At 39.5% G+C, this 144,179-nt stretch overlaps 3 protein-coding genes, 4 non-coding genes and 1 pseudogene across 12 annotated transcripts in view; 3 read left to right on the top strand and 5 right to left on the bottom strand.

Moving 5' to 3' along the window:
• The first annotated feature begins 13,913 nt into the window (after positions 1-13,913).
• On the top strand, positions 13,914-14,899 carry LOC118995288 (mesoderm-specific transcript homolog protein-like; annotated as a pseudogene).
• A 54,902-nt stretch (positions 14,900-69,801) lies between these two features.
• CRH (corticotropin releasing hormone) lies at positions 69,802-71,920 on the top strand. The gene is made up of 2 exons (XM_037058219.1): positions 69,802-70,043; positions 70,831-71,920. The coding sequence occupies exon 2, from the start codon at positions 70,845-70,847 to the stop codon at positions 71,424-71,426; it is 582 nt and encodes a 193-aa protein (XP_036914114.1). The 5' UTR covers positions 69,802-70,043; positions 70,831-70,844; the 3' UTR covers positions 71,427-71,920.
• An 851-nt stretch (positions 71,921-72,771) lies between these two features.
• On the bottom strand, positions 72,772-113,492 carry TRIM55 (tripartite motif containing 55). Of its 6 annotated transcripts, XM_037058643.1 has the most exons (11): positions 113,159-113,492; positions 112,460-112,632; positions 107,214-107,379; positions 105,217-105,312; positions 95,794-96,027; positions 95,417-95,439; positions 95,196-95,320; positions 93,677-93,723; positions 92,017-92,304; positions 90,635-90,722; positions 73,655-73,743 (listed from the first exon to the last, which is right to left on the bottom strand). In XM_037058643.1, exons 1-11 carry the CDS (start codon positions 113,324-113,326, stop codon positions 73,733-73,735), a joined length of 1,419 nt encoding a protein of 472 aa, XP_036914538.1. In that variant the 5' UTR covers positions 113,327-113,492; the 3' UTR covers positions 73,655-73,732. The 6 variants fall into 6 exon arrangements, with proteins under 6 accessions (XP_036914541.1, XP_036914537.1, XP_036914540.1 ...); XM_037058646.1 differs by lacking the exon at positions 90,635-90,722 and having other exon boundaries at positions 72,772-73,743; positions 93,677-93,963; XM_037058642.1 differs by lacking the exon at positions 90,635-90,722 and having other exon boundaries at positions 72,772-73,743.
• A 6,645-nt stretch (positions 113,493-120,137) lies between these two features.
• Positions 120,138-120,210, bottom strand: TRNAA-AGC (transfer RNA alanine (anticodon AGC)). The gene has a single exon. It is a non-coding gene; the product is annotated as a tRNA-Ala (tRNA).
• A 124-nt stretch (positions 120,211-120,334) lies between these two features.
• Positions 120,335-120,423, bottom strand: TRNAY-GUA (transfer RNA tyrosine (anticodon GUA)). The gene is given in 2 exon segments: positions 120,335-120,370; positions 120,387-120,423. It is a non-coding gene; the product is annotated as a tRNA-Tyr (tRNA).
• A 541-nt stretch (positions 120,424-120,964) lies between these two features.
• On the bottom strand, positions 120,965-121,059 carry TRNAY-GUA (transfer RNA tyrosine (anticodon GUA)). Its single transcript has 2 exons — positions 121,023-121,059; positions 120,965-121,000 (listed from the first exon to the last, which is right to left on the bottom strand). It is a non-coding gene; the product is annotated as a tRNA-Tyr (tRNA).
• A 344-nt stretch (positions 121,060-121,403) lies between these two features.
• On the top strand, positions 121,404-121,476 carry TRNAR-ACG (transfer RNA arginine (anticodon ACG)). The gene has a single exon. It is a non-coding gene; the product is annotated as a tRNA-Arg (tRNA).
• Positions 121,477-136,996: 15,520 nt separating this feature from the next.
• The window catches only part of DNAJC5B (DnaJ heat shock protein family (Hsp40) member C5 beta), a 52,246-nt gene continuing 45,063 nt past the window's right edge, over positions 136,997-144,179 (bottom strand). The window contains exon 4 of the mRNA XM_037058218.1: positions 136,997-137,241. Coding sequence (XP_036914113.1) covers positions 137,147-137,241 — 95 coding nt within the window. The 3' untranslated portion in view covers positions 136,997-137,146. The remainder of the gene's footprint in view (positions 137,242-144,179) is intronic.

The raw sequence follows: 144,179 nt of genomic DNA, 5'->3' as shown, positions 1-144,179 counted from the left end.
TGTAGGGGGGAAGGGCAATCAGCCTAGCTCATCCGGGAGGCAATGCCCAAGCTGAGGCTTTAAGGACTATTATGAATTAAAAAGTGCAGCTCCATCAAAAAAAGATTTGTGAGAGTTCTAACCCCCAGTACCTCAGGATATAACCTTATTTGGAGTTAGGGTCTTTTTAGAGGTAATCAAGTTAAAAGGAGGTAATTAGAGTGGGCCCTGATGCAGTATGTGTCCTGATAAAAGGGAAGATTTAGATACAAATACACACAGTAATAAATGCCACAAGAAGATTGGCATTATGCTGACACTTTGATTTCAGACTACTGGTCTCCGGAACTGTGAGAAAATACATTTCTGTCCTAAGCCAACCAGTTTGTGGTACATTGTTATGGTGGGAGCTAGGAAACTAATACACAAACTTGGTTTATCCAGGTGGGGAAGGAAGGGAAGGGAGCTGCCAACGGAGGTGTGATAGAGGGACATGGTGCACTGCGTGCTGGTACAGTTGAGGCCTAAGAGCAGGGAGGGTGTGGCTGTGACAGGAGTTGATGCAGGGGAAGGCTGCAGGGGCTGATCATGTCTTTTTCCACCTGGATAATTCCCACATTCTTGTATTAGTCTCCTAGTTTTTTCCATTAAAAAAAAAAACTGGAAAAGTGGGTATTGCTTAAATTGTGAAGATCTTGGCCTGATGCCAGGAGTTTGGGTTTTATTCAAAAAGTAATGGGGAGCTATAAAGGAACTCCATCACAGTCATTTTGCCCCTTTAGCAGCATTGCACAGGTTGAGCTGCACGGGATGGAGCTCAGGGAGGGAAGCTCTGGCCCTCAGAGGCTGCTGCCCAGACTCAGAGAAGGGGGACCTGGATGAGAAGCTGGTAAGGGGAGGGTGACCAGCTGGCAGTGGGGGATGAGGGAGGGGCTGGGGAGCTGAATTTTCTGGGGAACTAATTGGATGCTAGTGGTCTTCACTGAGTCACAGAAGGTGAAAGAGGAGCAGTTGCTTGCAGGGTAAGATGGCACTGTTCTGAGCCTGCAGAGTTCGAGGAGTTGGTGAAACATTTTAGTAGAGAAATCCTGCATGACCCTGGCTAAATGTGAGGAATTTAGCGGATGCTGTCCAGGCTATTGCCTTTTGTACACAGTCACCTGTGTACAAAATAGTCACTGTGTACACCTGTGTACACAGTCTTCCTCGACAGGGTTAAGGATGGCCTAAAGGTCCCACTGGGATACTCCTCACCCCCTACTATACTAGAAGGGGCTGTGTGGCATCCTGAAAAAGGACCCACTCCTTTCCTTCTTCTCTATGGCTGGGGCCCTGACTGGGATCCAGGTTCACACTAGCTGGACCACAGCTGACTACTTAATCCTGCTGAGCTAAGAGGCAAATGCCTTGTCAGAGTGTTGCCTTTGGGGAACACATCTGAGTTCATCTGCTAGTCTGAGCCTGACAATTCTAATCCAGATGCCCATTTACTTTGTCTCACTGATCTACATTGTACTTCATCACTGCCATTGTGAGATGTTGGCTGGTGTTGGGGGAAGAACCCTGGACCTGGCATCTGGAGCCCTCATGTGTGGTCTGACCTATCCACAGGTGCATTGTCCAGGCAGCTTTATTATGCTTGTTTTTTCTGTGCCTCAGTTTCCTCATCTGAGTGCCAGCCAGGGTCTCCTTCAAGTTAGATTATGGAGGGTTAAACTGAGATGATACAATAAAAATGCTTTGAGCTCTCTAAAGGAAAAGTACCGTGTAACTACATTTTATTATATTATAAGTGTTATTAATAATATCTTCTCTGCTGGAAAGACCACTGTATTGCTTTCAATTTTCTGTTGGGAGGTCATGCTCAGTATTTGATTTCTCTCCATTCATATCTCACATTTTTCCTTAAAAGAAACTGGCTTTCTTTTAAGACTCACTTTCAGGCCCAGATTACCTTAAGGCCAGTTTTCCCTTGGTGTTTTTCTGACCCCTTCCTTTCAAGTGACTCTTGTAGCACTTGATATACTTCTATTAAAGAACATACTCGCTTTCTCATAGCCTGAGCTGAGAGTCTGGTCTCTCTCCCAGTAGATGCTGGCTACATTCAGGAAAGATGCACTCATTTCCCTGTCCCCATAACTAGGTGAATCGTATTAAATTCAGCTCAAGATCTGTAAGCCAGTCATTCACAATAAGAGGCAGGACCTGTATTTCTCTCTTTTTTTTAAAGATTTTATTTATTTATTTATCTTTAGAGGGGAAGGAGAGAGGGAGAGAAACATCAATGTATGGTTGCCTTTTGTGTATCCCCTGCTGGTAGTTAGCCTGCAAGGAACCAGCCTGAAACCCAGGCATGTGCCCTGACTGGGAATCGAACCGCGATCATCTGGTTCGCAGGCCTGCGCTCAATCCACTGAGCTATGCCAGCCAGGGTGTATTTCTCTTTAGAAGATGCTCAGAAGGATAAAAGGGAAGGCTTTATTGCTATTAATATCAACTAACATTTATCAGGTGCCTAAAAGAACACAAGGCTCCATATAGCATTGGCCAAATAAAGGAGAAACTCAGGAGGATTCTAATCATCAGTAACCCTTAATATCAGATGTCATGACTCTCCAACCTGTAAGTACAGAATCTGCAGGATGAGGTCCAGGAATCCTTATTTTTAAGAAGCTCCCAGGGAGACTCAGGTACCTGTTTAAGTTTGAGTACTGCTGCAATGCTCTGAGAGGCACCTTCACCAACAGGGCTGTCAGGATCATGGGGAGTGACTCACCTACACCCATCTTCATCTATGCTCACTCTTATTTATTCATTCCACAAATGTTTCATTGAGAGCTGGCTCCAAGCCAGGTGCTGTGCCTTGTGCTTGATGCCCTGGTCAACGCTTTGATGAGCAAGAAGAACACAGTCCACGCTCCCAGAGACTCAGCATTGTCTGCTGTGACCTCACTGGTCTTGGCCAGATGACAGAAGGCCTGAAGTTCTGCAGAAAGAAAGTCAGAGTCTTCATGGTGGGAGCATGGGGGCTGCAGAAAAAGGGGAAAACCCATACAATTCCTCCCTTCTGCCTTTCTTGCTTTTTGCCTTGCTGCCACAAATGTTTACGAAGGCAACACTTTAGAATGTGTAGACAGGATGCTCTGGATTCTAGTGCCATACATAAGCCAGTTCCTTGCATGACATGGGGCCTCCCATTGTGAAGAGGGCGGTATGTGCAGTGTGAAATCAGGGCCTGGACGCAGTAAGAGCTTGATGAGCTAAAGGAACAGGGTCCCCCTTCTCACAGTGTTCACATTCTGGTGCAAAGAGGCAACTTAAACAAGTCAAAAATGAAGACAAAATAAGTTTGGATGGTGATACTGCCATGAAAGATAGCAAAATTTTAGGTTTAGCCTGAAACTGGTAACAATGGGTCTTGAAAAGCCAGCAAAATTTTAAAATAGACTCCTTCTTCCCATCAATTTGAAAAGACTACCTAAATGTCATTCCCTAGCCTTCCCTGGGGCAGGGCATTAGTGCTAAGCCTTTTCTCTTCTGCCTCTCTCCTGCCTTGAGTTTTGCTAGTGGCTGTCAGGCAGCAGTGGCCTTGTGAGCAAGCACCCCAGGCCTTCTCAGGCCTCCATACACCCTGGTCACTGATTCTGTCATCCTTTCTGAGTTGTGCTATTGTATAAGGCTAGGCTCCTTAAGCCTCTGTTTCTTTACTGTCTCTGGTTTACCTGGATACCTGTGTCTAGGGCAGACACTGGTTCATTTACTACTACTTGGGGCAAGATGAGGTAGTTCAGTGAAGCTTGATTGTGAAGGTACATGACTTTCCTGTATGACTCACATTATCCTCAGCAGTGGCTTGGGCTGGGATGCAGGGCTTCTGTCCCATGTTATAGTAGTTCTGTGGGAAGGGAAGAGAGAGTACATTTTTTCTTGATTTTTCCCAGGGCATTCAAGTGAACCCCTGTGGTGTGTATATGCTGGCTTATTTAGGGTAGTCATTCCTTATCCCAAGTATACCTTAAGATATCTAACACACATTTGTAAAATACAGATTAGAAAAATCTGACAAAGGAGGAAGACAAACAAGAGTAGAGACAAAACACTATAGATATGAAGCTAATTCAAAATGCAGACTGTCCAGAAAGAAAGCTTTTACTTGTATATGGGTCAATAATGACTTCCTTTCTCTCACAAGCAACATATAGGACAGTCCTTGCCTGCCATGGGCTAATGTCAGTCTCCACCACTGACAGATTCATAAGGGGCAGACGTGCATTAGATCCCAATCTCAACATATGGGTGAGGGTCCTCTTCAAACACATGTCCCCCACAGGGGACAAATAGACAGGACAGGCAGGGATTCCTAGGATAAGGCTTCCAGCGGTAGCAGGGTTGAAGCAGAGAAAAGACTGTGTGCTTTGGGCTGAGGTGCATTTCATTTTAATCCCATTGCTCTGCATATCATCTGTGTGATGTCAAGCAGGCTTCTTAAGCTTTACGAGCCTTGGTTTCTGCATCATAAAATGGGGCAAAAAGAGCTTACCTTGTCAGGACTGAATGATCTGTTGTAGATTCAAACTGTACTCTGTGAGTGTGGCTGTTAGCATTGTCACCACCATGATGAGCATGTTAATTGACAATTGGCTAATAGTTATTGAAAACTGACTTTCTAAATAACTATGCTGTCTTATTAATCTCCACCACAACCCTGGAAAGAAGGCACTATCACTCTTGTTTTAAGGAAAGGAATTATAGATTCAGAGAAGTTAAGATATTTGCCCTGTGTCCTAGGCCTCCATCTACCTTGCTTTTAGGAGGTTAAAAATAAAAAGTGCTTCAGCCCTGGCTGGGTGGCTCAGTTGATCGGAGCATCATTCCATACATCAAAGGGTTGCAGGGTTGATCCCTGATCAGGGCACATGCCTGGTTTGTGGGTTTGGGAACATCAGGGCTGTGAGTTTGGTTCCCTGGTCATGGTGCGTGAGGAAGGCAACCAGTCGATGTTTCTCACGTTGATGTTTCTCTTTCTGTCTCTCCCTTCCTCTCTCTCTAAAATCTATAAACATATCCTCTGGTGAGAATTTTTTTAAGTGCTTCAATGAGGAGCTTCAATCCTGCTCAGGGAATATAATAATAATATTCATTGCAAAAATAATAGGTAATTATTACTGGACACCTTTTTATGTTAGGCATTGTGCTTATGCATTTCACATGAGTTATCCTACTTGATCATTAAAATTCTGTAGAATAGGTATTATAATTAAGTTGGTTTTAATCAGTGACTGCACTGAAGCTTAGAGAGGTTGCCTTAGCAAGTTCAGGATCCAGAATTCCCAAGACAAGAAAAGGAGACTTTGTTCATTTGTTTTTTTCTACAACTAGCCATTGTATAGCTGCCATGTCCCAGGCACTGCATTTGGTCCTGAGGATTCCATGATGTACAAAACAGACAGAGCACTGCCCTCATGGACCCTGGGAGTCTCATGGGATAAACAGTCACATCCTGCAGGTTGGGGCTTGGGCCTTGATCTCTCATCTCTTATTCTGGCTTTCTTCTCTTACACCATGTTAAGGGGAGCTACAAGTTAGCACCCAGCCTGCTGGGCCATTCTAATTTTTGTAGAAGCCAGATGGAATTTCGCCAGGGCCAATGGCCTCATTTTCTGGACTGGTGTTTTTATTTGTTCTTGCCATAGAACTCTTCCTCTAAATGGAGTCTTGCCATAGAACTCTTCCTCTAAATGGAGTCTTCCATATGAGCCCAACTTCTAAATAGAACAAAGCTGGAACTTTCAGGTTGAAGGTGGGGGATGGTCTCCCCTCTCATCCCCAATGCCACATCCCCAGGGGGAGGAGAACCCACTTTGAAACTACTGCTCTAGATTGTCGTTAAACTTGGAGGTTTAAGATCGGAAACACACATTGAGACATTTCCACTCCAGGAAACGGTCCAGTCACAAGAAAATTTGTTCTTTTGATTCTCTTTCTTTCTCCCTTTGGCTTACTCTCTTTTATGTTATTATTGCTCACTAGTATCTTTATATGAAGGTTGACAGAGAAGGTCAATGTTATTAGTTAACAGCTAGAAAAAGCTTATTTGGGAGAATGTTGGAAATGGAAAGCAGACATGGGGATTTTTTTTTGTTGTTGTTGGTTTAGTTTATCTGGGCTCTGCCAACTCAGGAACCAGAGAGAACCAGGAATTGTTGTGCAGTCGAGGGCATTTCCCCCCATTTGAGCCTTTTTGTTGTTGCTATTCTGTTGTTTTCCCCATTTGTTTTTTGTGTTTTTAGCTTTATGCTCCCTTATTTTAAGATCTTGCTAGTTGAAAACCACAGAACTAAAAGGAGAAAGAGCTTATGCCTCTCCTTGCTCTGTAAGCATTAGCTGTTATCCATGTTACTGTGTGCACCTTGTCATGTAAATACATATATGCACATATACAGATGAGAGAGAGAAAGTAGGGGAGGGAAAAAACTTTCCTTCTACCATCCTGGTTTTTTGAGACCTGTAAATGAAACAGACAAAAGGCAGATCAGTAACAGAGAAGACAAATTTTTATTCATGTACATGGGGGTTCACAGAAATATGTGATTCAAAGGGGTGGTTAGAATATGGGGTGTATTTACTATCTTAATAGGGGAAAGTAAGGGGAAGTAGAGCACTTACAGAAAACAAATGACTTCTTAATAGGGAAAGGGGAGGAGAACAAAGGACATTTATGGGAAAATAAATGACTTTTTGAAAAGATAAATGGGCTCAGGAGAACAAATGGGAGATACAATAGTTCCTTATTGACAATGTCTATTTGGGTATGGAAGCAAGGGTCAGTCTTCCCTCTTTGCTTCTGGGAATGGAATTTATGGCCATTGAGTTCTTTTGGGAGGCTCTGCTTTTAGACAGATAAGGGATTTCAGGAATTCAAATGCCTTCAGTTCAAAAATAACTTTTGTGTTAGAGCAGTGTATTCCAGATCCCCTTACGGCATGTATACTTCCATGACCCATGCCCATGCTCTGGAGTTAACAACTGGTGAGAGGGATCTGCAAATGATGACACCATTTTCAGATTTTTATTCTTGTTTAGGGAGTGAAGCCCAATCAAGCAGAGGTCGTTTATCTTCATAAGTATAGGATTCACATGCTTCCGTGTGCGGAGGAGAGCTGAAAAATACATACTTCTCCCATTTGTATCACCTTTATCTGTTTGTTGCATAAAAACCTCTTGATTACTTGCTAGAGGGCAGACTTGGTGCTAACAACTGGGAATATAATAATAAAAAATCCCCATTTTTAAGGAGCTTACAGGCTAGTGTGGGGAGGATAGTCATGAAACTCATAATTTACTGGGATAGAGAAGGGCTTGCAGTGCTATGGGAACAAATGGAGATAATTCTCAGTTCTACTAGGGCAGGGTAGGTCATAAGAGAAGACTTCCCAGGAAAGATGGCTTTTAAAATGAGTTTAGAAGGATGGATGGAAGATAACCTAGGGGTACAAGGGCGTTGCTGGCAGAGGGAATGTACAAAGGCATGGTGCCAGGCAACCCTATGGTGTGTGGGGATTGCTGGTGATGCCACGATTAGAGCATAGGTAAATTACTGGGGTTGGGGTAAAGGGGAATATAGATGATGAACCTCGAGTACTGTGTTGGGCAGGCTAGGAAAGGCCCTAGACAACCCTAGGCAAGTTAGAGGGAGAGAGCACTGTAGGCAAGGGGCCAGTAGCAGAAACAGAAATAGGATTTCGAGAACAGATTAAGTTTAATCCTGTGAACAGCCTACATCTGCATAGAGGCACTTTCACTGTTCACATGACTTCCCCAGGGGGAAAGCTAGAAGTTAAATGGCCTCCAACAGCAAGTCAGAAAAAGTTGAACATGCTCTGAAATATCTCTTTGGCTCTAGCTTTGATTATTGTTATAGAATATGCATAGCCAGAAAGGAATTATACACATGTATTTCCCAGTGGCTGTTGCTAAACTAAAGGGAAAAGAACATTTGCATTTCTTAAAGAATTGATTGAAATTCGAAAGCCGCACTGGAAAGTCAATTGTAAAAATGCACAGCTTGAAAGGCTGCTTTTTGGCATGAAGAGTATAGACCAGATTGATTCTAATTGTGACACAATTATTAATTAGTGAGTGTTTATAATGAGCCATTATAAGGCCTTTTTGGTCCTTGGGAGAAGAGACATGGAAGAGGAGATGTCTGTGATTCTAGTAGAAATTACTGTATAATGTCAATGTGTTTTAAAATAATCAAATAGTACAAAGCATTTTGTGAGGTGAAACTTGTCACACGGATTAAAACTAAATACAGTGGGGGAAAACTTGGGAAAATACATAAGTATTTTTTACTCTGAAGCATTTGCTACTGCAAACCAGCCTTAATATTAAAGAGATTCTGGTACCAATTTCAAAGCATGTGTATGCGGTAGTTTTCCTACACCAAAAAAAAAACCCCAGTTCTCAGACACCAGCAGGGGGGTCTAAGAATTTAGCTAAATTCAGACACTTTCTACCCAGAGTTAGAATCAGATTGCACAGATAAAGGGTGCCGTCCCACAAGACAGCCATCCACTTCAGAGGCCAGGCACAAGCCCAGGCTGTTACCTGTACTTCTGACCAACTGGCTATAAATCAGAGATTCCTGATTCTCTCCCTGGGCTTGATTAATTTGCTAAATGGCTCACAGAATTCTGGGAAACCCATTTACTCATTAGATTACTGATTTATTACAAAGGATATTAGAGGATATAAATCAATAGCCAGTTGAAGAAATATGTAGGGCAGGGTCCCAAACAAAAGGTGCTTCTGCCTGCATGGAGCTTGGGACCTGGCAAGGTGGCTCTTGGAAAAAGGGTTGATGAACTGTCTGTCCTTTTTTGGGTTTCTACTGAAGCTTCATTACGTAGTCATGATTTACTAAGTCATTGACAATAGAGTCAATGTCAAACCCATCCCCAGAAATCAGGGGGTGGGACTGAAAGTTCCAATCCTCTAAACACAGTGTTGGCTCCTATTGACAATCAGTGCCTACCCTTAGGTCAGAGCCAAATGTCCCTCATTAGCATAACAAAAGGCACCATTGTGGCTCTCATCACTTAGAGATTTCTAAAGGGTTTCTTCAGAGCTGAAGATAAAAGTAAATGTTTGTTTCTTATTATTAATCATGTCACAAATACTGATAATGAAATTAACTCACATTGATTTTGATTCAATAGCATCATGTTAATACTAAATGTTTCCTCAAAGCAATATTACTGGAAATTAACTGTCATGGAACTGATGAACCCCTATTTCTTATGGAATCATTAAGCTCAATCAGTGGCCTGATCCTGAATCCACAGTGACTGGACAGGAAAATTAGACAAGAATTGGCTAAAACCATGTTACTATTAGCAGGGTTGAAATATAAGACCATAGCCAATTCTCCTTGCTTCATGCCTTCAAGCAAATGATTCCAAGCTTCACTAATGCTAGGATTTCTAGATATGTCTTGTAGGCTGGGCTGTAACTCTGAGAGGAAGGATTGGTGTCCAATATCTGTGCTTTCTTTTGTATTTGGCATTTATGTCTAACTATTTAGGAATCTTCATCCTGTTGGCTCAGTTCTTGCCAACAAATATTTAGCTGCCTTTCTGAAGATGTGAGGTTAAAAATAAAAACAAGGTCATTGTTAAGGAAAGCTGCTTACACTAAGTAGACTACCTGGTGTTTGTAACCATTACACTGGTGCCTCTTTCAGACACAGCAAGAAAAAGTCTTCCAGAACATTCCCCAAACAACACCACCAGAGTGAAATCCCATCTTGTGCAGCACTAATAACCTGGGAGATTGTTCAGACTGTGGCTATGGTCCTTTTACATCTCCCCTTTCTCCCCCAGAAGCAACCTGCCTATCTTTGGAGGGCCCTCAGGGGTTGGAGCATTTTTACTTGCCCTAAACTGCCTTTTCTCTGCCTCCAATGCAGGGATAAATTAGGACCTGGGAGCCACTGGGAAATGAACACATATAAATGAGATCATGCAATGTTTGTTTTTCTCTGACTTACTTTGCTTAGTATTATGCCCTCAGGGTCTAACCACACTGTCACAAATGGCAGGATTTAATTATTTTTTATGACTGAATAATATTCCATTATTAATATATACATGATAAATATCTAGGGGAGGGCAAAAGTATGTTTACAGTCATGAGTGCATGCAACACAGTTTATTCTTGCATTGTTATTGATTAATTATTGTATTTTTCTATATGAACAACTGTAAACCTACTTTTGCCCACCCCTGTATATGATGTATGTGATATATATTTTATTCATTCATCCATTGATGGACACTTACATTGTTTCTATGCCTTGGTTATTATAAATAAGGCTGTTATGAATATGGGGGCACATATACCTTTTCAAGGCAACGTTTTTATTTTCTTTGCATAATCCCCAGAAGTCGAATTGCTGGATCATATGGTAGTTCTACTTTTAAGTTTTTGAGAAACTGCTGTACTGTTTTCCATCATGGCTGTACCAACTTACTTTCCCACCAGTAGTGCACAAGGGTTTCCTCTTCTCCACATGCCCCATGACACTTATTATCTCTTTTTATAATAGTCATTCTAACATGGGTGAGATCAAACTCATTGTGGTTTTGATTTCTATTTCCCTGATGATTAGTGATATTGAGTATCTTTTTATGTGCTTGTTTATGTGTATGTCTTCTTTGGAAAGATGTCTATTCAGATTCTCTGCCCATCTTTTAATCATGTATTTTTTCTTATTTTGCTATTGAGTTATGTGAGTTCTTTATATATTTTTAGATATTAACTCATCAGATATATGATTTGCAAATGTTTTCTCTTATTTGGTAGATCGCTTTTTTATTTTGTTGATAGTTTTCTTTTCTGTGCATAAGGTGTTTAGTTTAATGTTAGTTTGTTGCCCTTTGCTTTCAGTTTCAAGTGTGGGACATCTTATTTGGTCCTTCCATTCTACAGTGTTGAACAGAAGTGAGAAGAGTGGGTATTCTTGATTTACTGTTGGGTTTGTGAACTCTTTTCAATTTCCCAACTGTATGTACCCTAGGAGACATTTTCTACTTTCTTTTCTATGTTTGGGTTGGTGCTTTCAGTTATTGCTTTTGATGACTAATGTTCCTACTTCAGACATAATAGATAGTCTACTGCATAATTCTGGAATTTCTACTGATACTACAGAACTGAGCTCAAAGATTTATGGAGCTTTTTTTGATTTCCCAAAAGCATAGTTAGAGACTCCTTCCTTTCTCTATGTCCCCTCACAGTTCTTCACATATACTTGCTTTATAGCAGTAATCATATTGCTTGTAATTATTTATCCTTCTGTCTCTCCCACTAGACTGTGTCCTTGAGGGACTGTACTTTACTCATATTTGCATTCACAGAACTGTGCTTAGAGCCTCCCTAATGCCCGTTGATGAATATATGAAGAATAAAAGTCGAAATTTAACAGCTGAATGTTTTCACCTTTCTATTTACATTGGAAATTTGTTCCTTCTCTTTCTGATACCCCTGTGTGTGAGAGTGAATGCCCACCTGTACCCCTGAGGATATTTCCTTTTATATCTCCCCTGTTGTCTTTACATTGGGGTCTATATTGTAAATTTCTGAATTTCTTGGAAGAAAGAGTTCTGTGTAGAAGAAAATATAGATTTATTTTAGATAGTAACAAGGTAAAGGATTGTATAGGATTTTAACCCGAATTCCTCTTTTGCTTCCCTAAATCACTGCTTTTATCACATTCTTTCCTATCTGAGAATCTATAAGCAGGGTAGAACTCAACTTTGAAGGACTGAAAGGCTATATAATTTTGTTATTTCTTATTAAGAAAAAGAATACACAATTAAAAATACAAAGTTAAGTACAGAATTTATTCCAAGAAATCACAGCAAAGAGCAGATTTAATTAAAAATTTTTAATCCTCACCCAAGGATATGTTTTTATTATTGATTTGAGAGAGAGAGAGAGAAAAACATTATCAGCTGCCTTCTGTACATGCTCTCACCAGGGATTGAGCCCACAACTGTTTTGGTGCATGGGACGACACTTCAACCAACTGAACCACCTGGCCAGTGTGCAAAGAGCAGATTTTAAAAGAGCTGATAAAAAACCAAATATCACAACATTAAATTGCCATAGATTTTTCCCCTACATTTTTGGCTGTAAATTCTGTACTATTTACCGCTGTGACAATAATTTTATAAAATTTTATATAGCATAGAGGGAGGAAAAATTCAGTCTCTTCTTTGTCATGGTTGATTACAATGTATTGTTATTGTTACTGATGGTTCAGAAACATTTTTTGGCTCACTTGTTATTGTCATATCATGTGAATTTTTAGAACTGTTGACAAATACAGGAAGCTCCTGTCATGTTTCTTTCCACAAGCTATTAGAAGTGTGCTTGTTCTTTGTAATACATCTTTACACTCTGTACCATAAATCCAGGGATTTCATGTATTCTTTTAAGAAAGGTGGCCCTGCCTGGTGTAGCTCAGTGGATTGAGCACAGGCCTGAGAATCAAAGGATGGTGGTTCAATTCCCAGTCAGGGCACATGCCTGGGTTGCAGGCTGGTTCCCGGCAGGGGACTCAAGAGAGGCAACCATACATTGGTATTTCTCTCCCTCTCTCCTTCCCTTCCCCTCTAAAGATAAATAAATAAAATCTGTAAAAGGAAAGAAAGGTGGATATGCTTGAGATAGGGGAACTATGACACTCTGGTCTTCTCAACTCTTGGTTATTAAACTATGTTCAGATGGAGATTAGACCACTGAAGTGCTTTCAAACCAGGTTTTTAAAAATTACATAAACTTTTTACTTTAGAATAGTTTGATTTACAGTTTCAAGCCACTTTTCACATGTCTTCTCATTTAGTCTTGTTAATACTGTGAGATGAACATTTTAATATTTAAAGAGATATAAGGATCTTACCTAAAGTGATGGCACCTGTCAATTATGGGACCCATGCTGAAGAGACAACATCAGTGTTAACAGCTTTTATACAACAAATATTACTAGGAGGCAGTAGCAATTGCTATAAGATCATTATGTAAATAACTAAAAGCAAGTATTTTCAAATGATGCTTGTCCTGTAATTTAGTTGTATTTTTGATGTACTTATGCTGCCATCTTGACCAGAGTCCTAATTCAGTACTCAGATATATGGTCACACACCAGTTGGGCTATTGTTGTGAAAAATATTTTCTTTCATTTAAATTAATACTTTGAGTAAAACAGATTTATGTGAGTGGACCTCATCCCGTTCGTCGGAGGCATTAAGAAAAAAAAAACTGAGGTTGCCAGAAGACGAACTCTGCCTCCACAGAGTCTTTGAACTAAACCCTTCCCTGCGGCGTCTCTAGTCTGCTACCCTACTCTACAGATTTTTGACTTGCAGCCTCCACAATCACGTGATCCGCTTTCTTAAAATCAATCAACCAATATTCCTCTCCCTCCTCCTACTTTCTCTTTCCTATTACTTCTGTTTCTCTGTGAAACCGTGACTAATAACACGTAGATTAAGTATTGATTTGTGGAGATATTGTAAGTTATGTAAGGGCAACAAATTTGGTTGGAGCCTGATCTCTCGTTGGCTTATCTCTCTTCTCCTTTCTACCCTTATTTTGATTTTCAGGTTTTCAGGGAACAAATACCTATACACCTTTGCTTAGCATTTGCTTTCTATGTTATGGGTAATCAATATAAGTAATCATTTACAAAGTATGTTCCTACTCATAATTTAATACTTACAGCAATTCTGTGGGATATTAAAAATATTCCTGTTTCAGAGGTGAAAGAATAACATTAAAAATAATACTGGACCTCTGGCTTGAGGCAGCACATGAGTAACGAGTTTCCCCCAAAGATGGAGTCTTGTAGTCCAGGTCTTACCTGATTCAGGATGAGGGACTGGTGGATACAGGTGGGGCTATTGGCAGTACTCCTGCTTGTGGCCTGTCTATACATCCATCCAACTTTTTCCCCATATTTCCCTTGCTCTTTAATCAGGGAAGTTGTCACACACATTTTTTACCTATAAGGGACAGTGATTCTTCTACCAAGACTCTGTGGGTATATTTGGAAGTCAGGAGATAGTTGTGCTTTTACATAGCTTTCCAATATCCAGCTATGACTAATAAAAGGCTGGAGAAGGTCTGATGCTGAGGCTTCCCTGAATGATTGCTCTCAATTTCTTAGGCTTTGGATTTAGCAACAAACCAAGAGCACATGACTACTCCATATTTGAGCATACCAGCATTGTGGAGGTACTTTTGATGAATCTGGGGCTTCAGAACCACAGGGTCAACCTTTTGCCTCATGATTATGGAAACATCATTGCTCAGAAGCTTCACTGTAGATTCCAGCAGAATCAATTTTGTCAGCTTACCATAAAGAGTCTCTGTCTGTGAAATGGAGGTGTATTTCCTGATACTCACCATCTTCTCCTTCTCCAAAAGGTTATCAAAGGTGGAGGCATGCTGTCCCTCATCCTCACACAATTGATGGGCTTCTTTGTATTCTCCTGAGGTCTCACCTCAGTGTGGGATGTACACCTGACCCTCTGAGAGTGAGCTGTGGGACATGTGGGCAGGGATACGCAACAATGATAGGAATTTAGTTATCAACGGTTTCTTATGATACATCAGTCAATGGAAGAAGTTTAGAAGGCACTGGGTGGGAGCTCTTGCCTCTGTAACTATTCCCATTCATTTTATCTATGGGCCACTGGATCCAGTGAATCCCTATCCAGAGTTTTTGGAGCTGTACAGAAAAACACTACCACAGTCCACAGTGTTGAATCTGGGTCACCACATTAGCCACTACCCACATCTAGAGGATCCAGTGGGCTTCCTGAATGAATGTATGGGCTTCATCTATTACTTCTGAACTGAAGAGAGTAGCTTCCCTGTATTACCCCCCTACTGCCTTATATATTGTGTATTCCATTTAAAGAGAAATGCCCAAAAGAGGTTCTGGCCACCAAACACACTTCTCTCACAAAGATCCACTTGACTCACATTGGTGAACAGCATGTAGTAAAAAGCCAGTAGAAGCTTCAGTTAAGGGTAACTTAACAGTCCACTTCCCTCCCATTCCTTTGACATCTGATCAAGTGCATGGACTTGCCTTTGCCTTTATGTTATGAGGAAATTCTGATGAGTACTACTATTCATGGTTGCAGAAAGACAGAGAATCTTTTGCACAAAAGTCTTTTAACATCTCTATGAATTTTTCTGAAAAATTTAGCAGTATTAATTTCTGGCCCTAATTGGAATCTCACAGTAAGCAATGAGGAGATGATGCCTGCTTTCCTCTCCTTGATGGCTTTATGCTTTTATAAGTTTTCCATGCAGCACATCTTTAAGAGAGAGTGAGCCTCTTTTGTCATAACTTTGGATTTAGTTTCATCAGCTGTATCTAATTATGGACATTTTGCTAAAGTAGATTTCAGTTTAAATAATTAAGTGTTCTAAGTGTACTTTAAGATTATGGTTACTTACATGTATTACATGTATTTTAGAAGGGTACTAAACCAGCAGACACTTACTCTACAGAGTAGTGAAACTTATTAAACATATTTAACTTCTGAGTAATTTGAAGTAAATCAAACTATATACAGAATTTCCTAAATATTACAGGACATTAAAGACCAGTAGCATCTATGCCAGAGATTTACTGTTATTAGCTGGAGAGACTAACTCCAACAGTGAATTACAGTCTCACTGCTCATATTTCAGTGCTTTGAAGCATGTCCCTCCTGAGCTAAAGTGGAGGGGAGGGGAGCATTGTACAGTCCAGGTTATTATGCTGCTTGCTTAATTTCTCATTGGTTGTCCCAGAGAGGCTTCCTCATGTAGCCCCATAATTCCTATATTTTACAGACAGGAAAGTTCCAGAAACTTTAAGGACAAACTCTAAAAAGCCTATGAGTGAATGGTGCTGAATACTTTTTTTAAAAGTCATAGTTTCATGGCTTTATGTAAAACAGGATTATTAAGTGATTATTTTAAATTCTAGTTTTTAAAAGTTTTTTTTCTTTCCCATTTCCCCCTTTTTATTCCCTCTGCCCTGCACACCTCCTCCCACACGCATTTCTTCCCTTTAGTTCATGTTCATGGGTCATACATATAAGTTCTTTGGTTTCTACATTTCCTATACTATTCTTACCCTCCCCCTGTCTCTTTTCTACCTACCATTTATGCTACTTATTCTCTGTACCTTACTCCGCTCTCTCCTTCTCCCACTCCCACTCTGCCAGTGATAACCCTCCATGTGATCTCCATTTCTGTGTTTCTATTCCTATTCTACTTGTTTGCTTACTTTATTTTTTTTATGTTTGGTTGTTAATAGCTGTGAGTTTCTTGTCATTTTACTGTTCATATTTTTTATCTTCTTTTTCTTAGATAAGTCTCTTTAACATTTCATGTAATAAGGACTGGGTGATGATGAACTCCTTTAACTTAACCTTATCTGAGAAGCACTTTATCTGCCCTTCCATTCTAAATGATAGCTTTGTTGGATAGAGTAATCTTGGATATAGGTCCTTGCCTTTCATGACTTCAAATACTTCTTTCTAGCCCCTTCTTGCCTGTAAGGTCTCTTTTGAGAAATCAGCTGACAGTCTAATAGGTAACTGTCTCCTTCTCTCTTGCTGCTTTTAAAATTTTCTCCTTATGCTTAATCTTGAGTAATGTAATGCTGATGTGCCTTTGTGTGTTCCTCCTTGGGTCCAACTTCTTTGGAACTCTCTGAGCTTCCTAGACTTTCTGAAAGTATTTCCTTTGCCAGACTGGGGAAGTTCTCCTTTATTATTTGTTTAAATAAGTTTTCAATTTCTTGCTCTTCTTCTTCTCCTTCTAGCACCGCTATAATACAGATGTTGGAATGTTTAAAGATGTCCTGGAGGTTCCTAAGCCTCTCCTCATTTTTTTGAATTCTTTCTTCATTCTTTTCTGGTTGAATGTTTCTTTATTCCTTCTACTCTAAACTGTTGACTTTAGTTCTGGTTTCCTTCCCATCACTGTAGATTTTTCTTCCCATTGGTTCCCTGTAGATTTTTTTTTATTTCAATGCAACTTTCATTGCTGTCTAGGTCTTTTTTATGCTGTTGAAGTACCCAGTGAGTTCCTGGAGCATCCTGATGAACAGTGTTTTAAACTGTGTATCTGATAGGTTGGCTATCTCTTCATTGCTTAGTTGTAGTTTTCCTGGAGCTTTGAAATGTTCTTTCATTTGGGATTTTTTTTTGTCTCACCATGCCTGAAATTCTGTTTTTTATATTAGAAATTTCAAGTAAAACAATTGAAAATGGAATAAGTGTTTATTTTATTTAATAAAAATAAATCATGACTGAAAAAATCCCTGAGTATTTGTTGAATTTACCTGGGCTAAGTATATCACAGAAATAATGTCATGTAAGCCTCAGAGTGACCTTGGCATGGGTGCTTTTACTGCTCCTCATTTACAGATGAGCACACTGAGGAATGCATCCAGCTGGTGGCTAGGTAAGAACTTGTACTCCAGCCAGATGATTCCAAAAGAGCCAGTGATTTATTTTCTCCCACAGAGATGTGCCTTTCTCATCCAGACACATCCAGAGCCCTTTTGTGGCATAGGTCTCTGTACTAGTGTCGTATTTCTGGAACTCAGCTAAAAGTCTGATATTCAATTAGGACAGAGATCAAATTACTTCAGGCTGCAAAACCAGCGCCTTGCCCCTCCTGAGTTAAGAATTTTCATTTACAGCTATTAATATTGAAAGAGATGAGATCTATCATTTTATCAGTCATCAATTATTCCTTGCCTTCATTGTAAAACTGCAGTACAATTATGGGCACAAGGCACCTGAGAAAATAAGGAGAGAAAGCAGAGGATCAGAAGATTTAGGAGCCATAGAGCTCTTCACTTTTCATTCTTCTTCCTCATTTCATAGGTGAGGACACTATGCAGGAGAGTTAAGTCACCTGATCAAGGTACGTTAGATTGGAGCAGCTAAAATTGTTTTAAATTATTTTATTGTTGTTCAAGTACAGTTGTCTGCATTTTCCTTCCTCACTCCCCCCACCACAATTATCCCCACCTCCCTTCCCTGCTTCCACCCCGTCTTGGTTTTGTCCATGTGTCCTTTATAGTTGTTCCCCAAAACCCTTCCCCTCTTCCCTCCCATTATCCCTTCCCACCTCCCTTCTGGTTACTATCAGATTGTTCTCAATTTCAGTGTCTCTGGTTGTATTTTGCTTGTTTGTTTGTTTTGTTGATTAGGTTCCACTTAAAGGTGGATCATATGGTATTTGTCCCTCCCCACCTGGCTTATTTCATTTAGGATAATATTCGCCAGTTTCATCCATGCCGTCACAAAGGGTAGGAGCTCCTTCTTTCTGCTGCATAGTATTCCATCATGTAAGTGTACCATAGTTTTTTGATCCATTCATTTACTGATAATCACTTAGGTTGCTTCCAGCGCTTGGTTATTATAAATTGTGCTGCTATGAACATTGGGGATGCATGGATTGGTGTTTCAGTGTTCTTAGGATATAATCCCAGCAGTGGAATTGCTGACTAAAAGGTAGTTCCATTTTTAGTTTTGTGAAAAAATTCCATACTGTTTTCCACAGTGGTTCACCAGCCTGCATTCCCACCAACAATGCACTAGGGTTCCCTTTTCTCCACATCCTCTTCAACACTTGTTGTTTGCTGATTTGTTTATGATGGTCATTCTGACCAGTGTGAAGTAGTATGTAACTGTGATTTTAATTTGCATCTCTCTGATGGTCAGTGTTGTTGAGCATCTTTTCATGTGTCTCTGGGCCATCTGTATGTCCTCCTTGGAGAAGTGTCTGAGTCTTTTGCCCATTTTTAAAAAATATTTTATTTCCTTTTTTATTTTTAGAGAGAGGGGAAGGGAAAGAGAAAGAGAAGGAGAGAAACCTCAATGTATGGTTGCCTCTCACATGGCCCCCACTGGGGACCTGGCCTGCAACCCAGGCATATGCCCTGACTAGGAATTGAACCACAACCCTTTGGTTCACAGCCCATGCTCAATCCACTGAGCTACACCAGCCAGGGCTCTTTTGCCCATTTTTTAAATTGGGTTGTTTGTCTTCCTGGAGTGGAGTCATGTGAGTTCTTTAAATATTTTGGAGATCAAACCCTTGTCCAAGGTATCATTGGGAAATATGTTTTCCCATATATTTGGTTCTGTTTTCATTGTAATGCTGTTTTCTTCAGTCATGAAGAAGCTTTTCAATTTGATGAGGTCCCATTTGTTTATTCTTTCCTTTATATCCCTTGCTCTAGGGGACATATTCATGAAAATACTGCTGCATGGAATATCTGAGATTTTCCTGCCTATGTTTTCCTCTAGGACTTTTATGGTGTCACGGCTTATATTTAAAGTTTTTTTCCACCTTGAATTTATTTTTGTGCATAGTGTAAATTGGTGATTGAGTTTCATTTTTTGCATGTAGCCGTCCAGCTCTCCCAATGCCATTTGTTGAAGAAACTATTTTTACTCCATTTTATGCTTATACCCTCTTGTCATATTAATTTACCATAGAGACTTGGGTGTATTTCTGGGCTCTCTATTCTGTTCCATTGGTCTTTGTGTCTGTTCTTATGCCAATATAAGGCTGTTTTGGTTACAGTGGCTTTGTAATATAGTTCAGTGTCAAATATGGTGATCTCTCCTACTTTGTTCTTCTTTCACAAAATTGCTGCAGCTATTTGGGGTCATTTATAGTTCCATATATGTTTTTGAAATGTTTGTTCCATATCTGTGAAATATGTCATTGGTACTTTAATAGAGATGCATTGAATCTATAAATTGCTCTGAGTAGTATGGACATTTTGATGATGTTAATTCTTCCAATACAAAATGAACACAGTGTATGCTTCCATGTGTTTGTGTCTTCTCTAATTTCTTTCTTTAGTGTTGTGTAGTTTTCTGCATACAGGTCTTTTACCTCCTTGGTTAGGTTTATCCCTAGGTACTTTATTTTTCTTGTTGCCATAGCAAACGGGATTTTTATCCTGATTTCTGTTTCTGATATTTAATTGTTGGTGTACAAACATATTTGGTTTCTGAATATTGACTTTGTATCGCACTATTTTGCCAAATTCACTTATTAGGTTGAGTAGCTTTTTGGTGGAGTCTGTAGGATAGTATACATTTTCTATGTATACTATCATCTCATTTGCAAACAATGAGAGTTTTACATCCTCCTTTCCAATTTGGATGCCTTTTATTTATTTTTTGTTGTTGTCTGATTGCTGTGGCTAGGACTTCCAATACTATATTGAATAGGAGTGGTGAAAGTGGACATCCTTGTCCTGTTCCTGATCTTAGTGGGAAAGCTTTTAGTTTTTTGCCAATTGAGTATGATATTGGCTGTAGGTCTCGAATATATGATCTTTATTATGTTGAGGAATATGGAGCAGCTAAAATTTAATGTGCACACAGAGTCACTTGGAATCTTTATGCAGGTTCTGGTTCTTCAGGGTTAGGATGGGGCCTGAACGTCTGCATTTTTAACAAGCTCCCAAGTGAAGCTAATGTTTCTGGTCTAGGGGCTATGCTGTGAGTAGGAAGGGAGAGTGAAGCATTGTGACAGAGGCATTTCCCTCAAATATCTTGCACATCTAACCCTTGAAGCATGCAACTAACACATGTTGTCCCAGGAGTGGTATGAAAAAGCAGGTAAGATGGGGTTGTAAAATGGACTTACTCATAGCCCACAAGGCAAAGAGGGCGACATTCTGAGTGGTATATGGGGAATGGGTAAATCCCTGGCACAGAGTGGAGGCCCAAGGACTAAACTTTTTGCCAGTGTGGCCTTGGAGGGGCCCTAGTAAGGGGAGCCTCCTTTGGGGAGCAATGAGTCAGCATTTGAAAATGTTGGGGAGGTGGGAGATGTCTAAAAAGGGAGTGGACTAGGCTGGTTACTATTTATAGACACACCTCATTTTATTGTGCTTTGCTTTAAAGCGCATTGCAGGGGTTATATTTTTTACAAATTAAAGGTAAGACCTTCCACCAGGAAAAATATTATGACTCACTGAAGGCTTACATGATGGTTAGCCTTTTTTAGCAGTAAAGGTTTTTTTTATTGTTTCCGCTCTCCAGTAGCTGAGATCTTTATTTTAACAAGCAAGTTCTCCCCACCTCCACCCCCGCCACTGGCATCTCTTCCTATAGCAGATATTGCTGGTGTCCTGCTCATACCCTCTCAGGTACTCATTTCTACATGCAAATTCTCCTAACAATTATCCTAACAGTTGTCGTAAATTGTTCTGATTGTGTGAACACAGTGACTTTGCCTGTATGGCAAGGCACAAGTGGTAGAGAATCATTGTGCTCCCTAAAAACAGCCCTCAACCAATGATAGATGGGTTTTGATAGATACCCCAATTTCCTTGGCCTTCAGGTGGGCTGACTCTGTGTAATATCCTTCAGAAGTTCAAAATAGGATGAAGCTCCATTTACCTTCAGCACTAACTTCTTGATGTAGAATCCTTCATGGGCTACTCATATTTATAAGGTATACCAGATGGGAAGCAGTGAGTAGAATGCACATAAGGGTTATCCAAAGCAGTGGGGCCATTCAGGAGATTAGAAGTAAGCATAGAGACTTATCTCAATCTGAGGAGGAAGTCAGCTGCCAGACTTAAGATGAAATGGATGGCTTATGGATGTGGCAAGTTCAGGAACTGTGGCAGCATTTAAATAAGGAATGATAGGTCATGGAGCAAGGGCTTGAAAAGGAGAATCAAATAGCAGGTTAAAAGCTGCAACTCTAAGATCTCTTCTATCAGTGATATTCTCTAGGTTCAGTCAACAATAAAGTATTTTTAAATTAAGGAATATAATTTTTTACATATAATGCCATTGCACACTTAATAGACTACAGTACAGTGTAAATGACTCTTTTAAGCAATAGAAAAACAAAAATTTGTGTGAATTGCTTTACTGCAATATTTGTTTTATTAGGGTGGTTTGAAACCAAAATCTACAATATCTGATACATGCGTATAGTTGTGCTGATTCCCTGCTGAGAATGAGAAGGGGGTCCTTTCTAGGACAAACTGAGGGCTTTTGAAAAGCAGTTAAAGGCTGTAAGAGACAGAGGCTCTTTTTGATAGTTTAAAAAGATACCCAGCTGAGCACTGTCTTTAGAGAGAATTGGAGAGCTCAGGGACTTCCAGGGTTCAACGGAGTCAATTCTGTCTTAACCCTTGTCAGGGCCCTGGTTAAGAAAACCTTATACTCTGAAACAGGGCAGGAAGACATCTGAATGGACGTCTCTGAGGACTTCCTGAACCCTCAGAATTTCCCTAGAATAAGCTAGCGCTTCCCCTGTGCTAACAGATACTGTAAAGACCTCATCTCCACAACAGGAGCTGCTCCCTCTTGCTCACCTGGCTGCCAGGTGGATAACAGTTTAAACCTTAGCATAACCTGGCTGAGCCATGCTGGGGGGCCTGATAAAGGAGGAAGGAGAAAATACCCTGAAGGAGTTTCAAAAATTAACTGTAATGTACCTGCCATCAGGAAAGTACTCTTGGAACTAGATTTTGAGAGTGCTTGATCAAGGGGACTGGAATGTATGACTAGATTAATAAGAATTCACTTTGGGGGGATACTTTCTTGGGACATGGGTTTTAACACCCTGGCAAGGACCCCAGTTGTGATGTACTGAATGTTTGTGTCCCCTGCCAGCCTCTGCCACCCTCCCTGCCCTGCTTCACATGCCGAAACTAATTTCCAACGTGATGGCATTTTGAGGTGTGGACCTTGTGAGGTAGTTAAGGTTAGATGAGGTCAATAACGTAGGGAGGGCCCTTATGATGCAGTTAGTGACATATAAGAAGAGACATGAGATCTCTTTCTGTCTCTTTGTACCTGCATGCACCAAGAAAAGTCACGTGAGGATATGACCTGTAAGAAGAAAATCTAAAATTCCAGCATCTAGAATTTTGAGAAACAAATGTTAAGATGAGAGATTGCAAGGCAGTTAAGAGAGGGAGGAATGCTAGCAGCTCCACACAACAAGCCTGGCTCCCTGGACTAGGCCCCACAGAAGGCTTTGGCGCCTGGGATCATGCAGATGCTGGGTGCGAAGGAAGGGAGGACGGGGCACAGAAGCGAAACTGAACTCGATCATTTTATTTTAAGGCCAGTTCCTATTCTATGTAAATTTTAGTGTAAAGGTTTTCAAAGGAACATTAAAAGCAACCATGGGAAGAGAAGTGGTCCTGCCTTTCTGAGCAGCATTCACCACACCTGACTCCCTCTGGGAGCACATACCTTCCTCTTAGGGCCCTTTGGGGCCTCGTGCAAAGGGGCCACTCATCAGATCTCTGCTCTAACAAGAGCAGATTCATGAAGCAGAACAATGTGATGATTGGCTAGAACGTTTCAAAGAGTCCCAAACATTTTAATTATCATGAACGACTTAGCCTATTTCAGATGAGGTTTTCACAAGCCCCACATACATCAGAATTTGCTTGAGAACATGAAATAGAGTATTCCATGGCATGTACAATGTGGCTGGTTTCCTACTTAATACTGGGCCCCACTACGAACACCATCTGGGCTTGTCTACAGAAGATACACTCCGCATTTTCTCCCTGGGGTGTGGTTGGAGACAAGATAGACAAGGGGAGGGAAGGAATTGGAATAGGGAAAAAGTGAATGGAACTTTAGTTATTCTCTATGACAGGTGGCCTTTAAAGTTAAGTCAAATTGAGACTTTGAGTCACTGTTCTCATTTGGCTGATATGAGGATTGGACTAAATGTGAGGACACATTTAAAGTGCATAGAAAGTGCCTGGCATTTAAGTTCTTAATATATTCTTATTAATAATAGAACAATATTATCTTTTTTGTGTTACCCTTCCTTCTCCCTATAATACCCTCTCTCCTTAATCTTATACCCACCTGTCCAATCTTACTTGTCCTCTTGCTTCCTCTTTGAAATCTTCCTGACTTGGTCTAGATCACAGTAATACTTTCTTTGCCTAATGCCATAGAACTAATATCTGTACCCAAAATGGGCACAGACAACATTTTCCCTTGTATTCTGCTCTTTGCATGTTATCTTATCTCACTTGAGGACAAAAGCAAGGCAATGGAGATAGTGATTAGAGCATGGGATAAGAAGCCAGAATGACTGGATTCCATTATGTCTTAGCTATGTGAGCAAGTGACTTAGCTTTTTCTAAGCCCCAGTTTCCTTATCTGTAAAATGGGGACCTACAACTTCTTTCCTACACTTGTCATGAAGATTTAGTGATACATAAATATGCAAAGCACCTGGTACATTGAAAAAATATTTATTTACTTATCTTATTTCTGTTTGTGTTTGTCAGAGGAGCTAGCAGGAGGGACACAATACTTATTTCACAAATACTTGAAACAAAATTGAATTATGTTTTTGTGATCATTTTTTAGATAAAGGTTATTATGAAAATGGTGCCTCCCATACTTTCCTGAGTATATAAATCCCTGAGAAAATATAATTTGGTAGATTCAGGGTAGGGAATTTGAGCATGATGATCTTCACTTGGCAAAACAGCTGAAAACTCAAAGGATGCTTTAAACCCTCCACTACAATGTAAGGGTATATGTTGCATAAAAAGAATGGAATTGCCCTGACTGGTGTGGCTCAATTGGTTGGAGAGTCACCCTGTACACCAAAAAGGGTGGCAGGTTCAGTTCCCAGTCAGGGCACATGCCTAGGCTATGGGTTCAAACCCTGGTCAGGGTGCACATGGAAGTCAACCAATTAACGTTTTTCTCCTACACCAACATGTCTCTCTTTTTCCAAAATCAGTAAACATATTCAATTTTTTTAAAGAACAGACTTATACCAGTCTCTTAATAATTTACTCATGCTGCTGCCCAACCTCTTTGGGCAAAGTGATCACCAGGAGGAGGTGGGTATGTGTGGATAGGTAGCACTGCCATCTTGCTACCATTGGGCTAGAGCCATTAGCTACTAGAGTGGAAACTGCATCTCTAAGTGGGCTGCAGAAGTATCTTCTTAATTAAATGAAATCCTAATTGAATGAAAATTTCAATTCATTTCAAGGCTGTATAATGTGGTAATTAGAAATCTAGTTATAGCTAATGCCCTGAATGGCAATCCCAGTGTTATTTCACAACTGTCGAGAACCTGAACAGATAATTACAAGTACTTCACTGTGATATTTGCCAACTTCAGAGAGCTCCAAGGAAAGCATGCCCTTGGAACCAGTGGGTTTGAAAAGCTAAAGCACTGCTCCAATATCAGGCATTGTTATCAATAAAAAGATTGTGTCTTTTATGAAGCTGGGGTTGTTATAAAGGAGGTTCTCATGCGTCTAATTGGTTTCCTTTTAACTCACCTGTCTACAATGAGTTGGTTTTATTGAAGCATGGACTGAGCTGAGACCAAGATGAAAGAAAAGCAACATCTAACAGGGAAGAAAAAGGAACATTGAGCCCAGGAGCATCTCCTACTGTGCAAGGACAATCTTGAAGGAGATTTCCTAGTGGTAGCATTTGCAGCTTTAATAGTAGACTTGAAATGTAAGCTCAATCTATTTTCAGGCAGCAAAGCAGTTATCTGTAGAGATACCTAATATATCTTAATATTCAGATAGATTCAAAACTAATAGACAACAACATCTGGAATATTTCACAAGCTGTAACCCAAGCAAAGTAATTCCAGTAAAGCAGGTAATCCTCTATCGGCTCAAGCCTCAAAATAAAGTCTGGAAATCCAAGAGGCTGGTTTTTAAATTCCTGGAACAGGAACTGAGAGACCAACCCACAAAGCAAGGATATGTATATGTGAGCTGCCTCACTACTTGACATAGACTACTTGACATCACTCCTTGGGAAAAATATTTTTTCATTTCTAAGCCTTAAAGTAAATGGTGTTATTTCAAATAAACACTATATTATCTTACCTGAAAAAAGTGAAGGCCTTTCAACCCACTGAACAATGTTAGGGAACAATAACCCTCAAATCTGCTGTCTTTGTAGAAAATGTTTTTGAAGTATTGATGATATCAATGTCATACTCTTTAAATGGTTGTACATATAAGATTTGGTTGGTTCTGAGGGGTTTCACTTATGATGAAAAAGTCACAGAAGTGTGAGCTATGATTATATATTATATGCATAATTTTATATATATATATATATATATATATATATATATATNCGATCTATATATAAATTCATATAAAGGTGGCCTGCAAGTTGAGATATTACATCATGGGGACTCAAGTTGGAAGCCAGTTCTGTGATGTCATATTTCCAAACTGATATGTGGGATCGAGATTCTTAAGTACTTAGTTCACCAAGCTGACTGCCCAGACCTTCACCAGACCTCCACATCTCATAATGGTGCTTGTGTAATAAAATAATTATATTTTTCTGTCATTTAAAAGATATTTTAAAAGAAAGGCAACCCAGTGTTGCTGACAGAAGTAAAGAGAAAGTTGAGGTCGAGGACAGTTATATTTCTTAACTAGAAAACAGAAGTTTGGGGTAAATCAAGCAGTGGAAACTGAAATTCAGCATTGACCCGGTTCTATGAATATAAGCAATTCACCATATATTTTCCACTGAAAGAAGAAAAAAAGTATTTTATGAAATAGTTTCAGCTGGTGTCTCAGCTAGTACAAAAATTGCTCATCAAGTGAGAGTAAAATTTTAGTGGAAATTGAAAAAACAATTTGTGGTATAATGATATGCACAAGAAGCCTATGTCTATACAGAAAACTGATTTGGGTGAAATCTAGAAGTTTCTGTAATTGAGATCTTGGGGATTTGTGAAAAACTAGATAATTATCTTTCAAATGGATTAGATATCTAAAGTATTTACACATCTCTCTCTCTCTCTCTCTCTCTTTCTCTCTCTCTCTCTCATCCATCCATCCATCCATCTATCCAGCCATTCCCTTTTAAAAACCAGGAGTACTGTGTGTCAGGCATTGTGCTTGGAGGAGGGTTGTAGACTTCAAAGGATATAGACTCCTAAAAGAGGTGGTCTTTGAAAGAACACTTATTATGGATTAAGGACTAACCTGGTACAGAATTGGAAAGAGCATGATCCTTATTTTTTACCTCTTCTTATTCATTTTCCACTCATTCTACTTTTCTGTGTTAAACAATTTGATAGGTAGGCAAATCCACTCCACCTCATTATTGCTTGATACTTTTTCTTACCAAATGTTTTTACAATAATTTTTGAATAATTGGCCCTACAAAGTATACACCATAAGACAGTTGTTATCAAGCTATATAGAGCTTGTACAGGAATGAAAGCAGTTCTCACTTTGGTTTTCTCTGACTTCCTATGGGTTTCTGATAATTTGAAAAAATGTATTAAAAGCTCTTTCTTGTTTCTGAGTGTGCTTTCCACATGGGTGGGAGAACCACCATTGGTGCTGGTGGGTGAAGTGGTTTCTGAAGAAGGACTCAGAATCTGGGACTAGTTTTCTGTCTTTCAGGATCTCAATTGCCTCACCTTATTCCACTCTTTTTCTCCCTTTCCTACATGAATACTCTAATAGCAAATACATTATGACACAGTTATTAAAGAGCCTTTCCTATATTAATTCGTTTATTGGTTATAGCTATCTGAGGAGGTAGATGCTATTACTATGCCCATTTTACAGATGAAAAGGAAGGACCTGGATAGGTTAAGTCATTATCTAAAATTGCACAGCTGGGAAATGGCAGAGCCTGAATTCAAACCCAAAAGGTCTGGCCCAGAACGCTCTAATCTTGCTGCCTCTCACACCAAAGTTAACCCATGAGGGAAATATCCTTCGTCCATCATAAATTCATTACTGTTGGATACAACAAAGAGATTTAAAGGCGTTTTCCTCCCAGTGGATCTTCTATTGCCTGTCCATCTCCATCTCATTTGATTAACCCATTAAGAAAGGGCAAATATTACTAAGAGCTTTAAAGCACATCTCTTTGGGAACTGGGAGAATTCTAAAACCATTTCCAAGTATACTGTGGTTGAAGACTAGATCCATGTCCATAAAGATAATTGAGGTGATAAAAGGTCCTCAAAAGCAGACATTGTATGTTCTGTTAGAAATATGTCTCCCTCACCCTGCATCCAGTAGGTAATGAATTGCTATCTGTTGAACAGAAGCAAATAAATCTGTTTGTCTTTTAGGAATTTCAGTTTCCCCCTTTCCTCACTGACAACTAGTGGGTACTAGATGTGATAGAGGATCTGAGTAGATCCTGGCCTGATGCCAGTTCACTCCTTCTCTGACAAGACATCCCCAAATGCCCTTCCCTCTCCCTTTAAAATAGTAATAAAATATACCAGAAATGAAAATCAAAGTTCTCATCTTAGCTCACAAAAGGGTTGAGCCAGTTTCATGTAACCTTAAACTTTTCTCTTTTCTATGAAACATTTTTGAAACTATTTTAAGTTTTGAACAGAACATTCCATTTGAAAAAAAATTAAAGTTGTCGTGACTGGGCTGAGGGGACAAAAATTTAGAATGAGCTAAGGTTCCAGGGGTTTTATTGATCTATTTCTGTCAGTTTTACAAGAGTGCAACATGCTCGCGCTTCCAGTGGTTGGACTATGACAGTCAGGGAGACCCATGACCGGTATCCTCTCTGAGTCTGTGAATGGTTTCTCTATCCGTCTGTCCAGGTGACCACTCTGAGGGAGTGTGGTGACCAGGCTGTCCTGAGCAGCAGGAGAGCAGGAGAATGCCTTCTACTGAACGTATTATCTCTGTCTTTTCCTTCTTCCTTGCCTTTGGAACCTCAAAATGTACATTTTGATCGAAGGGAAAACACAATTTAAAAAGTACACACATGGATCTAGATGTAGTCATGAGTGTTACTGTCCCAGCTGTGCTGGATCTGATCTATTCAGATGTCATGGGACACTGAGAGAATATGGTGCATTGCTCAGATTCATAGGGCCAGGTCACAGCTGAATTTCACATTCCACTTCTTGATTTATCACAAACTTCCCTGCTTTCTTGTTGAGAACTTTAACTACCTTTGACCTCAACTTTCTCTCTGCATCTATCTGCGAAGAAACCCCATTGTTCCCTTTTTCTTATTTACTTAATTTTTTACCGAATCACAACAATTTATTTTGAAATAATTCAACCTTGGGTGGAATTGAAAAGAAACAATATCTGTTTATATGTCTGAATCTTCCATTAGACAATGCCTTCCCTAAGGGACATAGTGACACAAAGCAGAACTCAGAACTGTCCCCTAAATATGCAAATAAACATTCAGATATTTAAACTAGCTGGGTCACATTCATTGTTTTCAATGACTAAACTTCTTGATTCTTAGTGCTAATTTCCTAAGTGTGAATGAAGCCTATGATTTACCACATACCAACTGTGTGACTCAGGCAGATCTCGACCTCTTAGTGTGTCAGGGTTCTCATATATTGAAATGGTATTACTTCACTGGGCTATGGAAGGTCACATGAGATAATCCATGTGAAATCTTATAGTATTGCCTGGTTTGTAGTACCTGTTATTTCTGGCTCAATGCCCATGCTTCCCATAGGATACCCAATTGAGTTCCTTTCTTTGGATGATGAACACCTCTGATGCTTAGCACACTTTCATAGTGGAGATGACTGGTTGGTCCTTGGTGTAGTATAGATTGAGGCACCTGGAACAATATTCGATTCTTAGAACCATTAAATAACAACCATTTTATTATGCTCATGTGTTTTGCGGAGCAGGAATTCAGAGTGAAGTGGGGATGTTGTCTATTCTACAGTGCCTGGTCCTCAGCTGGAAAGATGCATTTGGCTGGAGGCTGGCTTCACCATGGCTTTGTCACTCACATGTTTGGGACCTGGCTGGTGTGTTAGTGTCTTATGGATGCTATAACAAAATACTACAAATTAGGTTGCTTAAAACAACAGAAATGTATTTTTTCATAATTCTTGAGTTCAGAAGTTTAAAATTAAGATTTGGCAGGGTCATTCTCCCTGGAAACCCTCTAGAGAAGAATACTTCTTTGTATCTTACACCTTCTGGCAGTCTCCAGGAGTTCCTGGGCTTGTGGCAGCAGTTTCAGTCTCTGTCTCCACCTGCATCATAAGCAGCACATTATATTCTCTCACTGTCCCATGACATCTGATTAGATCAGATCCAGCACAGCTTGGTTATCTTCTCCATGTCTCTGTCTCCACATGGTGTTCTCTTTTTGAAAAGGATATATTAAGGGCCATACCTATTCCACTATAACCTCATCCTAACTAATTACATTTGCAATGACTGTTTCCAAGTAAGGTCACATTCTGAAGTACTGGGGGTTAGACTTCAATATATTTTGGGGGGGAGATACAGTTCAATCCATAACATTGGGGATGACTCAAAGACTGAGCTTAGCGGGCACTGTTGACTAAAGCATCTACATGTGGCCTGTCCATGTGGCTTGGGCATCTCACAGCTTGGTGACTAGATTCTGAGAGGGAGCATTCTGAAAGCTATTATTTCAAGAGAAACAGATAGGAGCACGGGGCTGTTTATAACTCAGCCTCAAAGTTACACAGTGTCATTTCTGCTGTACTCAATTGGTTAAATCAATCACAATCCACCCAGATTCTACTACTTCATGGGAGGAATGTCATAGAATTTTGGGCTATATTTTATGTGTTTCCCGTCACACAGCCTGGGAACAGTCATTCTGAATTTCTTCACTTTAATTTCCATATTAAATAAAGAACTCAGGATTGCTCTGAGGAAATCGAAAGGTTATTCTCTCCCACATTCCCACAAACATTTGTGGTGTCATTTTGAAGATGGGATATGAGGCTGAACTAATGTATCTTTTTAAAAAGATTTTATTTATTTATTTTAGAGAGAGGAGCAGGTAGAGAGAGGGAAAGAAATATCAATGTGTGGTCACCCCTCACATGCTACCTACTGGGGACCTGTCCTGCAACCCAGGCATGTGTCCTGACTGGGAATTGAACCGGCAACTCTTTGCTTCGCAGTGTGGCAGCCACACCAGTCAGGGCCTAATGTATCTTTTCATTTTAATTTAAAAATCGCCAAAAATTTTTAAAGAAGAAAAATTTAGAGTGGGAGAAAGTATTTTTAAAATTTTTTTATCCTCACCCAAGAACATTTTTTCATTGCATTCAGAGGAAGATGAAGGGAGAGAAAGAAACATTGATTGGTTGCCTCTTGTATATGCTCTGACCAGGGATCAAACTTGCAACTTAGGTATGTGGCCTGAACAGAAATTAAACCCACAACCTTTCAGTGTATGAGACAATGCTTCAACCAACCAAGCTACACCATCCAGGGCAAGGAGAAAGTATTTTTGAAAAAATTTTATGTGAGCTGAAAATAGATGACACGACATAAGCAGTTGCCAGGAGGTGGGAAGAGTTCGTCAGGTGAGAACACTGCAATCCCACAGCAGTAAGAGTCAAAGCTGTGGCATAAGCTTACTTGTTGTTGCTTGATTTTAGAGAACAAACTGCCCAAATATTGTGGAGAGATGATGTGAATATCAAATCATCCTACTTTTTTCTAATAGCTTCCTAAATACACTCAGCACATACTTTCTTACTGAGCTTTCTAAAATGGGGCCTGGAAAAGTAAGTAGATACATGACCATCTACTGTGGGGCCAGATATTACTAAAAAATGTGACTTGTTATATATATTTACCAAAAACATGTATCAAGATATTCATAGCAGGACTATTTGAAATAGCCCCCAACTAGAAGTTACCAAAATACCCCACCAACAGCAGAATAGGTACAGTGTGGTTATTAACAGTCTGATAGTAGATGTATAGTGATGAGAACAGTCTATAACTACACCCAACAATGTGGATGAATCTCACAAATAATAGTGAAAGATAATGTAGATACAAAAAAGAACATACTATATGATTTTCAGTTTTATAAAGTACAAACACAGCAGCAAAACTAAGCTATGATATTGAAAGGTTAGTTAATTACTCTTGGGGAAAGAGTGTCTGGAAAGGGTGGGGGGAAGGGCTTGTAGTGATTTTTTGTTTCTCCATCTATGTGCTGGTTGCATGGGTGAATTCAGTTTGTTAGGCTCTAACTTCTGACATGTACATTTTTCTGGATATACATTTTGCTGGAATAAAGAATTAAAAATAAAGTACCTACATTCAACCACCAGAATACAACAGATGAGTGAGTATGTATGCATTATCAGAGAACCCACAAGAACTCGCATTGAGGCTTATAGCCAAGGTTGGCTTTCTGGTGATATGTTTTATTTCAACAAGATATTTTCATTTTTATTACATTAAAGTGGGTACTGTAAAAAAAGTCATTTAACTCTGGTTCTTGCTGAAAGGATGAGTCAAGGAATATAGGGGCTTTTGGAGGCAGAAAATCACTTACTCATCACTTCTGAGGGACCCAAGACTGCAGAACAGGAAAACTATTGGTTACATCAGCTGGGGAGAAGGAGTAAGAGGGGACAGAAGTGCCCAGATAAAATATGGGCTTTGCTGGCTTCTGCATTTATTTCCCTTCCCTTCAGATCCAGGGCTCTCTCTGTCCAGGATCTTCTAGGACTCAAGTTTTCACTCCACCTTCCATCCCTTCTATTACCCATGTCCTACTTCCCCAGGATATTCACATGGAATTCTGTAAAACCCTTTCTCCTTTGGGTGTCCTCCTTGTTTTACTTTCTCTACTGATATTAATGGCCACCTGTCTTGGGGGCCTTGGTCTTTTGTAGCAAGCCAGCCTCAGCAGATTTTGTTGAGGTCAGTTTGTTCAAGGGCTTAGAGACTTTAGGAAGGCAGACCAAGTTTCCAAACTCCCTTGTCCTGCAATGAACTAGTCACAGATCAGGATGCATATGGCATATGGTGTGTTTTCCATGCAGTGGCTGGGAAGGAATAGGGTGCATTGGTTATTTTGTCAAATTGGCAACAGTTCCCTTGGAGAAAACTGGACCACTATGCTTATTGAAAGGAGTGCCTAGTTGAAGGAAAAAGCAGTCATGGCCCAATGTCTGAGCTGAGCAATTCTTGAATTGCCTTTCACATGGCATTTTTTTCCATTGATGAGCTGAGCAGCAGTAGAAAATGTTCTTCAGAGTACCGTGTCCACATCACTGACCAGGAAAGTTTCCCTATGGCTTGGGCAGCACTCTACTTCTCCTGCCTTAGCGAAGTGAGCGGGACACTTAACTTCAGCTCCTGAGGCCTTCGGCAACCGACCTCAGCTCTTCTCCATTCCTTAGCTGTGTTTGCTCCTCAGTTCTCGCTGAGCAGCATTTTCACTCGGTATGAAGTGTGAGGAGCCTTCTGAGCAAGCAGATTGGTTACTAATAAGGAAGCTGGCACTGGCAGCTTCTCAAGCTCTGATGAGAGAAAAGAGAGATCTTCACATCAGAACAGTTTAACTCTAAATGTAGCATATCCACTCGTTTAAATTTAGAGAGAAAGAGAAATTTAATTGTCGGGTTGTGGTGAGTAGTGTCACCATTACTTAGATTATGAGAAATACAGCTTTTCAACAGCTTAAAGGTCACAGCTCTCATCTTTTTTTTCTGGTATGGGCAGCTCAGACAGGATCCAGAAACCTCAGCCTATAACTCATAGTTTCATCAAACACTCAGCAGAGGAAACAGGAAGTATTTGAGTGTTGTATGGAATGTTCCCTATTAGTCATATGATTCTATTAGCTCAGCTCATTCCTGTCAGATTAATAGATATATTGGAGGTTTTTAGAATTAGAATGGTCCAGAAAGATAATCCTGTCCCATGTTCTCATTAAATATTTTTTAAAATTAAAAAACAAACAACTCTAGGTCTAGGGAGATTAAGTAATTTACCTGAAATATTCCATCAGCCACAGAGCTGGGACTATATAGTACAATTTTGCACTTCCCCCAGACCCACTAAGAACTCTATTTACTGTGCCATTCTGATGACCTATTTTCTGTAGAAGTATTTTAGAGATAGAATGACTTCATGCCTGAGAGGTACTTGTCTCTAGGAGGAGGACCATTTAGGAGATAATTAGGAAAGAAATAAAATAAGTCTATTTTCCCCCCTATACCCTTTTTTTCTCCACAAATACAGAATGTCCAGCCATTCTCAGCATCCACTGTGGAACTGGGACTTAATATAGGTACCTCTAAGAAGCCTGCTTCAATCTGTAATTGCTCTGGGGGAGTTTGCTGTGCACTGAGCCATTCCTGAAATAAGGGTCCCTAGGGGATGTTAGGGAGCATCTGTAGATGGGGGTTGTTCTGATTTAAACCCAGGCATTTAGTTCTTTGGAGGAAAGCACCCCTTTGTCATCCCAAGTCTATGCCATGATTCCCAAACACTCAAGAGAGTAAAAATGTCTCCCCTTCTCCCTGAAGTCCTTCTGACATCAAAAGACCTAAAGCAGAAGGAAACCTTTCAGAGACTTTTGTCTGGTGTTTAAATTTATGTCTGCCATACTTCGGAAATTAGGAAACTGTAGCATTTACCTAGATGAATTGCCTCTCATGCGGCATTTTTTAGAATCCTCAGAAGACTTTCACAGAAGAGAAGTTTCTACTATTTTCTACTCTCTAGGTGCTCAGAGTTTTGCCAGGCAGGATTTATAGTGCATAGCAGTAGAGGGGAGGGAAGTTGCAGCCAACACTGTGCCACAATCAACATTGCAGATCATGGCACAGTTAAGTGACCTGACAATTCCAAGTTTTCTGAGCCTTTCTAGTGCCACTATCAGAAATAGATGGGCCAATAGATGGGCCATTCCCATCAGAAATAGATGGGAATCCTGGGGATGTTTTAGAAAGATGTGAGATTTTAGACATACAAGCTCTTCTATTTGCTTACACAGATTCTCAATATCTATCTCCTATTCTCTAATTTATTCAAGTATTCCTTCAACACTTGCTAGAGAGTCTTGAAACAAACTGATAAATGAGCTTTTATTAAACTCCTACTCTGTGCCAAACACTTACACATACATTGTTTCAGTTGCATTTAAAATACTCTTGTATGTTATGTTCTCTTTTGCACAGAGAACCTAATAAGGTTCTGACACTGAAATTGTGGTTTAGAGAAGTTAGGGAATTGTTCAAAATACACAAATACACAGAGACACAGATGTGGGACTTGACCTTGGGTCTGCTGATTTGGCATTCTGGATAGTCTTCTACTATATTTGCCTATTCTAATAGTATACCCTCAACCATTGAAATTGTTGATAGGATACATGTGTGATTATTCTATGAAAAAGAACCCATCAAACTCAAAATCTTTGGTCAACATTCTACTTAACTATACTCAACACATAAACAATGATAATTTGATATAATGGATAATAAATGCAAAACAACTTATAGTCTATGTAGAAATGTGCCACACATCTTTTTGACAGTAGATCCACCTTCATTATTTGCTCAAACTAATTAAAATTGTTTTGTTTCCTGTGCTCATGTCAATTAAAAAAAGAAGTAATCTACATAGCAACTAGAAGTTAGCCTGAGACCATGGTGGGTCATAATCCCAAGGACCCAAATGTCAGCAACAGTATACAATCACAATAATGTCAATGACTAAAACTGCAAGTGGAAAAAGCACACACCAGTTGCCCTGCAAAAACAAAGAAATTCTTAAAGAGCCATGCAGTCCTAAATCTGGGAACCATCACAGCTAAGAGGATAAGTATTCAAGTCTGAGAAAGCCAGTTCAAAACTAGGCATTTCTACCCTTACAAGCAACTAGGAAATGAGTTAAACCTGAACTAAACCTCAGTCTTCCTCTCTTAAAAGTGGTGTGTTTGGGGTGAGGTTGGGGTGGAGCACAGTGGAGTGTAACACCTCTCTTATAGGATCATTGGGAAGGATAAATGCCACTTAACACAGGGTGAGGCACATGAGAAATGTGCCATAAGTGGCAGCTATTGTTTTTTATTAAATACAATGTATGATTATATGAAAATAATAGCTTTAGACATTGTCACTCAATAAATTAAATTTATATCAGGCAAACTGAAGAGTTTCCTAGATTAAACATCTGACATGAGCTCAGACAGGTTGACCTTTACAGTTCATTTTAACCCTGAGGGCCTTGATTTTATAAGTCCTTTCAGGGGTTGAGTGCTAATTTTAAGCAAGATCCTAATGTCATGTTATTTTTAATTAGGTGGACTATTAATGAATAGATAAATAAAATATAACTGAGAAAGGAATCCATAGATTGAACACTTGCATTCTTCTCCACTCCTGTGCAAAACCTCACAGTAAAGCAATTTAAAATACATGAACCTATAAGAACAAGAGAAAGGGAGGGGAGATGAGAGTGGAATGATTTTGGAAGCTGGAAAGCAAATATGAAGGCAGTAACATGCTTGTGTAATAGATTAGGGACAATTGGAGCTGCACGTATGTGGAGGAGAGAAGCCAACAAGAAAGAATGAGAGAAAAGCAAGCCAATTTTGATGTGGAACCCTGGAAAGGCTTAGACTAGGAAACACCCAGAGCCACGGAAGGCAAGGGTACTGAGTAGGGCTGAAAGCAGAAGGCTTTTTAAAGAATGTGCTAAAGGTGCCCTTGGACCCCAGGTCTCCCTCTTGCCACTCAGCCAGATGGCTACCTGAGCCTCACCTTTCTCCTAGCTTTTCCTCAATCACCTCTGGCCATCTCATATGAATTTCCCTGGATTTGCCACAGCCTTTTTTAGTTCACTTTACCCCAGTGCATGGAAACAGAAGCTTCTCTTCATTCTCCCGTGCTCATTAATGCAATATGAGATAATGATGTTCAACAAACTTTAAAATGAAAAAAGGAAAACCTAAAACAAGAGACCGTATATCATTATTTTTAGATTCCATTGTCATGTCCCTTTGAACATGGTAGACAATCCCCTACTGGTTCTTTCTCACTTCTGGCCCTTACCTCCTGCCCCTGGAACAAGAGTCTGCCCTTCTCCTTCCTTGGAACTCTCCTTTATCTTGTGTTTCCAGAACTACAGTCCAAGTAGAAGAAAAATTGTTAAAAGTGTAACAGACAATATAAGAGTTGACAGTGTAATTGACAGATCTTGCCCAATCTGAAGACAGAATTTATCATTGTTGGAGTAACAAACATTCTCATGTGAAGCATCTAAACTTGGAGCACTCCTTCTATTCAGGGCTTCTGCAAAACCAAGAAGTAACTACTTCTCTCTATATACATGATTAAAAACAAGTTACAAAAATGAACCACCAAGAATAAATAGAAGATGACTTACCCTCAAGAATATATTCTAAATTCTACCCAAGAAGCAGATGCTTCCAACAACTCTATAGAACCAGTTTTCAAAAACCCACATATATCAAGATTGAGACACAATCTCTAAGCAACAAAAGTTTGTCAAGTTCTAGTTCTAAAATATCATTTGGTTTCTCATTATATTTCCTTTCTGATTTCCCCACACAACATTTGTTGTTCCCTTATTGGTGTTCTCATTCTTGTAAGTTTATACAAACAACAACACAATTTATAGCTCTATTATAGCTTACTGTTGTTGTGTGTTAGCAGGATTGTCTGTCCTGGTAAACTGTGAGCTATTTAAAGGCAAAAAATGATTTTTTAAAATTTTATTTATTTATCTTTAAAAGGGAAGGGAAGGGAAGGAGAGAGGGAGAGAAACATCAATATATGGTTGCCTCCTGTGAGTCCCCCACTGGGAACTGGCCTGCAACCTAGGCATGTGCCCTGACTGGGAATTGAATAAAGGCAAAAAATGATTTTATTCATCTTTATATTTCTGGCACATAGTAGGTATTCAGTAATGCTCCTGCTAAATTGAATTGGCTGTGGTAAAAGAACAAAATACTTCTCCTCAGCTAGTATTTGTTTTCTAGGATCCATTTCAATACACTTTCAACTCAAAAATACGATTTAAGAGACAGGCAGAAAGTGAATTGAACTGAATATTTTAGTTTAAAGGTTGTGGGGAGGGGGAAGTCAGCCACATTCCTAGGATAACTATTCTGTCCCACATCTTGAAGCAATGAAACAATGAGTGCTGTGTTCAGAAAGGACCCTCAGAAAATAAAATCCAACTCTAGTAATGCAACCATAAGCTAGGAGGGAAATGACGAAGGATATCATTATCATTCTGATATTTTTAGAAATCTTTTGGTGACAGGTCAGATTTTTGAGAATCGAAAAGTGATAAAAATAATCTTGTTATTCCACAAAGGAGGCTCTCTCTCTCTCTATATATATATATCAGGCTGATTTTGAACACTGCTTGAGAATGTTGAGAAAATATTTTTAAGTGTTAGTGAAATGATAGGCTTTGCGGGCAGACTGAGACTTGCTGTATAAAAGATTTATCTTAGTGGTGGTGGTGGTGGAGGCGGGTGTGAGAGATTTTAGCAATGTTGGCATCATAAAAAATCATCAGTGGATATAGATTTTATTTCCCAATTTTTCAAGAGAAGGCTCCACATGGTAGAACTTCATGAGATATATACAAAACTAAAAGTCACTGTTGAAGTTATTCAACATGCATGGGGAGTCTGGCCTCCAGCAGATGACCATACCATCCAGATCTTAAGGCACCTTCATTTTTCCTTACTTTCAGACTACAGGATTCTGTAGAATTCCTCTTGCAGCTTCCATATGTACCTGTTTCTGAGCAACCCCATCTAATGGGGCATGGGACTCCAGTTTTCAGGTAGAAGTGACCTTCTTTATTTGGGATATTTGCTTCTTTAAATACTCAGCCGTATGCCTCTCTAATTGTTTAGGATTAGTCATAAGTTAAGTAGGACAGAGAAAATGTCATAAATAGTTTATTGCATATTTATTCAAGAAATTTAGGCTACATTTATACATCCTAACCACTAAAAAACAGAGAGCCCATGTGTTCATTTAAAACACTTGGTTCCTATTTCATTTAGAATATACTGGGGGGCGGGGGGTTCAGGGCTGGGAATATAAAACAGAAAACTGTACTTGAATAAGAATTAAATTTAAAAAAAGAATATATGACTCTAATATAAAAATGATTCTATAAGATTTATATGTAGCTGCTCTTCATACTTATTTCACTTCTTTTTTATTTCTTATGTTTCTTAAGTCTAAATTTGAACCTTCAATTTATTCTCTTTATGTCTTTTTTGAATATTTTGTAAAACATGAGTTAAAAATATAAGTCTGCATATCAAAGAAACTTAAGGCACTTATTTCTTTGGAGCAGAGAGTGACCACTATCAATAATCTGAGTTTATTTTACTGAATAGTAGAATTTTGGTTAATTGGATCTTAGTGTGGCCAAGGAGATTTTAGAGATCAAGGAGACTATAAAACTGAAATAATATTAAAATGTAAAATTAAGAAATATGTAAAGGCCAGAAGAAAAAATATTTTATATTAGTACAATAAAGCACAGTTGACAACAGGACTTTTAAATGGCCTATGTTATTCATAGTGTGCCCCAGGACAGGTCTGGCACCATGCATGAATGACATCAGGGTGATGTGAGGAGTTTTGAGTTGTCTGCTTCAAAGTGCCACCACATCAGTATACCTGCCACGGGGCACACATGTTCCTCCATCTGTCAAGCACTTAGTCTTAGACACTGAAGGCCTCCTGCAGAATGCAAACATATTACTGGGAAGGACAATACATCAATACATAGCATCTAATATCATTAGTTATCAAGCTAACTGGCCTGCATCAGTGTCTCAGAGAGACACTGGAGGAAGGGGGAAGAAGGAGGATACCTGGAGAAGCAACATCCTTCTCACTCAAATGGAGGGAGGACCACATGTCTGATCTTTGGGCAACCAGTGTTAGGAGGGAGGAGAGGAGATCACTAAGCAAATGAAGGAGGAGGAATCAGGTGAGGGGACCACAATGACTTCACAAAGTTGCTATGAAGCTGCAGTTTCCAATTTGGCAGAGCCACTTGGAATAAGTAATATTTCAGAAGGAATATGTATAAGCTCTCTCCAGTTGCTCTTGGAGTTTCCACAGGGTCTCTGTTGTTATATTATTATAGAACATACCCTCTTTAGAAACTCTGCTGTCTGTGGCACAGCAGGAGTGTGACACAGGTATCTTGAGTCGCCCAGCTTTCTGAAGATAGGCGTGGAGGGATTGTCTCTGGCAACTATGAGCAGAATCTCAGTCAGCATCTTTCTGGAATTCCCCAGTCCTGACAGCCACTTGCCCTCAAAACATTCTCCTCACTGCAGCATGAGCAAGAAATGGAGGAGTATTGCCCTATGACTTGGAACTTGCAAAAGAGGGTAAGAATGAGGTTAAGTCAAACATAAGGAAAAGTGCTGCAGTTGGGGTCCAATTGATTACCTCCAGTGTTCTATGGAGGCTGTGCACTGTGTTGGTGCCAACCACTTAGGTTGGGTCTCTCCAGGTCCTTGGATGAGCCTTGGAAGCCATGAAGTGTGCTGACAGATCACCAATGTCCATGAGCTCAAGTAGAAAAGGAAGCTGTAGGTTGCCAGCCTCTCCTATCAGATTCCCAAAGGAGCTAACCTATAATTACAGAAGAGTGCATTTATACAAACATCTCACTAGGGGATTGTCGCCAGGGCAAAGAATTTTCTTACTTTTATTTATTTTTTTTTGCCCAAAACAAGGCATAATATGGTGGGAAAGAAAAAATGTAGAGTAATGAGGCCGTGTATTCAATCACATTCTAGCAATTTAATGCTCTTGTCATTCAGAGCAATTAATATAGTCTCATTGAATCTCATCTCAGAAATACAGATGATTATAATAATTGCTTCATTGAGATGTTGAGAAGATAAAATAAGGTCAGGAGTGAAAATTTGACATTTATTACAATAGCGTTTGTGAGGTTACAAGTTGCAAGGTCTGGCTTCTGATCAGATAATCTTTCTTTCTTTCTTTCTTTCTTTCTTTCTTTCTTTCTTTCTTTCTTTCTTTCTTCTTCTTTTTAAATTTTAGTGTTGCTCAAGTACAGTTTTCTGCCTTTTTAAAATTTTATTGTTGTTCAAGTACAGTATTCCTCCTCTCTCCCTGACCCTAGCCATACCTACCTCCCTCCCCTGATTCCACCCTCACTTAGTTTTGTCCATGTGTCCTTTATAGTTGTTCCTGAAAACCCTTCACCTTTCTCCCCCACCATTATCCACTCCTACCTCCCCTCTGGTTACTATCAGATTGTTCTTAATTTCAATGTCTCTGGTTATATTTTGCTTACTTGTTTGTCTTGTTGATTAGGTTCCATTTAAAGGTGAGATCATATGGTATTTGTCCCTCACCACCTGGCTTATTTCACTTAGCATAATGTTCTCCAGTTCCATCCATGCCATCTCTAAGGGTAGGAGCTCCTTCTTTATTTCTGCTGTGTAGTATTCCATTGTGTCCCCTCCCAGATAACTTTTCTGAAGGGAAAAATTCCAGTTCCCTCCTGAGTGGACTAAGCTTTGAAAGCACTTGCCTGGGATTTTAACTATGAAAGGAATATTAGAAATCATCTTGTCTATCATACTTTAGTTTATTTTGTATTTAAAATTCTTTATTAAAGAAATGTCTGTTTGTATTTTTAAAATAAAATATTTACCATGAAAAACAAGTTTTCTACCCCCAGTGCACCTCAGATCCCATTGTCTAGAAGAAAATATCTTGATGAATTCAATTTTATACATTATCTTGTGTTTGCTGCTCTGATATGAGTATTTAGTTTATTATACCTATCATTTATACCCATCCTCCCAATAGTTTTCTCCCTGTTTTTAGTTTTTTCATGGCATAACTTTGTAATCTCAACAATTAAGAATTTTATTTCTAAATTTATCATGAGCCTATAATCCTTGGCTTCACACTTTGAAAGATGAGGCCATTGACACCCCTGATTTCCCTTCAACCCTCTTTGCTTCCTACTTCCCAGTTTCTATCATTTGAATTTTTATGTCTATGTTGCTAAAGTTGGTGACATTTACATTCTGTGTTATAATTATAATTAAGTGCTTCATGGCTTGTCTATAGGTTATTTATAAGAGCTTAAAATTAGTGAGCTGTTTACTTAAGTTGGTTCAGTAAATGTGGTTTACTATAGAGCCAAGTGGAAGACAGTGATTATATTGACTCTCATGTACAGCAGTTTGTTTCTACTGGAGTTTCTCATTGAACATTTTTTCTTTATCAAAATTTTGCTCTTGTCATTTGCTTATTTCAAAATTTTTAAATTATATTCACTATTCCTCAAGTTCTTCCCCTCTCTTTCCCCCAGGAAGCTTCCATTCTTCTCTGGTTGATTTGTAGATTTGTGTTAGACTTGTCTTTGCTTTTCTTGGTGAATCTCAAGCTTCCTGGATCCCAAGACTTCTATTTTTAAAAAATTTGCTTCATGAGTTGAAGCAGATCCTCAATAATTTCCAAAAAACAGGACTACCTCAGACAAATAATTTTTGTGGGCCTCTTTCTACATAACTAACTTGATTTTAAAAAGTATTACAAAATTCATGGGCTCATGTGGAATACAGTGTTGAATTGGACCTGATTTAGAATATTGGATAAAGATGAGATATTTGCATATTTAATATTTAATCAGCATATGTGAAGACTTTTTTCATGTTCTTTATTGTCAAATGCACTATTTCTGACAATATCTTATCATGAGAAAAGAGCAGCAATACTATTATTACTCATAATGCCAAGCTTATGGGAGCCTATGTGCTTTGAAACAATGCAGATCTGTGTTTCTACAATTCCATAACACCATTTATTGAATGCTGGTTCTATTTTTACTTATGATGCTACATCATCTGTCATGCCACTCATGGATATTGGTTTCCAAAGACTCTCTCAGAAGTTGTTGCTGTATTTAAATGATGACAATCACAAGTGCAAGTTTTATCCAGAATATGTATGGAAATGTGAACAATAATTTGTTTCCTACTATGTTGAATTTACCACTTGGGATTTTATAACATGAACATAAAACAATATGTCTTCCAGTGCTGTCTTCTCTTAAATTCTTTATGCAATAATCACTGTATTTCTATAAAGGAATTATTTTTATTTTAATATTACCTGCACCTTGCCTTCCATTCATTGCCACCAATGGAGACGGCTGTAGGAGGAATGAGAAGAGTGGCCTCATGGGCACAAGAAATGTCTGTCCCTCATCAGGCTTGGCTTTGGCCAACCTCAGAAAGCATCATGTCCTCACATCACAGGAGGTAGGAGAAAACATCATTTGGGGTCACACAGAATTAAGGATGCCTGTTGCTACTCAGGGTTGATTTAGGAGGCAGCACCATAACACAAAGCCAGGCAAGTGTTGACAGACACATGGGCCCACACATGCAGCTTAAGCCAAGGGTCCACAGTGTTGAACCAGGAACTTGTCCTGTATTCAGTGTTTGAAAGTCACTTAAAATTATCATGTCAATGCCATTCTGGCAGCCCAGTCTCACATGATTCTGTGAAAGAAATATGACACCAGACAGCAGGAGCAATCCACTTGAGAAGATGCCCTCCTGGAACCAGGGTTAGCTCAGGACCTCAAGAAACACCATGGCATGAGTCCAGAACTCCTTGGAGTGTCTTGGCAAACTTAGGTGCAAGGTAGATGGTAGGAGAGCACCAAAAGGGGGATAAAAGGAAACTGGGGTCCCCTAGGGCCACATGGATCCTGGTTCAAGCTAGGGTGCCCTAAAATAAGGCTTCTACTGGCCCTGGCTGGTCCCAGGCACCAGAGAAGAGAGTTCTTAAGAAATTTCAAAGAAGATATTTCTGGAGATCAGATCTCATGAAGAACCAGACCTGAGGTTGGTTAATCCAGCACTGATAAATCCCAAGCCCAGGAGGAATCTTAGAACGTGAAGAAAAATACCCATAAGGGGGGAGGAGTCTCAAAGTGGTGTTGCTTGCAAATATGAAATGTAATATTTTTCAGTGTGTGAACTTCTAAATATGGCTTTTTCCCACCCCCATTCTTGATTGTTGAGTATGGAATTCAAGGCTGACAACCATTTTAACTCAGAACTTTTTTTTTCTCAGTAATTTCTTTCTTTTTTTTATTTAATTCTTATTCAAGTACAGTTTTCTGTTTTATATTCCCTGCCCTGCCCCCTCAGTGCTCCCCACCTCCCTCCCATTTCCACCCCCCACCTTAGTTATTGTCCATGTGTCCTTTATACCTATTCATGTGTTAACTCAGAACTTTGAAGGCTTTTGCTCCACTGTCTTCTCTGATCCAGTGTAGCTGATGAAGAAAAGTGTGAAGCTGGTCAAAGTTCTTGTTTTTTATAGTTATCTTCTAAGTTTCTCTCTTTCCTGCTGAAGCTTCTTAGTATCTTCTCTTTATTTCTGTATTAAACTTTTAGAAGCTGGGTCTAGATTTATATGCCTGTAAATAACTTAGGTAATTCATTGCCTTGAGCACTTGACTGGCATCTGGATTTGGACATTCATGTCTGTTGGCTATTGGCAAACCCTTTGGGATATTTTTTTATTTCTTCTGCTTTGTTTTCTTTTCTGTTACTCTGTTGATTAGATACAAGGCCTCTTGGTTTGATTCTCTATATATCTTTTACTTTTTCACATCTCTTGATTCTACTACTTAATGGTTTTATTACACTTTACCTACAATCTATTTGAACATCTGAGTCATATTATAATTTTACAATAGTTCTTGCTTGTTAGCTAATTGTATTTTGTTAATGCAATAACTTGTACTCTTTCTGGGAATGTTAATTAGAGATTTTTTTCATGGTTCAAGTATTTTATTTTCATTGTACTTTACAAAAGTACCTGTTTAAGTTTAGAAAAAAAGAGCACAACCCAAAAACTGAAAACTAATACTTTACTTTGGATAGTTTGAGAAATATTGTAATTAGAAAATTTGTAAATGTTTAATTGTGTTTTTAAATTATGTCTGTTTCTCTCAGAGCTACATATTTTGCTTGTTTATCTTGGTCTCTCTTTTGTGTTGTAGAGCTTCTTCAAAAATTCAGTGATGTTTGGCTATTCATCATATTTAAGAATCAGACAATAAGCTCATCTTGAGTTATGCGTGTGCATGTGTATGTGTGTCTGTCTGTCTGCCAGGAGAAGGAAAATGCTTGCAGGTGACTGTTCCCACTGTCATTCTCTTTAGAGAGATTTTCTCTCTTTAAAGAAAAAAGTACCTAACAAATTATTAGATTTTTAAAAACTATCAACTGTAGTAATAGCAAAAGTTTTGGGGAGGAACTCTTTATCCCAAACTTTTGAATTTCTTTTTTAAAAAAATTGAACTCCAATATCAGTAAATAACTGTGTAAAACTGGGAGGGTTGAGAGTAGAGCATATGGCTATATGCTCCATCCTCTATTAAATGATTACACGTAAAACATTAGTTTCATTCATTCATTATTCATTTATTCTTTGGTTATTTCCCTAGACTCTGACTGATGGCAAGACTTGCCATGGAGTGTGTGTGTGTGGTGTGTTTGCATTTCTGTGTGGCATGTGTATGTGTGCACGTGTATTGGGTGACTAAATTTGGCTTTGCACAAAAGGAATAAACGGAGGTTTATGGGAATAATTCAGAGTGCAGACCTATTACTCAGTGTTTCATCTAAGAACAACACATGCTCATTCAATGTTGTTGATTTTTATTCTTTGCATCCACAAAGCACTCTGAGGTCTTGTTGATGGATGGTGATTTTGACCCCGGTCCCCTGTCTCCTCGTTTGGGCTGACAGTACTGGCAGCCTGCTGCCTGGAGAGCTCCTGTTGCCTATCAAAGTCAGTTCTTATGAAGCTTTCAACTTCAACATGTGTCGGGTATGAGAGAGCTGCACCAATGGAGTTGGAGCCTCTAATCCCACTCTGAGGATGGGCCAAGGACTGTAACACCTGGAGCCCATGACCTTGACCAGCTGAAGGCACTGAATCCTAGCTTGGGGAGCAGAAAGAATGCTGTGAACCGTGAGTCTCCAACAACCCAAAAAAAAGGAGAGATGGAGACCAGTCTACAGGGGAAAGTACAACCTGGAAAAAAGGAGGGTGGGGTTCAGTTATTTTTTTGTTACCATGTGGGCTAATTTGTTTTATTTCTTCAAACATTATAAATTCTAAGGTAGAAGGGACTCCTCCATATCCTTTTCCAGTTTCCCCATAGGGCCCAGCAGATAGTAGTGTCTGAATACTGGTTGATTGATATCTATATCCTATTCTCTGTTTCAATAATAGTTATATAAGATTTCATTATTCATATATTCAACAAATATTTATTGAGCATGTACTTTGAGAAAACTATTATTTTAACTCTAGGTTACAGTGGTGAGCAAAACAGACCAAAATACTGCCTTTATGGAGAGATAACACTAAATCCAATAATTAAGATAGAATTTGAGTTTTAAGGAGGACAAGTAGAAAGAAGAAAGGGATTTCAAGTGAATGGGGAGAATGGGTTAAATTCTAGATAGGGTGGTCAGAGGAGGTGTGTGAAGATCTGAAAGATTTCCTCAGCTATTATTGATGAAAGATGCTTTCAGTTTGGCTTACTTTATAGTAAACTCAGTATGTCATTTAGAAAATGGGGTTTTTGTTTGTTTGGTTTTTGTAAAACATCTTTCTTCACCTCTCAGAAGATTTGATGATCTCTTGCTTCTGTCTCAGCCCATCTCTTCACCTGTGCCCTGGGTTCCCCTCTTTCCCATCTCCTTGAGTTGCTCTTACTCATCAATACGGTACTCTCATCTTTCTGTGGGCTTAGGTTGAAAGTTGCTTTAGGATCTCCTTCTTAATAAACAAGCACCTTTCCTGAATGTTGCATCTACTCCTTCCTATGACTTTACTCTCTTCTCTTTTTTATACCAAAACTTTTTGGGAAAATGGTCCTGATTTACTGTCATCACTTCTGCTTCTCAATCCATTGCTACATGGCTTTCCTCCAAACCATTAAAATTATACTTGTGAGGGTCACTGTGTAGATTGTAATGCCTATCACTTGGCCTCAAACCACTTTTCTAGATTTTGCTTTGGGATCCCAGCACCAGGAATCTGCAACTCTATTTCCCCTTTGTCATCTGGTGTCCACTAGGTCTTGCTGAGGGGATACTAGAGGGAGACTTGCAGGCACAGGAGGCAGAAAGGGTTCTCTCTTCTCATTTGCTTGCTGATTTGGCCAGCATCTCACCAGCATCAGTCCCACACTACAGTTGTAGTAATTGGTTCCAGTCTCCTGCTTCTAGTGTCACTCCCAGAGCTACCCTCCTGCCTCTCTCCATAAAGGTCCCAGCCCCTGCTCTTCTGGGTCTTAACCTCCAAGCTCCTAAGGCATCAGCTCCAGCTGAATGGGACTTCCTTTCCTGAGTCCCAGCTTCCTAAGGTCCTTCCTTGATCTCTGGAGATACCAGCAGCAGCTAAATGCACCTCCTCTTTAGAGGCCTGAGCCACACTCAATGAGAATTCTCCTCCAAGGGGCTGGATTCCAGGGGCTCCCACCTCCCTCTGCCCTTTGTTGCCCTGGCTCTAAGGAGTGAGTTGTCCCATGAAGTTAAAATTCTGTGATTTCTCAATGTTCCTTTGGTTTTTTCAACTCTCTAACCCCTATTTGCCCAACTCCTTATATTAAACCTCTGTTGAAGTAACTAGGGCAGTTTCTCTTTTGCTAACTAGACCAAGACTGATATACTTACCAAAAGTCTCCTGGTTGCCAAATTCAATGGATATCTCTCAATCTTTGCATCATAGCCCTTTTGTGCAGTATTTTACGTTTATGACTCCTCTCTATTTTAAGAGCTCTCCTCCCCACAAACCCCCAGCTTCATTATACCATTCTTTCTTGGTTCTCTATCTCACTCTTGAACTACTCTGTCTCAGTCTCCCCTGTGAAATCTGGATACCCCTTGAAACTTGGCTTTTTTCAGCTCCCTCCCTGGTCTTCTCATCCTGCTCCTCCTAGTTCATCTGAATCATGACTTCAACCTTTTGCTGGGAAATCCAGCTCTCCAACCCTGCTCAGATTTCTCTCCAGAGCTCACAGTCCTGTTTCCAACTATTGGTTAGATATTTCTACCTGAATATTCCCTAGGCTCTTCAATCTTAGTATTTTCCAAATAAATCTTGTCATCTTCTCATTCCAAATTGCTCTCCTACTATGTTCACCATCTGCCCCATTATCTATGACAAAATGATGAGATTGGTTTGGACTTCTACTTCACATCCACCTTTTCTTGCATTTAACATTTCTTGAGGCAATGGCTTTCATCTCCAGCCTCTGCCATAGTTCAGATGATAAAAGCTAATACTTACTTGTAGAGCACATACTCTGTTCCAGGACTTTACATAAAACTCATTTAATCCTCACAGCAATAACTCTATGAGGTGAGTTCTATTATTATCCCCATTCCACAGATGAAGGAATTGAGACACAGAAGTTTATATGACCTACCAAGTCATATAACCAGTAAGTCATAGATCTAGAATTGGAATCCAGGAGGACGGGATTTTAACCACGCTGTTTAACAGCTTCTCGTGCACCTTGGTCTAATCCCAGCTGAATTGGTTTAAAGGTTTCTGACTTGTGTCCACTCTTGTCTTGTCCAACATTGTGCTTGGCACACAGGAGGTACCCAAAAGTGTTTATTATCACCATCATTTTACATGTTACCCACCTAGTCCAACCAGCCTGAGTGTGTTTTCTAAACTACAGATCTTCCATTGTCATCTCTCAGCTTAGAGCCTCACTGGGTCCCCATCAGCCCAGGACCACTTCTCAGGTTCAGAGTCCTCTAGGAGCTGGCCTTCATTGACCTTTCTAACTTTGCCTTAGAGCACTTTCCTCTTTGCGTATCTTCACACACTATAGGAAACCACCTGCAGTTCTTAGAACACTAGGAGCTTCCTTACAGCTCTGCTTCTTTCCATCTAAGCCTGCCCTGTCTGGAAAAACCACTCTCCATCTGCTTGCTGACTATTCCTATTCTTCCTTCCGACCTCATCTCAGATATTGCCCCCTCTGTGAAGCTCTTCCCAAACCCTTCCTCCTTTCCCCGTCAGAGTAGACTTCTTTCTCTTTACTCACAAAAAAGGCACTCACCACAAATGTTGTTTTTAACATGTCTTCCATAGTGGGCAGTGAATACCTCAAAGGCAGCAGGCGTTTTAGGTGTTCATTTTTATCTCCAGCATTCAGCACAGGGGCTTGGACATAAGAGATGCTCAGCAAATATTTGGGGGACTGGTAAGAATTGTTTTAGTACTTTCTGGCTAGTTGAGTTCAGTGGTTAGAACTAAAATTGGGCCTAACGCAGGGCATAGGTATATTATCTAAGAAATACACCCCTGGGGGCAGTCACAGAAACAGAAGTTACTTGTGTCAGGTTGAATTTGGCAGTGTGATCTTGGCTGCCTGACAGTCCTTAGTGTAATTTAGAAAACTTTGACAAAACAGTATGACCTGCTCTTGGCTTTGAGAATCCTACCAAATGGTAGAGAAATAAGAAGCAAGACTCCCAGCAAAGGCAGCATGCTAATCAGCACCCTGTTTCTTGTCTCATGTTGTAAGAAAAAGGGAATCATGCAAATGTTGTATAATTGTTTGTCTTCATTATGTGAGCTTGTTCCTCACTTCATTATGCACAAAATTTGCAAGTTGGTTTCTGCTTTCTTCCCATTTTAAATAGCTGATTTGAAATCTCAGGAAAGGTACATATTAATTAGCAGGACTCCATATAGCAAATATTAACTTAGAAACTGGTATAAAGCATAAACATCAACTCATACAATCCACTATAAAATGATAAACTGTGCACAGGTTTTGAAGGCCCAGTGATTTTGGGAGGTTGGAATCTATTTTGAGGAAATGCATAAGCACATTTGTGAGTAAATCATCCCTGTTGCTCTTGAGAATGGCAGTGAAGAGTGGATGAAATGGGATGTTGTGCGTGGTGTACACAGGAGAGATGAAAGGATTAAAATTAAAGATTCATAGGTAGAGAGCAGGCTGACAGCTCTGGGGGTAGTTAGTGGGTGGATAGATTGAGCAAAAAAGAAAAAGGATTCATGGATTTGGACAACAGTGTGGTGATTTTGGATGGGGGAGGGTGGAGGGAGGTAAAAGAGAATAAAAGGAGGATCAATAGTAATGGGAAAATATAATAAAAATAAATTTAAAAATTAAATAGAAAAAAACAAAATCAACAGCAAACAGCTATGGGTAATGCCTAGTTAAGTTTTCAGGGATATTCCCACTGAGCCCAGGCATTTTAGTTAGCATTCTCTTGAATGACATGAACATAAACAGTATGGTGTTTCTCAAAATCACACCTTGTGGTTACTGCTGAGGAAAGAGACAACCCAGGAGTATAGCATCAATATGGAGCTTGTTCCTTCACAACCATGTAATGATGCCCACCTCTCCCCAGAGCTCCTGAGGGACCTGAATAGAAAGAGGAAAAAGAGAGAATAGAGGAACTCTTTGGGGGATCTCAGGACCCTTCCACATATCAACTGGGAGACATCAGCCAAATTACTTGCCATTCTGAGCCTCTGCTTTGTCATCTAGCAGGGTTCCAGTGAGGATTAGAGATAAGGGAAGAAGCATAAACAAAACAAGCCACTATTATACCTTTCTTGACCAAAAGGGAGGAAGATGCAGTGTCCCGAAGTTCCCAGAGGAAAGGTCTCGGTGGCTAGCTCCTGAGAACCTGCTCAGCTTCTTTCAGCACCTGGCCCAGAAGATTTCTGATAAAACACCAGCAGATACAGACATAAGTTTGCCATTTTTATATTTCATAAAAAGCCCAAACCCCCAAATATCCAGCCATTGGTTGTGCTTATTCTTAGCCTTATTTTTTAAAGTTTTTAATATTTTATTTATTGAAAGAGGAAGTAGGGGAGAGAGAGAGAGAGAGACAAGTTCCACTTATTAACACATTCATTGGTCGATTCTTGACATATTGAGGACAATGCACTAACCACGGTCAGGGCATATTCTCAGTCTTATTTTTTGAAGTATATTTTATTGATTGTGCTATTACAGTTGTCCTGTTTTTTCTCCCCTTTTTCCCCCTCTGCCTTGCACATTGTGCCCCCACCCACCCACCAGCATTCCTCCCTCTTAGTTCATGTCCATGGGTTGTTCATATAAGTTCGCTGGCTTCTCCATTTCCTATACTATTCTTAACATCTCCTGTCTATTTCATTCCTACCATTTATGCTTCTCATTCCCTGTATCTTTTTCTCCATTCCCCCCCCTCTTCACACTGATAATCCTTCATGTGATCTCCATTTCTGTGATTCTTTTTCTATCCTAGTTGTTTTCTTATTTTGTTTTTGTTTTTTTTTTAGGTTCAGTTGATGATAGTTGTTGTCATTTTACTGTTCATATTTTTATCTTTTTCTTTTTCTTTGATAAATCTCTTTAATATTTCATATAATAAGGACTTGGTGATGATGAACTCCTTTAACTTGACTTTAACTGGGAAGCACTCTATCTGCCCTTCCAGCCTTATTTTTTATTCTTAGTCAAGTATGCAGTTGACCCAAAGATGGTGCTCAGTGTTGGAGAGAGGTGACATGGTGTCAGGAATGTTATTGAGTTTTAGATAGACACAAGACCCTGCTTTGAGTTGCCCCCTTATTAGTACTCATAACACTATTCTGACCAGTCTCACCATGCTAGCCCTGAACTGAGGAGTCCGCCTGTGTATGTGGGAATAGAGGTCCCAGTTTTACTGTGCTCCATGATCCAGAGCTGCCCCCATGATTAGACACAGAAATGGAAACAGGAAGAATGCAACAGATCTTTTGGAGAATTCCAGATCACCCACCTTAAGGAGTTTGGTGAAAAGCCTACTCTCTCTCCATTTCCCCAGAGCAAAATGCCCTATAAAAAGTTCAAGCACCCAGGAAGATGGCTTTTAGCAAAGCACTGAAGCAGCTAAATACATATATTTATGGACTTTCTAAATTTAGAGCAGTGGAGAGACATAGTGTTTATAAGTATTTGAAAGGTACAAACATTAAGGTAAGAGGAAGCTGAAGGGCTACAGAAGAAACTACATCTCAGAATGTCTTGTAAAATAGGACAAACATGAAATGTTCAAGGAACTGAAGTCTGGAAGAGACCTGCTGGTCTTGGGCTGGCCTTTCGGAAAGGCTTGAAGGCAGTGCACCTGTGCCTTCCTGTGCCACCTCCCTCAGGCTGCACAGTAGGTCTTGCAGGGGTTGATTCAGGGAGGCAGATGAGTAAAAGGTGATATTTTTAAATTTATGGTGAATGATTGTTTTTCTATGGACTGTCTTTATAGCAGAAACTAAAATAAAGCACTAGTAAGGTTGTCTAGGAGCATTTAGGGTGTGGAGAGAAAATGAACTCTCAGCCAGATCGATGGTTGTCTGGGTCACCCTTGGAGAATCTGACAGGTCCATATCAGCCTGTGGGGCAACATGGGCTTCCACAGGATGTGGGGGACCTGTTGATCTTGGAATAGAAAAAGTGTGTATTCTTATATTTTATTTTTAATTAGGAGTATCCCTTATTTTTAACCTGTCCTTAAGATGCAAATCTCCCTTTTGAGTGCACCTACTTTTGGTTAAATCAATAAATGTTTAGGTTGAGAACAAAAGTTTCGACACAGAAATAATCCTTAGGTGAGCCAACCTTTACTAAGTAGTGAAACATCTGCCAAAAGATATTTCCCAAGCGAAAATGATGCTATCCTTAAATAAAAATATAGGGAGACAGGAAGGAACCTAAATGCGTATTGTATTATCAAATGAAACAAGCCAGCCTAAAAAGGTTATAATTTGTATGATTCCAACTATAAGTCCTTGTGGACAAAGCAAAACTATAGGGACGGTGAAAAGATCAGTGGTTGCCAGGAGTTGGGAAGGAAGGAGGAAGAGATGAATAGGTGGAGTATAGGGAATTTTTTACCCTTGTGAAAGGATTCTGTGTGACACTGTCAAGGTGAATACATGACATTATGTATTTGTCAAAACACACTAAGAATGTCCAAGACAGAACCCTAATGTAAACTGTGGACTTTAGCTAACAATAATGCATCAACATTGGCCCATCAATTGTAACAAATGTTGCACACCAGTGTAAGATGTTAATGGTAATAATAATAATGGGGGAAAAGTAAGAGAGTAGGTGAGTGGAAGAAAGGGTGTAAGGGAACTCCCAATTTCTGCTCAATTTTTCCATAAAACTAAGATGGTTCTTATGTAATAGTCTGTTTATTAAATTTTTAAAAATCTGCTGAATGACTGAAAAACCTTTGGTATTAAAAGAAAAACTTAGTGATTATACTTATTTTATTTCATTAATGAACATGCATATTATGCCTAATAAATACTGGCACAACGCTAGGGTATGAGGAGCTGAGATTACATAGAATCACTATCTTCAACCATAACAACAATCATATCATTAGCACAAGCTTCTTATATTCTAGGCCCTGAATTCACTATCTCATTTAATTCCACAAACCTAAGAAGAAAAATAAGGGAACTAATGTTTTATAATTTTATAATTGACAAGTATGGAAATAAGTTTGGGAAATTTAAATAATTTGTCCAAGGTCTCCAAGCTAGAAAGTAATAGACTGGAAAGCATACTAAGGTAATTTGACAAATACCACACTTGGAAATCTAGTATATTCTCCCAGGAAGAGACAGCCTGGTAACACACTTTATTTGCAAGGCAGTGTTGAAGAGTTTTGTTCCTCATGAAATCTTCGAGTAAATATAGAACAAATTCCACCATAAACAGGAATCAGATATAGTATTCTGCTTCAAAACAGCTGAATAACTTTTTTACAGAAAAAATCTATCAGATTATTTAATCGTACTTCTCCATTCAAGTAAAATCCCTTCATTTCAATTGTTGCTGGGAAGATGAAAGTACATTAAACACAAGGCAGAACTTTATAGCCATTAGGAATTAAAGTACAAAGAAAACAAGTTGGAAAATGAGATGAGGCTCAAATATGTATCTATATTTAACTTGATATAAATGGGACCATTAGAGACTTCCAGCCAAGATGGAGGCCTAGGTAGATACACTTTGCCTCCTTGCACAACCAAAAGAAGGACAACAACAAATTTAAAAATAAAAAACAACCAGAACTGCCAGAAATTGAACTGTATGGAAGGAAGTCTGACAACCAAGGAGTTAAAGAAGATATATTCATTCAGACCAGTAGGAGGGGCAGAGACAGCCAGCCAGGGTGGAGAGGACTCCCAACAAGGCAGTGGTTGGAGGACCAGGGTGAGCGAGGTGGCAGCTGGTGGACCAAGCAAGGCACCAGCTGGTGAAGTGGGCCGTCCCACATTTGAGTGCAGATAAATGGGGCGGAGCAACTGGGGAACAAGGCAGATCATGCAACCTAGGGCTTCAGTGTGGGGAAATAAAGCCTCAAAACCTCTGACTGAAAAAACCTGTGGGTCTTGAGGCACCAGAAGAAACTCTCAGCCTCACAGGAGAGTTCTCTGGAGAGACTCATAGAGTCCTAGAATGTACACAAGCTCACCCACCTGGGAATGAGCTTGTGTACCACTTTGGTTCCCTTCAGCACCAGAAGGGCCCAATTTGCTTATGGGTAGTGGGGGAAGGGACTGAAAGCTGGCCGAGAGCTGAGCAAGCAGCATTGTTCCTTCTCTGACCCCTCCCCTACATACAGCACCACATGGCAGTGACAAGGGGTGCCCTACCCTTGTGAATACCTAAGGCTCCACCACTTACAATGTAACAGGCATGCCCAGACAAAAAAAATATGGTCCAAATTAAAGAAAAGATCAAAGCTCTAGAAAAAATACAACTAAGTGATGAAGAGATGGCCAACCTATCAGATGCAAAGTTCAAAACACTGGTAATCAGGATGCTCACAGAAATGGTTGAGTATGGTCACAAAATAGAGGAAAGAGTGAAGGCTATGAGAAGTGAAATAAAGGGAACCAACAGTGAAGGGAAGGGAACTGGGACTCAAATCAGTGGTTTGGACCAGAAGGAAGAAATAAACATTCAACCAGAGCAGAATAAAGAAAGAAGAATTCAAAGAAACAAGGAGAAGCTTAGGAACCTCCAGGACATCTTTAAATGTTCCATCATCTGAATCATAAGGGTGCCAGAAGGAGAAGAAGAGGAAGAAATTGAAAACTTATTTGAAAACATAATGAAGGAGAACTTCCCCAATCTGGCAAAGGAAATAGACTTTCAGGAAGTCCAGGAAGCTCAGAGAGTCCCAAAGAAGTTGGATCCAAGGAGGAACACACCAAGGCACATCATAATTACATTACCCAAGATTAACAATAAGGAGAGAATCTGAAAAGCTGAAAGAAAAAAGGAGAAAGGAGTTCCCATAAGACTATCAGCTGATTTCTCAAAAGAAACCTGGCAGTTAAGAAGAGGTTGAAAAGGAGTTTTCCAAGTCATGAAAAGCAAGGAACTACATCCAAGATTACTCTATCCAACAAAGCTATCATTTAGAATGGAAGGGCAGATAAAATGCTTCCCAGATAAGGTCAAGTTAAAGGAATTTATCATCACTAAGCCCTGATTTATATGAAATGTTAAAGGGACTTATCTAAGAAAAAGAAGATAAAAAATACAAACAGTAAAATGACAACAAGCTCACAAGTACCAACAACTGGCCACAAAAAAAAGGAACTAAGAAAACAAGTAGAACAGGAACAGATTCACAGAAATAGAGATTACAAGGAGGGTTATCACTGGGGAGGAGGATGGGGAGAATGGGGAAAAGGTACAGGGAATAAGAAGTATAAATGGCTGGTGTCAGGGGGTGTGGTGAGGGGGAAATGCAGACAACTGTAATTGAATGACAATAAAATAATTAAAAAATATAAATTAAAAAAAGAAGCATAAATGGTAGGTACAAAATAGACAGGGAGAGGTTGGGAATAGTATGGGAAATAGAGAAGCCAAAGAACTCATATGTATGACCCATGGACATGAACTAAGGTGGGGGAATGCTGGTTGGAGGGGGAGTGCAGGGCAGAGGGGACTAAAGGGGAGAAAAATAAGACAACCATAATAGCATAATCAATAAAATATATTTTAAAATAATAAATAAATAAATGGGAGCATTAAACTTTGCTGCAGCTGTTAAATCTTTCCCGTTATCCTGGGAACACTGTTGCTCAGATCACCTCCTAAAACTGATGTAAAAAAGAATGGTGAATGTGGTAAATCAGATGGATCCTTTCCTTCCTATATATAGGTTTCACATAACCATCCCTTTGAGAATTTATTGACTCATAGTTATGAAATTCTGTTGAATTGATCTAGCCTTTGTCTTAAGTCAGACATACATAGTCAGTCTCCAACAACCAACAAACACTTATCATGTGTAAGCAGTGTACTAGAAGTTACAGACTACAAAGAAGTGGGAAGTAAGATCACAGCAAGCTAGGAGACGGACAAAGAAGCACACCCCTGAAAATTAACTATAGATTTCATAATGATAGTTTGCATCACATTTTCCAGAGATGAATGATTGAAGACTTGGAGATAAACAGAGCTTGCAGCAAGGTTCACAAAAGGCTTGAACTCACAACCAGTAGCAATGTCTTTGAAATCCACAGCTGCTGAATGTTGGCTGCCCATCATCTGTGTTCACCCCTGCAACCCTCATTGCCTACTGCCTCTTGAGAAATTGAATATCCTTTATAAAAAACCTGGTGTCACCCATTGCAATCAGTTCTGTGTAGAACACTTCTACATTTTCACACTCAAAAAAGGTCCTCCTTTGCAAGACAGATTTATACTGGGCTAAAATGCTGTAGAGACCAACTCCTTCCCCTGACTAGGAAGTATACACATGGAACCGACCATTTCTTGGGTAGTGAGGGAGAGCTCAGCTTCTCCTTGTTGTAAGGGGACGGCTCTTCACAGGGTGATATTCAAAGACCCTGGCAACAGATGTTTCCCTGTACACCGAAACCCTCTCTTCAAGTGTGAAAATTTCTCCTAAGAGTGGTAGAAAATACTCAGTAGCTCTAATCATGGACTTTAATATGGATGGCAAAGGAAGTGTAGCTTGTCTCCTCATAAGATGCCTGCTAGGGTAGTTGACTCTTTCATGCTGTCTATGAAAGAATTCACAAAGAGAAGAAAATGCAAAGAGCAAAATTTTTATTCACTTTCCAAGTGTGGAAAGGGAATAGGCACAGAGAAATGCACCAGCACTGAGGGATGGGGAGTTTGAGCTTTTATCGGATTGCAAAGGATCGGGGTTTGCTCTTGTGTGACCCCTGGGCTGTTAGGGTCATTGCAACACATGAGGTTTTGGTTGGTTTTGCATAAGCTGCAGTTTGCTTCAATGTTATCTTTAGCCTGCAGCTGTGGGGAGTGGTTAGTTAGGTTCTGTTCTCGTATTCCAGTAATTTCCAGTCCTGGGAACATAAACTCAGAAGAGGGAAACAGCAGTTGTGTTTAACAAGGTCATGGGCCTGCTCAGCAAATGACTCCACAAAGCAGATGGCACCAGCATTGTCCTTTCAATGCCTTGACTTACTATGTTTCCCAACTAATCTCACAGTAAACATGCTCTGTGGTCAAATAAGCATGGAAATGCTGAAGATTTTGGAATTTACTGCAGAAAAATTATCTTGAAACACTAGCAAATGCTGCAGTAAAAAGTATGTTTAACCTTTCTTTAACACCTCTTTTCACCCTTTTGTAACACAAGTAACATTCCTAGAAGTGCTCTTTGGGAATCTTTCTTTAGAGTCAAGAGATGTTCATGAATATAAATACCTATTCAGGATGTTTGGGTGATGGATTTCTTTCTTATGACCAACTATTGTGAGAGAATTAGTTCCTGCAAATTGCCTCTCATGACAGAAAGTTCACACACATCTGCTCACTGCTCTCCATTTATTATCTGGAACCTAAAACAGAAAATTTGATGTATTATGATGTAAATAGAAAGGTCAGTCTTGTCTATCAAGACAAAGGCTTGTTAGAGAAACAGAACTATGTCCCTTTTCCAACGCTCTGAGTCATCTCCACAGGGTAGATTACTTCCTAACCTCTGGAAAAATAAGGGAGGGGTAACAAAGTTCTTGTCATTTTCTCAGTAATGGAGATAAGGCACCCGATGATAATTTCTGGATGCTGAAAAATTTAATGACTGATGAGGAACTGAAAGGAAGCCCTGCCCCACCAACCCCTGAGTAGGAGTGTGGCTGAACACTCCCAGATAGTGTCCTGGGCTCATAGAGCAATCCACAAGAGACATTATCATTGACTTGTATAGTTCTTGTCATCATCAGCATTTGATACTCATTCTGTAGAGGTCCAGTGGTAATTGTTACTGGTGGTGTCCACTCTCAGTTCTTCAATGTGGCACAGAAAGTATTCAGAGCCCAAAATTGTAGCACAAGAGGAGGTTTATTTAGCATGCAAAGTGGAAGTACACTCAAAGGGAAGATTTGAGCAGCCTACTCAGAGAGGTGCCTTAGCTTTCTAGAAAGAAAATCATGGAGGTAGAAGAAGTAAGCCAGCTTGGCTGCATAGACTCAGGTAACAAGTTACAGATGCAAAAGAAGGGCCCTTGGAAGCAGCTTCAGGGAGTTATCCCAGAAAGAGCTGCTGCTGGTCACTGCTCCCCTGGTTGCAAGTCTCATGGGGACCTTTAGAGCCCAGGAGAAGGAAAGCAAAGATGTATGCCAAAGGAAAGAAGGTGCAGGGATGCTTTAGAGAGAGAGCTTGCACTGGGTCCTTTGTCTTAAGGGTTTTTATTCATTTTCTGAAGGCATGAATTTTAGGGGAGATTTCAAGGGAGGATCTCAATAGAATAGTTATCAGCTTTGTAGGTGTGTTGTTTAAAATGTTGACTCATCAAAATAAGCATATAGGGTTAGGTTTATAATTTCTACTGATTGATTAGTGCTAGGGTAGGAGGTCATTGGTCATTGCATCTGGTCCTGATGCCAGCCATGGTGTTGCTTTGTCTGGTTTTGCTACTTTTCTGGGCTTACAGCTGAAACACAACTGATACTAAGATGTTATATAGTTTGACAAAAACTCTGTCTCTGTGATGAACATACCTGAGGCTTTCTTCCTAATATTATTTGATGCTGATCAGAACCTCATTGACCTGAGGGTTTAATGCTTAGGGAGTGTTTTTGCAGAGGAGAAGGAGACAGGTGAGTCAGGATGCTAGAGGAAGCCAGTTTGAGTCAGCTATTTCTCAGTTTCCCCATTTCACTTGCCAACAAATTTTCCTAACTTCTGCCTCAGTAGTGATTTAAGGACCATGAGTCCCCTGTCTGTCTCCTTGCCCTTCCAATTTACTCTTCCCATTGCATTCAGAAAGGCCTTTCCAAAATGCATGTGTTTTTACTTCCTCTCCTGCTGAGACTCTATAAAATTATAGTATAAACCTAAACTGATGAAGAGAACAGGGTAAGGACCATACGCAGGTAAGGTTTGAACAAACTTCTGAAATAAGGAGAGCAGAAAATATGAAGTGGTATCTGAAGAAACAAAGGCAGAGGAAGCAGCTATAAAAGGTCTGCAAAGGGGTAGCTGAGGAGTGAGAGAAGAGAAGATGGAATAATTATTGAGAAAAACAGGAAGCTGTGGCAGAAAGCACACAAAGGGCAGACATCTGAGGAAATAATGCAGGCAAGGTGAATGAAAACTATATAAATTACTAAAGTAAAGCACTGAGTTAAGTCAGGGGCCTGCTATGTGCTGACTGGCATGGGAATCAGCTGATCGAAGATACAAGTACACCAAGACAAGCCTCTAGAACAAAGAAAATTTCTATAAAGATTTCTAAATAGTTATTCACCCATACCTTATTGTTTACCCATACCATAAAAGGAAAGCACTCCACAAAATAAACCTCATAAAGTTTAAAATTAATTCCAGTGTTCTTTTCCCACTATTTCCCCATACTACTAATTTTCCATAGAAATTACAAACAGACCCCTGGCCTGTGTGGCTCAGATGGTTGGAGTGTCACCTCATGACTGAAAGGTTGCAGCTTTGATTTCTGGTCAGGGCATATACCTGGGTTGCAGGTTTAGACCCTGGTCTGGGCATTTAAGTCTCCTGGTCCTGTTACATACGGGAGGTCAACCAATCAATGCTTCTCTCTTAAGTCAGTGTTTCTCTCTTTCCCTTCCTCTCTCTCTAAAAGAAGAAAAAATAGTGAAAAATGTCATTGGGTGAGGATTTTAAAAAAAGAAACTACAAACAGATAAAAGCTCAGCCTCTGGACATGGTTGGGGTCTCTCTTCCTTTTCTTGCGAGGAGAGCCTGCCACTATGTGCGTGGTGTGGCTTTTCTTGCGAATTCTCTCTTCTCAATAAACTTGCTTCCATTTTAAACTATATGGTGGCTTACATTTGAATTCTTCCATGCATGAAACCAAGAACCCTCTTGGCTCAGGGCTCAACCATTGCCCTATTGCCCTGTAGGGAATCACCCCTCCAACATCAGAAGGACTCAGGAAGGGTGCTAGGCATGGAAACTCCAAGTATTATCAAAGGTAGGCATAAGAAGGAGGGATCAAAAATAGTGAGGATACTTGAAAGTCCCCCCTTATAAGGACAGTCAACCCCTCTACCAGCCTTTCTCATGTGTAGAATGTCAAGCACTCAAATGTCTACCTGTTAAGCAAAAAGCAAAAAAAACAAACATTTGCAAAATACATTGTTATTGGCTTATATCCCCCTAACATTTATATGTTAAAGTCATGACCCCTAGTACCTCAGAAAGTGACTGTATTTAAAAAATAGGGTCTTGCCCTGGCTTGTGTGTCTCAGTGGATTAAGTGCCAGCTTGAAGACCAAAGGGTGGCTGGTTCAATTCCCAGTCAGGGCACATGCCTGGCTTGTGAGCCAGGCTCTCAGTAGGGGCACACAAGAGACAACCACACAGTGATGTTTCTCTCCCTTTCTTTCTCCCTCCCTTCCCCTCTCCAAAAATAAATAAATAAAATCTTAAAAAATAAATTAATTAAAAATAGGGCCTTTCAATAGGTAATTAAGGTAAAACGAGGTTGTAAGGGTAGGCCCTAATCCAATATGACTGGTATCCTGATAAGAAGAGAAGATTAAGACACAGACAGGCACAGAGGGAAGAACATGTAAAGACATAGGAAGAAGACTGCCATCTGCAAACCAAAAAGAGAGGCCTCAGAAGTAATCAGTCTTGCTTACACTTTGATTTTGCTTGGACATTAAGCCTCCATAAGTGTAAGGAAATAATTTTTTGTCATTTAAATCACCCAGTCTGTGGCATTTTGTAATGGTAGCTCTAAGAAACTAATACATATATTTTCCTTAACTGAAATTAAACAGCCCCAGAGAAAATTTCTCTGTAATGTGTCATTTATGGTATCTCCAAAACAGTGACTGTTTCACCATCTAATCAGCCTAAAAGGAAGGGTGGTGGGGCAAGATCCTTGTCCTTCACAAAGAGTTACCAACCACCCTAGTTTGTATTGCCTGATTTGTAAATATGAGAATGTAATTATTCATATATGTAATTACCTTAAGGGACTTAAGGAGAGTCACCAACATAAAATAGAGAAACCAAGATAAACAAAAAATTTAAATGATCATCAATAGAATATATAATTCAAAAAAAGAAAGTCTAGAAACTTTCTAGTTAAGATTCTTAAGGAAATTTGAGGAAATGTTATTCTACAAAATAAAAATGGGAGTTAAGAAAATAGAATGGAGAAAGAAAGAAAAATCTGGAAGTTAAATATAAGGTTGTAAAATAAAACCAATTGAAGAGCTAGAGAAGCAGTAATCAAAAAACTCCCAACACACAAAAGCTCTGGACTGGATGGTTTCACAGGAGAATCTTATAAAATATTTAAGGAAGAGATAATTCCTATCCTTCTCAAACTATTCCAAAAAAATCCAAGAAGGAAGACTCCAAAAATTTATGAGGCCAGTGTCATCTTCATCCCAAAACCAGATAAAGACACAACAAAGAAAGAAAACTACAGGCCAATATTGCTGATGAACATAGAGACTAAAATCCTCAACAAAATATTTGTAAATCACATTCAGCAATACATTAAAACACCATAGACCTGGCCCTGGCTGGCGTAGCTCAGTGGATTGAGCTAGGGCCTGCGAACCACATGATCGCGGTTCGATTCCCAGTCAGGGCACATGCCTGGGTTGTGGGCCAGTTCCTGGCAGGGGACACACCAGAGGCAACCATACATTGATATTTCTCTCTCTCTCTCTCCTTCCTTTCCCCTCTAAAGATAAATAAATAAAATCTAGAAAAATTTTTAAAAAAACAAAACCATAGACCATGATCAAGTAGGATTCATCCAGGGATGCAAGGGTGGTACAATATTCACAAACCAATAAATATAATACATCACATAAAAGGAAAGGTAAAAATCACATGATCATATCAATAGATGCAGAAAAAGCATTTGATAAGGTACAGAACCAATTTATGATAAAAAAAAACACTCAGCAAAGTGGGAGTAGAGGAAGCATATCTCAAAATAATAAAGGCCACATATGAGAGATCTACAGCCAACATCATATTCAATGGACAAAAACTACAAGCTTTTCCACTAAGATCAGGAACAAGACAAGGTTGTCCACTTTCACCACTTCTATTCAATATAGTATTGGAAGTTCTAGCCACAGCAATCAGACAAGAAAAAGAAATAAAAGGCATCTAAATCAGAAAGGAGGAAGTAAAACTTGTTGTTTGCAGATGACATAATAGTGTACTTAGAACACCCTATACAGTCCACCAAAAAAACTACTCAACCTAATAAGTGCATTTGGCAAAACAGCAGGATACAAAGTCAATATTCAGAAATTGAAGGCATTTTTGTACATCAACAATTAAATATCAGAAACAAAAATTAAGAAAAAATTCCATTTGCTATAGCAACAAGAAAAATAAAGTACCTAGGAGTAAACCTAACCAAGGAGGTAAAAGACTTTTATTCAGAAAACTACACAACGCTGAAGAAAGAAATTAAGGAAGACACAAATAAATGGAAGCATATACTGTGTTCATGGACTGGGAGAATTAGCATCATCAAAATGTCCATATTACCCAAAGCAATTTATAGGTTCAATGCAATCCCCATTAACATACCAATGATGCATTTCACAGATATAGAACAAACATTTCAAAAATTAATATGTAAGCATGAACAACCCCAAAGAGACACAGCAATTTTGAGAAAGAAGAACAAAGTAGAAAAGATCACAATACCTGATACCAAACTATATTACAAGGCCACTATAATCAAAACAGTCTGGTACTGTCATGTTAGCAAAGAACAGACACATAGATCAATAGAACAGAATAGAGAGCCCAGAAATAAACCTGTCTGTATGGTCAACTAATATTCTGCAAAGTGGGTAGGAGCATAAAATTGAGTAAAAATAGCCTCTTAAATGAATGGTGTAAGGAGATCTGGATAGCTATATGCAAAAAAGAAAAAAGAAAAAAGAAAAAGAAATGACCACGAATTTATATCATACACAAAAATAAACTTAAGATGGATAAAAGACTTAAATATACGTCATGAAACCATAAAAGACCTAAAGGAAAACATAGGCAGGAAATTTTCAGATAGTCCATGCAGCAATATTTTCACTGATATGTCCCCTAGAGCAAGGGACATAAAGGAAAAAAATAAAAATGGAACTACATCAAATTAAAAAGCTTCTGCGTGGCTAAAGAAAACATCAGCAAAATGAAAAGGGAACCAGCCATACAGGAAATCATACTTGCTAGTGATACCTCAGACAGGGTTTGATCTTCAAAATATATAAAGATCTCACACAACTCCATACCAGGAAGAAAAACAACCCAACTAAAAATGGACCTGAAAAAACACTTCTCCAAGGAGGATGTACAGATGGCCCAGAGACATGTGGAAGGATGCTCAGCATCACTAGACATCAGAAAGATGCAAATTAAAACCATGGTGACATACCACTTCACACCTGTCAGAATGGCCATCATAAAAAAATTAATAAACAACAAGTGTTGGAGAGGATGTGGGTAAAAGGGAACCCTAACACACTGTTGGTGGGAATGCAGACTGGTGTGACCATTGTGGAAAAAGTATGGAATGTCCTCAAAACAATAATAATGAAACTGCCTTTTGACCCAGCAATTCCACTGCTGGGATTATACCTTAAGAACCCTGAAATACCAATTTAAAAGTACTTATGCACCCCAATATTCATAGCAGCATTATTTATAATTGCCAAGTCCTGGAAACAGCCTAAGTGTCTGTCAGTAAATGAGCAGATCAAAAAACTATGGTACATTTGCACCATGGAGTACTACACAGCAGAAAGAAAGAAGGACCTCCTACCCTTAGAGATGGCATGGATGGAACTGAAGAGTATTACGCTAAGTAAAATAAGCCAGTCAGTGAAAGACAAATACTATATGATCTCACCTGTAAGTGGAATCTAATCATCAAAACAAATAAGTGAGCAAAATAGAGCCAGAGATGTGGAAATAAAGAACAAAGTGACAATGACCAGAGGGGAGGGGAAAGGAGGAATGGAGAAAATAGGGGAAGGGTCTAGTCGAGGAACATGTATAAAGCACCCATGGACAAAGACAAAGGGTGGGGCGAGGATTGAATGTGAAAGGTGAGGTGTGAGTAGGGCAGGAGAGAATAATGGGGAAAATGGGGACAACTATAATTGAACAATATAAAAATAAAATGAAATAAAAACAACCCCCCCCCGAAAAAAAGAGCTAGAGGATATAAAGCCTTCCCAGAAAGTAGAACCCAAAGCGAAGTGTTCTAGGAGTAAAGGACATAAGACAAGGGCCAACAGAAGGTAAATGTCTTATAATAGAAGTCCCAGAAAGAAAAAAGAAAATGGAGGCAATTATTATAGAAATAATAAGTCTCTAAGTTAAAACAGATAAATGAAAAAACACCCAAACACCACTGTAAAATTTTAGAATACCAACAACAGAGATATTAAAATCTTTAAGAAAGAATTAAAAAAAACAGGTTCTCCGAAGAAATGAGAGTCAGATGATGTTGAATTTCTTATCAGCAGCACTGTATGATAAAACACAAGGGAACAATATTTTCCAAGTTCTGGGAAAAATCTATGTTTGACCTGAAATTGTATACCTTGCTAAAATACCACTTAAGGATTTGGGTAAAATAAAACCATTTTAAGAAATGCAAGAACTCAGAAAATTTACCTATTATATATCCTTTTTTTCAGAAAGTTATCTGTGGATGTATTCTAGCAAAGTAAATGCACATATCAAGAGTAAATAAATCATAAAGTGAATTTAATTCAGAAAAACAAAGAAATCCCAGAAAGAAAGATGTGCAGCAGATTTAGAAAATGATTAGCCTCCTGAATACACTCATTTTTTTGGTAAAATAACTTGCTATTTTAATTTTGAGGTTGAGTGTTTTCATAGAAAACACAAATAATAATTTTAAAATAGAAAGTGACCAGTCTGAAAGCAGCAGATTTGAGTGTTCACAGAAAGGAGTCTTAAAAAGAGCAGGAGGACTTGATAGATTACTGGTTGTCACTGAAAATCTGAAAAATATTGGGAAAATAATTAAAACAATTCTAGGAAAAACCAAACTGTGAACATAAAAAAGGCAGCTGATAATTGTAAGACAAAAACAAGGAAGGAAATCTAATCAGAGCTATGACTTTGTTCTACAGTGAACAATTTTTATGTAGTCAATGATTAATAAGTATATCAAACTTTACATTTAGGTCAATCTACAGTCAAAGTAGAAGACTTAACCATGGTTATAAAAATAGTAACACTGGCATTCTAGAAGTAAAAGTACAGATGACAGAGCTTGGGAAATCAAGGTGCAGGAGAGTGTATAGAAATCTGAAGGGATAGTAATATTCTATATGGGGAGTAAACAGGTAATATTCATATTTGAAGGATCAGGAAGAGATTCTGTTGGAATATCATTTAAAGATGTAAGTGTAAGACACTGAAGAAAAATTAAAAAGCAGGTTATTAGAATGGTGATCAACAATGAGGAATAAATAGAAATTGTGATACATTTCTTGATGGAATACCATGCTATCAGTAAAATGGATGTCATTTAGATTTAGAAAAATATTTGAAATACAATTTTAAGTGAAAAAAGTAGGTTGTAAAATTTTAGTTACAAAATATCTAGTTATTTATGGATGAATAGTCTTATGAATGGTTGTTTTATACTTCATTCACTCAACAAATTTTGTATAGTTTACCTATTCAAGACTTGCTGGGTATCTACCATGTTTTAGTACTTACTAGGGGCTGGAGTAATGAATATGAAAGTTCATAAATACAGTCAAATCTCTGTTACACAGTTTACAGTTCAGCAAGAAAGATGCATGTTGTATCAGTAGTGATTTTAAAATGTGAGCTTTATGATGGAGGACATTCTTGATGTTAGGTGAACAAAAAACACAGGTCCTAAACCTAACCTAGGAATCTGGAAAAGATTTCTTCAACCAATTAGCTTTCTCTTAACTAAGAGAGAGGGTTTTTCTGTTTTGTTTTGTTTTTGTTTGTTTGTTCGTTTTAAGTAGAGATTCACAGTTAGGAATACAGTCCTACCTCAACTAAGTAAAATGTATAAACTCAGAAAAATTTCTCAAGGGAAACAACAAAATGTTAACTGAGATTATCTTTACATTCTAGATATGAGGAATTTTATATTCTTCTTTGTACCTTTCTCAGTGTTCCAAGTTTTTACAAGATGAATAGCTTTGATAATCAGAGATTAGAAGTTGCGTTACCTGTGAAACAGTTAGATATTTATGCTGCTTGAGATCCTTTCTCTAGCCCTTCCAGTGGATGTGGAGGTAGTTAGTCATTAATCCATCTAAAGCAGTTACAAGCAGTTACCAAACCACCTGTCCACCCTAGGCATTTTTAAAGGCTGTCCTTGGAGATGGTATATCTCTTTCAACAAATGTTTCAGTTAGCAGACTTGGAGACTGTCTTTGCCACGAACATTTGCCAATAGAAGTGTGCATTGCAATACTCCTCAAAAGAGCAAGGATATGAAGATGACAGGAATAAGCCCAGCAGTTACCTATTGTTTCTGATATTTCTATATATGCTGGACTGCTGTGCCATATCTTTATAGTTTTAACTATACCATATATTATGTTTTATTTACATTGGTTCTCCAATGACTCCTTTCAAAAAGTTATTCCTTCATGTGAGATAGAATCTCTCAGTGGTGTTTTTACAGACTTGTGTATTTAGTTTACTGCACATGTAAGTCCTCCGCATCATGCTATTTTTCTAATCATACATCTCTATCATTATTTTGAGAACTACATCACTCTATACTTTATCCAAATTAATGCATCTTAAGTTGGCAATGCATTCAAAAACTTCTTGTTATAACATTCAGCTTAAAGGTAAATTGCAGAGTGTGTACACAGAAACTTAAAATTTGGTTCCCAGGCATCAGCATATACAGAGAATTTCTGTGTTCTCATGGCTAGGGAGATATATTATAGAAATAATAGAGCTGGTGGCCAAAAGAACCTCCCATAACTAGTGGAGTGACTTCAGGTAAGTCACTAACCTCTCTGGTTCTCATTTAAACCAAATGATCTTGTCAAGCCAATTCTAAGGTGAACATTCAGTGATTTGATGAGATCCAACTTTGGGATAAATTATCAGTAGGGAGGGACTACTCTGCCCAGTCCCTGTTCTTCAGGGATATAGGCCTTTTTTTCCTCACTCTTAGTCAGAGTCACTTTGACCCTAACTACCTACTCTAGGAAAATCTCACAGCAAGGATTCAACAATGATGAGAGAGCTCTGTTAAAACATCATCCTCCATATGGCCCAATAAGATAGGCCCAAAACATGTCTTCTCTGGAGGAACCTCCCAGGCCTCCCTAGCTAATGTGCTGGATTTATTCCTTTCTTTGTTCTTCTGCATCCATTTACCTAAACTTCATCTTCCAAATCTAATTCCATGTCCAGAGTGACATCCAAGCTGGTATCTGCCAATGGGAACAGAGAAAGGTTCGTAAAGGAAAGTAAGCAAAAAAGCTGAGATTCGTAATAGACAGAAAACTGTACTTGAAAAATAATTAAATAAAAAAATTGGAAAAAAAGAAAAATAAAATCAATTTTTAAAAAAAGCTGAGATTCATTCCAACTTAAAAGGGATAAAAGCCCACAAAAACAAAAATTAAAGTTCTGTAGGCTCCCTGACAATATAAAACACAACTTTCCTCTAAAATCTCAATCATTTTCCATAATCATGATCTTCTATTAACAACTCACATATTTCCCTAAAGACACATTTCTTTCTCTGTTTTCTCATGTCAAAAGGATGTTCTGTAGGAAAATGATCCAACTATGGGCTGACTTCTCTGGAAACTGCCAGAATTTCTCTTTTTACCTTCTTTTTACTTCTAAGAGCAGTTGTAGATTGGTACAGAGCCGAAATAGGAGTTGGAATATGCATTGCACCATTTGTCATGTTAGCAACAAGGAAAGCAGCAGAGGTACCAGAAATGAGGAATGAGAAATTTCTGATAAACAACTCTGATTGTTATCTGGAAGCTGAACTGTAGATACCAGAGTCTGACATTGCATTTTGAATTGTGGAATTAGAGGTAACTGCCTCCACCTATATGGTAGTATCAGTTTAATTCAAAATACAAGTGTGCATTTTATATGCATTCCATTCTGTGGTGGTGCCAGAGAGCATTTATTTATTTATCAGCCTCCCATAGAGCACATTTGAATTTGTAAAAATAAACGATTAATAATTTAAAAAACCCTAGGTGCTCCTGATATGGATACTATTGTATCCATAGATGTTGCAGATGTTAATAGTATTTGGAAGTATAATGAATGAATAGTTTACCTTTTAACAGGTTTAATCTATTAATGTAAAAATGCTCCATTATAAAGCAAGTTAAGCCTTTTCCAAGATGGAATAGGAAGTTAACAGATGCTTTTCTCATTGGTTTTGTACTTAGTAAACTAAATAAAGATTGTTTAACTCATACACCTCTCTCTAGTCCTTTCTATCTGTAATTTGGGAATAGAAAAGTCCACAGTTACTTTCAGGTTCTGATGGAAGAGACAAAGAAGGAGCAATAAGGTCCTGAAAGAACTTAAGATCGTCGTTGCTGCACCCCAGATTGAACCTGGTTTGTTCCCCTTCAGCATAGGAATAGCTCTTGCCATTATTTTAAAAACCTGAGCTGCATTTTAAGAGGCTTGTTGGTCTTGGCTCTGCAGGTTCATAATTCTGTTATCTGTTCATTAGAGGCTTAAAAACTGAGTGCCCCTGCAGTCCAGCTCCTAGTTCTTCATTCTTTTCCAGGCAGGAAGGTGGTGGGGAACTTTGTCTCTTAGCAAAGGGGTATTTTCAGATACTGAGGTCTTGCCTGAGACAGCCTGGGTCAGAGAAGTTAGGAGGGCAGGGGAAGAGGATCCAGAACTGCTCCTATGCCTGGTTGCTTTCCCTGCAGGACTGTGCATTGATAGACTCCCGCCCCTTGAACTTTCCCTTCCTATCCCCTCCCATTCGCTGTCTCTTTTTCTGATCTTCAAAATGGCTTTTCGTAGTAAGAGGTCAATATGCTTTCACACTTGGGAAATCTCATTCAAGAATTTTTGTCAATGGACAAGTCATAAGAACTCCTTCCATTTTAGGGTTGTTTGACGTCACCAAGGAGGAGATAAATATCTGTTGATATAATTGGATGTGAGAGTCAGTGTTGAGATAGCAAAAATCCTGCCCCTAGTTCCCTGTCAGGGCCCTCTGATTTATGCAGGAACAGAGGCAGCACGCAATCGAGCTGTCAAGCGAACGTCAGCTTATTAGGCAAATGCGTGATTTCTGAAGAGGGTCGACGCTATAAAAGCGCACTCCAGGCTCTGGTGTGGAGAAACTCAGAGCCCAAGTCCTTTGAGAGACTGAAGAGAAAGAGAAGAGGGAGAGAAAAACAGGGTGGAAACAAAGGAGACGGAAAGAAAGCCCCCTTAGAAGCCGCGGAGACGTTCCTCTGCAGCAGCGCCTCGGAAGGTAGGGAGCGCTTAGACGGAACCGCGCCTCCAACTCCATGCCCCCTGGGCTGCCTCCTGCGCGCCGCAGAGCCGCGGCCGCTGTCCCTGTGCGGGCCGGCCGGCTGGCGGGCGGGCGTGTGTGTGTGTGTGTGTGTGTGTGTGTGTGTGTGTGTGTGTGTGTGGTTGCCGCCGGTGCCTCAAGATCCCGATAGTAGCTGGGATGTGGCAAAAGCAAACTTAGACGGCTACTCATGTTACCCGAACTTCCAGTTACTCCTCGCTGGTTGTGTAGCAGAGCATCCCACCGGTCCCGATCCCTGAAAGAAGGACGCTGGGGCAGGGATAGATGGGGAGGGAAAGGCAGAAGTTCTCAATTTGGAAGAAAACGCTGAAACATCTGGAAAGGGGTCGGGGCTTAGAGCAGCTGTGATCTTAAATTTGTAGATCCTCTCTAGAGCTCGAGAAATCAGTTTCAGGGACCGTTAGAAAGGGGACCCAGGGATAGAAAGGGGACTTCAGGGGTCTAGAAGAAGGGTCACTCCAGCTGGGCGAGGGGCTGAGCTTTGGCTCCGAGCCCCGCAGGCGTGCCTTTTCGTGCTCCCCCTGCACACCCGCTCTGTTAGTCCCAGCTCGAGGGCTTAAACACCACGGACAGCGCCCTCCTGAGCCGGGAGCTGGTCTACAGACGCCCAGTAGGAAGACCCTCTGCCCCTCCCCTAAGCGCATCTCCTGTTGAGCTAAACTCTGACCAACTCTTTCTCTCTTTCCTTCTCTTATTCCGCCCTCTGCCCACACCTGTGTCGCAGCTAGCGACCCTAACATGAGACTGCCGCTGCTCATGTCCGTGGGTGTCCTGCTCGTGGCACTCCTGCCCTGCACACGATGCAGGGCCCTCCTCATCCGCGGGCCTGGCCCAGGTTCCCGGCAGCTCCCCCAACCCACGGATTTCTTCCAGCCACAGCTGCAGCCCCAGCAGCCCCAGCAGTTGCAGTCTCGGCCGGTCCAGCTCCGAATGGGGGAGGAATACTTCCTCCGCCAGGGCAACCCCAATAAGAGCACCGCTGCTCCCTTCTGGTCTGCCTCTGCGCCTGTCGCGGGCGGCAGCGGCAGGCGCCCCTCGCCGGACGAGATAGCCGACAACTTTCTTCGCGTGTTGCTGCAGCAGCAGTCGCAGCGCCGGCGTCCGCTGGATAGGCTTTCGGGCTCCACGGGGCGTGGCACTGAGAGCGCCCTCCGTGGTCGCTCGGAGGCTCCAGAAAGGGAGAGGCGATCCGAGGAAGCTCCCATCTCCCTGGATCTCACCTTCCACCTCCTCCGAGAAGTCTTGGAACTGGCCAGGGCCGAACAGTTAGCGCAGCAGGCTCACAGCAACAGGAAACTGATGGAGATTGTTGGGAAATGAAACGGCGCGTCTGGCTGTTGCCCTAAAAGATTCTGCGTTTAGCACAAAAATAAAAAATATACAGTATTCTGTACCATAGCGTTGGTTTAATATCATTTGTTTATTTTTATATAGCTTGAAACGTAGAGGCTGTACAGCAAGAGTGCCTCTACTCCTTAATTAGCATGCACAAAGTATATTCATGTGCAGTAATAGCAACGAAATGGTTATTTGTATTGTCTACTTTTAGTTTCCATTTCCAAATGTCTTTAATGGTGTTTGAAAGAGTATAGACCCAGGAGGAAACATTTTGAAGAAGCAGACAGAAGTCACCCTACTGATTTTGTTGCGGCCTGAGCCAAAGAGAATGTCGTTCTCTTGAATGGAAGAGAGAAAACCTGTAAGCTCTTTGAATCAACTTTTCCTTGTAAATGTTTCAGTAATAAAACCTCTTTACAATCCTTGGTCAATTTGGTTGTGTAAGAGAATGTTCAATAGTTATATTTTTAATAAATGTTGCAAATGTAATCATGACTTTATTTCTCCTCTCCAATGCTGGTAGTAAAAAATACTCTCAGCTCCTGGCTTCCTCCAAGCTGACTTCAACAGGAGAAAAAACAAAAGCCCTGGCATTGTTTTCCACCACAGATACAAATATAAGTCCTGTGATCTTTTGGGGCTCATCTCTGTACCTCAGATTACTACTCTGAGATTGAGTTAAATAATTTGGGAAGCTGCTTTCAGCTCTAAGATCAATTCATAATGGAAATGACATTTAATCCTGATTAACTGTAAGATGCAAACTAATTTGAGATGTTTGAGGAAGGAAGAGAGAAAGGATTGAGAAAGGGCAGTTCTCCAAACTGTAGGGCCAGAATGCTGCATTTTTTTTCTATGAGGAATTCTCACACATTATTCATAAAATGCTTTTTCTAAGTATTTTTCAATGCTTACTTTCTACTAGGAGAACTTGATAGCCTCCCCACTTAAAACAACTAAATTTAGTTGCTATAAAATGGCACTTGAGGAAAAAAATTATGAAGAATATTTTGACTTTAATAATTCCACAGACACTCTCCTCATTTATGTCTATGCCAACCCTAATCACTTTAATTCTTAGAAATATAAACTATCTTTATTCACTTCTAAAACCAAATAACACAGTGATTTAGTTTTACAATGCATTCACCTTTAATAGTTTAGTTATAACTTAAACAAATTCATGAATGTGTAATACTTCAAAATTAATTTGGGTGTATGGAGGTGCTTTTTCCCTTGAGACCTTTTAAATACACTTGACTTATGGGTTAATAAGATGATATGAAACACTGAATAAATCATTATAAGACTAAGTTGTTAAAAACAGCATTTATTTAAGAGTTCATACAGAGTAAAGTTATACTTATGTTCTGAAGGAGGCATTATAGTGGGACAAATAAAATATGACTTAAATATATATACATATATATCATATTGTGTGTATATATATTTAAATACATGCAGTTGTGTCTCAGTGGATACATGAGAAAGCAGACAGTTCCTATTGAAAAGGGTTTTTTTTTTCAGTTAAAGTGCCTGATATCTGTATATCTTAAACTAAGATTAGAAAAATGTCACAAGAAATGTCCTAGGCCTTTTCAGCCTTCTGGACTATGAAAGTGTCACCAGAGTCAAAGAACATTTCTAGATGTACATCCAGCAATATATATGAGGGAAAAGAGAAAACCTTTGTAAAACATTTCATACCTTTGGTCAATGATTTACCTTCTATCCACGTATTGATAAATTAGTCGCTTCTGAATTAATACTGAATTTCACTGACCATCTGCATTGTTAAAAGAGAAAGAGAATAAGAGCTACTATAATACAATAACAAAAGCCAGTGCCTATCTGAGATGAGAGTGTAGTGCCCACTTTTTTCAACACTTGCCACTTGTTACTGACGCACACTCACACATACCACACTTACACATCCTTTGTAATGTTTCCCACACAATAAAAGATTTACATAATATCAGGTTTCTTTTTCCAATGCTTTCTGCAACTGTTTTCCACTAATGTGTTAGAGGAGTCATCTGGAATTAAAGATCTTTTTAAAAGAAATCTTGTTCAGAGGTCCCTTTCATTGTCTGCATCATATAAATTTTATCCAGTTTCCCTCCTGCCTGTGTGCATCTCAACCAGGCAGACAGAGGGGCAGCAGTTGGAATGAACATCATTCTTTCAGGGAATTCAACCAGGAAAAGGAGAAGACATGGCGAGCTGGCTCAGAATCAGCTCCATTCCCACTCCCTGAAACTGCAGCCTGTCCCTGGAGGGGAGGGTCCTCAAATCCAATCTGCAACAGAAGAAAGTCAGTCAGAGGAATAAGAGGCTAGTCCTTTTTGGGTTGGTCCAGTCACTTTTCTACTGAGAATGAAGGATTGTCATCATAATAATTATACAGAACATAATTATTATTAGGGATGGAAAGCAAGCTCAGGTTATCTTGGCCATGGTCAAGAGCCATGAATATAATTCACACTCATGATCAAAAAAAGGGACAACAGTAATGCATGCAGTGGGAAGTTCTTAGGAAAGAGTCCAGGCTATTCTACATTTTTTAAAAGGCCTTTTGTACATTATTTACTGAAATAAAAGTTGCCTCGAAACTAACAGGAATTTGGATTTAGAAAAGTCTGCAGAATAAATACAATACTATTTTAAATGATGTTGCTACATCATATGATATCACAGGACATTATTATAATTATTATAATATCTCCACTGCTAAAGTAAGAATTTCTACTAGGATGTGAATATATACAGTATAATTTTTGCAAAAATACAGGCTTAGTTTTGAGCAAATCATGAATGAAAGGACTTTTTTTCTTTAGGCCATAAAATCTAATAACATCAATGTTTCTAAAGAGGTATCTATCTTTTGTATAGATACCTCTGTAAAAGATATTTGTCTTTTATAGATACTGAACAGATACAAGTTGTAATTTTGAAGTCATTGATTAATCTAATTGCACAAATGAAATTTACAGGGTGGGGCAAAAGTAGATTTACTTTTGTTCATATGGAAGATAATACAATAATTAATATATAATAATACAAGAATAAACCATGTTTTATATACTCACAGTAAACCTACTTTTGCCACACCCTGTATTTATGTCATTTTGAGTTTCAACTATAACTTGGTAAAATGAGGGACAGTTATAAAGAATCTTGTTGAGATGCAGTTTGATGTATAAACTCAGACTCCTTATATTTAAAGTGACCACAACAAACACAGGTCTCCCTAAGAGAACTACCAATGACAGGCTAACATATTCTGATGACTTAGATTATCCCACTGCATTAGAATGTCACTAATTCCAAAGCAATGAGGTAGGCACATGCATTCAACATAGAAGCCCCAGGTGATTTTATGAAGCTGCTACACGGATGGACAATATCTGGCACAGGCAAAGCAGAACTTGGATAAGTATGTAGTTGTGTTGCTGCTCAAAATATTTTAGAGTGAAAAATGAGTGCTTATCCTGCACTTTATCAGATTTCACCCTAAATATATGTTTTGGGGTAATGTTTCATGGTCAGTAAAATTTTCCTGAGTCCTTATGGCTTTGAGATTATCTCTCCCATGGCCATGTTGCTCTATAATATGATAAAATCAATTAGCCAGAGTAGAATAAAACTGAAGCACACAGTTTTCTATGAAGGAATAGTTAACATCAAGTACAATTGGGCTTTTACAAAAAGGCTGCTATTGGATTCTGTTGGCATGGGTTGGCTACCTCAATGTTCTTCAAGTTGAGGGCAAATGAACATCATCATCTTGACAGAATCCTGTGCAGGGTCAGGCCTGGTTAGTACTTGGATGGGAGAATCCTGTGCCTATTTATGCACATCAAATTCTTCTCCTCCCCACTGTAGTTACCTTACTCTTGCAAATCCAAAACCAAAAAAACCAAAACAAGTAATGTGGGAATATCATTGACATATAAAGTACTTTTTTCTACCCATTCTATATGAGTGAATAGTGAATTCTGCCAAGAGGAACAGACCATCAGGTCCATTTTGTAGCCTCTTTTCCTTGAAGGCAACTTCTAATCTAGCAAAACTTCTATATAGCTGTTCTAAGATATTTAAAGTTGGGTAAGGGATTTTCCACAGAGGGATATCGTCTTTGTGACACCCTTGGCTGCTAACAAACCATTTGGGACTGCTTTTTGAATTTCAATATATTTTTGTTCTTTTCTGTACTCAAGTTTAAAATCTATCTTCTGTCTCAAATGTTTTAGCTGTTAATGCCCTACAGTGTTCAAAATTTGGTGTTAAACAATTTGGGTTTGCTACTTTCACACTGTCAGGTCCTCAGTTAGATTTTCCTCCAAACAATATGGACCTTATCTTTCAGATAGGCTGTCTTTCAGAAAAGAAAAGGGGCCAAGAGCAGACATTATCCATAATCTCAGTAGGTGAAAACCATTTTAAAATCAAGGGCAAGGATACGGGGGAAAAAAGAAACTCTTTTGCTGATGGTGGGAACGGAAAATGCTATAGCTGAGGTGGAAAAGTAGTACAGTGGTTCCTCAAAAATTGGACATAGAATTACCATATTATTCGGCAATTCCATTTTGGGGGTATATACTCAAGAGAGATAAAAGCAGGGAGGGGCTCATACAGATATTTGCATACCCGTGTTCATAGCAGCCCTATTCACATCAGTTAAGAGGTGGAGAAGTGGAAACAACTCAAGTGCCCATCACTGGGCAAAGAGATAAACAAAATGAAGCATATACATATAATAGAGTATTATTCAGCCTTAAAAACAAAAAGAATTCTGACACATGCTACAACATGGATAACCTTGAGGACATTATGCTAAATGAAATAAGTCCATCAGAAAAAAAACAACAAATACTGTATGATTCCACTTATATGAGGTATCTAAAGGAGTCAAAAAACAGAAACAGAAAGCAGAACTTGGTTGTCAGTGGCTGGGGGTAGGGGGCGATGGAGAGTTGTTTAATAGGTAGAGTTTCAGTTTTGCAGCATGAAAAATTTCTGAACATTGGTTGTACAACAATGTGCATATACTCAACACCATTGAACTGTAATTTAGAAATTGTTATGAAGGCAATTTTTATGTTATGTATTTTTTACTAAAATTAATTGTTTAATATAGGAGACTTCACATTAAAGTCTGGATTTTTAGGTTCTCTTGACAAAACGGAAATGTTGCAGCTGAGAAAGAACCTGCGTGGAGTCCTGAGCAGCGCTGCTGCTTGGTATTTATTGCTTGTGCTCTCTCTCTCCTGCTTCCCTGAGGACCCACCACCCCCTTTTGCCTCCCTGATGCAAGGCTAGTTTCAATGGTCATTTATCGTTGTGTTTGTACAGTTGCTATGCTCAGAGCAGAGTTAAAAGAAAAGCAAACTATATTTTGTATTTATGCTTCTATCAACATTTTCTTTTACTTAACCTGCTTCTTCACTAATGTTACCGCCATAGTCTCCAAGGGCACACCAGCGTGTTGCTCTTAACAGAAGGCTTGCTTTTAGTAGAAAGGTGTCAAAGGAAAGAGAGTAGAATGCTCAGTGGAATATTTAGCTTGATTTTTATGCTAAATGTGATGAAGTTTTTAAAAAGCCAGCATGCTTCTTGTGGCACAATTCTTGAAAATTAAAGTGTGAAACTGCCTTCAGTGTTCAGCTGAGGGCAGATGTATCTCTGGGCACTTAGCATAGGGGATATAACTGGGTACAGACTGGTGAACATGCTCTTGCTTTGGCTTGATGTGATACCAGCAGCTCCTTCTACCTAAATGGAGCTCACAGCACATGATACACTGACTGAACAGAACTGAACAGATGCTTTCCTGATATTCATTCTACAACAAGTCTGGGTAGCCACGTTTAGGATATAATTATTCATTATAATAATAATTATTATTCTTTTAGCTAACCAAAAGTAAAAGAGTGAGCCCTGCCAGGTCATTTTGATCAGTAACCAGTGCCCGCAGGCTGCCAATAAGCTTCCTAGGGCTCCAAGAGGTGCCAGCCTCAGCCTTTCCACAAATGATCATCCTCTACATCACTCATGATCCCAGTCCCTTAAAACTTATCTGTCTTGCATCCCCTGCCCTCAGGCTTATCCAAGTAATAGTCACTGATCTGATAAACTGAATTGCAAGTAATATACTAATGGATGACAACAGCTTGATGTACACTCCTGCAAGATAACCTTTTGCCTAGAAATGTCCATGTCTTATCCTGAGGGGTGACTGTTGTGGACACGTTAGCCATTCTGCCAGGCCATTTATACAGTGAGGAAATTTGTGTGCAGGCCCCCACACTTGGGCCTCTATCTCCTCTCTGCTGCTGTGAATGTCAATCACAAATGCAAGCTTTGGTAACCAGATCCACTGCATATTAAATGCCAATCTTTCTAGGCCAATTCAGAAGAACCCTTGCTCGTCTATAATGAAATACATTTGCCTTAAAGAATGTGGGTAGGAGGGGTAAGGCTAGACTTGAGGCTGTTCAATGGGCAATCACTGTGTGTCTACTCTGCACCTGCTAGGCTGGGTCAGCGAATCAAAGCCAGATGCTGGAAACAGGTGTGAGTAGGAACACTGAGGTCATGTTTAGAATGTTTATTCAGAAAGACTAAACCCAAGCACTGGCCTGCTTCCCTACTTAGCATTCCTGAACCTCAGACCCTTGGATAGCTTAAGGATTATGGATTCCAGACTAGAAAAGAGAGTACAGCCAAGATCCTGGGCCAGTCATTATGCTGGACAAGTGAGGTGGTCTATGGCTCACAGGTAAGGAAGGATCTAAGCCCTGGAAACTTTGTTGGCCAGATCTGCCACTGTGGGCATTTCTTTCACAGGAATGTAGACATTCCTGCTAAGTGGCAGAACAACCAAGATATGTTAGGAATAAAGCACAAAACTGTGAAACTATACCATGCTCTCCATGAAAACTAGAAGAAGAAAAAATAGGTGCAGCCTCCCCCAAAGGAACTCTGGATGGAAAACACTTGATAAAACCGCATTTTTTTTTCCTTTGGAGGATTTACAGCTATACACACTGAGTGACTGATGGGATGGGGGTAAAAGGAGTTGATTTGGGAATTTCGTTGCCATTAGCTGCCTCCTTCTTGCTAAAGGAAGATCTGAAACAAGTAATATCCTCCTGCCTATGAAACAAGAAGAATTTAAACTTGCTCCCTTTTCCTTAACCAAAAAATGGTGTATTCTGTTTGTTTCAAACAAACCAAACAGGAATTGATGGGGTCAGGTGGGGAAGCAGAAATTTAAAACCAGCTGTTTTCTCAGATATGAACCTGATGACTGTGTGTCCTGTGTAGAATGGTTGTGTGTCCTCACTGTTTCTGACAGGAGAACTGAATTAGAAATAACTGCTACTTATATCATTAATTCCTCATAGTCAAGGGCTTCTTTGTCTTGCCAGACAGGTTCTCAAGAGCTATGGGAGGGTGATAGTACTATTATGCCTAATTTACAGAAGGAAAAACTCAAAAAGGCTGAAGAACTTGCTCCAACTAATTCTAAGGATAAAGTGCTGAGAGTTGTTAATAGTGACCACAAACCCAAAGACAAAAGCGGCAGCTGCTGCTGTTGAGCAGATGAGATTCAGGGAATGGCCAATTCCTCCCCTGGAAGTCAGAGAGGGAGGTTGGTCAGCAGCATGGGGTGCAACTATGGCATAGGAATGCTCTCATTTGCAATGGACAGCCACATCCCTGCAAACAGTGGAGGCCAGAAATGACCTCTTTGCCCTGTGGAACCTGTGCTATTGCGTCGTGAATAGTGAATCAAAGCAAGGGAACCCGTGGTCACACTATTTTTGCTTCAGTCACATGAGCTGTGGGGATTTGCCTCCAGAGAAGTGAGGAGTCACTCTTCCTAGATGTGGGCTTGGTCTCCATTCACTACACACACATACTCCATAGGGAAAGACACAGGATCACTGGGCACCAAGCTCCAGCTACTCTGTGATCTTGAGCAAGTCACCCATCTTCTAAAACCCCTCAATATGAAATGGGGAAGTTTAGCAATTCCTTCTGTACAGGGTTGTTAGAAGGTTTATGTGACAGAATCTCTGTGAAAGACTATGTAAATGATAAAGCAATATACACACATTAGATACAGCCATTGCTACATGGAATTGGCTTTTTAGATGCATTAACATGATGGTGGATTAATTCTTCACTTTGTGGGCTGCAGTGGGGACAAAGATATTTCATGGAAATCACTGCAATACGTAAAGACAGAAAAAAGTCCAAGGCATGTACAGCATTGTCATAGGTCTTAGGTTAAATGAGAATAATAAGCAATTTAAAAACACAGGAAGCAAAACTCAACTAGCTATGTCATAACTTCCCCAGAGAGCTCTCTCCAGTGCCTGCGCTACAATTTTCACAGATTGTAGAGCTGTGGGCACAGGTTGCCAGGGAAATGAGTTCATTACATTGCTCACACACAATTTATATTATATTTTCCTCCTTAAAGTGTATATATCCATTTAGCTTCCTATTAAAGTGACATTTACTAAGAATGCTATTTGATCCTGAGAAATATAGTCTACAGTTTTTGTACAGATCTTTTCCCTTCTAGAAAAGCCCCCAAACTGACAATTATTAGGATGTCACTTTCCCCGTGGGGGGTTGGGGGAAAGCCCAGAAAAAGAAATTTTCAGTTGTAGGATACAAATGAAAAGGCATTAATAATGTTAATGTAATAACCTCACTAATGCTTACTTGTTTAAGAAAAAACTCACTGTGTTCTATAATTTTTCTATATAAAAATGACTACATTTCATTTTTATACCTTCTTATAATTTCCAGGATTATTAAGTCTGGCTAATGTTAATCAGCAACTGCAGGCTAGTCCTAACCACTGATCAGTTTTTTCTCTATTTTTACTACATTGAAGTTCCAGCATGGTCAGGACATGGGACATATCAGTGATTTGTAAGATTGAATCTCCTAATTTGTAAACTACAGCAATCACTCTCAGTAGAGATTTCTGTTAGAAAATAAGTCTACACCCTTAATCCCTCAATCAAATTTAGAGAACATAGATACAGTTTCATTCATTTCAGTTTCTTTTGGAAAATTAAATAATTTCAATAACCACAGGACCTATAGTCACCCTTGTGGGAAATAATGTTTTTGGTTTCCTACTTTATTTTTTAAATGTCTTATAATACCTTATAACATTAATCTTGTTCAGAAAAGAAGGCTTCCACCCTGGCCAGTTGGGTAAGCTGGAGCATCATTCCCTACACCAAAATGTTGCTGGTTGGATTTCAGGTTAGGGCACGTATGTAGGTTGTGCGTTTGATCCCCAGTTGGGACCTGTATCAGAGGCAACGAGTCAATGTTTTTTTCTCTTTCTCTCCTTTCCTCTCTCTTTAAAATCAATAAAAATATACTCAGGTGATGATTTAAAAAATAAAGAAAGAAAGGAAAAGGGAAGGGGAGGGGAGGGGAGGGGAGGGGAGGGAAGGGAAGGGAAGGGAAGGGAAGGGAAGGGAAGGGAAGGGAAGGGAAAAGAGAAGAGAAGAGAAGAGAAGAAAAGCCTTCTAGCCCCTAGCCTTTGGTACTCTCACCTCCCAGCCTCTGGTGGCCACTGGAGTTGGTATTTGCCTTTCAGATCAGAGTGAATGATTTGGTTTCAAATGTTATTTGCATGAAAATAATTTTATCTTTTTTGCGTGTGACAACTTGTGGAGACTCAGGGCTCCCCTAGCTTGCTTTGGCCTATTGTTCATTCTAGTTTTTAAAAATATGAATGTTTTCAAGGGGACTGAATCTTGGGATGATGAGAAATTTGATAAGGTCTCAGGTCTGAGGACCCATGTATTCATTTCTGAGAGCCTAGGAAATAAACCTTGGGCTTCAAGAAGAGAAAAGAATCTTTGCTAGCTCCAGCCTGTCTTCATAACCATTTAAACACAGGTCTTTTTATTTCCTTCCCTCTTTTCCTTCCTTCCTTTCTTTCTTTCTTTTTAATCATTTTTTTCTGGAAGTACCTTTATAATGTCCTGAGTTGAGAATTAAGATGACCATGGACTAGTTTTTGTGTGTGTGTGTGTGTGATATTTTTCCACAATGGCCTTGACCTTCATGTCCGTCTGGTATTTTAGAATGAAGAACTCACAGGTGTGGATGATCTACTCTGTTACTCAAGTCTGTCTCTGAGTTCATAATATGCTATATAGAAACACTCAGGACAGGAGAAGGGACAACTGCACCTCTTGGACTGAGACCCTTGGACCTTCTCCACCAAGAGAACAAGCCCAGTGCTGGAAGTCCCTTTCCCATGACAGGGTGACCTCTGTGGAAACTAGTTTAGACATGACAAGGAGTGAACTAGGGCATAGGTGTGTCATGAAAATGGACAGAGATATTAGCTCATAAAGCAGTGTACATCAAAACTATAAATAGGGCCACTGACAACTAATCAGATTGTAAAGTTCAGCCTAGTCACTTAAACGCATCAGGAAATATAGCCTTTGCTATATTTGGCCTTGTGCATGGCTGGAGGAGGGAGAGGGGGCAGGCATGTTGGATTTAGACCAGGCATTTGAAGTGCCATAAGAAATGTCAGCACCTTCCTCCTCCAGGCTCCTTCCCACCTGCACCCTATCTTTTTTAAGCTACCTTAAAGATAATATATGTGAATGAGGACCCTCTTTATTTCCATTCAAGTGGGAAGACATAAAAAAAGAAGAAAGATAGAAAGGAAGTTATCTTTTTTAACACTCATCTTGGGATGCATTTTTCAAATAAATATAACAATGCTAAATGTGAATGCACCTAAACAGAATTTCAAAACTGATAGAACTTAAAGGGTAAATAGAAAAATCCACAATTATAGTCAGAGATCTCGAAATTTTTCTCTCAGCAACTGATAAAACAAGTAAATTGAAAATCAGTAAAATTATAACAGACTTGAACAACACTGTAAGTCAACTGACCTAATTGATATTTGTAGAACACTCTACCTAACAACAATAGAACATACAATCTTTTCAGTTGCACATGAAACATTCACCAAGTTAGATCATATTTTGGGCCATTAAACAAATCTTGATAAATTCAAAATGATTGAAATAATATAAAGAATATTTTTCTCCACAATATAATCAAACCAGAAGTTAAACATAAAGATGTCTAGAAAATCTCCCAATACCTAGAAATTAAACACTACTATCTAAATAACCAAAGGTCAAAGAAACAGCAACAAGGTAAATTATAAAACTTTTTGAATTAAATAAAAATACAACATATCAAATCTTGTGGGAATGTCTAAATAGTGACTAGAAGGAAATTTATAGCAGTAAATGTTTTTTATTAGGAAAAAGATTTTAAATCCATAATCCAAGCTTTAAACCTAAGAAACTAAAAAAAGAAGAGAAGATGAAACCCAAAGTCAGAATGAGGATGAAAATAATAAAGAGCAAAAATGAATACAATAGTAAGTGGACCAAAAAAACCATAAAAATCAAATAAAACCAATAGAGTGGAGGACTTACATGACCTATTCTGGAGATCTTTATAAAGCTGTAATAATCAAGACAGTGTGGTATTGGTAGAGGAACAAACATACAGATCAATGCTACGAAATAGAGTCAAGAAGTAGACCCACACATATACAGTCATCTGAATTTCCACAGCCATCAAGATAATTCTCTGAGGGAAGAATAATCTTTTTTAACAAATGGTGCCAGGACAAATGAATATATGGAAAACCAGGAAACACACAAAAATGAAGAACCTATATTCTTACCTCACATGTATACAAATTAGCTTCCAATGGTCTTAGATCTAATTTAAGAGCTAAAACTATAAAAAAATTCTAGAACAAAACATAGGAGAAAATATTTTGATTTTGAGTTAAGCAAAGATTTCTTAAACAGGACCCAAAAAGTACAAATCACAAAGGAAAAAAATGACAAATTGGACTTCATTAAAACTAAAAAATGTTTGCTCTTCAAAATACATTGTTAAGAAAATGAAAAGGGGACTTCCGCCAAGATGGAGGCATAGGTGGAAACACTGTGCCTTCTCCCACAACCAAATTTGAATACAACAAAGGTTTGGAGAATAAAGACACAGCAAAAAACTGAAAATTGAATTATATGCAAGTCCGACAACCACTAACCGTTCAACCGGGAGGGTAAAAGGGGCGGAGCCAGCAGCGGAGCTGGGTCGGGCAGGAAAGATCTTCAGACCTAGGCAGCAGGCAGCCTGGACCCAGTCAGGGTGTGGGGCAGACTGACCTCGGTCGCAGATTCTCGCACAGTGAGACGGACCACGCAGGCCCCAGGGGGCGAGGGCTAACAGCGGTGGCACACTTGAGTGCAGTGGGACAAAACGCTCAGGCCCGGTGACAGTGGCATCTGCAGCACCTCTGAGGGCCGTGGCGGGAGGCAGGACATCACAGTTCCTCGTTGACCCCGCCCCCACATACAACGTCACAACCCAGCGACTTAGTTGCCCTGCTCTAGTGAACACCTTAGGGCTCCGATCCTGCTAGGAACAGGAACAAATAGCCCGAAAGATGGCGCAAGAAGAACTCAAAGTCTCAGAGCCGATAACTCTAAGCGACCGAGAAATTGCCAGCCTCTCAGAAGCACAGTTCAGGACACTGTTTATCAGGATGCTAACAGAACTGGTTGATTATAGTCACAAATTAGAGGAACATATGAAGGCTAAACTAATTGGAATGAAGGGAGATGTCCAGGAAACCAATAGCGATGGAAAGGAAACTGGGACTCAAATCAATGGAATGGACCAGAAGGAAGAACAAAAAATCCAACCAGAAAGGAATGAAGAAATGAGAATTCAAAAAAATGAGGAGAGGCTTAGGAACCTCCAGGACATCTTTAAACGTTCCAACATCTGGATTATAGGGGTACCAGAAGGGGGAAAGAAACAGCCATGAGTGGAAAACTTATTTGAACAAATAATAAAGGAGAACTTCCCCAGTCTGGCAAAGGAAATAGACTTCCAGGAAATCCAGGAAGCTCAGAGAGTCCCAAAGAAGTTGGACCCAAGAAGGAACACACCAAGGCACATCATAATTACATTAGCCAAGACTAAAATGAAGGAGAGAATCCTAGAAGCAGCAAGGGATAAGGGGACAGTCACCTACAAAGGAGTACCCATCAGACTGTCAGCGGATTTCTCAAAAGAGACCTTACAGGCAAGAAGGGGCTGGAAAGAAGTATTCCAAGTCATGAAATCCAAAGACCTACAGCCAAGATTGCTTTATCCAGCAAAACTTTCATTTAGAATGGAAGGGCAGATAAAGTGCTTCTCAGATAAGGTCAAGTTCAAGGAGTTCATCATCACCAAGCCCTTATTATATGAAATGCTAAAGGGACTTATATAAGAAAAAGAAGATGAAAAATGTTAACAGTGAAAGGACAGCAAACTCACAGTTATTAACAACCACACCTAAAACAAAAGCAAACTAAGAGGACAGCTAGATCAGGAGTGGAACCATAGAAATGAAGAACACATGGAGGGTTAGCAACAGGGAAGTGGGAGGAGGAGAAGGGGGGGAGAAGGCACAGAAAATAGCATAGAGGGTAAGTAGAAAATAGCTAGGGGGAGGGCAAGAATAGTGGGGGAAATACAGAATCTAAAGAACTTGAGACACGTGGTTATAAACTAAGGCAGGGAGAATGGTGGGGGAGGGAGTGTGCGGGTGGAGGGGAATGAAGGGGGGGAATAGAACAACTGTAATGGTATAATCAATAAAATATATTAAAAAAACAATGCTACAGAAATATCAACTGACTCATATAGAAAAAAAAGAAAATGAAAAGGCAAACCATATACTTCGAGAAAATATTTGCAAAACATGTCTGATAAGGGAGTTTTATCCAAAATACACAAAGAACTTTATAACTCTCTAAGGTGATAAATTATCCAACAAAAAAGTCAGCAAAATATAGGAACAGATATTTTATCAAAATAAATATAAAAACAACTAAGAACATGAAAATACAAATTAAAACTACAAGAAGATACTATACCCATTTATTAGAATGGCAAAAATGTAAAAGGTGAACACAATACCAATTTCTGGCTAGGATATGGAGTAACTAGAACTTTCTTACACCGCTGGTGGAAACAAAATTTAATAGCCACTATGAAAGAGTTTGACAGTTTCTTGTGATGTTAATGATGAATTTACCATGTAATTCAGCAATTTCACTAAGTACTTACTCAAGAGAAATTTTAAAAAACACATTTACAAAGACCTATATGTGAACGTTCACAGCAGCTTTATTTTTAAATAGGCCAAACTGCTAACAATACAACCACAGATCAAGTGACGAACAGATAAATTATGGTATGTCCATACAATGGAATACTACTAAGGATAAAAAGAAATGCGCTACTGATAAATGCAACAAAATGGGTAAATCTCAAAAGCATTATGCTAAGTGAAAGAAACCAGTCACAAAAGTCTACAGAATGCATCTTTCCATTTATATGATCGTCTAGAGCTGGCAAAACTGTCATGACAAGCAAAACATAAACTGGGATGCAGGGAGGGGATTAACTGCAAAGACACATGGGGGAACTTTTTGGAATGACAAAAATATTCTATATCTTAATTGTGGTAGTGGCTATACATGCTATGTATTTGTAAAAAGTGCTTGAATCTTACACTTAAAATAGGAGTTTTAAAATCACGTATCTTTTATCTTTTCATTCATCTAATATTGTGTGACTGTCTCTAATGTATATCTTCTGTCTTTGCTCTACTGGACAATGAGCTGCATAAGTGCCTTTAAGTGGACTTCAGAGTTGAGTCATCATGGATTTTCATAGAGTTCATCAAAACTATCTAAATGGGTAGTAACAGCTGGGTAAACATTCAGTTAAATGGATGACTAGGAGGAAAGTTGCCAAACATTTTGAGAAATGGGGATTTATATAAGACCTTCAAAAGAAGACGTATATTTTGGGCTGTGGCCAGTGTGACTCAGTTGGTTGGAGCATCATCCCTTAACTGAAAGGCTTCAGGCTCAGTTCCTGGTCAGGGCACATGCCTGCATTGTGGGTTCATTCCCCAATCTGGGCATTGTAGGTTTGTTCCCCAGTCCACATGTGTATGATCCCCTGTCCACCCAGGTGCATATGAGAGGCAACCAGTTGATGTTTCTCACATCAATTTTTTTCTCTCCCTTCTTATCTCTAAAAGCAATGAAATGAAAAAAATGTCCTTGGGTGACGATTTAAAAAACATTAAGAAAGGAATATATTTTAGAAAATGAAATGAGCTATTCATTTCACTGAGAATTTATGGTTACATTGTCACTCAGAATGATTTGCATTAGTCCTAATTCCATAATCCTTCTAATGAAAACATCCGGAAACAGTTTATAAAATCTTTAGTACTGGATTTTTTACTCTCTTATGTTGTATAAATAGATGAATCTTCTCATTGAGTAGTTGCTTCATTTTCCTGGTGAGGAAATGGAGGCTCAAAAAAATTAAACGCTCAGAGTCAGGTGTGAAGGCAAGATGACTAGGACATAAATCCTTTCTTCTAATTTCATTAATCTTTCCAGTGCCCCAAGACTGGGCAGAATTTCTGCCCAACTTACTGGTATATTTTCAGGCTTCAAGATTAGAATGTGAAAAGTAGATATTATATTCTTGAAAACAACAAATAGCTATAATATATAAAGCTTTTATATAGGTCTTATACAAGTACAACTTCACACTCTGGAAAAATATATGAGCTGTGATTCTTTGTAGTGGCAGAAACTGCAGAAATTTTAATGTCAAAGTCCCTATCTCCAAGGCAAAAAAATATTGGCTCTTTGTGGAGGGGGTGTGTGTGTGTGTTTGTGTGTGTGTGTGTGTGTGTAGGAGGTGAGATGGTGGGGTAGTCTTCTAAGCTTGAAGCAGCTGCCACACACAGTCCACCTCAGGTATCAGCCAGAGCAGCTGCCAAGTTAATCCAGCAAACAGGAAGACATTTCTCTGGAAAACTTTGTTCCCTGAACAGCTCCCATTAAATGATTTGGGCAACTTCTTGCACACAAGGCTACTAAATCTCACAGGGAAGGGAGAAAGGGAAACAGGGAGGGACTTATATCTGCTGCTGCCACTTCTGGAAAATCTAATTGCCATTCATATTCACCCCCAAAATACCCAATTGCCCATGGGGGTGGGGCAAGGCGTGAAGGCAGTCCCTGTGTTAATACCCAGGTGTAATTTACATGTAAGTAGTGTAGGTAGAGGAAGGGCAGCAGATGGAAGCAGACTGGACCAAGCATCCCCAGGAGATGAGGCTCACTTTCCAAGACTGCTTTCCAAGAGAAGCTGACCTGTCTTGCAGAATCCTTCTCCCCACTTTATTATTGCCCTGTGTTCTAAGGTTGACTAGGGACTGGTGTAATTTTTTCAAAATGAATTAAAAAGTTAACACATGACACAGGTCAAATGTCATTTCCATCAAACTGTCTTTGCACTGACTGAGCATATAGCAGGCATGGCCTGGAAAGGTGGAAACTTAGAGGGCAAGTTTGTAGCTAAAGACCTATTTACATAGAGAGAGAGGCTTTGCATAGTTGGACCTGTGACTTCTTTTAAGAGGTTTTCTGGGAGGAAGGAAGTGTGATTGGGTTCAAAGTGCATCCTGCAGAAGGACAAATAGGAGCCAGGGCCTTCTATGTGATCCAATTTGATATAGGGCTGAATTCAAATCTTGTTGAGAAATGATTTTTTCTTTGAGAATGAGGGTAGGGAAAGCAACAATGCTCTTCTGCCCTATCAAAAAGCAGAGTCCCAGCCTGGCTGGTGTGGCTCAGTGGATTGAGTGCTGGCCTTCGAAATGAAGGGTCACCAGTTCTATTACTCATCAGGGCACAACCCCCTGGCCTGGGTTGCAGGCCAGGTCCCCAGTAGGGAATGCATCAGAGGCAACCACACATTGTTTCCCTCCCTTTCTCCCTCCTTCCCCCCCTCTCTCAAAAAATTAATGAATAAACTCTTTTTTTAAAAAAGCAGATTCCCCATTCACTAGTGGTGGAAAGAGTTGATGTCTAGCTTTTGCCATGACTACCTTCTAACACATAAACTACCTGTGTGATTAGGTGAAGAGAGAAAGTACAGATAAAGGCACTGCATGAAATTTCAGGCAGAAAAAGCAAGGACAGATGAATGGCAATGAGTAAAGCATCTGGAAATAGAACTCTGCTCTTCTTAAAAGATTTGCAGTTCTGTTGAGGAGGTCTGAAGTGAGTTTACAGATGAGCAAGTGAGCCTGAGATGCTTCTGAGTTTCTAAAGCAACATGATTCCCTGACATGGGACCAGTAAAGAGAGGTCAGACTGCCAGTAAAGCATGGAGAACTTTGTATCACAGTCTAAATGTTCAGGGAAAGACTACTGATGAAGTATGGAATTCCAACAAGCTCACCTTGCATTGGATAAATACTAATTTAGTAAGCTGGGTTCTGAGGTGGTGAAGGTAAATCAGGCCTGCAAAAAATTCAGAGGCCAGGAAATTTTCTACTATGGTAGGGTCTCTATTCACTTGTCCATATCTCTTTTCATGGATCAAAGTAGTACTTCAGCATAAACAGATTTCCTGCTCTATGTGAAAGGCCCTTTTTCAAATGCCAAGAACTACACAAGCAAGGTTCTTTGCAAAACTGAATGTGAATCCACCCAACTGCACCTCATCCCCACTTGCCTCACCCTCATCTCACCAGACAGGCACATGAATAATGTCAGTCTAATGACATGGGCTCCGTGGATGGCAGACAAGAAGCATGACTCTCCCCCTGCAGCCTCAGAGAAGTATTACAGGATATATGGCGACCAGTCCCCAAACCTGAATTCTCAGAAAGTAAGCTGGACTCTTCAGACAATTATTCAGATCCACGTTAAATTATTTCAATAAAGCATGGAGTTTTACTTCCTCCCACTTTTCTTCAACATAAATAATAACAAGAGGAGGAGTTAAGCACCTGAGCACACTATAAGGACACTCAGAACATTCTAGGGGCACAAGTTTGTGACTGACTATTAGACATTGGGGGCAGGCCCTACTCACACACAGGTTAAGACATGACAGGGCTCCACAAAGATTCCATTGCCTTTGCTGAGCAGACAGCTAATGAGGCAACCCCCCCCCCCCAAATCCCTGTGTGATGGGAGCTTTCAGAACGAGTCAGTGTCAACCCAGGGAAAAGTTAATGAGCCAGAAATAGCGGAGGCCTTTCAGCACCAGTCACCCTGAATTGCTCCTGAGCTACAGGCACAGGGAGCTGGGTCTCAGGTCCAGCAGGGTCATCTACTAAAAATACAGGGGGTTTGAATCTTTAAATATTAATTAAGCTGATAATATTCAAAAAGTTATTAAAAGAGTAAGATGGCAGTCCCTAAGCAAACCTTGTAACAGTAATCAAGAAAAGGCTGACTTGAGAAAGTCTACTGAAAAAGAACATGCTATTTGTTGGCTTTATAACTTTTCTTTGGTTCTAATTCTTTATGGCTGATAAATGAACATTGGTCTCCAGCTCTTTACTCATCCAGATTTCACCTGGCTGCAATCCCCTGGTGTTGCTGTATCAAGGGCCCCTTTCTCTCAGGGACCCCCCTCTCCCAGGAAAGACACTGTAGAGTCTCATGATTCAAAGACAGTTGAGAAGTCACCTAGACCACCTGTCCAACAAACCAAGAATTGCCTGGGTATTTCCAACAGGAGTCATGTGGCCACCTCCTGGGCTCCTCTGGTGTAAGCAGATGAAATGCTGCTACTTATTCTATGGAAACCCTAGAGAGTCTTTTGCTGTGCCTCCCTCTATTTTAAGAGCAGTGGATTCTCCCAGTAGCATGGACCTTTTGAAACTGGTCTCCCCTAATGGCCATTCTGGAGGGTCCATTGTTACTGGATTACTGAATAATTGCCCACTGAGTCACTTCTGAGTCAGGATTCCCCTCCATGCAGGATTAGATAACCGAGCAATTCTCCTCAGGAAGGTGCCTTGAGGTGATTGCACTGTGGGAGCTTGAGGCCACAGTATTGTCTAGGAACTTTGTTCTTTTTAGGTGGCTGAAGCTCAAGTTTGGGGGAAAATTTATCTCTGGGCCCACAGAAGAGGAACATGATCAAGGAAACTATATGAGATGTTAGTCAAGGGAAAAGAAAATTTTTCCTACCCATTAGAGTAAAAATCAAGCACTGAATCTGACTCCAGATGTAGTGAAGTATAAGAAAAGCCAAAAGTGCTAGGCAGATTGCTAACTCCTGTGAGAAACAAGAAGAAAGCTTCACTGACATTATCACAAAAAAAATTTCCAACATCATTCAGGTGGCCTTTTCCTTTTGATTCAGAGCCCCATTTAGTGCTCCTTACAGGATTTTTTCAGAAAACAGCTCTTCCTCACTCAACTTCCACTAAAGATGTAAGAATTCCCATAAACTTTCTAGAAATAATCAAGTCTACTTCATTTTTTAAACCCAAAATCCACCTCAAAAGATTTCCTCAAAACAAACAATTATTTTTGTCATTTTCATCTGTGAAAATAAATATATGGCACAAAGCCTGTTTTAATTTTCAAAAAAACATTTCCTTTTTTAAAATCTCATGAAATGGAGGTTCACTTGAACAAGTACAGTTGAGATAATAAGTTATTTTCTGATTTTTGAAATGTTGTCTGTAATCACCTGATGACCCAGGAGCATGGAACTACAGAGAATTTGTCTGACAGCACCTTGTCTGGGCAACACTCACACCCACACATCATTTAAGAATGTTCACGGGTAGGGAGTAACCATGAACATTCTTCCTTGTGAAGAAACTGCAGAAGATTTCTTCTATGGACTCTTTGAGCCATGCAGACATCTAACCCAGTGTTAAGAAGACATGGATCTCAAACTTTCATTATAAAAAGGAGAAAAAAATCAAGGCAGTGTCTCTTTTAAAAACCCGATGGAAGAAAACCTGTGCTTTTCTGCTCCCGGGGCACATGCTCAGGAAGCACTGGTTTAATCAAGCCAAGACCATCTTTGTCTAGACGTAGCCAGCACACTCCCAGAATCCATGAATCACAGAGCAGGCTTAGAACTCAATTCAAACGTGCTCCTTGGCATTTGCTGAGAAGGGCACAAAAGCAGGTCATTAGTCTTTGGAAGCCCAAGGAGGACACAGGAGAGGCTGAACAAGGGTAAGTGGCCTAGCAAAGGGGAACAGGGACACCAGCCAGTCACTGCAGATGAAGCATCCCTTAACTGCATGCCAAAGGGCCAGGCCCTCTAGAGCTCCCTCCCCTGGGAAGCCGGGTGTAAGGTTACCACTCATGAGCAGCGTGGTCAAATTCTGTTTTCTTTGTTTGTTTGTTTTGTTTTATGTAAGGCTTAGAAAAACAGGTCAATATAAGGCATAAACAATAAGCCAGCATTGAGGCTGAGTTGTTTCTGAGATTTTCCCAAGGCCACAGTTTCTATCTGCCCCTTTGGAAGCCCTTCTTTCTTGCTGTGATTCTAGCAGGACCTTGAGCGGCACAGGGAAGCATTCAGACACAACAGCATCAGCACTAACCTGAGAAGTAGCTGCAGGTGAACTAGTTGCCTTACCACTCACTGTTGCCCTCTCACTGGCTGCGGCTTCTGCCACTTCTGCCTTCTGCACATTCGAATCCTCAGAACCTGGAGGCCCTATGTGCCCCAGACCTTCGCTCACTGGGGTGGTAGGTGAGTTGGTGGTAGCTTTCCGGGTTTGGCCTTTGTACCAACTAGGGTAAAACAAGGGATCCGCAGTGTCCATCGATGCAGAGACTGGAGTTTCAGACTCTGTGGTCTGCTGAGAGCCAGTGGATACAACCTCCCCCTTAATCAGGACAGATACATTCAAAAGTAAAAAGAGAAAAAGAAGAAGAAGAAGAAGAAGAAATAAAGCAGTCGATTTTAGTTCCCTTTGGGTTTGACAGCTGTGAGCGCTGTGTGTAGTGCCTAATTTAGTGCATGTTTTAGCTCATTCCACCCTTGGCAAGTGCTAAGGGAAGGAATGCTAACAGTGCCCTTCTTGACGGCCTCGCAAGTGCCCCTCTTCTTTTGTGGGCTTGTTTTTCACAAGAGGATAGCCTGGCCAGGCAGACAATGAAATCCTAAAATGAAAGTTACTTACAAAATATCAGATATGGAAGAAAGGTCAAACTGTTCACCACAGTTAATTTTTGACATATGCAGGCCCCTAAAAACCTCTTTCCTAAAACCAAGCATTGATCCTATTTTCATTTAGTTACCACCCCTCTTCCAATTTCAGTGCAATTGGTATACCTAGATTTTCAAGATTCTAGAAACTATAAAAATAGTATTTGAGCCTGGTTCCCTATGGAGGCAGAGCATAGAATGTACTTTCATCCCTGAGTTCTCCTTCTGAGGTTTTGTTTCTGCAGGTAATTTCAGTTCTCTTTGAAAGCAGGTACAAGTACAGGGCTCTTTTGTGATGAGTCTGCACTGTTCACAAACTCAGCAGGTTGGGGTCTGTCTGCTGAAGGTGGCATGCAGTCAACACAAAGGCTTGAAAACTGGATTGGAGTCTTAGAAATTGGATTCTTAGAAACATAAGGCCGGTCCATCAGGTACTGCATCTGGGATAAGCTAACTTCCTTAGAAAAATTTTAAATAATTCTGTCAATACATAAACTCATCATATGCAAGATACATAAAAAATTAAGCTTCATTTGGTTGCCCACTGAATGAAAGGTAGAGTTGTATTTCAGGGTAAGCAAGAGGAACATAAACCAGCATGGCTTCTCCGTTCACTTCCATTATGATCTATAGAAAATGCAAGGTTTGAAAGTATAATCATTTTTATTTTTCACTCTATATTATGTATTCCTCACTCTTTACCCTATATCTGTATTCAGAGCAGACCTAATCTTCACAATTTTGGTGCTCTATGAACATGTCACACACACACAATTTCCAGACAAAGATTGCCTCCAATTTGAGGGTGGTGTTGGTGGAAAATCATGTTAAACCAAGTGTTGCCAACCAGTTATAACAACAATGAATCAGTTGAATCACCTACAGGGACTTTTCTCCCTAATATTGTGACTGCCCTGAAGTCTTTTGTCTTCTACATACAAATGTCTGGCACATGGTTATCTTTTCCTTAAGGTAGAATAAATTGTTTAGGTGGTTGGGCAAGGAAGCACACCTGCAAGTCCTGTAGGAGAGAACTCAGGAATGGTTACCTGTGTCACCAGGGCATCAGCAGCAGATGGCAGGGCTGGAGGCGGCTCTGGAGAGGAAATAGGAAGAGTGGCTGGGGCAGCCTGGAGCTCTGAGGCCAGCTGAGAGGGTTCCAAGGCTTTCTCCGGACTTTCATCTTCTCCTGATGGTTCTGTTTGAACATTTTCTACCTCTTCCAATTTTATTCCTTCTCCTTCTCCCTGTCCCTCTCCTTCTCCCTGTCCCTCTCCTTCTCCTCCGCCTCCTTCTTCTCCCTCTCCTTCTTCTCCTTCTTCTTCTTCCTCTTCCTCTTCTGGTAAGGTAATGCATTTTTAAATCATTACAATTACTAATGCAGCCATGAAAACAATTAATGGCCAAGGCTAGAGAAATCATCTTTAACAGCTACTTGACTGTGGCCCAAGTATGCCATGCTGGAGCTTTGCACTTCTAGTTTAATGTGGACAAGACAACTCTGAACCGAGGACAAATCATCACCATCTTCCTTGCTCCCCTCCCCACTATGCTGCACAGTCCTCATCACTACCATGCACCATCCTTCTTACCTTTGCCCAGAACCTATTCACATTTTTATCACACTCTGTCATAGTTGCAGCCTCCTGAGGGGCTAGGATTGGCACTTATTTATCTCCATCAAATCAAATAGAAATGCCACTCTCTTCCTTATCTGAGAAAACATACAAAACCCTTGTCTTATTTGAATTTCTTACCTCCTTTATTCAGCAAATGCTGACTTTTGCCACAATAAATGTCATGACTCTTTTTCTAATCATAATATTATTCCCTCAGGCAATATTGAGGAGAGATAATATTAAGTAATGTATAAAAAGATCTATCCTGAGGATTTACTTTTAAAGTTACATCTATGGACAGTAATTCACCTTCGTGACATTAGTAGTGGTCCGGCTGAGGTGTCTCATCACCTAGACATGCTAGGATGGATCAAGCCATCAAAGATTTGGTCAGCTTCAAGGTTATTTTCTTCTTGTCAATGATTTCATCAGGACAAATTTCCAAAAGTGGGATTTCTGAGCCACATGGTAGGAATATGTCTATAACTCATGGAGTACATCTAGCCACATGAACTAAGTTTTTATTCCAGGTTGTGACTTATTCTGTGACTTGCTACTATTCTTGCCCTCTGATGTCTTCTATGTTTCATTTTTATCTCATCCTTAACTTTGCACCTGATAATGTTTTACTTTATTGTGGCTAACACCTTGTAGAAGGTTGAAATTGAGATTTTGTTATCACCATCAGTTGTTAAGTATTTGACTACCCAGAGTCAAGTACCCAATAATGGCATTGTAATGGGCACTGTGATATGCAAGACTAAATAAACACTGTCAACAAACTGTGTGATTTTGTAATGAAATAGAGCTTCACATTAGATTACAATCCTCATAAAATTGTCACCATCCATTCTGAAAGTGATTCTGAATCCACATTTCCTCTCACTGAGCTCTTCTGCACCTTTCATACACCTGCAATTTGGGCCAAATGGTCACAAGAATAACAAACCTCTGTAAAAATCAATTTCACGTATTATTTTTTCTTCTCTATTGAGGTTGACTGTGAAGTAGTTCATGTTCTCATAACCATGCTCTATTTTCTCCATCTGAAATGCCTTTGATGCTTCAGAAATTCTGCAACAAAGACAAATTGCCACTTACTGTCACTGTTTGATAGCCCTGGGTAAAAATGAAAAATATGCATTTTACCATAAAATGAAAATTACTTACTTTTGTAACAGGGTTTTGGCATTCTGTGGAAGCAAACAAAAGACAAGCCTACTTAAATTTTTTTCATCAAAGGTGATGTTGACACTTAACTCTTTCTTTTGCCAATCCTGAAAATCTCATGGCTTAGTTTTAAGTGCCATAAATAACTGCTTCTTTATGCCAGAGTCCTGTTATGTTTAAGCAATGTTGTGGGCCCTTAAATATATGCTCATGAAATTGTTTAAACAGATGAAAAATAAGCACATAGTGGACTTATATTTTAGTTGCTAAAATGGATCAGATAAAGTTGCATATAAAGTAACAAAAACATGGTGACAACTACTCCTCCAACACACACCTGTTTGGTCCGTTTTCTCTGGTGTCAAAAGGAGACTCACCTGTAGAAATACTGCCATTTCTGGCTCATCCATGAACTGGATTCCCGACTCAACCAACTTTGATACATTCTCCAAGTGATCAGAATACTTTTTGATCAGGGCACGGACATGTTCCAGTTTCTCCCCTTGGGTTCGAGTAATGACTTGGGTCATCTCATTCTTCCTCTCTTCCAGGATGCCATACAGGTAATCAAACTTCTCACAAAGCTCCTGTTTCTGTTTTTTGCAGCATTCCTGTTAGTTGGGTTAGCTAATGTTAGAAAGTGTTTGAAAGAATGTCTATTTGGAGAAATCACCTGGACATTTTGGGAAATAAGAAAATTTATTTATCTAGGATTTTTTTTCTTTTCCCTCAAGCTGTCATTTACTTATAGATTCCCACTGTGTTGATACTTTGAAAATCCCACTTTTATCAAATTTGGTATTTGGACAATCAAAAATCAGTTATTGGCTAAAAGATCAATGATTTTTTAATCCTCTGTTCTTTATAAATGGAGAATTTCATATAAATTAGTACAGGTTTCATTTTAAATTATACACTGGTTGTATAGCTTACAGGTTTATATTTTGCTTTTGAATGAGTGTATGTGTGTGTATACGTGTAAGAAAAAAAAAACTATGGTACTTCCTGGTTGGTACTCTCAGTCTGTCTCTGCACCACCTCTATGGCTCCCGCTCTAGTTTCAGTTCTCCCACGTAGATTCTGAAGCTTCCAATGGCCTCTGCAACTGGGATACCTCCTTCAAGCTAACTAACACCACTGCTAGCAAATTCATTCTCCTGGGTTCAATGCTTTCTCTCTGTTATGACTCCCCATGGCCTCCAAAATAACATTTTAACTTTACTACTGGTATTCAACCCCCTCCATGACCTGATTCTAGCTTTTCTTCACAATATTCTACTCTTCTCCATCACATACTATGCCTGCATCCAGCAAAAAATGAATCATTCACTTTCTTTACTCATGTTGTCCCTCTGTTTGGAATGTTTTTCTCAATTTGCAGCAAACACTAAGCAATCTCAAAGGCATGTTGAAATACCACTTCTCCCTTGAAGCTTTCCTTGATCTCTATGGCTGAATGTCATCTTTTAATTCTCTGAAGTTCCATAATAGTTACCATTTATGGCATCCACCAGATGCCCTGTTTATCCAATACCGTCTAAGAGAAGGAAATACTGAATCTGGTCTTGGGTTCCCGGAGACAAAGGCTGTATGGGAAGTCAGCCTTGCCCATTTGCACTGTGTGTCTAAAGCATCTCCTGTACCGTCCAGCGCCGTTTACTCTGAGTCTATGTTTAAATCATAACTAATTTTCCAGTTGGCCTGGTCATTGGCCTTTTGGTTTTTCAAGCTCCAGTAAGCTTGGTGTGTGTGTATGCCTGTCTTCCTGGACCTGACCTTGTCTGGGTCCAGGGCCTTTATAGCTGAGAGCAGGTTTTAAGCCATGGTGACCCAACCTAGAATTCCTGCCTGGTGGGTGCTTCCTGGGTCCAGCCAATTTATCTCTGACATCTCTGACCTTTGTGCGACCCTTATTACCCATTTATTCTTTCATTTTAGTAAACATTATTCTCTTGGATATCACATATTAGTTTCTTCCTTTGGGTGAATTTCTTAAATATCTAAACTATGGAATCTGGGTTTGCCTAAGACACATTACCACCTTGGAGAGCAGATGTCCAATAAATATCTGTTCAATAGATTTTTTAAAATCATGTTTCACTTCTCTTCAACTTCTCTACTATTCTCAGACTAAGAGGGAAAAAAAGGATAACCTAAAGCAAATTGCTGGTTATGAAGACACTCCACAAATGTGCAAGTAATACATCCCTCACTCTACCACCTCCATTGGATAATGGTCAGTTCTCATCACATTTCTAACAAGTCACAATACATGAAGGAGATCTAATGGTACAGACCATTTTAATAGTAAGTATAGTATTTCAGTCACCCACCCAACCATTCATTCATTTAACAAACAATTCTTACACATGTCATTTGTGTCAAGCACTGTGCAAGGCTCGGCAGCCCTAACAGTGAATTAAACATAGTTCCTGTTTTCAAGGAGCTCACAGTTCACTGAATGAGAAAAACTATGGGCCAATGACATAATATGAACTAGTGGGCTGATTAATAGAAATATATATTAAATATTTATACCACATTTTATAGAAGCATAGAGGTGGGGCCTTAACGCAACCCTTTGTTTGGGTAGGGGACATCTGAAGGAGAAAAGACCAGGGGTGGTGATGTTAGCTCAGGAAAAACTTCTTAGAGGAAGTGGTGCCCAAATTTGGCCACAAAGGATGAATAGGAGTAGAGGAGGTACAGCAGGGAATAAAAATGTGTGGAGCCTTGGCAGTTGTCAAAGTAATAGGACTAGGGCCCACACAGCATGTCCAGACATGGAAATTGCTGGGTTTACCAAATTTCCATCCATTTCCAGCCCTTTAGCTTGGGATTTAGACTTCTGCAGGCTACAAACTGATGCCTGTTAATAGCTGCCCATTCAAGATTTCTTTCTCTGTATTACCTTCTGTAAAAATCTTACAAGCAACCATGTATCCACTGCATTCCTGAAACATGCCTTTGATGTCCAGTTGCTCTACTGTTTACTGTAAACATATGATGATTTCTAGGTTATTTTTCTAAAATAAACTGTGGCCCTAACTGGTGTGGCTCAATTGGTCGGAGCATTGTCCTCTACACCAGAAAACTGTGGGTACGATTCCTGGTCAAGGTACATGCCTGGATTGTGGATTTAGTTCCCACTCTGGCTGGAAACAAGAGGCAACCAATCGATGTTTCTCACATGGATGTTTCTCTCCCTCTCTCTCCCTCCCTTCCCCCTCTCTAAAATCAATAAGCATGGCCTCAGGTGAGAATAAAAAATAGGTAAATAAAATAAAACAAAATGAAATGTGCACTTAAAACATTTATAATAATGAGTATTATATTAAGATATGATACTAGCAGAATGTCTTTGCTTTATAAAAGTTTTCTCTTCCGTGATTTGATAGGTATGAGAACATTTAAGTTTGTGAAAGCCAAATCCTTTTGGGTGAGACTGATGTGAAGCCATGTGTCATGGCTGGTGTATTCACCCAACTCAGAGATTACATTGCTTCTTAGGGCCACATAATTTTATCTAGTGGCTTCAGTGGAATACCAAGTATTATTTTATTTCTATTCTGTCTTTGTAATGATTTGTATTGTCTTAAATGTTGATAAAATCACTATCATTTTAATAGCAACCATCATTTGCTCATACTTTACAGTTTAGGAAAAGCCACCCCATGAATAGTATATTTTTAATTATTTAGCATCACCATCATCATCATCAATATGACTACATATTTTGTAAAAAATTTACTACATTACTTGTCACACAGTAGACACTATATATAGGTTTTTATTAATTTAGATCTAATTTTCTTTTTTTTAAAGATTTTATTTATTTATCTTTAGAGGGAAACGAGAGGGAGAGAAACATCAATGTATGGTTGCCTTTCGTGCATCCCCTGCTGGAAACTGGCCTGCAGGGAACCTGCCTGCAACCCAGGCATGTGCCCTGACTGGGAATCGAACCGCGATCCTCTGGTTCGCAGGCCCGTGCTCATAGATCTAATTTTCTTTATTTGGATTAATCAGTTATGGAATTTGGAAGTCACATAGAATATTAGACATAACTGCTACAAACCAATCATTTTACTCACATAAAATCCAACAGAATTAAGTCACTTTCTCAAACTAGTCTATCATTTACTCTTGGTGCCTGGTCTAGAGCCAAGATCTTTGAACTCCTGGGTCATTGCTACTTCCACCATACCCAGCAGTGACATACTTCCAAGTAAAGTGAAAAAAAATTGTATGTAAACTGCTAATCAACTGAACATGCACCTTTTCATAACTCTAACAATGCTCACATGAGAAGTATGGCTTGAATGATTGGATGAATGAATGCAATATGACTTGTATCTAGCAATAGTTAACCTTCACTCAAAAGTTTCTGTTTCGCTCTGTTCCAAAGAAATAGGTATTTACCTGATACCCCAAGCCACCGCTTCATTCAATGCTCAAAAGAAAAGAACAAGAACAAGCTATGCAATCCTGAGGAAGCCATTTAACCTCAGGACAATAATACACTTTTTAATTTTTATCTGTACATTAACGCAGCAGTCCCCAACCTCTTTGGCATCGTGGACTAGCTTTGTGGAAGGCAGGGAGGGCGGGGCATGGGCAGAGAGGCTGGGAATGGGGAGCTTCACTGCACCACTGAGGATGGGGGTGGAGACAGGAGGCAGAGCTCAGGACAGCTTTGCTTGTGGCCGGGTTCCTAATAGGCATAGCTGGTACTGGTATGCAGCCTGGGGGTTGGGACCCCTTACATTAGGGATCAAAATGAATGGTGGCTAAGGTCTCTTTCTTCTCTACAGTTCAAATATTCTACAGGCTATGAAATGCCTCTTTATATATAAAATGCCTCCTTTGGTTCCCAGCAAGTTTCAGAGTGGTCATCTACAGCACTAAGATATAAATTATATGTCCTAGCCCTGCAATGTCAGTCCCCATGGCAATGTGCCATGGCCACGACAGGAAAAACCTGAGACAGTTGTGACCACCACTCTTACCATGTAAGGAGCGAGGCTCTGTGACCAAAATAGAGATGAAGATAAGCTTTTAGCCCTACCACTTGTCAATGAGCAACTGGCTCTACTGGGCCCATTCATATCTCTACCACATTCTTCCATTCGCCACACACGTGTCTGGAGCTACAGCTCTGGGTCTGCAAGTGCCCACTCAGCTTCGCCTGAAATACGCTACTTCAAACGTCCCTTCAGTAAGGCAAAAGAGGGGAAAAAAATAGACAACAGATTAATAATGCTAAAGAAAGAACTACCTTAAGGTAGGAATATTCTCCTGAGGAAATCAAACCCAATGCCTCATTCATAAACACCCATTATAAGCACTTGGAAGAAGTCTCATGAGTGCAGACTAGGATGAGAACCCAGGTCTCTGCAAGGCTGTGCTAGAAAAGAGATAGACAAATTAGAAAAACGCTGTGCCTCCAGGCACACAGGCTGGAGTTCAGCCTCTCTCCAGCCTGCCAGGCACCTCTGCGCTGTGTTCAGCGGAACAACCCTCTTCAATGGCCTTAGTTCTCAAGACTCCTAAACTCATGCTTTTTTTCTACCATATTGTCATTACCTACTTTATGTTGGGTTGCTTCACCCTGCTCTCAAAATTGACCAAGACCCTGATATGCTTACTTGGACACCACCTACAATAGTCTACAGATGCTCCGGTGGTTTAAATGACCATTAACATCATTAGAATAAGTGTGCTCTTCCTAAGATGACTCTGAGGATGACACAAGGTGATGCTTATTGAGCCCCTGGCATGTGCTCTTACCCCAATTTAGCCATCACAACAACACCGTGAAGAAGGTATTCTCTTCTCAGCACATATTATATTGCCTCTAGAATATGGCTTCAAAAATTAGGGTATGCTTATATAAATGATTCTTATTATAGTCATACTTCCTATTCATAACTCCATGGATAATGTCTCAAAGCTGTTTGGATAAAATCAATGTTTTAGAAATACAGTGGTTCTCATTGGAAAATCATTGGAGAATTTTATTAAAGTTTTCATTTTTTCAAATATTTCAAATGCTCAAGATTAAATATTTATTATTCCGTTTGTAGCTGTTTTCCCTAAACAGGCATCCGTATGACACAAGCTCATGTCCAGCCTGCCTGCCCACCTGCCTCAGGAGGGCCAATATCAATATTCTGCTCTCTTGGGGTCCCGTGACATAGAATTAGTGTCATTTATAAAGATGATAAGAGGGAGGTTATGTTTTCTAGGGATGAAGAATGAAAGTCAAATACATTTGCCTGGAAACAGAGAGCTCTGAGGCAGTACACTTCACCATTCCCTCCAGTGGCCCAACTGCTTCAGTCCCAGCCTGTCCCAAAACAGAAGAGCTCTGAGCCTGAAAAGGCAAGGGTAGCCCCCAACCATGCTGGGCTCTCCTAGAACAGCCCAGAAGGCCTTCCAGTGCCCTGCAATCCAGAGCTCTGGGAATGCCCCAGGCTGAGCCACACTCAGGACGGCTAGAAGGAATAAAGGCTCCTTCATCTTCCATCAGACCTCAGCAACAAAGGAAAATGCGCTCCCCTCTGACACAGTTCAGACTGCCCTTTTGTGACTGCAGTCCTTCTCACAGCCACTCTCATCATCAATGCAAACTCACAACAACTGGATACATTATTTTTAAAGGATAAAAATGAGTCTACAGTGTGATTTTCCCTAAGCTCAGCAGCTGTCCAGGGCCAGTCTTAGGCCAGGTGCCTGCCCAGGCCAGCTCTGCAAGACATTGCATGATTAGGGACAAAATTAGCCACGTGCAGGGAATGGACACTTGACCAAGGGGCAGGTGTCAGGCCCCTCATGGGGAGAGGTGAAGTAATTAGGGAAGGATAGAGCCCACCCCAGGGGCTACTCCATTTCCCATCCCTCAGGGGTTCCTCACCAATCAGAAAAGAGAATTCTTTAACAACAGCTCCCCACCCCCTGGTCAGCAGCCACCAAAGGCTTCTTAGAACATGTTTACAGGCAGGTGGTGAGCAGAGCCAGAGAGGGAATCAACAACCCCAGGCAGAACGGGAGACACAGAGCTCTGTGACCCTCACCCTGGGTACAGAATTCACCTGCTTGGCAAGATAGGACCCTTTTAGTCTGAGGCAAAGACCCGATGTGCTTCACAAGCTGCCTTCTGGACTGACAGGAAGTGAGCCTCTGGTGCTTAAGTGTGTAGTGTGTGGACATTTTGTGGCGGTGTCTGTCCTCAGGGCCTCTTCAAATGGAGGCCATTGGCATCAAGTGGGAATCACAGAATCAGAGTCCTCCATGGGGCTCTGAGCTGATCCCTGCATTTCCAGATGAGCCAACTAAACTGATCTAAGAGCTGTTATCTGAGCCATATTCATTCACTCATTCCTTATTTATTTTACTGAGTATTACAAATGTCAGGCCCACTTTAGGAAAATGTGGAATGAAGGAATACATAAAAAAGGCATTGAAAGTTACCCATATTACTATTCATTGCCTTTAACCTTTTGATTTCTGGAGTTTTCCCCTCTATGAGTGTATGTAGGGTTATTTATGAATATATACATTCCATACCATTTTATATACTGCTTTTTAAATTTATTTCCTTAAGGTAAAATCCCAGAAGTAAAATAAACAGGTAAAAGGGATGGACACTTTCAAGACTCCTGCCAATTTACAGTCTCATCTTGAAGCCTTGCAGGCAACAGTTACACACCCTCCTCTAGTAACCTGAGGAAGTACTTATAAAAAGTGCATTATGTTTGCCGAATGTTTTTATCAGTAACTATAGAGGTCATAATCCTGATGGTCACTGCCAAGGAATTCTTCCTGACATCTGCAGTAAATTCCTTCTGCTGACTTAACTTCAAACCTGTTTCTTCTTGTCTTATTCTCAGTGGAAGAAAAAACAGCTGCTTCCCATTGTACCCTTGGGCCTCCAGGAACAAAACGAATTGTGGAATCTCTCCCCTCATGCCTCCTCAGTGTCCTCTGGCCCTGGCTAGGTGAGGCCAAGTCATTTGCATTTGCTCAAGGCCAACTGTGACTCATAGGACTTTTCTCCTGTATGTGTTCCCCAGCCTAAAAGTCCCTGACAGAAGGCCTGTTCCCATGACAGAGGTCTCTGATCAAGGCCTGACCAGTGATGAGTACAGATTACCTCACTGATGTCCTAACAACACGCTCCTATTTCCACACGCAAGACTCAGTGTGGTACCATGCTGGAGTGCTGATTCACCGTTTAGTGATTGAGTTGTATTTGGCCTTTACTGTAAATAAGTAAAAAGAAAACTTTGTATTGTCCACTTCACAATGTCTTTTGAGTTTTTCGCCAAGAGAAAAGTTTTCTTCTATAAATGGATCCCTGATTTATCATGAATTTTAATAGGATTTTGAGTGTGAAGAAGAGAGGAGATTGACTTTAATTATGTGTAAGTCTATAATGAGATGATTACGGCCAAGGTCTTGAAGTCATCATCTAGAAATGGCCTTTGGCTTTTGATAGAATGTCACCTTTCTAATGACAAAATAATAAGAATAGGGCACTTACCTTATGCCAGGCACTGTACTAAGCATTTTGCTTATGCTTATTTAATTCCTCACAGTAACTATAAAGTAGGTACTCTGATTACCCCATTTTTACAGATGATAAAACTGAAAGATTGAATGTACATGTGGCTGGATCTTAAAGGCATAATGCGTAGTTTTTTAAAAAGTAAGAAGCAGAAAGAGAGATACAATGCCATTTATAAAATTAAGACATGCATATACAACAGTACACATTTTATAAGAATACAGGTACATGGAACATCAAACATGTTAGACTGGTTATTTACAGAGAAGAGAACAGGAGTGGGAAATGGGGATAAAAGGAAATAAATAAATAAGAGGGACCTTGCCCCCAGATATGAAGACAGTAAGCCATGAACTGAGCAGTACAGAGCCTCACTCTCTGCACCTGAAGTCACTAAGAGCAGGGAGGGAGGAACAAAGGGCTCCCAGGTCCAGAACCAGAGACCCAGATGTCTGACACCTGCCCCTCTGCAGCATGGCCTAACTGGCCTGTGAATCTTCAAGTCTTGAAAAGATACCTGCTCCAGAGCTAAATCTCTTTAGGCTTCAGCATTTTGCCTTCAGCAATGACAGTTTGTAAATGACCTTGAGAAAGAGTAGATTCCCCATGTCTTTTACATGCCAACCCTAAGTGTAAGCTAAAGAACCAGCCATTCATCCTTTTGTTCAAGTTTTCATTTAGTGCTTATTATGTGCCAGGTACTGGGCCAGGAAGAGGACAAAGAGAGTTGAATGAATGAGAACTCCGGCCTCCGTGAACTCCCAGCTACTGAGTCGTTTTGTAACCACGGTCAGGCAGATCTCCGTCGTCCTGCTGGCCCTTTGCAGCTCCACTGTCAGGGCGCAGAGATGCAGCTCAAACCCACATATGAATTCCTAAAGCACTAACTAGCATTTCCTAAAACCATTTCTATTTTCCCAAAGAAACTGTGCTATAAAAACAGACGACACTCATTTTCATTACTGAGAATTATTTTTCGTGTAGCCAATCTTTCAAAATGTGTTGACCAGGAAGGAGCAACACATATAACAAAAGCCTAGTAACTGTGGTGAAATATGCCTTATTGACTCATGAGGTCTCTTCTCTTCCTGTACCAGGAGGTGAATATTTTAGACACAAACCAGGAAGGAGGTCATTAAATGTTGAAATGGGGACTTCTAGCATGGTATTGAGGAAGTCACACCCCCAGGATTTTGGGCTTGGGTTATATTCCTATGGAGACTTGACTTACCTCAATAGTTTTACAGGTGTCCTCCAGCTGGCTAATCACTCCCTGGACTCGATCGTTGTTTCCCACAAGGACAGCAATACCATCACTGAGCTCAGACTAATGAGGAGAAAAGAGGGGTACAAGATCTTTGGGGTTTTCTAGTCAGCACTGATTGTGTATTCATCATAGCATTGTCCTCAATGGGTTCTTAATCTGGGATCCAGAAAACCCTAAAGAGTAACATTGGGGCTTGGGAGGTGTAGAACCTCCTAATCTTGGAAATAAAACTCCATATGGATAAGTATAGAAATGCATTTGTGTGGGACGAGGTTTCAGATTTTTCATCAAATTCCTTACTGACTGTGGCCCTGCTAAAAATATTTAAAAAGCTAAATTATAGGCCACAGATAGAATAGCATGCTCAAGCTAAAGAATTCTAAATATCATTTAAAATTGAATGGAGTCTAGTACGTGACATCATGGACCCAAAATAAATTATTTGCCAAGTCATCTGAGGATCAGTTTACTAGGAAAATATATATAGTGACTATTCATTCATTCATTCATTCACTTATTTACTTATACTTATTCAACATATACACCTTCTATGTACTAAGTGTACACACACTCACATACTAGACTACAAGTCACTATAAACTTGAAACGACTAACATACAGCTGTTTCTAGAGGAAATTTCTCTCATATTCTTGATCTGAAGAGATTCCATTGTTTGTGCTTACTCCCTTCCCAAGGTTGGCCTAAGGAGCACCAGGGGACACAGAGGGGGGAAACCTACTTGATTCATCTCTCCCTTTACCTTGTCTATGATGCTGGGCAAAACTGGTGATCTACTTTTCTCACACATTAAGTGACAAGAACATTGGTTGCAAGGACAGTTTAATGCTACAGAACCCTTTATCTAAATGGAAGAAAGAGATGAGAGTGAAGCTGCTTTGGCCACACAGGAGTGGAGCAGAAGTCCTGCTGTCTGTCCTTCTGTCCATCCCATATGAGTCTCCAGGGCTCTGAGGGAAGCAGTGTGACACTGGTACTATTCAGTTCTAGTGCACTAAGAATTGGGGGCAGGGATGGAAGGAAGGAAGGAATAAATTATAAGTGGATTAAAAACAAATGTTATATCAATAGGTGTCTTACTGAAGTCTGCTTCTTTAGCAGTTAGTGCTCGTGGTGAGAACTGGTGTTGCCCAGTGTGGAATCTATGACTCTAATAGAAAGAAGCAGAGATGTGGAGCTGCTCAAATCCCAGATGCCTGGAGTGGCTGCACCCATTTGAGCACAGAACTCTACATTTATTTGGATCAAATGGAGAAGTTCCTACTTGTCCATGGGTGAAACTGTATTGGCAGGTTAGTGATAAGCTGAGGAAGATGCTGCATTTGGTCAGAATGAGAGGACCAAGCCTGGAGGCCCTGGAGTAGGGGCATTTAGAGGAGGCCTTTTATCAACTGGCCTAGAGTGAAAGGCTAGAAGGGCAGTTTCACCTAGCCTCGAGGGCCAGCACAAGGCACTGTTTTGAAATTATTCTTTGACAAAATGCCATTCATTGTGTCTCTGCCCCACTAGATGGAGGGAGACAGATGGGTGGGTGGGAGTAGTGGGTAAGGAACGTTTTGTTGGTGAATGCAGAAAACTACTCTGTGACTGGAAGAAAAACTTGTCCTTTCCTTATCTGTAGTCTGAATTTCAAATAATGTTTGAACAGCTTGAGCTCATAGTCCCACAGCACTGCTCATCCCCAATAATCCACAACCTCCAAAATAGGGAGCCTTCCCCTGCAACCTCCTTATTGACCCTCCACATCCCTTCTATCTCTGGCCTTCCAGAACACCTGCCATAGAATGAACCATGGGGCCACATGCACTCAGCATTCCTTCCCACTGGGTCCTCTGCCCTTCTTAGCTCAAGGCTGTGTCCCCATGTGACTTCGGTGGCAGGAAGCCAATCATAAGGGCACTTGGAAGGGGCTGCAGAGGAGGAACAGGAGGGACTCTATTACCTTCTGCCTTTGGAACACGTGAGTGAGGGGAGCCACCTGGCAGTCCTTGTGTGCCCCAAAGATCTTGCACAGAGAGCAGGTGGGCACCTCACAGTTCAGACAGTAGATGTTGATGCGCTCCTCTTCATGCTCCTCACACCTGGGCTGGTCGGCCTTCTTTTCTGGTCTGGGAAGAGGTAGCAGAAAAATCCCTCAGCTCCCACTGAGGCGGAGCCCAGACAGCCCATCAGCATTGCAAACCCCAGCTAGCCCCTGGGTAAATAGTGACCGCATTCCGCAGGCTCCCAGAGCCATCCACATTCAAAAACCAGCTAGTGCAATTCCTAAAAGTTAGGAGAGTACCCAGCACTGTCTCCATAGGCCACTAGTTTTTCAAGAGAACACCTGCCATTCACCCAGAAAATTAAATGTAAATAACTTCCTGAGGACTTGACAGTGGTCAAGAGTGGTAGTATGTGCTCAGTGAAAGTGAACAATTATACTAAATGACCAATAAGAAAAATGCAGAATTCTGTTCTGGGACATGGTGGACCTTGGAAATGCAAATCTCACAGATAAGCCCCAAGCTTTAGTTTTCCCAGCAGATCAGCACTAACCAAGACTTATTCCAGCTGCAGCAGATAATAATGGAGCATTGGGTGTGTATGTGCTAGTAAGACGACAAGCAAGGAATGAGAAATGAAAACCAGGAGGGAAGTGGACACATCATTGCTACTAAAGGATAACCTGTTAGCTGTGGAATCACCTGAAGCAGCCCAAGTTCACAGACAGGAGAGCACCCTGTATATTCTCCTAACCATCATTATGGCTTAGGTGTCAAGTTCAAGATCCTATTTGCACCAAGGTGTGGTGCTTTGGGTCCCCTCTGGAGAGCATGGTGGGAGGTGTGGATGTAGCCTGCTCACACCAGAATCTGGAATTTTTATACATCTTGTCCAAAGACTGAGGCTGTTAATAGTTTTCAGAGGTATTTGAAAAACTTAAATACAAGTCCCAAACCTTGTCTTATACTCCCAAGTATATGGTTATTTAGAAGTATCTCAGATTTTTATTTCTTTAGTTGTTATCAAAATCTGTTTCTTTAGTTGTTATCAAAAGTTGTTTTTAAAAACTGCAAGTTTTTATTGGCCATGAAATCAATTTAGGGGGCCATGACCAGCATTGTTAAATAAAATAAAATAAAATAAAATAGCCAACACTGTGAACTCCACGTAGTAAGGATCAAGTATTGATATATGAAACTTTTGTTTCAGTTGTACATATATAGGTACAACTTATGTGCATAGGTGTATATGGGAACCTGAAACAAAAGTATATATGTCATTGTATCGATTATCTGTATTCATCCATGTATGTAATCGTCACTAGATCACAATGCAAAACACTTCCTCTTGTGAAACATGAATCAAAATGTTTGAAAACCCCTAATATTGATATGTGATATAATGTAGCTACAGACTCAGAACTCAGAGAAAGATAGTGAATATGCTGATTTACATCTGTAAGTCGCTAGGTTGAAGTTAGGTGCTTGAGACTCGGAAAATCCCTGGGTCTGAGAAGGAAATTGTAGGGACTGCCAACTTCAAGATTTCAGAGTCTGATTTTTATAAAAGGGATTTTTGCTTGGTCTCATAGCAATATGTTTCCATGAAGTCAGTGACCTCCTGGCCTGATTTCTGCCAAATGCCTGTAAACTGACAAAGGAAAATAAACACCACCCTCAAGAAAATGTACCTCCCTCCCAGGTCTGTCTCTTTCCTCCGCTAGAGTATAAACTTTTTGAGGGCAGGGACCATGGTTTGTCTTCTGTTTTGCTCGATCCCCAGTGCCCAGAACGATCAGTGTCTTGCATAGAGTGGGTGCTCAGGAAATATTTATTGAATTAATGAGTGAGAATCGAAAGAGAATTTGTCAGATTAATGGGTAGTGCTCCCGGTGTTCTAACATCAAACCACTCATTTGGAAAGGGCGTGTGAAACATAGGGAAGCCTGGGGTCACTTAGCACTCACGAGTGGCAAAAGACCAGACAACAGCCTAAAGACTTTCTTGATAAATGATGAAGTACTCCAGGGCTTGTGTAGAGACTGGGAGTGGTGATTTGGTCTTTGTTTGGGCAAAGGTTCTCCACCCCTAAAACTTTCCCTCCCATTTAATTCCACCTCACAGTAAGTGTGAAGAAAGTGCCTGGACCACATTTACTGGGAAATGGCCCAGGCGGTACTGCTGCGGCTCCTGTCTCCTGGGCATTCCCTGAGGTGGCCTGCACCTCTGTGCTGTTCTGGTGTCAGCAGCTATGACCACAGACATTGTGAAAGAACTCAGTTTTTTCAGTACGTGCAAACACTGAAGAGGTGGAAATAGCCATAGGCTCTATGTTTAGTTGTTTATTGTGATTATTTATTTTTCATAAAGCAATACAGATTGACAACTACTTCCCATGGTCCTTATTAGGTTGTTCTTGTTTAGGTGGCAACATGGGCCCAGAGGCATTTCCCACTTACAAATGAGCTTATAATGAAAACCTTTAAACAACTTAAAAGATGTAACAGACTTGGGACAAACATGGCGTGGTGAATAAAGATGTAAATGCCCTTTCATGACATGAGGATGGCTCAGCTCACAGTGTGGTCCAGGGCTCAACGCCGAGTGCTGGCAGGGGCCCTAGCTGTTTGTACAGGCTCGACTCAAGGAGTCTGTAGGCGTCACTGTCTGGTCTCTGAAGTTGCTGGGACCATCTTAGAATTTCCTGAAGGATAGGCATCTGGTCTCGAAGAGGCATTTCAAGCAGTGAAACTCTGCTTAAGAGTCAAACCAACCATAAAGCTTAGTTCCAGCTCAGCTTCTCCATAAGGGGATTGTGTGGCCTTAGGCGAATTACTTAACTTCTTTCAGGCTCAGCTTTTACTCATATCAAAAAATTGGGCTAAGGGTTTATTAATAAAATACAGCAGAATTTAAATAAACACATACATTTATCTTTCCTCTTGAAATCCCACTAAAATAAGCGGCCTTATAGTTCTATTTGAATGTTTAAAATCATATATATTAAAAACTTTTAATAAGATAATAATAATAGTTAAGCCTCACAGGATTGTGCTGAGAATTGAAGAATTACACAAAATTTATGTGTAAAGCACCCAGAACAGTGGTTGACACATACTCAGCACATACTAGTTTTACTTACTATATTTTAAAGTTAATTATTATGTTCATTATTAATATTAGTAAAATTAGTTCCTTCTCTTGTCATTCCCCCATACTGTGGCTAGTTCAGTACCATGCAGAATTCTGAATAAGAAAGTCAAGTTTTTCCAGACCTACAATCTCTACCCTGTCTGTAGAAGGTCAAAGTTCACCAGCTCCTCCCCTTTCTGACCCCAAGTCCAATGACTTCAGGTCAAAGTTGGGTTCACCTCACTCTGTATATTTCAGGGTCCCCTAATATGCCCTGAAGTCCAAGATTCTGGGCTTATAAGGCCTCCAGATTCTAAGGAACAACTGGATTTATGCCCAAACATTTGTCTGAGCCCTTTGTGCAACCTGTGGTTTTGCTACCAAGTAAAATGCCCCAAAGGCAAGTCTCAAGTTAAGAAACAATAGCAGGAAAAGAACTTGATAAACAAAAACACCCCTACTGCACTCAGCTATGAACTTCATTGTTGGGCATTTGGTTCATTGCTCTTAGACCATTTGCTCACCTGGGCACTGTTTTGGGCACATGCACCACACAGACTTCATAGTTAACTAACGAGTCTTGTAGTTTTACTAATGCTACAAGTTGTAACATCTCCTCTTCTCTGGATTTCATAACAATTATTGTTATTTCACATGTCTCAAGCTCTCACTGTGTCAAGCAGTAAAACAGAAAATTATTATGATAACTAGATCACGGAGGAAGGTTTGTGGTGTTGCTTAATCAGCTGGCACCTATGGAGCAACTATTCTGTCCAAGGCACTGTGCTATGCACTAAATCAGTCTTTGTATAAATTCCCTTAATAACAGCTTAATTTTTTAAAGAGACAGTGTATGTGTTTGCATTTTAAAGTAATGAAATACAGTGAAATTCAAGCAACAGCAACAATTGTACTTTTCTTCTTCTCAAGAGACTTTGGGCTCAAGGGGAATAGCCAACTCTGTATCTCTGCAATATGTACCAACAACCATTTTTCTTCCCCAGCTCCATCTGTACCCTGGCACTACCTAATTTAGTTCTGAGTCATAACCAGAAACTAATAGCCATAGTGATTACAATAATTACATGTTAGATTTATAAAACGGCTTTCCTTCCAAGAGTGTGAGGCTCTCGGAGCCCTGCAGATGTTCCGTAAATACATGTCTTCTAGTAAGAATCACAATGAGGTCATTTCTAGATGGTCTCAATAGTGCTGTCAAGCTTTGTGGACCCACCTGACCTGTATACAAGTGAAAAAGGGCTCTTCATACCATGACTTCGAGGAATGAGCTTTCACCGTGTTGTCTCTAAAAAAGGAACACTATAGCCAATGTGACTTGCTGAGGAAGAAGCCCCCCCCCTTTAAAAAAATTAATTGGTGTATATAATGTATCTCAAACAATCAACAGGTAAGTGACATAGTGTGCAGTAATGCAATCTAGATAGAGGTAGGGAAATGTAACATGCACTCCATCTTTCCCCCCCACCCCCCATGTCTCTAAACTGTAAGTTGTTAAAGGCCAGGACTATGCCTTCCTTTGTAGCTTTCAGACTCAATATCATAACATGTTAGAGAGTTTTGTTTTTATTGTTATCATCTAGATAATTTTAAGGTGAGACTCTTTGAACTAGGAATGGACTATTTTGGGAGATGTCCTTTCTGTGATTTTCTATAAAGTTTTATGCCATCGTTTTTACATAAAGTTTTATACTATGCTTTTATACTATGCTGTAATTTTCTGGAGCCACAAAGGACCTGTGAAGTGCAGAAACGTCTACATTCCATATAATATAAAGTATGTGGTGGGACAGCCTGATGCCTCTTTCAATGTTACCATCTGGACTGGATTAGTATTGAGTTACTTCATTCTTAAATTAATACAAAAGCATGGTCACCAGCTCCGTTCTTTCCTCCCATAAGTAACTCTCTCTCCCACTGGAAAAGACTGACTTGGGAAAACAGTTTGCTACAAAACAATTAGCCTGTGATTGCCAAACTAGCTTCAGTGTAGTGACCCACTAAAACAACCAAATAAAACTTCAAATGGGCTTCATACATGGAGCAGTCATACCTGGTGGACTCCTGCTTGTAGATGTCAATGATATTTTCCACCAGCAGATTCCTCTGAAGTCCATATATCCCATGTCTGTCCAAAACCACTTCGTGCCTACAGGATGGGCAGCGGAATCGGCCCCCTGATGCCATGGTAGTGCCTCCTCTTGTGGGCAAGTACGGGTTAGAGGCCTGTTCTTGCCAAGCAAGGAAAGAGGAATTGAGTAATGCCATGGGTAGCTTTTCTGAGACTTCTCTTCATTCTCTGTGACTACACACAACATCAACTTCTACTTTAAGCTTGCCATAAGATTACCCCTTAGGGCCCTATCCTCGAGTGGCCCTAAACCACAGAGCCAGAGCTCATCTACAGTCAACTGCCGTGTACCGTTTTCAGCATGAGATGGTTTTTCCATCTAACATTTTCAGTTCCAGCCAGAACTCCAACATTAATATCTTGGATAGCAATTCATTTACAATTTTGAAACAGATTCCATTTTTGAAAAAAATAAAATAAATATGATTCTTAGTGCTGAAATAAAATTAGATTTGGGAATAAGAGGAGGCTGACAACAAAGCACAAAGCAAGTCATTAAAATATCTTTGTTTTTTCTGAAAATGAATGCAGCCTTTTAAAGTTTTCTAAAGGAGATCACCTTAAAGTTAAGCACCTGATTCAGAGGAATGTTTTCCACCCCTACATTCCAAACAAACCTACCTGGAAGATATCACTGGCGCATTTCCTGCACAGGTTATGCTGACAGGGGAGAATGACCACAGGCTTCGTGAACATCTCTAAGCAGATGGGACAGATGAGTTGCTTCTCTAAGTTGTCCATGGTCTGCTGCTCTTTGGAAAAAGACTTATAATTCAAAGATGCACTCATCTCCTGGCCGTCCCCGTGTGCGCTGCCAGGGAAAGGTTGTTCCGAATGGTCTCTACAAGTGTTTCCTGGAAATAATTCCAAGGCTGGTGTGATCAAGTGTCCTTCATGTTTCTTTTGGTGGAGGACATTGTTTCAGGCCCAGGTTCAGAGTGGGAGCCGGAGCTGTTTTTAGCAGCTGGGGTCACGTGACAGAAGGCTGATTTGTCCATATAAGCCAGTGACAGGAGGACAGATTCTGACAGGTGACAGAGAACAGGATCCAACATTCCTACCCCAGGGAGTGAAAAGAGTGAGTGGGAAGAAGGATTACAAACCCCATTTAGACAGGGTTGTGAGAAGGAGGTCGAAGCAGACAGTTGTCAACAACAAATGCGAATGTGCGTACTGTGGAGTCACTGAGCCCTGCCCTCGGTGAGTCTTCAGCGAGGACCTGGTGACAGGGTTTTCCAGGGCTAGGAAGAGTGCATCCTAAGCAGGAGTCTAGCTGTATAACAAATGCCATTTCTGTCTTGAGAGTTTAGAAAGTGAGTTACTCAAAGCAACATGATCATATCACCTTGGTGAAGATAAACAAGACATGTCTTGAAAATCATTATCCTGGCTGCACAAGGAAAATCGTCTAGAAAGACTTGTTCAGTGTTAAATATTTCACCTTTGGAGGGGTGCTGGTATGGAAAACATTCTAGTTAAAAACTGTTTTCAAACCTTTTCACTATAAAAGTATCTACCGAGTAAAAAAAATTCAAATACCAGTGGATGATTCAGTAATTTTTAAAAGTGATATGATAAAACTCTAGTGTGCTTTTCTCGGCTTTATACCACTTACCCTCTCCTTTAACCTTCTTTCATCTTGTACTCCCACTCCCACCCCTACACCGCCCCCCCAAGTACAAAGGAAATTGGACAGTCTTTAAAAGGTGCAACAACTATCAATAATGAAGAAGTAACTGGCACATGGGTTAGCAGACCCATTATTTCTTTTGACATATAATGGGTGACAAATATCAGTGCCACTGCCAACTGAAGTGAAAACGAAGTCCTGTGAAATACCTGCATTGTCTGCATTTGCCTCGTCCTCCAAGTCAGTATTTCAGATGGTAGTTTCTGATCTCCTTGGTCTGCTCTTGGGTTGTAAACATCAATTTCAATATTTGCCAGGATTTTTTCAAACAACTGTTTCATTAATACAAGGGAGGGGCCCTCAAACCCAGAATTTATTTATAAAAAAATGTGTGCTTATTCTTACATGTTTAAATTTCAGCCACCTTCAAAAAGTATTCTCCATTTGATGCAATATTCCTATCAACGATTTTGATGCTTTTTAGTGCTTCAGTCATTTTTTTGTTTCATCTCTTCCACATTGGCAAATCATTTTTCTTTGAGGACTTTTTTTCATCCAGGGAAACAAACAAAAAAGTCGCTCAGGGTGAAACCAGGTAAATAGGGAGGGTGGGGCATAGAGATCATGCTGTTTTTGATCAAAAACTGATGAACACTCAGTGCAGTGTGGGCAGGGGAGCTTGTAAATCACCCACCATGAAACGGGTGAACATGTTGAGTCTTCAGAAAATATATTCACTGAAGCCGAATGCAGCCTCTCACAACAACACTGGCCAGTATACTTACTTATACAGTGGGTTCCCAGAACACTCATCTAGTGGGAGAAGCTTATACTATAAGGGGTCTGCCCTCCAGAAGATAATTCTAGGTTTGGGGGAGGCAAGGGATCCCCCTTGTATATATTTTATTAAAATTTTTAAATCAGGTTGAAAATAAAAAAATACATGTTTATTTTTTATGTGATGAATTTGCAGCTTCATTTCTTCTTGATTTGAAAAATCTCAAACAATGAAGATATTTTGTTTATGGTATCCCTGATGTGCACTTAATTGACGTAGAAACTAGGTTGCTGTGACTGGTTATGTGTGGTCTTAGTGCTGTGTGTACTGAAAGCTTATTGAAAATCTTAAAAGCTCCATTAACTAATAATAAGTTATACATATTCATAAATGTTTCAGGGATCTTTAGAGAATTTTATTATCCTTTTCAATAGGTATTGAGCAATTACAATAAAGAAGGGAACTGGTGAAATCTTTTTACTGCATTACTTCAGTTCAGTCAGCCTGGGTAATTAATTGTGTTTATCACTGCATGGTTATGAAGGTCTGAGCACAGTATAAAGAAAGTTTCTACTCTAAAAGACCTTGCAACTTAAAGAAAAACACTTAAACTGATGATATACATTGTAGCAGAGTCTATCCTTATAAAAGGAAATCATTCTTTCAAAAAACATTGTTTATCATGTGTTTCCATTGTGTTGGTACCTGGGGATTGAAAGACAAACTAGACACAGGTCATTGGCCTCAAGGAGCTCAGTCTAACATTAGAGATGACTGAGATGAGATACACATATACAGAACCACAGTACAAGACAACATGTTACATAGAGGTATAGAATTTTAGAGCTGGAGGAATTAGGAGGGCTTCATAGGAAGGGTAGCATTTTAATTGATCTACTGAGGAACTTAGTTGGGTCATAGGTGGGGCTTCCTAGGAGAAGGCACAGAAGCAAAGAGAGTGAATACCAGAGAGCTGGAAGTACTCAGGGTGTAGGGTGCTTTGGACTGGAGTACAGAGCACAGTGCTGGCTCATTGACAGGCCATAGACACCAGGCTGAAGAGTTTTAAACACTTAATAAATTAGGCAGCAGGAAGCCATTAAAAGTTTCTCAGAGGGACGTTTCCATGAGAGTTGTACATTGGCTAGATTAATCTCACAGTGGTGGTTGGGACAGTGACCTGGCTAAAGACCAGATGGAAAGCTGTTGCCAATAGCCTACGTAGAGGTCACAAAGCCCTGGCACTAGGCAATGACAGTGGGGAAGGAAAGGAGGAAATGGATTCTGGGTCAACTATGAAAGTAGAGCTCACAGAGATGACTCAGATGCTGAGTCTGAGCAATGTGCCATGTTGTGGGGAGAGGCTCCACAGTGAGTCAGAAGACAGGCCTGTTCGGCACTGATGTCCACTTTGCTTCGTAGTCTCAGGGAACTGACCTCACCTAGCTGGATTTCAGTTCTTTTATTTATAAATGAGTGTCATTCATAACCTAATTTTGCAGAATTTGTAGGGAAAAGAAAAACCCCGTGAAACAGTATTAATTTTGATATTGAGAATCCCCATTTTGATTATTTAATATAGAGTTGATACCTACTTCTTTTTCCCTCTGTTCCTTCTTGCTCTCTCTGCCTTTTATTTTTTCCTGGAATTTCCCCTGAAGACTGCACAGGAAACCAGCAAGAATCCCACTGGAATATGAGTGAAACTGTGGATAATAATTTACTTCTCCTCTTCATCTGCTTTTCTCCATTCCTCCATCCTGCCCCCACCCCGCCCCACTCTCAGAGACCAGCAGTCTGTAGGGTGGGCATGTGAGTTGAGAATGAGGCACGGGAGAAGCAATCCGTTCTAGAGAGGAAGCAGAAAATTTTAGTCTACTCCCAAATCATTCACACAGTCTGAGAGCTCTAGTCACTGAGATTTGGAGTGGACTTGGGCCTCCACAGAGACATGAAAACCAGGCTAGTCTCCTGAAGGTATCCTGGACTCTATAGGAGTGGTACACAAGTTCTGCCACTTTTCCTAACCCACACTAGGATAGGGGGTTGAAACCAACTCTGGCCAATTAGTTGAAGTCCTGATTGCCCCTCATGCCTGAGTTCCATCAGCCGGGTGTGGGAGTATGTTTAAACATTTAAAAATGGAAACAAAACCACCACTGCTCTCACCTCCTCCAGCAGTTTCCTGATCTTCCAGATAGATCAGAGGAAGAAAGATGGGTGCCTAAGAAACTGGGTAAGTCATCACACAAATAGAGGACTTATGGTCAGATAGAGGTAAAGGAAAGTGAAAAACAGATATAGTTTGAAGCAAAGAACAGCTCTGATGGAAGGGAAAACAAGGATCTTCTTATAGCAAGGAGTTGACCCATGACATCTAGAAAATACTTGACATTTTCCTTCTGTCTGCATTGTTGGTCTTTTCAGTTTAGCAGTCACCTGTCAATAGGCCATGTGACTTTTAAATTTTTTATGAAAAAAATTATAACATCTAAAATTAAAGAGAAATGAACTACCTTGAAAGTACTTAACAGAAGCCAATATTTTGACATTTCTTTCATTAGGTAGTTTCCAAATTTCTGACTGAAAGCTTTTTTTTCATCTTGATTACTCCTTTTCCAAACCTGTTGTTTATAAATTTTTCCTGCATTGTAACCATCTCTGAGGAAATGTTTGAAAACTAACATATTGTGCTTTCCTATGAACATTCCTTCGCCAGAAATAAAGTGACAGTACCAATAAATAGCAAATATTTTAGCTGAGGCCTTCCCAGTGACGATGTCTGAATGTCTTACCTTGGCTCCAGGTCCTCCTTGACTCCATCCTTAGCATGCACAATCCTCCCGTACCTCCCCTTCACCCCAGCCTTCTAATGATTTGAATTTATTCTTGCCTTCTGCAATCTATTTTTCATGTATCACTCCCTATTTAAATCCCATTAATGGTCATATCAACCCTAGGATAAAGATATTAATCTTCACTGTGGATCCCTAAGACCTGATTTGGCCCTTACCTAGCTGATCTCTCTGATCTAGCTGTCTAATAGAATAAGATGTGAGTGACATATAGGAGCTATATATATCATTTTAAATTCTAGTAGCTACACTGAAAATTAGAAACAAATGGAATTAATTTCATTAATATATTCTATTTAACCACCAAACATATAAACTATTATCAACATGTAATCAATATTTCAAAAATGAGCTGTAAATAGAGATAGTTTTACTTCTTCCTTTATAATCTATAAGTCTTCTACTTCATTTTTTCTTGCCTATTACACTTACTAGAAACACCAGAATGGACATCCTTGCTTTGTTCCTGTTCTCAGGAGGAAAGCATTCATACTATTAAGTATAATGTTAGCTGTGTGTTTTTTCAATGATGCCCTTTATTGGTTTGAAGAAGTTCCCTTCCCTTCCAAGTCTGCTGACAGTTTTAAAAATTAGGAATGTATGTTGAATGTTATCAAATACTTTAGTGCATCTACTGAAATGATCATGCAGGTTTTCTTCTTTAGTCTATTTGCTATGATGAATTAATGTTGATTTTGGAATGTTGAACCACTCATATTCTTGGAATAAATCCCACTTGGTCATGAATTTCATTCCATACCCAGGTTTCTAATCCTAAAACCTTATTTGAGTTCTTTCTCACTCATCTGTCCTAAACATATGTTCTCCACATAGAATCTGGGTGTATTCCTTCCCATTCTTTTGCCTTATTGTGCATCTCTTGTTCTTTTAGTCCTTCATATAGTTTCACTGCCAGCTCCTTCTGTCAGCCAGCTAGAACACCCATAATCCCAAAATTTGAGACATATCATCTGGTAAAAGGATTCCTTTTCCTACTTTATAATCTGTTTTCCCCCAAACAACGAGGGTATATTTTAAGTGAATCACTTAAAACATTCCATTAAAATACTTTATTGAAAAGAGTAAAATGGGATAAAATCAGAGACTGTTCTAAAAAATGAAAGATATACCAAAAAAATACAGCAGGTTGTACCTAGTGGTAACAAAAATATACAGGTTGCCTAGAACCCTAAAATGAACTTTGGATAAAAAAATGATCATTTATTAATTGTAGTATTCAAAAAAGATAATGTCCCTGTCTTTGTCTCAAAGATTTATGTTGTAAATTTAGTACTGCAGTATGGTTTCAATGGCTTTTTTTGTGGCTGTACTTTAGAAAATTAAGATAGGGAGACCTCATGGCCAGAAAACCCTTTGTGTGTGCTTTGCTCAATCTCTGAATCTTTCAGTGAGTGTATGTGTGTTTTTTGTCTTGTCTTTGAGACTACACTCAAGAGCAGCCCTATATACAGAGTCTGGAACAAATAACACCCCTTTTTTATTACAAAATCTTTTATTACAAAATCATAAGCATGTAATTCTGTAACATAACACTATTGCACTCAAGGACACCATATGACATTTTAGATGAAATGTTCAAATTAAAACTATAAATTATTACATCCATATTACTACCCTACCAATCACATTCAAGCAGGCCTTAATTCTGCCGGACCCTGTATAATTTTCTTCTAATTAATTTCCTTAGTGATGTTCTGTCTTTAACTTCATACATTTATTTCTCAGGAGAAAAATGGCATTAAAACTCTCTTCCACCAGCAAACTCTGGGTCCAGGGTCTTTCTCCATTTGGTCACCTCTCCTCAGGCACCCACTGCCTCAAACTCCCATCTGCTCAGAGCCAGGCTCACCATTGTACGTAGCTGAGATGGAGGAAAACAGTCCTCCCTTCCAGGGCTCAGCAGAAGTTTTAAGCAGTCAGCGCACTTTTCCAAGTTGTTTTTTTTTGTTGTTGTTGTTGTTAACTTTGATTTTCCATCTGTCAGCTATTCTAACTATGGACAGCTTAGTCCTAGAAGGATCACGGGAAGAGCAGCCATCGATCAGAAATCACAAAGGAATTGAAATGACAAGATGTGACTGCAATCTGTCACTGTTTGAGGAGAGAAAAAGAACCAATCTTGTGAACTTCCCAAAGTAGGTCGAAACTTTTAAAACTTGAAGGATAAACGGCCAGCACTCATATCCCTTGTCTGCAAGTTTTACAAAACAGAAACTTCAAACTTGCCATACTCCTCACTTGCCCTGTGGCTGACTTAAAACAACATTCAGAGTTGAAAAAAAAAAATGACCACAGGGGGCTACAGAAAACGAAAACTGGAGGATGCGGGCATCGATCCCGCTACCTCTCGCATGCTAAGCGAGCGCTCTACCATTTGAGCTAATCCCCCACTGGCTGTCACCACCCCTTATCTCTTCCCCTAGAGAGACGTCAGCACGTTTAGGAGCGAAGTTAGATATTCTGGACTATGAACGTCTTCATAACTAAAGCGAAAGTAACAAAATAGAAGCCTCTCCTTCGAGCCGGAATCGAACCAGCGACCTAAGGATAACAGTGAATAGACCCCTACAGTCCTCCGCTCTACCAGCTGAGCTATCGAAGGGAGTGAGAGGAATCCGTTCTGACTTTTCTTCATGACTTTTACACATTTCTTGCTTTCGTGTGTTTTCTGCCGTGCTTCCTGACTCCGAGGTCCCCTGGGTACAAGATCTTCCTCGCGGACCTCCCACTTCCCCAAGGCAGCAGGCAGGCGCAGCGACTGCCAAGGCGCCGGCCCTGCCGGGGTCTCTGAGGAGAAAGTCCGCGGCCCCGGGGAGCCGGCGGCGTGGCAGTGCTGGTTTTCTCTGCGTGGCTCAGAGGCTCGGGAAACGCCAAGGACCTTTTGGAAACAAGCACAGGGTTCTGACCCGCAGCCTCCGACCGAGCGCAGGCTCACTGCTGAGCCTGAAACTTGAACCGCAGCGCCTGCTTCCGGGATCCGCAAAAGACTTCGCACCGGACATGCTGCCCTAGGGCAAAACTGGAACTAAAATGCTAGAACTTCCAAGCGTTCTTTGGAATGTAATGTATTAGAAAACCGTAACTACGTAAAAAAAATAGTAAGTCCTGCAATATTGATGGAAAAGAAAAAACATACACCTGTCTCCTTCGAGCCGGAATCGAACCAGCGACCTAAGGATGGCTTATCATTTGAAAAGTCAACTACAGTCCTCCGCTCTACCAGCTGAGCTATCGAAGGGACGAGGCGGCGGTTCTCAGCTCCACATATTCAACACAAAAACCAAAGCTGGCCCAATTTTTAGATATAGTTTTGAGCATGCGCAGTCTGGAGACGGGAGCGTTACGTGCCTGCGTCGTTTTATGCGTGCGCAGAAAGATAACCCGAGGCTCCAGACGGGAGCAACTCACCCAGCGTGAATTCCAACTCGGGTACCTAGTACCTGTGGTGCCAAGATCCTGAGACTTTGACGCTTCTGCTGCGTGCCTGTCTCACTTTTCCTTTACTGCCGCGTGTTGGGGGTGACCGTTCGGTAAGGCCCCTTACTTTACGGTTTGTATACCCCCACCTAGTTTTACTGTGAGGGGCCAGTGGCGCAATGGATAACGCGTCTGACTACGGATCAGAAGATTGTAGGTTCGACTCCTGCCTGGCTCGGCGTTTTGTCACCTCAGGTTATAAAACCACAGATTACCAAACAAAACAACAAACCTGCCCTGTCCCCTCCCCCCATAGATTATTACTCTGAGTTCTCCAAACCACAAGTGCCCAGCGTAATTTAGGACACTCAAGAGCTCAGAAAGCCATCGCACCATCGCTGTCGCGCGTCATTTCCAGAGGTTCTGAAGCACTAGCCCGACCCCCTCGCCGTTAGGAACTCGCAAACTGAGGCCCGCAATTCCCGTGACAAAGCTGGTTCGAATTCCTGAGCAACTCTCACTGCAGCTCAAATCCCTCAGTAATATGTTTGAAGTCATCAGTCACTACTACTGGAGAAACTGCCCACCCCCCCAACCCCGACTGTACAGAGAGCAAGAAGTTACGGTTATGTACAGTGATATTTTTTGAGCCGGGTCCTGCTTGGTTTATTTATTTTTAAGGTATGGAGCTCCTCATTGGTTTTAAGCACAGGATGAAAACCATTCAATGACTTCGGTTATGCCGTCAAGTCTTTAACCAAGAAGGCATTACATTGGTTTGAGCAAACTGAACCTTTATTTTGAGGTTGTATTAATCTATTTGTGGAGAGGAGTTTAGAGTTATTTCTTAAACCTCTGCAAGTAAGACAGCAATTCCTAAAAGTAAAAGCTTTAGTAAAATATGAAGTTCCGTAAGAGATGCGCTGAGGAAACGAAAATGTGAAGTTAGGGAAAGGGGCTTGTTTTTAAGTGGGGAAGTGCTTTCCTTAGAGCTGAGGAAACCTTCGTGTAAGGCTTAACCATACACGAATATGGTTAAGCTAAAAACTTAAGGGGTAGGGGGCAAGCACAGACTAAACAAAATAATGGTGGGTTTTATTTGTTTCCTAGTGAACATTTTGCCATTTTTCAGATGTAACAAGCTAATATATCTTTGAAGTTACATAGTATCTCTAAGTTAAAAATATATACTATCTTCATGGGAAGTTGGGGGCATGTTATATCCCTCCCCTTGGTTTATGGACAGATGCCTGCAAATTAGGCTAAGAGAAAAGAGACTGCATCATATTTGCAAGTTTTCATTTTACAAGGGTGGCAAGTAAGGCTTTTATTATCTGCACAGGTCACTGTCATGACCACTGTTGCACTGGGGTAGAAACCCTGGCCCCTTGGTGTAACTTTCTGATGCAACCTTTACCCAAAGAGCCAGCCAGACCATAACAACACATTCCAAAAGGAGCAACATGGTATAAGATTTCTGGCTCTCTACTTGTGACAAAAAATAACAATGAGTTAGTGTAAGCAAGAGAGACATTATAAAAATAGTGTGTCCCAGGGAAACCAAGGATGAAATAAAATTGGGCCTTATGCCTTTCCTTTCAGTGCTTCTCAGCTTCTCTTATGCTCTCTAGTGCACAGAATTGAAAACATGGTGCTGCTCCCCCACAAAAGTTTCTGACCTTTATCCCTCAGAGTCTACTGCTATAAATTTAGTATTTGTGTTCCCTCAAATTTATGTTTTGAAAACCTAATGCCCACTTGATATTAGGTTGTGGAGATCTGTGGGAGATGATTAGATCATGAAAGACAGAGCCCTTATAAACTGGATTAGAGCCATTGTAAAAGAGGTTCCAGAGAGATTCCCTCCTCTCTTCTATTATGTGAGGATACAGTGAGAAGTTCAAAAGTCTGCAAGCAGAAGGAGAATCTTCACCTGAAGAATCTGGGTGGAGAATCTGGGTGACCATTCTCCATGGTCAGGAGAATCTGACCATGCTGGCAGCCTGATTGTGGACTTTTAGCCTCCAGAACTGTGGTAAATAAATAATTTATAAGCCATCCAGTCTGACTTTGTTATAGCAACCCAGATGGACTAGGGCATCTGTTATCTAGAGACTTACTTCTGTTTCTCAGTCCTGATTGCAAAGCTCTTCATTGTTCTGGCTTCAGTTAGATGCATACCCCTGATCCCCAAAATGTGTCCAGGGGTCAAGATTACATGAAGCCATTAGGGTGGCTCATGTCTAGCCTTATTTTTAGGCACATATAATTGCATCTTCTCTTCCCTAGGATCCCAATGAAGAGATTATAAAGATATAAAAAAAGAAAAGTCTTTGCAGTATGGAAAACAACATGAGGTACCATCAGTAAACCTGAGATTATAATTTCTGTGATGTGGGAAGCAAATGAGATTGTATAGACACATAGCCCAGAATGGAAAAAAGCCACAGCTCAGAATAAACATTCTAGAAGCCAGTAGAATCAGAACCATTCTCTCCAAGGAGCTCCCAAAAAGGCTACAGGTACAGAGGCAGAGCAGCACAAACCTCAGAAGCCTACAACATTGTGCAGTTGCTGCAGCTTTTGTCCTCAGCTTGAGCTGCCTAGAGAACTGCTTAAGCAGAGTAAATTTACCTGGGAAGAGTATATTTACCTGGGAAGAGCCCACAGGATAAGTATAGGGCTGGGGAAAGAAGCAGCACCTAATAACAATAGACACAGAGAGAAAGAACGGCTATCCAGAATGAGTCCCTCCTTGAGTTGCCAGTTTGGGGGATCTTGGACCAGCATGGTTGTTTTCTCTCATGCACCATCAAAGCCTGCTAGGGACAAGCAGGCTTTCCCATTTATGGGTACAAATTTTGTAGGTACAGATCAATGTAGTCCTTTATTCATGAATATAAGTAAATGTCTACAAGACATGGGAGAGGCTACAACTAAAAAAAAAGTCCATGGTAAATAAACAATATAACTGAGCCAGGAAGAAACAAAAATAATACAAGGAATAATATAGAACTATTTTTTAAATGCTAATTGATATCCTCTAGGACATCTAAGAAAATATTGCAGTAGTAAAAACCAGAATAAGATGTTATTGAAAGGAGCAACAAAGAGAATAATTGAGTTCTTGAAAACTAACAGTGTGATTGCTGAAGTGAAAAATAACACAGGTATGGCTGAAGATCAGATTTGAAAGTATAAAAGATAAAATGGAAAATGTCCTTCAGTACACCAGAATATAAAGAACAGGAGATATTAAAGTGAAAACATGGAGAATTAACCCAGAAGACACAATGCCTATCCAGTGAGTTCGAGAAAAAGAAAGCGAAGACAATGCAGGGACAGGAATGGAAGAAAGACACTAATCATTAGATTGACAGGGACATCCAAATAGGATGAATGGAAAACAACTATGCATGGACAGAGCCTAGTGAAATTTTAAAGCCTTAAGGATAGAGATGAAACCCTAAAAGTATTCAGAGATGGGAACAAAACAAACAAAAAGTAGGCTAACTACAAAGAATGAGAGTCAGACTTTGAACAGACTTATCAACAATACTGGAGACTAGAAGACGGTAAAGCAAGACCTCCAAAGTTCTGTGGGGAAATAATTTTGAACCTAGAGTTGTATAACCAATGGAAGTAGCAATCACATATGAAGACAGGTCATGCTTACAAGGTCTCATAAATCCAATGAAAAGTTTAAATCCAAAGATTTCTTTCTGAAACAAATGAAAAATAATTGAGGATGTTATACCAATTGTGTTCTCCAGTAAGCAAAAGCTGACAAAGAACTAGAGCACAGAGTTTTACTGAGGAGTAACATCTGTGGAATGGAAAAAGGGGAGGACACACAATTAGGTAGGGGTAACAGTTAAATAGTGATGCAGGCCTTACAGTCTCTGCCAGCCCCCTTGAGAGCTGCAGAGCAAATACTTCCCTTTTGAAGAGTCCTGAGTTGGGCAGAAATGGCTAGGCCCTCCTCCAGTCACCTTGTTCAGTCATTGGTCAGAGGCTGATAACCTTGGACTCTGAAGGAATTAGCCCCCAGAGGCCCTCAGTTAACCAGTCTCCTTGCAACTGGGCATTAAGTTCTTTCTTGAAAGGAAATCTAACAACGAATCTCTGTGGCTACCACAGATGTACTTCAGGAAAACTAAATAAGAACCCAAGAAAGAGGAGTACACAGGATTTTTTAAAAAGGGGGGGGGGGGCGGGGGCGGAGCCAACCAAGAAACTCAAATCTCAAGTTGACAGTGATGCAGCAAGCCAAGAAAGCAATCAAGACAAATTGAGGGATGGCGGGTGTTAGGTCATAGTCACTCAAGACACTGAACAGATGGATGCAGCGAGCCAAAAAACAGGGTTTATTAGTGGGAAATAAGAGGGGGAAGTGGAGCCAAGCAAGGGAGGTTAAGACTGGCTCAGTTGTACTTAGGGGCAGGGTTTTTAAGCACAAAACCCCACAAAGGGTAACTGGTTGGGATGTCAGAGTCTGATTGGCTAGAGCTGATTGCTGGGTGCCATTTCTGCTGACCATTGTTCTTGATACATCTCATCAGCCTTGGGTTAAAGCTGCACCCCTTATGCCAGATAGGCTGACCCCAGACCCCAATCTTAGCTGGGCATCTGTTTGTCATGGGTAGGGTTGGCAAGCAGTTTCCCAGGCAGGCATTTTCCCAGGCTACAGTTTCCCCTTGTGTATTTTCCTGCCTGGTGATTTTTCATTCCTCCTAGGCCTGCCTAGGTCTGTAAGGGGGAGGTTGGAGGCTCTGGGAATACGATTTTTCAAAAAGAAGTGCAAGTCCTGGCTGGTGTAGCTCAGTGGATTGAGCGCGGGCCTGTGAACCAGAGGATCCCGGTTTGATTCCCAGTCAGGGCAAATGCCTGGGTTGCAGGCAGGTTCCCTGCAGGCCAACTCCCAGCAGGGGACGCACAAAAGGCAACCATACATTGATGTTTCTCTCCCTCTCTCCTTCCCCTCTAAAGATAAATAAATAAATAAAATATTTAAAAAAAAACAAAAAGAAGTACATTCTTCCACAATAGTAATGTGATTAAGGACCAGGAAGACTTTTAAAATAGGATAAAAGCATGTCAAAAGCAAAATAAAGATAATTCGAAATTTCTCAAAGAGAAGAGAGAGAGACAGGGATCTTTCTAAAGAATTCATAGTTCAAATTAAAGCAAACTAAAATTTCACACAATTTTGAGAAATTGATGGCATATGTTACAGGCTAACTTGTGTCCCCTCACCCAAATTTTAATATTAAAGCCCTAACCCCCCCCCCCCACCTCATAATGACTATATTTGGAGATAGGGCTTGTAAAGAGGTAATTAAATTACAATGAAGTTGTTTTGGGTGTGCCCTCAGTCAATGTGAATAGTGTTCTTATAAGAAGAAATAAGGATGCAGGGAGAGACACAGGATGTGTGCACATAGAGAAGACAATGTGAACACATATTAAGAAGACGATCATCTGCAAGCCAAAGAGAGTGGCCTCATAAGAAAACAAACCTGCTGATACCTTGATCTTGCACTTCTAGCCTCTACAATTATGAGAAAATAAATTTCCATGGTTTAAGCCACTCAGTCTGTGGTATTTTGTTATGGTAACCCTAGCAAAGTAATAGAGGGATGGTAAGGAAAGAGAATTTTGCTTTATTTTCTGCATTCTTTGGTATTTTTTACATTTTTATTTAACTGTATACAAATTATTTGTATAATGTGTGGGGCATCTAGTCAAGTAATTGTCATCTAATACAGCATCTAATAAAAATTGTTTAAAAATGGAGGAACTGATACCCAAAGATGTGAAATGACTTACCTTGAATAACGAAGTTGCACAACGGCAGATGACATCTCATCTCCTGAGTCACCAGCCAGGACTCCCTCCTTACTAATTCTTGGTCTCCCTGTCCCCAGCTGAACACTTGAATTAGAGAGACTGGACTGATGGCCTGCTTCCTAGGTGGAAGGAAGCTGAAAGGTGGCTTTTGGTATCAGACTATGTCAGACAATGACCAGGACATTCTGGGAGTAACAGAATATTCCATTTATTAAAGGGAACTCTCTTATCTCTAGAACCCAAAGATCAAATTCCTAGAATTTGTTAACAATGGTGCTCCCAAAAAGATACCCTGAGACTTGAAGATAAAAGCTATTGTTCAGCTTGAAACTTACCTTACACATATGTAGATGAAAGAACTTGAAAGTTCTTTTTTTTTTTTTTTTTGGTTGAGGAAACCATTCTATAGACCAAGAAGCTCTACCTAAACAAATAAATAAATTTCTTCAGGATGATCCTTTGAATGGGGCATAGGGCTGAACTCAGGTTTACTGATTTCTCATCTGTGGCTCTGTATAAATATACACTATGTCCAAGAAGGATATTTATGAGAAACCATAGAGATTGTTTCTGAAATTAGAAAGGGAACCATTCTCCAGAACTCTAGGGGAGGTACAGTTGATTCTTGTTACTTGCAGTAATTAAGTTCTATGAAATCACCATGAACACTGATTTAGTGAATACTGAATTATTGCTCCTAGGAGAAATATAGCGTTAAGTTCCTGTGAACCTCTGTTCACACTTTCATTAAGTGATCAATACATACCTTGTTTTATGTGTTTCTGTTTAAACATGGTATTCAACATATATTACTGATTCATTAAGATTGAACTCACAGCCAACAGAAGCTTATCTAACATATGTATTTTCTCCCTAAGGTACATGATAACTTTTTACACTCAAGAACACTAGGAAGCACTTCAGGCTATGCCTTTAAACATTTACTTTTTGATATACATTTTATTGATTATGCCATTACAGTTGTCCCATTCCCCCCCTTCACTCCCCTCCACCCTGCACACCTCTCCCCCACCATTGTTCCCCTTTCGTTCATGTCCATGTGTCACAAGTTCTTTAGATTCTGTATTTTCCATAGTATTCCTGCCCTCCCCCCATCTACAGTGAAATAACCAGCAAAAAGCACATATACACACACAAACCTTATGGCACTTGTTTATAGTAAGAAAGCTAAGAAGGCAGAGCATTACTTTGTTCAACCTTAGCTGGGAAAATTGAATTTCTTGTGATTCTATGTATGTCTGTGATGACCATGAAATAAATTTTAGCAAGCAGGCAAATTGAAAATACAGAATCTGTGAATAATAAAGGTTGACTGTGTTATTAAATCAAACTAAATCCTCATATGCTGAATCACTGTATCAAAAGATTTTTTTATTGTTATTCTATTACAGGTATCCCAATTTTTCCCACTTTGCCCTCCTCTGCCCAGGCTCCCACAGTCAACCCCACACTGTTAAATCAATCCCCAGACCCTCACCTCCTTTAAGGAGGTTAACAGGAGCCATTTGTATTACAGAGAGATGAGTGATAGGCCAAGCTACTTAACCTTTCTGTGTTTTAGTTTCTTAGTTTGAAAAATAGGGAATGATAATAATGGAGGTAGCACTTGTCCTATAAGTTGTTGTATTAAGTAAATATGTAAATATAAAAATATATAAAACCAATATATATCTCTTGGAGCAATGTTAGGTATGAAGCACTACAACTATTAGTTATTATTATTCATTGACATATTTTTAATTTATGAAAGAACCATCTTTTTCAAATACAAATGTACCTATGATCCTAATAGTTGTCTCTTTCTACCTTCTTTCAAATCTTTTAGCTTGGAGGAAGGAATGTGAGAGAAAGGTAAGAGAGAGCACTAAGAAAAGCAGAAAATAAGCAGGGAAATAAATAATTTTTCTTTTAAAACGTTATCCTCTTATGACATGAATCTTTCAGGTAAATTTGTTGTGGTTAAAAATTAATCTTTTAGTACACTATATATTGTGTTTAAAAATAAATTCCATGCCAATAAACTTTTGAAATGAAGGTATTTTATATGGAACTGTTATGCTAATAATTGTGCAGAAATTATTTTTGCTTAAAAGTTGTCAATGCATTGCTTGGAACTAATTTGGGCTCAGAATGATTTTCTGGATCATTTACAACATTTAACCAGGTTGAAGTTTTGTTTTTGTTTTTATGCACAACTAAAAGCACATAAGGAACCTGCTTCTTTCTGGTTTTACTTGTCAGTTTCAGTAAATTAAAATCCTAAGTCTTTCAAAAATATACTTTAAAACAATATGGTTTGTTTTTTACCTAATAAGTTCTTAGGTAATCAACATAGACAATATTTTTCATTGCCTGATGGCTCTCATTTATTACTTTTCTCAAACATATTTTACTGACTATGCTGTTACAGTTGTCCCATTTACCCCCTTTATCCCCCTCCACCCTGCACCCCCCTTCCACCTGCATTACCACGCCCCCCCCACATTAGTTCTGATCCTATGTCATACATATTAGTTCTTTGGCTTCTCCATTTCCCATACTATTTCCAACCTCCCTCTGTCTATTTTGTACGTACCATTTATGTTTCTTACTCCCTGTGCCTTTTCCCATTTTCTCCCCCTTCCCCATCCGAACTGATAACCCTCTATGTGATCTCCATTTCTCTGGATCTGTTCCTGTTCTAGTTGTTTGCTTAGTTTTTGGTTTTGTTTTTTTAGGTTTGGATGTTGATAGTTTTGAGTCTGTTCATTTTACTGTTCTAATTTTTTATCTTCTTTTTTTAAACATTTTATTTATTTAGTTATCTTTAGAGGGGAAGGAGAGAGGGAGAGAAACATCAATCTATGGTTGCCTTTCATGCGTCCCCTGCTGGGAGTTGGCCGGCAGGGAACTGGCCTACAACCCAGGCATGTGCCCTGACTGGGAATTGAACCGCGACCCTCTGGTTCGCATGCCTGTGTTCAATCCATATTTTTTATCTTCTTTTTCTTAGGTAAGTTCCTTTAACATTTCTTATAATCAGGGCTTGGTGATAAAGAACTCCTTTAACTCCTTTGCCTTATCTGGGAAGCATTTTATCTGCCCTTCCATTCTAAATGAAAGCTTTGCTGGATAGCGTAATCTTGGGTGTATTTCTTTGCCTCTCATGACTTGGAATACTTCTTTCCAGCCCCTTCTTGCCTGCAAGGTTTCTTTTGAAAAATCAGCTGCTAGTCTTATGGGAACTCCTTTGTAGGTAATTGTCTCCTTTTCTCTTGCTCCTTTTAAGATTCTCTTTTTATCTTTAATCTTGGGTAATGTAATTATGATGTGCCTTTGTGTGTGCTTCCTTGGGTCTAACTTCTTTGGGACTCTCCGAGCTTCCTAGACTTCCTGGAAGTCTGTTTCCTTTGCCAGATTGGGGAAGTTCTCCTTCATTATTTTTTTCAAATAAGTTTTCAATTTCTTGCTCTTCCCCTTCTCCTTCTGGCACCGCTCTGATTTAGATGATGGAATGTTTAAGGTTGTCCCAGAGGTTCCTAAGCCTCTCCTAATTTTTTTAAATTCTTGTTTCTTCCTTCTGTTCTGGTCAAATGTGTATTTCTTCCTTCTGGTCCAAATCATTGATTTGAGTCCTGCTTTCCTTCCCATCACTGTTAGTTCCCTGTATATTTTCCTTTATTTCACTTTTCATAGCCTTCACTTTTTTTCTCTATTTTATGACCATACTCAACCATTTCTGTGAGCATTCTGATTACCTGTGTTTTTGAACTGTGTATCAAATAAGTTAGCTATCTCTTCATCACTTAGTTGTATTTTTTCTAGAGCTTTGGTCTGTTTTTTTTCATTTGGGCCACCTGTTTTGTAGTAAGGGGTGGAGCCTTAGGTATTCACCAAAGTGGGGCAACCCACATCCCTGTGTTGTGGTGCTGTATGTGATGGAAGGGTCCAAGAGGAAACAGTGCCGCTTGCTCTGCTCTCCAGCAGCTTTCAGTCACTTTCTCTACTACCCACAAGCAAATTGTACTCTTCTCGTGCTGACTCCCAGGTGGGTAGGTTTGCATATGTTCTAGGACCCTATGGGTCTCTCCAACAAGCTCTCCTGTGAGGCTGGGAGTTTCTCTTGCTGCCTTAAGACCCATAGGTTTTTACAGTCAGAGGTTTTGAGGCTTTATTTCCTTGTGCTGGAACCTTGGGTTGCATGGTTTGTCTGCTCCTGTTTTTCCTCCCAGTTTACCCACATGCAGATGTGGGACCACCTGGTCAGCCAGCCACCACCTCTCCTGCCCATGTCCTCTAGCTGTTGCCTTGCCCTGAGTCCTCTCCACCCTGGCTGCCCCTCTCTGCCCCTCCTACCCATCTGGATGAATGTTTTTTCTTTATCTCCTTGGTTGTCGAACTGCCATATAGTTCAATTTTCTGGCAGTTCTGGTTGTTTTTTGTTTTTAAATTTGTTATTGTCCTTCTTTTGGTTGTGTGAGGAGGCAAAGTGTATTCACCTATGCCTTCATCTTGGCCAGAAGTCCCCTTTTATTTGTTAGTTTTAAACCTAGGTTAGCTTTAAAATATTGCTTTCTGAAATTATAATAAATACTCCTGAAAATGAGTTTAGTAAATAGTTAATGTATACATATATACAAATAGGTCATTCTAAAAAACTTTGGGAAAATGCTAAAATTTCATTATTGAAGTAAAAATATGCCCTAAAAAATTTCCCCCAATTATTCTTCACCAGGAAGGAGAGTATATTATAGATGAAACTTTGGAAGTGGATGAATTTAGATATCTCAGGAGTGGAGTGTCTTGGACATCAGAGCAGATTACTCAGAAGTAAAAGGAAAAAACATCCATCACTAGGTAAGATTACCTCTTTCTGGACCTGGGAACAAGGCTCTCAAGCATTGGAGAAGCCCATAAATGGATTTTCAGCTATTAGAAAACTCAATTGGCAGCCCAGTGGTGAGCAGAATGTGTTAGCAGCTGTCTTACAACTGCTGATTTGATTCTAGGAATTGAGTTTTGCTTCTTGGGGACAGCCCTAGAACAGCATGAAAATTCCAAAAAGTTGTATTGCACGGAAGATGTTTACGTGCCCTTTTGGAAAAAGGCTTTTCTAAGAAATGACATATGTTGTGAGAATTCATCAATTAACCAATAAGTATTTATTAGTTTCCTACTGTGTTTTTAGCACCATGTACAATACAGATGAGACATATATTGATAGTTCTGGAAATCACTGCTAATTTGAGCCATCTACAATTTAGAAATGGATTTGTTTTACACAAACTGATTATCTAAGTATAATCTAAATTGTTGGCCCTTCATAGTCTAGAACTGCTTAGAAATAAAATAAAGTCTAGTATGACAGGTGCTTAAGAAAGCTGCAGGCTGGAAAGGGGGGGCTTTTGGAGATGATGATGCGGCTTTCTCTGCTTGGAGGACTGGTGCCCTGGAAATACACAGTTGTCTTTATATCAGTGAGAAGGGAGGGCAGGCTGCTGAAATTTTTTTAGAAAGAAACTCTGTAATTGGGTCAGAGGTTTGATTGGGTTTTAAGCTAAGATTAATTTTTCTACTAATTCAATGCTAAGCCTCCCTAAAAACTAAGGATTCTAGTAGCTTTTTCTTTTCTAGAAGTAGGGATTTCTCTTTTCTATGGCACGTTAATTTACTAATTTTACAAGTGTTTCCCAACTGCCTGTCCCATGTCAGGCACTGTTTTAAGCACCGAGAATTCAGCAGGACACACAGAGAGACAAAAATGTTTGCCCTTGTAGTGTGGGAGATAGACAATAATCATGATTAAAAGTATGTTGGTGGAAGGTACTAAGGAGAAAAAAATAGAGAAGGGGTGAGGCAGAAATATTATAATTCTAGGTAGGGTGACTGGTAATGCCTATGAAGAAATGGCATTTAAGAAAAAATCTGGGAGAAGTCTACATGTTCTAAATTAATCTTACTCTGAATTAGATCTGTAGTTTATCATGGCAGAAAAAAAATTTACCTCAGCCAGATTTTGAGAGTCTCTCCTCTTCCTTTGGTTAAGGGGTCTGCAAGCGTCTGTGTCTCTATCCTCCTGAGTTTGAAGCCCCTAATCTTGTCCCAGCCTTTTTATTTTAAGGTCTCATTGTCCAACCCTGTGTGATTCCTTTGAGGGGCCAGATGTGGGCACAGAAATCTTTCATATGGCTGCAAAGCTGTGACTTAATTTTGTCACCCAGGCGTCCAAGTGTTACCTCATCATAGAGGCTCTTCCCTTTAGGAACACAAGTCTGGGCTACTCTGGGAACCCTGCCCTCCTCCCCACCAGAAGAACTCCCAAACCCATCTTTAGCCTAGAGGCCATTCGTGATGGGGGATACTTGTCCTCTTCAAATTTCATCACACACCTTTCTAATGGCCCTTCTAACAGCCCAAGCTCCTCAACAAAAGCCCGGGTGGTTATTTTGCAGGTGTCCGACTACCTTTGTTTTTAACCTCTAAGACTATGCTAACAAGAGAGTGACCTTTTAAAGATGAAATGCAGTAGAAGAACCCTCATTCTTTTGAGTCTTCTAAACTACTAAGGACAAAACAAAATTAATGCTTCAATAAATTACCTTTCTATACATTCAAAGAATGAATATGGTCACTGTAAATTATTTCTGTTTGTCAATACACTCAGAGAATTATTTGAAAAGTACTTTTGTTCCCTCTTTGCTTATTAGCATTGTGATTATTTGTGTTTGAAGTGAGAGTGGAAGAGATATTCGTTTAAGAATATTCTGCTACCCAGACTATTTCCAATCTCTCCCTCCCTCATAAATTGGGGTAGGTTCACAATAGTTCAGTTTATCTAGACCAGTAAATGTTTTAAGGTAGAAAGTTGACAGTGGTAAGCAGAGAGATTGAGAGACTAACATAGTGAAATGAGGGTCAAATGGAAGAAAGGTAGGAGTGAAAAGGGGAGGGGTGCAGGGATGGAGATAGAGAGTACTGAGAAATAGGGAAGAGAAAGGGATGATGGAGGAAATGAAGTTAAAGAGACTCAGGATGAAGGAGTGAATGGACAGAAATATAGAATAAGAAGGACAATGGAAAAACAAGTGAGGAACACTGATTCAGCATTAAACTTCTGGAGGTCAGAAGTTTGACATGGTGTACTGGGCTAAAATCAAGGTGATGACAGTGTTGTGTTTCTTCCTGGAGGCTCTAGAGGAGAATCCATTTCCTTGAGGTTTTCAGCTGTTAGAGATTGCCTGAATACCCTGACTCATGGCCCCCTTTCTCTTCCACCTTTGTCATATCTCTGACCATTCTTGGATCTTCAATTGCATTTTCCTGACCATTCTGTGTAGTCACATCTCTCCTTCTCCATAGCCAGGTAGGGTTCTCGATTTTCAAGGACCCATGTGATTAGATTGAGCCCACTTGAGTAATTCAGTGTAATCTCCTTATCTCAAGGTTCTTAATAATCACATTTGCAAAGTCCTTTTTACCACAAGATGTGGTATATTCATAGGTTCTGGGGATTAGAACAGGTACATCTTGGGCTATTATTACCACAGGTGGTACCAAGGTATCTACCACAGAGATTATGTAGCCCTAATTGGAACTCTCTTCATACATTAGAAGTTCGGGTAGTGCATTGCCAGGTAAGTGTATTTCCAGGCTAGGCCATGTCAAATGTGTTTTAGCCTATATATAATTTGAAATAGAATGTCATTTATTCTTAAAAATTAAGAAATGTATATTTTGGTAAATGAAAATGCGTATTTTTTATATTCTAATATAAGACAGCAAGGGATGAATGGATGACCTATGAAACTTTATGTGAAATCCCCTATTCTAGTAGCCTGAGGCCAGGATCAGGTAGTGAGCCACTGAAGTGGGTGGTTCATTTGAGCCTGCATGAACCAGGACCATGCAACCATTGCTAAAGATCATGGGCAACATGTTCCTTATTTCCTTGATGTTTCTCAGCTAAGATGCTTGTGAGTTCAGAATAACTGCTGGTGATTCCAAATGACAGCACTTGTTGACTCCCACAGATGTTTAAGTGGCCCCTCCTCAAGGATTATGAGTTGATCCTTATGTCTGTGTAGCTAAAGGACATTCTGTGAAATTAATTTCCTCATTCATAGGCATTCATGTGCTTGCATTTGCCATACATCATTGTAACTAGAAACTAGCCTTTGTGGGAAATATTGGTCAGGACCCACTCAGGAATTTAATTTCACCATCTCGTTCTGAATCTGATTCATGCCCTGTTCTCATTTTAGACACTCTTGCACCAGCTCTCTGGACAAGCTGGGAGTGGAAGTAAAACATTCCATGTGACAGAGAAAAATGAGGTCTAGGAGAGAAAGAGAAGATGAGCTTTGTTACGTGCAGACTGTTACTTAAAAATAAGCCTGACCTTTGCTTTCAGTCCTTGGGAAGGAAAGGTAGTGGATCTAATTATCCACAGGTGGGCCCATTTGTCTCAAGTTCTGAGCTCCTCACTGGGGCTGATAGTGTTGGGTATCTTCATGAGTCTTGTTTGGTGAGAGTTTATATAATAAGAAGTTCACATTACATTTTTTGTGTGTATCAACATATACAAATCTGTGTAAGACTTCTTTATATTTGCTAAACACTTTACTTTTCAGAGTTCTTTCACCTTACCTTTTTCACGTGGTCTTATTAAAGATGACAGCAGATATGAAAACAGAGTCATAGGGAGATTAGCCATATTATTCTCATCTTAGTTGGTCAAAGGGCTAATAAGCAGGAACTTAAATTAGAAAGTTTCTTAACTTTTACACCAGGGCTCTTTCTACTTGATTATTTTGATTTTAAAAAATCCAGCAACTCAAGAATTAGAGCAGAGTTTTAATAACATCAGAACAGTTAGCGATAGCACACCAATTTTCACAAAGTATATTTACCAATTAACTATAATTCAGTCGTAGGGGAATGAGAAAGAAAGAAAGAAATGGCATTTCATAATATCATATAAAATATAAGAAGATCTTGAAAAATGCAATGTTATATAAAGATCTAAGAAAGACCTTGAAACACAAGCACTTTTGTTGCTGTACTCTTCAGAAATAGCACATTGATTCCACCACATAATGAATATTAGGATCAAATAAGTAAATGCAAAGATGACCTCTAAGGTTAAATGTTTAACATGCATGAAGATAAACATTTTCTGGTCAATGTTATTAATCCCACCAAAAATGAGATAAGTGATATGTCTCTCAATTTAGGCTATAGAATTTAGAATTCTATGCTTTACCTCATTTTTTCTTTAGTCAAGCTAATCTAGGTCAGTTGTGCAGAAATTATTTTTGCTTAAAAGTTGTCAATGCATTGTTTGGAACTAATTTGGGCTCAGAATGATTTTCTGGATCATTTACAACATTTAACCAGGTTGGAGTTTTGTTTTTGTTTTTATGCACAACTAAAAAAGCACATAAGGAACCTGTTTCTTTCTGGTTTTACTTGTCAGTTTCAGTAAATTAAAATCTTAAGTCTTTCAAAAATATCCTTTAAAACAATATGGTTTGTTTTTTACTTAATAATTTCTTTCTGCCTCTTGAAATATTTCTATAGCCATATTGAATGTTGACAGGAAAAAAATATCTACAAATGAAAAATCCCTCCTAAATTCTAATGTATATTATGCTGATGATACTTATGGCAGATATGATTATTGCATTTAGTTATATGGATGAAAAGCTGCCTCTGTTTTGGAATACTATTTTAATATGTAAGGAATGAGGTCTGGCTTATATAAAGGAAAGGCTCACAAAGCCTGCCCAGTGCCACTGTCATACCTCATGCAAGGAACATAAAACAATTCTTCAGGCCTTTATTTGCTGAAATGGAGTGTTTCATTAGCAATTCTACTCAAAGAGTAAGTCTGCATACTGAGAAAGTTATGTAGGGAAAGTTATCTTTCCCTAACCTAAAAATAAAGTACAAATGTGGAAAAGTTCACAGTATTCCATGCCCCATATCCTCTCCCCACGACCACCTGGAGACATGGTTGAACCAAGAGGAAGTACTGTGGACCCTCCAAGGACTCAGTATTAAGAGTCTGTGCAATAACTTCGAGCTCCTTCTCTGATAAGCTGTGTTTTCTCATTTGCATTTGTAGGCTGGAGAACAACTGGAAAGTCCAAATCTAAAAATAAACAAAGCAAAACAATAAGCACCCTCTTATCATACTATATTTTCTTTAATAGGTCAAGTGGTGAATATTTTAATTGAAATGATGATTGGCAAATCAGTATAATACATAAGCTATTGAGGACTTCAGCAGGGAGGAAACACTGTCTTTACTCTTTAAGTTCCATCGGTTGTAGAAATATAAAACCGAAGTGAAGTCAGCTTTCAGTTTGAGGCAATTGCTGAACTTAGTTTAGTTTTTACCATCTTGTGGAAATGAGGATAGGCCCACTATGTATGTCATATAGACTCTAGTATATAATTATATGAAAAATGCTCCCTAGATTAGTGCAGTACACAATTGTATATAAGGCCCTGGTTGGGAGAGAGGTCAAAACCAAGAGTTTGCTTAGGTGAAGAGTATAACAAGGAGCTCCCTACCTAAATCTAATACCTAAAAGGTTATGCTCTCTTTAAATCACCATACTTCTAATCTACAAGGAAATCTGTTAGTCTTGAGTTTTGGTGTTGAATTGAGGGGAGAAAGAGTTCCCCTTAAAATGTTCAATGGCAAGCCAATGAGCAGACAAATTGACAGACTGAATTCGTAATGCCTGTGTGTTCTAAGAAAGCTGAGCTGATAATTTCACTTAAAATGGCCCAGTGCAAGTGTGCTCCCAAGGAACTAGTAGAAATGAATGGCCCCACCAAACGAGGCCTCAGGAAATCACTGAAAATTTCAAGAAACATGACCTCACAGTAAAAACAAATAGGAGAGATAGGAAATAGGATACAGGAGGAGAAGAAGGAGGAGGATGGAGAGGAGGAGGAGAGAGAGATTGAGAAAAATTACACATAGAAACAGTACATACTAAGTGAGAGCCAGTAGGAACAACAGAAGGCCAAATCAGACCCAGAAAGACTTCAAATCCTGTACCTACCAGATACAGAATATATTAAAAAGAGATTTGTTTCTAAATAATCAAATATATTTTGAAATTAATAAAAAATAACTTCTAGTGATAAAAGCATCTGAAATTTTAAAAACTTGATGAATAGGTTTAATAGCTAAGAGAGAATTAGGGAAAAGGAAAACATCTGAGGGGGTTAATCATAATGAAACACGGATAAACAAATAAGCAAAATATAAAAGAGGTTAAAAGGCATGAAGAATAGAATTATTAAGGTCTAACTTATATCTAATAAGACTTCCATAAAGAAATGAAGAGTAGAGGCATATTTAAAGATAAAATGACTGAAAATTTTCTAGAACTGATGAAAGATATCAATCCACAGGTTTAAGAACCAGCCAGGACAAATTAAAAGGAAACTTGTATTTAAAGCATCTTAGTAACATTGAAGAACGCCAAAGACAATGGTTTTAAAAGCAGTCTTACTTTGCAACAGTAAATATGGAAGCTACAAACTATGGCATTTTATTTTCAGTATGCTAAAAGAAAATATCTATCAATCTAAATTTGTTTATAAAACCTATTATTGTTACATTTATTTTTTTAAAGCATGATATGTTAGTATTTTCAGACAATAAAAACAAAAATAGTGCCATCAGCAGACAAAAATGTAAAAGCTGTATTTCAAGCAGAAATTGTTACCATACTGAAAATTTATGTTGTAAAAAGAAGTGGTTAGTAAAGCAAATGATAGATATGTGTGTAAAACTAAATTATTATTGACTATATAAAGCAAGAATAATAATTCACGAGGTTTAAAATTAAGTAAAACTAGACTAAATGATAGTGTACAAATCAAAATAAAGGTGATCAGAGTTAAAGTGCTATAAAGTTCTAGTGTTTTCGAAGAGAGGGTAAAGATAAGAATTAACTTTAAACTTCGATAACTTAAGTATACTTGATACATTTTTAGGGTACCCTTAAAAGAATGAACAGAGAATAGAATTTTAAAACTGGAGGGGAGAAATAAATGGAATATAAAAAACATATCCTATCAATACAAAAGAAAGAAAAAAGGAAAGAAAAGAGAAACAAAAAGTAGTAAAGTGATAATTATAACAATGAAATAAGAGGAAGTATATATATAGTACCTATTATGTGCCCAGCATTGTTCTCGGCACTTTATGTACAGTAATTTGCTTAATAACAACATTACAAGGCAGAATTATTATTATAGCTATTTTATGACGAAGGAAACTAAAGCAAAGAGTACTTCAAGTAGTTATACAGTTACCTCCTAGTTACACAGGTAGTAATAGAATTTGGTATTCAAACCTAGTCAGTATTTCTTAGAGTTTGTTCTCTTAAAGAGTATGTTATACTATCTCTCACAAAAGAGTAAGTTGGTATTAGAAATTTTTTTAAAACGTTAATTATAAGAAATACAAAGGACTTAATAATCTGTTTAAAAGAAAAATACTATCAGACTGAAAACACATGAAAGAACATAAGGACAACATAGTTGAGAATTAAAGGATGAAACATTCACCACACAAATACTAACAAAAATAACGCTAATATAACTATATTTAAACAGACAAAAATCATACAAGACAAAAAGCATCACCAGAGGGTAACTATATAATAATAAAATGTTCAATACACCAAATAGCTATAAAAATTCTAAACTCATATATATTAATAAGAGTCTCAAAATATGTGAAGCAAAAGTTGACAAAACTTTAAGAGAAATAGAAAATCCATTATTCAGTAGAAGATTTGAATGCTTCTCTCAGTAACTAATGAAGCAACTAAAAAAATTTTTATGAATATAAAGAATTTTAAAAGTATAATGTTATATCTGTTCTCCTCCCACCAAAAAAATTACATATTGAAGTTCTAACCATCAGTACCTCAGAATGTGACCAGATTTGAAGAGAGGGTCTTAAAGAGTTAATTAAGTTCAAATGAAGTCCCCTGGGTGATGCTTAATCTAATGATGTCCTTATAAGAATAGGGTATTAAGACACACACACAGAGGGAAGACCATGTGAAGACACAGGGAAAAAATGACCATCTTACAGGCCAAGAAGAGAGGCCTCAGAGGAAACCAACCCCATGACACCTTAACCTTTGACTTCTAACCTTCAGAATTTTGAGAGAATAAATTTCTGTCTTTAAACCACTCAGTCTGGTACTTAGTTATGGCAGCTCTAGCAAAGTAATACATACAATACATTAGCTTTGTTTAATAGTCATATACAGCACAGTTAACCTAGTAAAAGCAGAATGTACTGTTTTGAAGTAATGTGTTTTGAACATTTATAAAAATTAAATTCTCTGCTGTAAAGTAATCCTCAAGACATTGCAAAGTATTATGTGTCCACATTCTCTAGTCACAACACAGTTAAGTTAGATATAAACAATAAAGAACCTGGAAAACCACAGGTTCACAAATTAAGACATGTATAAGCCTAAGTTATAGCTCAAAGAAAAATCATAATGGAAGTTAGAAAATATTTTGAACTCAGATTATTAGAATAACATAAGAATGTGTGTGTGTGTGTGTGTGTGTGTGTGTGAAGCCAGACTGGTACTTACAGGAAAATTTATAGCCTAATAGCTTACTATCAGGAAAGAAAAAAGGCTTGAACATTAAGAAATATAAAGTGGGGGAAAAAGAAGTATAAAAGTAAGAAGTTAGAAAATTAACAACAGAATAAATTAAGATAAATAACAAAAAATTAAGTAGAAACAAATATATAAGAGAATCAATAAAATAAAAAGTTATTCATCTGAGAAGAGTAAAATTTTCAAATCTCTGGCAATTGTGGCTAAAAAAGAAAGCAGAAATAACCAATGTAAGGACTAAAAATGGGACAGTAATATGGATTCTACAGATGCATAAAAAATAATAAGAGGAAATTCTGAAGAACCATTTTTAATAAAGAAGAGAGGATCCTAAATGGTCTATACACATTAAATACGTTGGATCAATATTTTTAATCTTTATGCAAGGATATATTTATTTATTTTAGAGAGAGAGAGAGAAATACCAATGTGTGTGTGTGAGAGAGAGAGAGAGACAAAGAGAGAGAAATACAATGTGAGAAACAGTCATTGGTACAAACCCCAACTAGGAATCAGAGTTGCAACCTGCCTATGTGCCCTGACCAGGGACTGAACCCACAAACTTTTGGTGTACAGGACAATACTCCAATGAACTGAGCCACTCAGCCAGGGCCATTGAATCAATAATTTAAAATTTCTACAATCTCACTCTCTAGAAGGCTCCAAAAAATCCTGTAGGAAGAAATAAATCCAGTGATATATATTGGGTTTATCTCAGGAATATAAGGTTGTTTTAAGGTTAGAAAACCAATTCATGTAATTCTTCACATGAACAGGCTAAAGTAGAAAAATCATGGCCATCTCAATTGATGAAAAATGATTTGATGAAATTTCACACCCATCATATCAAATTCTGACAAACTAGGAATAGAAAGACAACTTTCTTAACCTGCTCAAGAGCCTACAGCAAACCTTATAATTTTGATGCAGTCTTGAAAGCATCTTCTCTTCAATATTTCACTAGTAGTCTCAGAAAACACAGAAAGCCAAGAAAAAGAAAAAATGGTAAAGGATGGGAAGAAAATGAAAACTATCAGTATAGATAAATAATTATAAATAGAGTTTAGCTAATTTCTCAGATTCAAAATCAATATTTTTTTCAAAATTAACATTTAAAAAGTATATTTTATATGCCAAAAACAAGTAGAAACTAGTATTTATACCATTTATTTATTTATAATTGTGTTAAAATGTTTAAAGGATTCATGAATAAATGTCACCAAAGATATATACGATTATCTTTAATGAAAGCCAATAAAGAGACCTAAATAAATGGAGAGATATATAAATGTCACATATTAGAACACTCACATTTTAAAAGATGTCATTTGTACCTAACTGATATACAGAGTCACTACAATTTTAGGCAAGATCCTGAAGTTTTGTTTAACAAAAAAGAACTTTACAAAGCTGATTCTGAAATTCATATAGAAAAGCAAAAAGCCAAGGATAATGAGACTCTTCTCATCAAAAAATTAAGAAGGCTAGATAAAAGTCTTCTTAGGAATTTTTTCCTAAGATTCCAATAACACTAAGATTCCTAGATTAGGAATTGTTATAAATGGGTCTCATATTGCATACAGATAGACAAAATAATCAATGAACCAGAACAGAAAGCCCAGAAACTACTCCATATATGTAGTTAATATATACCAAAATCAAAACTAGAAGTCAGTATGCTGGGGCAGTTGTTTTTTACATGGGAAAAACCAGAATTGGAATCCTATACATACCATATTCAAAAATCAATTCTAGGTGACTAAACATGTAAATATGAAAAACAAAATTATAGAACTTTGAGAAGACCATATAGAACACCTTTATATTCTTGGGATGGGGAAAGATTTCTTAATCAAAACACAAAAATTATTAAACATAAATGCAAAATTTGATATTATGACTACATTAAAATGAAGAACTTTGGCTTATCAGAAGATACTATAAAAAGTGAAACATCAAGCATAAACTAGGAAATGGTATTTTAAACAAATATAATAAACACAGTTAATACCCAAGTATTAAAAAAAGATCAGTAAGTAAAAGGCAGATGACATAATAAAAATATGTAAAAGATGTGAATAGGCACTTCATTACAGGATAAATCCAAATGACAAAAACACATATGAAGAGATGTCCTACTTTACTAGTAATAAAAGAGCTAAAAATTAGAACCACAGTGGTATACCATTTGCCAGCCACCTGGCTGGGGCACATCTGGTGATGTCAAGTGTTGGCAATAATGCAGAATAACAGAAACTCCCATTAACTATTAGTGAGAATAGAAATTAGTGCTACAACTCTGCGAAACAGCTTGGCCTTATCTAATAATTTGTAGATGCACATACTCTTTAAGATATTTTATTCCTGTATATATATGTGCCTAGAAAATTCTAGCATTTATGCACTGGGAGAAATGTATAAGAACATTCATAACAGCACTGTTTGTGGTGGCGAAAAAAGTGAAATTACGCAAATATTCATTAGCAGTAGAATATATTATGGATGTTATTACAGAAGAATATTACACAACATTGAAAATGAATGAAAGATAGTGTGTGTCTCTCAGAAATATGATATCGAGTAAAAAATAAATGTAAATAGAGGGACAATTCTTTAGTATAAGTCTGTTCATTTGAGTTCAAAAAATATGCAAAACCAACTTCCAGGCAAAATGATGCCATAGGTAAACATGGCTTGCCTCCTCACACAACCACATCAAAATTACAGCTAAAATATAGAACAACCATCACTCAGAACCATCAGAAAAAAAGAGTTGAATAGAAGTCTGACAACTATGGAGTTCAAGAAACCACCTTCATCCAGAATGGTATGAAGGCTGGAGATATGTGGCATGCTGGTCCCATATCCACATGTAGTAGATAAAAATTCAGAAGGGATATCTCGGGAGTGAGGCGTCCCAGCCCCCCAGCCAAAGGTTCTAGGGCCAGGAAGATAAGTCCCCATAACTTCTGGCTGCAAAAACTAGCCGGAATTGAGTTGGGGGAAGAAATTACTGAGGTCCCAAGCAGTTCTCCTTAAAGAACCCATACATAGACTTATTCAGACTCACTTCCTCTGAGTTCCTGTACTGGGGTAGCAGCCTGAAAAGTACCAGTGGCATACAGAAAGGAAATGAAGTATCTGGCATCAAAGCAGTAGCTAGGGAACAGCTTTCTCCCAGACAAAAAGGCAAGCAGAGGCCACTGTGCCTTTTCTGAGGCCTGCCCACACAGAGCCACAAAGACAGCAGGTGGGTACCATATCTGAGATTCCATCAAACTTGCTAACACTATATGCCCTGCCCTGGAGATCCCCTGAGAATCCATCAGATCCAAATTACAGACTCACCCAAAATGTTAACTGTGACTTTTCTATGTGAATGGCTGGTCTAGGCTCATGCTTTATGACTTCC

Source organism: Sturnira hondurensis, unplaced genomic scaffold (genome assembly GCF_014824575.4).
Source record: "Sturnira hondurensis isolate 20B ecotype Veracruz unplaced genomic scaffold, ASM1482457v3 Scaffold0010128, whole genome shotgun sequence".
NCBI lineage: Eukaryota > Metazoa > Chordata > Mammalia > Chiroptera > Phyllostomidae > Sturnira > Sturnira hondurensis.
The sequence above is the reverse complement of the archived record's forward strand: the minus strand, read 5'-3'. Positions and strand labels throughout refer to the sequence as shown.

Bases quoted from the DNA above. Each gene is read 5' to 3' on its own strand.
- CRH (XM_037058219.1), top strand. From the start codon at position 70,845: ATGAGACTGCCGCTGCTCATGTCCGTGGGTGTCCTGCTCGTGGCACTC.
- TRIM55 (XM_037058646.1), bottom strand. From the start codon at position 113,326: ATGAGTGCATCTTTGAATTATAAGTCTTTTTCCAAAGAGCAGCAGACC. The intron at 92,305-93,676 runs GTAACCATTCCT...GTCCTGATTAAG, and splicing joins CTGATGCCCTGGTGACACAG to GGGGAGGTTGTATCCACTGG. The intron at 73,744-92,016 runs GTTAGTGCTGAT...CTTCTGTTGCAG, and splicing joins CACCTGCAGCTACTTCTCAG to ATTGGATTTGAGGACCCTCC.